Consider the following 103847-nt stretch of genomic DNA (forward strand, 5'->3'; position numbering starts at 1 on the left):
ATCCCAGCTGTCTTCGTTCAAACAATAGAAAAAATAGACAAACAACCATTCACACTCACATTCATACCTATGGACAATTTGGAGTCGCCAATTAACCTAGCATGTTTTTGGAATGTGGGAGGAAACCGGAGTACCCCGGAGAAAACCCATGCAAACTCCACACAGAGATGGCCGAGGGTGGAATTGAACCCTGGTCTCCTAGCTGTGAGGCGCTAACCACTCGACCACCGTGCCGCGCATTGTTATTATAATTTTATTAATATTGTAGTGACACCTCACCACGCCACACTGGCAAGCTACTAGCCAACAAAAATACAACCAAATACAGCAAAATATTGCAAGTATTACATGTTACCTGTTACTACATGCTCACAGCTTGTATATAAAAGGATAAAACCCTTAACCTATAATTGTATAGGTCCATTATTATAGGTTAGAAGAGGTGTGTCCCACTATGTGCATTAATGAGCTGCCTATTTTTATCTCTTTTTATATCTTTAGAAAGCACAGAAAAGAGAAATATGTTCGGTTTTCCTTGAAATTCCCATTTGAATCTGAGTTAACAAGATTATTTTAGGTGAAAATGAATGGTTGAATTCCTCCCGGCTGTTATATAACCCATGAGCACGCTATTTGTATGAACTTAACTTTATTCCAGATGCTTCGTATTGTATTAGAAGAGGTGTGTCCCGCTATGTGCATTAACGAGCTGCCTATTTTTATCTCTTTTTATATCTTTAGAAAGCACAGAAAAGAGAAATGTGTTCAGTTTTCCTTGAAATTCCCATTTGAATCTGAGTTAACAAGATTCCTTTAGTTGAAAATGAATAGTTGAATTCCTCGAGCACGCTATTTGTATGAACTTCCTTTATTCCAGATGCTTCATATTGTTCCGTCATGTGACGAATAAACAAAGACAAAAAGTCATATGTATACATATACATTTGTATTTAGTATTCCAAAACATGAAACCACACATGTGAATTTAAAAAAAAAAAACAAAAAACAAAACCAGATACAATTGGAACAAGTATACAAGTCATCTTACATTACATACATCCATGGCCGATGCATTGGAAACTCATCTAAGAATTACAGTGTTCAAACAACCAGATCATTTCCATGCAGTAGATTAAGGAACGGTGTTGCGTTTGTCCTGGCTAGTCCTGGCTACACACCATGTATGCTATGCCAACCTAAATAAGCGTCAGGCCACCAGGGAGAGAAAGATACACTGAAGCCCTGCAACCATACAGAAATGCATTTATTTCATAAACGGCAACATTAAAATCAGCCCCTTTAACTTGTTTTTTTTTTTTTAACATCAGCAACACTTCTAACTTCAACATGAATCACTTTGCATCATTTCAGAGTAATAATAAGTACATAATCAGGTACATGAAAGTATTCGTAAAGCATTCCGTTCCTATGAATTATTTTGTGCATCACTAGGTGTCGTTTGAACTCCATTCATGTTGACAGTCGTGTGTATTACTGCAGTATCATATGAAATAGTACCAAAAACCTGACACTAAAAACTTCAAATAATACTGTTTTTAATGCTGTTTCTCCAAACTATTAAACAATGCCCCCCCCCTCTCCACGCACACACACACACACACACATGGACGACACTAAAACAATGACAGAATATTATAAGACTCATGCAAACTCCTCCAGCAAAGTTGGGGGGGCCCCAAGTCTGGCATGCTAGTCTCGTCTGTCACATGACATTTTCACAGTTCAAGATGGACCCCCTGGCCCCCTCCGGAAATACTAACAAAACTTTTGTAAAACTTTTGTAAAGTGGACCTTAAAGTTGGTCCAGATGAGACCAGGTCTGGAGGAGGACTCCAGGATTTGAAACTGCATTTTTAATGCAGTCTTTAGTCTCTTTAAGGAAAGTGCTGGTTCGTTATACAGTTTTGACCATATCTGTTGAACTAAGTCTATTTCAGCAGGGGGGCGATGTAAACCTGTCAACTGCAATGGACCACGCCTATTTCTACCGCTTATCCCCACAAGGGTCACAAGGGTGCTGGAGCCTATCCCAGCTGTCTTGGGGCGAGAGGCGGGGTACACCCTGGACTGGTGGCCAGCCAATCACAGGGCACATATAGACAAACAACCATTCACACTCACATTCATACCTATGGACAATTTGGAGTCGCCAATTAACCTAGCATGTTTTTGGAATGTGGGAGGAAACCGGAGTACCCGGAGAAAACTCACACATGCACGGGGAGAACATGCAAACTCCACACAGAGATGGCCGAGGGTGGAATTGAACCCTCGACTCCTAGCTCCTTGCTCTATGCGCTAACCACTCGACCGCCGTGCAGCCTCATTTTACAATAATAAAGTCAAAATGAATATTCATTCATTTTCTACCGCTTATCCCCACAAGGGTCACGAGGGTGCTGGAGCCTATCCCAGCTGTTTTCGGGCGAGAGGCGGGGTACACCCTGGACTGGTGGCCAGCCAATCACAGGGCACATATAGACAAACAACCATTCACACTCACATTCATACCTATGGACAATTTGGAGTTGCTAATAAACCTAGCATGGAGAAAACTCATGCATGCATGGAGAGAACATGCAAACTCTACACAGAGATGGCCGAGGGTGGAATTGAACCGTAGTCTCCTAGCTGCGAGGTTTGCGCGCTAACCACTCGACCACCGTGCAGCCTAAATTATTATTATTGTCTATGAAATGTTTTTTCTTCATATTTTGGGTGTATAATGAACCAGAATTTTCCTTAAATAAATGAAATTGATGTTATTGTTTACATTAATTCCCGGAGTGATGTCCTGACAAATATATTGAATTAAAACATCATATTTTTTCTTTTTTCGTTGATCGTATATACTGCGTAGCTTTTTGATTCTTAATTTTTGGGAACCAAATTCATTCTCATTCAAGTCATTTGTGTCTTCAGATGAAATGTGTGTAATAAATCTAATCTACAAAGTAGGATTAATCTGACCTTAAGACTTCCTCAGCGTTCACTCTCTAGCAAGTCAACACCGCATTCACTCAAAAAGCAAGCATGACTGAGAAAGACAGGACCAAGCTGCAAAAGACGAGCAATAGAAACCAAAATCAGCCCTCATGGGAACTCGGTGTGGTTCTATGAGTACAAAGTACAAAGCAGGTGTACAGTCAATGTCTTTGACCGTATTCAGCAATGTTAAAACAATCAGAGAAAAAATATTGATCCTGGTACCAATATTGCGTTAAAAAAACATCAATATAAAGGAAGCAATCTCAGCAGTGCACACTAACTCAACCCAGTCCCCCCCCACCCCCACCCCCCATCCTGTCAGCGATGGAGCGGTTGTTGTCGACGGTGACATGTTTTCAGTAGTGTCTTCATCTCAGAACACGGTGCACCTCTTCCCCCTCTTCTTCACGGGCGGGGGGCAGAGCACAGCTCGAATGGCTTCGTCGAACACCGTCTTCAGGCCTCGCTGGGTCAGCGCCGAACACTCCAGGTACTTCACGGCGCCTAAGGACCAAGAAGTCCACATTGGTTATTTACCTTTGGCTAAGGGTCACAATGGAGATGATATCACTGAAATGAAACCGTCAAACTTACCAGTGGCAATAATAACAATTAAAACTGCAAGCAGTGATGAGCGGGCTCGAGCACCCTGATGCGCTCGCCAAATTTTGTGAGTTTTCGGGCATGTTAAGGCCCTCAAAATCGCGATCATTTTGGGAGAATAATAATAATAATAATAATTAAAGATATGCCTTTATTCGTCCCTCAGTGGGGAAATTTGTAAAAAAAAACTGCAAGCAGTGACGAGCGGGCTCGAGCACCCCGATGCGCTCGGGGTTACGCGCGAGTCGAGGGTACGTGCGAGTCAGGGGTACGCGACCGGACGGGCACGCGGACATGCCGTACAAAAAACGGCGTGATCGAATAAGTCGTAAGAGAGTTACGGGACTTACAATTTTCTACCAGGAGGGGGCGACACCGGTGACAAGGCGGGTATGCCGGTCACGTCCCGTCTGACGCCCCAAACCTCCATTAAAAAAAAATTGCGACAATCGGACCGTGCGGAAGGTACTTGTGGCGCCTACTTCTGGCCCGAAAATCGCCGACGCCATCAAAAATGGCCGACTTCCTGTTGGTTTTGCAATATGGGTTCTTGAGACTTTTTGGTGCGTCCTGTTATGATCGACGTATCCACCAAGTTTCGTGACGATCGGTGAAACTGGTGGCGGGGGCTAATTTTTTTTAAATTTCAAGGTGGCGCTAGAGAGTCAATTTTAGAACATTATATTTGAAAGCCATAAAATATCAAATTTTCCGCCAGATCTGATGCGCTCGCCAAATTTGGTGAGTTTTTGGGCATGTTAAGGCCCTCAAAATCGTGATCATTTTGGGAGAAAAATAATAATAATAATAACAAACATTACGATTACAATAGGATTTTCGCACTGTCAGTGCTCGAGCACTAATGAAGACCAAATGAATCACCGCCAGAGATCCACCGGCTCCGTGGGTGCGGGCGGGCAAAGCCAAATCCGACTCCCCAAGACCCGCCCCCGGAAGGTACCTTTAAGAATTTCAGAAAAAAAACTCCTGGACACCACGGAAGTTCTCGGATTAGCCAACCACTTATGTCAAATTCCCAACAAGTACGAAACAACTATTTGCTCGGTGGTCACGTATCGACAGGAAGTTGGCGATGGATCTTGGACCACTTTTATGGGACAATGATGCTTGGTAAGGGGGGGGGTCAATTGGGTGGTTTCACTGGCACCCCCAAACCGAACCGAACACCTCAACCCAAGATCAATTGACCCGATTGTAAAGATCTTAAAACCCAGTCGGAATAAGTCGCCTTACGCTAGCTCTCATAACCCAGATTGGACGATGCTAACACGGCATGGCTAAAGCTGTATCCACACAAGAACTTTTTTTTTGCCGTGATTGGAACTGTGTCCCGTTTACCTCAGTTGGACGCATACCCCAGGTTCTAGGGTTTGGTGGTCGAGGGATTTTTTTGCTTTAATTTTGACTAATTTACTTTAAATTGATGCAATTCCTGTCTTGATGATGCAAATGATACCATATGTCAGTATTCTACGTATATATTTACTCAGTCGACTCAAATGTGACCTCACCGATCTCTCTTGCCATGGCCAGACCCTGCGGGTAGGTAATGGGGGAGAGCTTCTTGTCCCGCAGCCTCTCAATGGTGTCCTTGTCATCTCGCAGGTCCAGCTTGGTGCCCACCAGAATGATGGGTGTGTTGGGGCAATGGTGTCTCACTTCAGGGTACCACTGAGGCCCCGCAGCACGCAGACACGTAAACAATCACACGCCCACATCCGCACAAATGTATAACGGTCAATAACAGGAGGAAAAAGAACAGCAGTTAGTTTCATAGACAATGTTGAACGCCTTTTCGTGATTATTATTATCATTCCTTATTCTAATAAATTACTGACAAAAAGGAATAGATTTCGGCTTTTGGGTGAAATTCCAGGATGAAGGTAAAATGAACTTTAACCTTTACCGATGGACTTCATTGAAAGAAATTGAAAGTCGTTTTTATTTTTTTTTGTTGACTTTAATTTTTAACAAGGGTGGCACAGCGGTCAAGTGGTTAGCACACAGACCTCACAGCTAGGGGACCAGGGTTCAATTCCACCCTCGGCCATCTCTGTGTGGAGTTTGCATGTTCTCCCTGTGCATGCGTGGGTTTTTTTTCCAGGTACTCCGGTTTCCTCCCACATTCCAAAAACATGCTAGGTTAATTAGCGACTCCAAATTGTCCATAGGTATGAATGTGAGTGTGAATGGTTGTTTGTCTATATGTGCCCTGTGATTGGCTGGCCACCAGTCCAGGGTGTACCCCGCCTCTCGCCCAAAGACAGCTGGGATAGGCTCTCTCGTGAGGAAAAAGCGGTAGAAAATGAATGAATGTATGAATAATTTGTAACAAAACGACTCATCCAATTACATAGTTATTCAATTTAACCAAATAAAATCTGAAATATAAAATAAAAATCCTACAAATGAGGGAGTAATTGATAACAGTATTTAGTTATAAATACAACAGTTTAAATGTAATCAGTAACTATACAAACGCTACATAACTGGCATACATACAACTTGTATTTGTTATTATGTGTAGTAATATAAAATGGGCATTGCTTTACATTTAAATCAATGTGAGCTTTGACATTTTAAGCGTTAATAGTAATTGCAACGTTTAATACTGACCATTTTTCATGGTGTTTTGTCGCCCTCTAGAGGAATTAGCAGTTCATTGCAAACAAGCATGAAACAGAAATGGGCTGTTTATGGGATCATGATATACCAAAACCCAGAACAAAAGCCCACGGTGAGGCAGCATTTAGCCACTATGGCCCCCACCTGTGGAACAGCCTGCCGGAGAGCCTCAGGACTGCGGAGACTGTTGATATTTAAAAAAAAAAAAAGATTAAAGACACACCTTTTTAATCAGGCTTTTAACTAATATTTTTTAACTTTTCTTATGTTTTTATCTTTTTTAGTCCTATTTTATGATTTTAGTCTTTAGCTTTTAACTCCAGTATTTCCTCCACTTTCTTCTCTGTTCAAGTTTGTATGTAATGCTATGAGATTAAAGTCCAAATATTTATTGAAAGTTCTATTCTAAAGAGAAAAAAAGTCCCAATTTTACGAGAATAAACTTGTGAAATGACAGAAAAGTTTGAAATAAAAGAGTTGAAATATTAAAAAAGCATATTACAGTATTTGTATCAACTTCTCTTTGCCCCCCCCCTTCCATTTTTAACAGTAATATTATGACTTCCCTGTAATATTTAGAATTTATTCCCATCATTTTATAACTTCCCCCAATTTTTCTTTGTTTTGTTTCTCATAATATTACGAGTTTATTCTCATAAAATTACATCAGTATTTTTATTTCTGCTGGTTTTTTTATTTCCTATGTAGCTTTTTTCTTGTCAATTTTCTTCTCATAATTCTTTATTTTTGTATTTTTGGGGGGCGTTCTTAGAAAATCTGCTTTGAATGTTTCCATCCAGCTCCTTGTTAAACAAGTTAGCATAAAGTACTGAAACTGAAACCACGAACAGCTGGACACGTGCAAGGTCAAATTAAGTTCACAAGTCCATTTGAGGTTCATGCTGAAATTTCACCTTAAAGCCAAAAATCAGTTCCTTTGTGTGAGTAATGTGCTGTGGATATTTGCAGTTCCATCCCACCGCGACGTGACCAGAGTGGCATACATTCTGCACAGCGAGCTTCCACCCTTTGCAAGACTGTGATTTCAAATGAAAGCATCACATGACGCTCAGCAGATGAAACCCCCGATGGGCCGTCACGCTCGCTCTGCAGAGTGTTTGACCTCGTCTTGCAACCCTTGTTCTGTCCCACATGGGAATCAGTTCGAAATTCCCAGGGTTGTAAGCCGAGGTCGGGACAGGTGGGGTATGGGTGTGATAAGATAAGCCAGGTGGAGCTAAAGATGTGCCTCGTTGTGGTCAGACTCGGCGTTGGGGAGGGGGGGGGGGGTAGTTGGGCGATCAGTCAGCGTACTGACCTTAGCTCGGACGTTCTCAAAGGAGGCCGGACTGACCAGGGAGAAGCATATCAAGAACACATCCTGGGAGAGAACCAGAGAGATGGCCAGTTGAGTGCAACATTGTGTGTGTGTGTGTGTGTGTGTACGGAACTGCTTTGCCAGCTTTGACAAAGAGTTGTTGATGCTAAATGCTAAATTATTGCCACTCTCATGTGGAGGTTAGCAGTTTAGGTGGGAGCGCATTAGAATACCGTCTGTGGGTAAGATAGTGGTCTGAGCCTATCGTAGTCCTCCTGTCCGGCTGTATCCCAAAGGCCCAGATTGACTGGTTTCCCATCCACCATAACATTGGCAGAGTAGTTGTCAAAGCTGTAGGAAAGGATGAATGAGGATAGTCAGTAGTCACACATCTTTTTGCATTTCATGTTTTTAAGCCATAAAGCAGGGGTCTCAAACATGCGGCCCGCAGGACACGAATTTGAGGCCCCCGCCTTGATATGAAACTTTAATGTTTGATATGGATGCTGTATGGTATCATGTACCCAGAAAAAATTATTACGTTTGATTAATGTTCATGTTAAAGGTTAAATAACTGTTAATAGTTATCCTCCCTATCCGTGTGGAAGTGGTAAGTTTTTGGCTATTTAAGTTGAAAGGAAATAACTTGAAGGCTACCATTTAGGTCGCTAGCTCTCTAGTTTGCGAGTTAGCATGTGTCTCAAGACCCTGCAGTTGCGCAATATGTTGTAAATTTTAAAAAAAAGAGTATAAATGTGACTATAGTCGTGTTTTGTCATGTCTACAGGGCTCTAATAATGCTTTGTTCATTTTAATCTGAAAAAAATAATTTGTCTACCCACCAACTATATGTGGTTTCTTAAATTTTTATTATTTGGTGTTTTATTATTATTATTATTGTTATATTTATTTATTACTGATTGATTGATTTTCTTTATTCTTGATTTGTTTATTTATTTTTCATCTTATTTTGTGTAGAAAAATAAAAAAGAATATATTTGAGAACAGTGGAACGTTTTATCAGAGCTTTTATTGTAGAAAATCAAAAAAAGCAAAGTTTATTAATTTTTAATGTTTTTAATAAATGCGTTGTTTTTGTTTTTTTTTGGAAAACCTAATGTGGCCCAGCCTCGCCCAGACCCTAGCTCCAGTGGCCCCCAAGTAAATTGAGTTTGAGACCCCTGCCATAAAGACAACCACCAGGTTTTAACACTCCATGATTATTGTTTACTATGTTTACTATTTACTATGTTTATTATGCCGTATTTGTAGTGCTATGGCATATTTACCAAGAACCCCATGAATGCTTAGATATGCTTAGATATACTGCACATAAAAGGTCATTTCCGCCATTTCCACACATGCTATGGCATGAGAATGTAATATTTGTAGTACATCCACAATGACAGTACAGTGTGGTTACTTACACGGTGGGGATGTATTCACCAGGGAACGCATTGGTGGTGTAGCTAATCAGCAGACAGGTCTTACCCACAGCCCTGAGGCACAAGAAACACACAAATGTATGATAAAAAAAAAACTATCAGTGTTAAAAGTCCTACATGTGTGTGTGTGCACGTTACCGCCTTTCAGTCAGTGCCACACTGACACTGGCCTACATTCACATTGCCCGAGGGGCACGGTCGCCCTGATACGCCCGCCCACCCACCACACATCACATGCACACACACGCACTTATGATCGTAGGCAGAACTGACCTCTCACCTCCTGGTAAATAACGCTAGGTGGTGCAAGGACACCCGCGGGAGGTGTTGCGTCTATACGTTTCCACAGACGTGTGTGTCGATGGTGACATACAGCGGCAACAAGTGTTAGAGTGCCAGGAAACTGAGGATGAGGTCAGCACAGAGTACAGGATGTAGGTCATATCCAACGGAGTACGTCTTAGTGTCTGTGTTTTCATGCTTTTTGCTGATCAATGATCAAATAAAAAACATTTTATTGCCTTTTATGAGGGGTCTTATTTGGGGGGTCTTATTTTGTCATAATAATGCAATATTTCCTTCAATATGTCATCTTTCAGGGCTGCACGGTGGACGAGTGGTTGGCGCGCAGGCCTCACAGCTAGGAGACCCGAGTTTAATTCCACCCTTGGACATCTCTGTGTGGAGTTTGCATGTTCTCCCCGTGCATGCGTGGGTTTTCTCCGGGTACTCCGGTTTCCTCCCACATTCCAAAAACATGCTAGGTTAATTAGCGACTCCAAATTGTCCATAGGTATGAATGTGAGTGTGAATGGTTGTTTGTCTATATGTGCCCTGTGATTGGCCGGCGACCAGTCCGTGGTGTGCCCCGCCTCTCGCCCAGGGACGGCTGGGATGGGCTCCGGCGCCCCCCGTGACCCTCGTGAGGAAAAGCGGTAGAAAATGAATGAATGTCATCTTTCAGGGCTGCACGGTTGGCGAGTGGTTAGCGCACAGGCCTCACAGCTAGGAGACCCGAGTTCAATTCCACTCTTGGCCATCTCTGTGTGGAGTTTGCATGTTTTTTTCCGGGTACTCCGGTTTCCTCCCACATTCCAAAAACATGCTAGGTTAATTAGCGACTCCAAATTGTCCATAAGTATGAATGTGAGTGTGAATGGTTGTTTGTCTATATGTGCCCTGTGATTGGCTGGGTGTACCCCGCCTCTCGCCCAATGACAGCTGGGATAGGCTCCAGCACCCCCGCGACCCTTGTGAGGATAATGAATGAATGTCATCTTTCACTCTGTAAATTTGTGTATTTGCCGTTTGAGACACGGCAGTGAAACATTTGCAGCATTTCCGGAAATGCTGGCTTTTCAATCGTTTTTCAACGTTTTGTGATATAATGCACATATACATAGAGTATACACTGTACTTGGTTTACATCATTCATCTGTTTCTGAAGGTCAGACTCAAACCAAAACAAACTTTAACCAAAGCAATTTTTCCCATATAAAATAATGCAAATCAGACAAATACATTAACGTAAATGTTATGGATCTGGTAGTATGGATTACGGTAGAAACACAGTGTCATCCTCCCATTACATTTACATACATCTGAAATGACAACCAATGCGGTACAGCAACTCTGTTATAAACAAACTGTTGTCCTAAAATGGCGCCCTCGGCCCACAATGTATAGCATGTACAAATATGGCGAGATTTCGTCTAGGTCGCACGATCCAAGGTGGCGGACAATATTTTGGACGCTAGACAAGCAGGCAAACGCAGTCAAGCAAACATTCTGGATGTTAACGGAAAAACGCGGTAACCAGAGTGGACGTTAAAGGGGAACTGCACTTTTTGGGGAATTTTGGGAATCATTCCCAATCCTTATGTGAAACATGAACACATATTTTTTTCCCAAAAATACCTATGGGAAATACGTACCTATTTTGACGCTGAAGACCTCACAAAAAAACTGCGCTCTATTTCCATACCTGACTTTTATATGAACCAAGCCATATTATTATAATAGCAGCTAGGATGAAAAATTATTTTCATACCAATTAAGCAAATTTGGACACATTCTCCACAGCACAATGTCCTAAACAGCTAACTCTGTTTTTTTCTGTCCTGCTTAATACTCAATGCCACGTAGAAGCATCCTAAGATGAACACACAGCCTTCCAAAGTGCCACTGACCTTCCCTGCTGGTGGTTTCATAATGAAGTATTGATATCACCATGACAAAGATGCATGCTATGAAGAATTAGGGCAGCGGGGCCTGCCTGCCTGCCTGCCTGGCTGCCAGTAACAGGGCCACACATTCACCAGCGTGCATCAGCACTTCAGTCTGCCTCCGGTGGCCTACAAGGCGTGTAGGAGGTCCGCATAGCATCCCGAGATAGATAGCAGCTTTCCACCCTTACGATACGCAGGAGCCCGCCAACGAGAGAGCAAACAAAAGCAGATAAGCGCAAAAATCTGGTATAAAATGAGGGTGCAAATATAGGGCAGATCGACAGATCACTGAGCCTCAACCCCTTCTTCCATATAGCATCCTCCCATCATGCATCCGTAGACCATGACTGAATTACGGGACAATTATTTATCTACCAAGGCGCTCTTACCCGTCGCCGACCACGACGCATTTGATAGCTTGCATTTGTGCTGGAGCTGGAGGCTTCCGGAGAACCGGCGCTGGTCGTTTAATAGATCCGAAAGGCTGCGCTGAAGACTCGGATGAGAGCAGCGGGCCAGTCCGCTCGGCGAAGGAGCTGCAGTGAAAGGGGAGATGACGAGTATTGCCGACCGGCTCCGGAATGTGCCGACCGAACGATTGTCTTCCAAGCGGAAACGAGAGGCGTGGTCAACGTAGAAGAAGGGGCGGGGCGTTCCGAATAGGGGTGGGCGGTACTGCAATGTTTGGCAATCCGTAAATACTGTAATAGTATCGACAATATCATATTTGTTAATAGGTTTTTAAAATTTGTTGATCATGTTTATAATTAAAATAAAACACAGGACACAGATTTTACGCAAACAAAAATATAAATTACTAAAAATGTAACAATATAAAAATATAACTATATAAGAACTAAAAAAAATAACCAAAGATTTCCTTTAATGAAGAGAAAACTTCAGTAAATTGTTCAAAATAACTAAACTAGTAAAGGTAAAAAAAGATGGTATCCAATTCCTAACATTGGTTGTAAATGGAAATAGTTCAAATAGTGTTTCACAGTATTAAATTACATAATTAAAAAAATAATAATAATCAAAAGTTGCATGGTAGATCTATTATTGTAAATCAACACACTTTTTGAGATGAATTTAAAAGATTCTGTTGACAAAAATATATCAGTATCCACATAATTGATTTATTAATTCATAACTTCAGAACATCTTGTATAATGCGGCTTTCAGAAAGTCAGAAAAATGGTAGCAAAAATAGAAAAAGTCTGATTAAACGGACAAGGAAGTAGCACAGCTGCCCTTCTCAATTAGCACCATTTGACGGACTTCAGATGTTTTTTTTTGTACGGACACAAAAATTGATCACTAAAAAGTTGAAGTCATCAGACTGAAGGCATCTGTGCAGGTGATCACGTCTTAGGGCTGCTGTACTGTCCCAGAGGAGAACCTTTAACATAAGTAAGGATGGCGTTCTGCAGGCAGGAAGCCCTCTGGGCTTCATCGTCCCTCATTCTTTGGATCTCTACCTCTTTTAACCGCAGCTTTTCCAACAGAGATGATGTCTCACTCTCTTTATCCAGAAGCGCTTCTCTGTGGTTACTAGTCAGTACTGCATGACACAAAATGACAGCATTTCATCTAACAACTGTAGCCAGGAAGTTCCAAACTGATGAGGAGCAGCGAGAAATACCTTTAATTTCTCTCTCTAGAGCACATATCTTCTCTTTTAGTCCTCCTTGTGCAGTTCTTTCAGCCTCCAGGTGTCCGATCTGCTCCTGCAGCTCCACCCTCACTCGACTCACCTCAGCCACCCTCTCCTGGTCCTTTCCAGACAGTTCCTGCAACACAACATGTACAATGAATTCTGTACACAGAGCTGCACTTTATATAGTCTTTACAGAGCTTTTCTCAGTGCTGTGGGAAGATGTTTTTAGCTGAGGGAAACAGCAAACCTCTCTATGACCTCACCACAATTGTACACATTATTAGACGTTAGTATCCCATATAACAGCAAAGAACATTTTTAAGGACATCTGACCTTATAAATAAAAATTGTATGAGGGGTATTTCAGAAGCTGTTACTTCCAGCCTTATGATACTCATCTCAAATAATGACAAGGCTGTCATGTTGGGTGTTAAAAAGGATGGAGGGTGTCCAGACCTGCTGGAGCTCCTCGATTCTGCGGCGCAGGCCGTCTGTCTCCATGGTCTGCTGACAGTTTTTGGCCTGCTGCTCAGAGATGATCTGTTTTTGCTGGGAACACTGCAGCTGGACCTCCTGCAGGGAGGAGCGCACTGAGCGAAGCTTCTCTTCCAACGATGACACATGTGCCTGCTGCTCAGAGGAAGGAGGAGTGGAAGGGAAGGACAATCACAAAAGGTCCTCGTCACGTAACTTTTTTTTTAGCTTAAGGACCAATTTAAACAAGGTGTTTGTCCCCTTCTTGACTTAAATGTAGGTAAATGTGGCCGGCCAACCAAAATGACCCCAAGAGTGCAGCAACAACTCATCCCAGAGGTCACAAAAGACCCCGGAACAACATCCAAAGAACTGCAGACCTCAGTTTCCTCAGTTAAGGTCAGTGTTTGTGACTCCACCATAAGAAAGACGGCCTCCATGGCAGAGGCCCTATGTTACAGTAAAGAGAAAAAAAAATGTCAGTTAAAAAATATGTTATTTATACCTCTTCCTGGCGCACCTGAGCACGAACTTTTCCCAGTTGCTCTTCCGCCAGGGATCTCTCCGCTACACATGCCGCCTTAGTCCTACTCAAATCCTACATAAGAGAAAACGCACACGGTGAGACGACAATAGCAATAAAACAATCAGATTCCAAGCTGGTGTTCTTACCACTAATAACCCAATTTATTTTATGACATTAATTAAATGGAGGAAATGAGCCATGCTCTCAGGCCACTTATGTAATAAACGTCACCAGATTGAGTGAAGATGACTTGTACTTCAGTATAGAGGATGTCAGGGGTCAGCAACTTTTCTGTTGTGGAGTGCCATTTTAAATGTATTTCAGAAGAAACAGTTAAAAGTGCCTATAGAGAGCAAGATGAAAAGATTGTAAGGTTATGTATTAGCAGGACAATGATCCAAAAACCCACCGGCAAGTCCACCTCTGAATGACTGAAGAAAAACGTTGTAAATGCTTGATTGCAGTTGTTGCGGCTAAGGGTGACACAACCAGTTATTAGCTTTAGGGGGACATCAGGTTTGGATGTGTTTTCTCCCTTAATAATAAAAAGTAACTTCATTTTGTGTTCAGTTGTGTTGTCATTGACTAATATATAAATGTGTTTGATGATCTGAAATATTTAATTTAAACAAACATGGGAAAAAGAAACCAAGAAAGGGTTAAACACTTTCACACCATTGTATGTAAATATATGTAATTAGTGGGGAACGGGTTTGCTTTAAATTAGTCTTAGATTAGTCATGGATGTGTGGCAGAAGCGAGTTGCAAATGCGATGCTACTAGATGCCGACAGTGGAGCATCGAATCATGGGCTCTTGGGTTGCCAACCCCTGACTTCAAGAATTCACCAATGGAACCCAAAGACCTCTTCCAGCTGAATTCGTTGTCCTTCCAGTTTGAGGATGCGTTCCTGAAGGACTTTCTCATTTTCCTCCCGATGCTGATTCACATGGCCAAGCTGCAGAGATATTACCCGGTTAGTAAGACATCAATTATCATCCAAAAATGCATTTACCATAACAATAACAGTCACAGCCCTGCATATACTGTAGTATGTAAGAAAATGAAATGCATTATGGGAAAGCTTTATATAAGTTTTTCCAACTTGTATTTAGTACGTGTTTATTTATTCATTCATTTATTTATTATCTATATCTTTTGTATGTTAAGTTTCTGTGTGGTGAATTTAGTGTTGTGTGTAAAATGAGTAAGTCAGACCAAGGCTGGAGTTTGGACACCGCTAATTTCGGGATTACCTCTCTCTCTCTGCGATTATCTAGGTCCTCCAGGGCTTGCTTGGACATTCGCTTGGCTATTTCCAGGCGGTCTGTGAGAGGAAAAATCTGATTTCATTTTTTCTGGATTTTGTGTTGTACAAATGAGAAATAATGTGAATATTTTTTGCATGGTTTGTTGCCTTCTGCCTGTGCTAGCTTGAGCTTTAGCTCAGCTGTGTTGTTGGTAAGTTCCTGCTTCAACTCAAAAAGCTGCTGCTGCTGAGTCTTGCACCTACACTCCGCCTCTTCCACCTTCATAGATACAGAAATAAAAAGCGCTATCAGAGTCACAGCAGAATTCATATTCAAAAAAGATATCATCGCTGTGCCTTACTGTGCTTTTCAGTTGGACGTTGATTTCTGTCAGATTTTGGATCTCTCTGAGAAGCTTACCCTCTCTGGAAATGCTGTCCTGCAGGAAGCAGTGGACTAGATATTACATTCATTTGCTTTGTCACCTGTAACTATGTATATGTAGATAACCAGTACTGAAATACTACCATGGCACTACTACCAGATGTATTATGAGGGTTTAAATAGAGTGGGGAAAATGGAAGAGGAACTAAACAAAATGTAACTGATGTGAAAGTCAAAATGAACATGCACCTGTTATCCTTGCATGTGTTTATATACCTCGTGTTCTTTTTTCTTCTCTCTGTTCCGCACTTCCAACTGCTGCTCTTTCTCAACCTTCAGTTTTGCTATCAGCTCAGCCAGGTTGTGATTTTTCTGCTCAGAGAGCGCGAGGGCAGCCTCCATCATCTGCAATCTGCGCATGGTACAATTATGCAACTGTGGCATTTGATGTAGGGGATGCATTTTATCCTGTTGAAAGCCACTGAATGTATTCCAGGGTCAAACCATGAATTCATATGTACAAAATATCCGTTATTCGTATTAACATGAAAACCTTGGGTTTACTGTCAATCACTACCAAAAAGCAAGATATTCCTATAATAACTCCATTGGAGCATGCATTCTAACTGTTTTTGAGTGGTCAATTATCAAAGAAATGGCTAACACTGTGGAAATATAAAGTATTTACTGTACGGGACATGCATGTGTTTCTACAAGGTCTCTCTACAGCATTCTATGCTGCAAAAATCAGTTGACATTATTTTTTTTCTTACGTGCTTATGTGTTATTGCAGCCTTGACTTATTGTCCACAGAATGCATCACAGCCATGTGTCTTGTTTACTAATTTTGTAATACCTAAAATGAGGACCAGGACATCCCTACAAAGTGAATATGAAGAGAAAACACCATTACTTTGTCGTGAGAGAGTTTACAGCCGACTTCCTCCCATTTAGTGCTTCCTGGAGTTGACTGATCTGTATGGAAGTGGACCTAACAAAAAACAAAAACAATTATTATCATTTTGAAAAGATGCTGTTTTTGTATGCAGTGTCATGTATTTGATGTAGTAAAACCTGATATTATAGATGATATTACACAGTTGTGGGCTAAGGCTTATATACTGACTCTCGTGGGCATGTCTTAGGGTTAGTGTTTAGGAATTAGGGGTTAGGGTAACTAACTGCATGTTCTCACCTGCTTGATCGTCCCATCTCTTCTCTCTGCCGGTCAATAGTCCCCATCAAGTTTTGGAACTTGGAAAAGCAAAAAAAATAGTCCACATTCACCTCATAACTAACCTAAAATCATTATTAAATACATGTATTATTTATTGTTATTTGAAGTAGCTAGAATTGCATTTTCCAAACACTTTTATATGACTTCCATGGTTTGTTTATATTTACATAAAAGCATTCATTGTGCTTGATCTACCTGTTGTCCCTTCTCCTGCTTCAAGATCTGAATCTCCTTTGTGAGGACCTGGCTTCTGCTGTGGCTCTCTCTTAAGGTGGACTGGCGATCAGTGTTGCGTCCTACAATCTGCTCTGATAAACAGGAGATAAACAACCCAAGTGTGAGGAGTTTTCATTCTAGAACAGGAAGTGACATACACTCCTGATCCAAATTTTAAAACCAGTTAAAAACTGCAGACGAGGCCTTTTGAAGACCTTTTTTCTTCTTAAACATTCTCTCGTAAATGCCGTCTGATAGTTCGGGACTGCACTCGGCACCAGGAACAACCTTCATCTGGGCCGAGGATGGTCCGTGTCTTGACGACAGCCAATTGGATGACTTTTTTGGGGCCTAGGACTTGACTTTTTTGTCAATTTTATGCAGCTCAACAATCCCACCGCATACAAAGACAGAAAGCTTTCTTGCCTTTGCCACCAAGCGATCATGACAGTTTGAATCCATGACAGAAAATGACATTGAATCCACGTCCATTTCTGATCAGCTGATGAACACTTGAATGCTTGTTTGCAATAAATTGCTTATTCAATTCTTTTGTCTCACTCACCTTTCTTCTTTTAGCATTTTAAAGCTCTGCATAGAACATCAATGCAAAATGTAAATTCCTGCAATTTTTCAGCTGGTCTTAAAATGTTCATCAGGAGTGTATACACAAAACTACACACCCATAATGATCACAGTCATTGTGTGGAAACAACTTGTTTTTCATATTATAGTACTTCTCTAATTTGGTTTCACATCTCATCTGAGATGATATAAAAATGGAGGTACAGTACCTCCATAATTATTTTGTATTTTTTGAAGTTTGTACAGTTAAGTTGTTTTTCTTTCCACCTCTGGAGATACTACCGTTTCATTAGTTTAAGGAAAAATATAGCTTAAGAATAAATAGAACCGTGTTTAAGGATACATACCAAGTGCCTTGAGTGTGTCACTGGGTATGTTGTTTCCTGCCAGCTCCAGCTGCTCTATACTGTGGTTGCTCGGCAGATTGGACAGAAGATACCTGCCACCCAGAAGACCGATGTTGTTCCACCTCAGATCTGTCCACAGTGAGAGTCAAACATGAATCTTTGCTTCCAGACAGTCCATAATTCAAGACAAACAATATATCTATATCTATATATTTGTAGAGTTGCGGACAGTATACGTGTTAGAAGGGCTGTGTGTCTCACCTAGCACTTTCAGCGTGCTGTTGCGTTTGAGAGCCTGAGCAAGCTCCAATGTTCCGTGGTGGTTAATTTGATTGTTGCGCAGGTCCAGATGCGTGAGCACACAGTTAGAGCTCAGACCCTCACAAAAGGCGGTGAAGGCTTCATCCCAAATGCCGAGTGCATTCCAGTCCAGTACTAACCTGTGCACAGATTTGCATTTTTCATTTAAACATATCACAGTGGTTAGCGTTGTGTTTCTAACTATTGGCCCCAATGAGGTAAACAATCAATTAGAAGGTAGCGTTGTTCAATTTAACTCTTTAACTTTTTCAAAATATGTCAAATTGCAGTTGTAATCACACAACCATCTTTGCATTTAAATTAATGTTGCTACTTGCACAGTGGTGCATGACAAAACTAGTCCTCACCTAACAAGAGCCTTGTTGCGTGCCAACAATTTTCCCAACACCTTAGCCCCTGTTGATTTCAGGTTATTTCCCTGTGAAGAACATTTTGCGTCAAATAACTGAATCTGAGTGCATTTCCATTTGTTAAGAGTTACCTTTAGATCCAGGACTTTAAGGGTTGTGTTATAAAAAAGGCCGGTCAGGAAGACTTTGGCACCTACGAGTCAATAAACATGAAATAAAATACTGTTAAGAATTCAAAAATTGATATTTATTTGCGCATCCGTACAAATAAGAACATGTGTAAAGTGTAAAGGGGACTATAGGGGTGTTATTCAATGTCTAGAGAGCACTAATGTTAAAAACTGTATGTAGATAGTGGTAAACAGGGTTGCTATGCTTAAACTACAAAAACATTGCATTCATAAATATGGAATTTAACTTCACTTTTCATGGTCACGTCTGTAACCAATTAATTGTGATAAACAAGGGATCAGTTCAAGTGTGTTTGCACTGACCTTCCTCGCTGAGCATGCAGTCACTGAGAGACACATCAGAAACGAAAGTGTCGTTTTGAAAAGCCCGACCAAGCACCGTGCAGGTTTCTGTGGACAGACTCAGTCCGCTCAAATCCAGGCGGGAAGCTCTGCACTCCTGCAACTTCACCATGACGCTTTCCTGGGGTTCCACGGCTCCTTCCTTACACAGGCATAAGTATGTCTGCCTGAAAGCCTCCATTTTGACGCCCTTGCCTTTTTCCTTTTCTGCATGAGACCACGTCTTCTTCCACACCAAAAAAAGATATAAATTGTATATAAACATATGCATAAGAATCTCTAGTATTTCACAATCTCTTGTCCATAAGAATACTTTACACATAAGTCATATTTTACAGCCTTAAAACACGACCAATAACAAAAATCACGATGAGGATTCACAAGTAGTCCATATGTTTACATGTTTACTTTTTCATAACAGTGAACTTGTAATAAATAATTACAGGTCACTGGCATTATGGCAGGTAAGAATATTTTTTCAAATACATTTCTTTATCGAAAAATGTATTGATTGGTTAATTGACGACTCTAAATTGTCCATAAGTATGGGTGAGTCTGAATGGTAGTTAGCCTATATGTGCCCGGCTGAAATATCTGATTAAGATACGAACACGCTAGTGTATGATAGCTACTCTTGCTTGAGAGAAAAGAGGACAGCTTTGAGAAACGTTTCCAAAAAACTACAAACTATTTGGTTGGAAATAATGAGAACATACCCTAGCCACGGAATTTTCAGACAGTTATAACTGTTGCAGGAAGCTAAGCGTAACCAGGAAGTGTAGTTCGGCGTGAAGCATTTTGGTCAATGTAGTCCTTAAAGGCGTACCCCCTTATTACGCTATTTTCACACGTCGAAATAACATCGTAAACACAAATGGATAAATCCTAATTTCAGGCATGATTTCAATAAATTCAATATTGATTCAATAAATCCCATTGCATTCCGCATTGCTCGCTTTGATCCGAAGTAATACAGTGTCACTTTGCTACCAGCAGATGGCGGTAATTGAATTGCAGAAAAAGATCGTTGCTTCCTCACAGAGTGACACAAGAAGCATGGCTGGAAGTAACACTGCTCCGTCACTCACCAGTTCTCTATCCAAACTTCAGTCTCTGAATGGACTATTTGCAATTTATAAAAAGCATGGACCGACCTCTGCAGATGTCTTAAATAAACTCAAAGAAGTTTTGCTGAAGGGTAAGGCAGAGGAACCGAGTAATAGGTCTTGTTTGTGTAGGCGAGCACTGATGCTCAGTTTGTCTTATAGAAGCCGGTGTGCAGAACACGAACCCCAGGAAGAGGAAAAAACAGAATCTGAAGATGGGCCACGGAGGAACACTCGACAGTGCTGCTACAGGAGTATTGGGTAGGTATTATTGACCAATTTTACGTTCAGGCGATACTGTTCAAGGGTGTCAATCACAGGCGTCATCAGCATGCAGGACGCTTTCTGATGACGTCACTGGTCAGTTCAATTTTTCTTGGGGAAATCAAGTTTAAACAAAAGAGTATAATCTAAATTCTTAGCATATATCAAGGCGCGTTTTTTTAAAGAACTCAACTCTGTTTAGCCATCATAATTTGGAGTGAATAATGAGTAATGTAAAGTAGTGTCTCAGTCCACGCATTAGCATGTTTAGTGCACAAGTGCACGTCAGTACCCGGATGTTGTAATCAACATGCTCCAAGTGGTGACTAGTAGTGATGTACATACTGAAATATCTTCATCTGTCATACCAGATATTTACTCTAAAATCCAAATATTGATAATGTAATATGTCATTTAAGCTAATGTACTGTATATCTAATAATAATAATAATAATATATTCTAATAGTCATACAAGAATAATAATCCTCTCTCTCTTTCAGTTGTTGGTGTTGGAAACGGCACAAAAATGTTAAGCACAATGTTGTCCGGTTCAAAGGTGAGTCCAAGTCATTGACACCCACTGAAATGATGACTAATAATTATTATTAGCTGGAATGAATGATATTTTACCAACTGTGTATGCTCTCATGTAGACGTTACACACAATGAGCATTTTAATAGGCTTGATTGAATGTCTTGTCACTTAATGATGTATCCCAATTGTTCTTTTTACATAAGGGAGCTTAGGATAAATCATACCGTATGAAATGTTGTTGTTCTGGCAGAAATACACTGCTGTCGGGGAGCTGGGAAAAGCAACAGACACTCTTGATGCTACCGGCAGTGTTACTTTCGAGAAGGACTTTAGTATGTACAGTGCCCACCGATCCGTATTGAAGTTCGCAAAATGGCTGTCCTTGCCTGTTTTATGGTAGGTTTTTGTTTTTGTTTTCATACAGAGCACATTACCAGGTTGGACATGGAGGAGAAGCTGCACAGTTTTGTTGGTGATATCATGCAAGTCCCGCCACTGTAAGACTCAACCCTGCCCAAATGTAATCCAGTACATGAAATTACGGTGTTTTTGTTGTCTTTCTGAAGCTACAGTTGATCTGTCAAAGTACCTTTTACAAGTACACACATACATTCATTCATTTTCTACCGCTTATCCTCACGAGGGTCGCGGGGGTGCTGGAGCCTATCCCAGCTGTCTTCGGGCGAGAGGCGGGGTACACCCTGGACTGGTTGCCAGCCAATCACAGGGCACATATAGACAAACAACCATTCACACTCACATTCATACCTATGGACAATTTGGAGTGGCCAATTAACCTAGCATGTTTTTGGAATGTGGGAGGAAACCGGAGTACCCGGAGAAAACCCACACATGCACGAGGAGAACATGCAAACTCCCCACAGAGATGGCCGAGGGTGGGATTGAGCTCGGGACTCCTAGCTGTGAGGTCTGCGCGCTAACCACTTGAGCGCCGTGCAGCTCTATACATTCATTCATTCATTTTCTACCGCTTTTTCCTCACGAGGGTCGCGGGGCTGCTGGAGCCTATCCCAGCTGTCTTGGGGCGAGAGGCGGGGTACACCCTGGACTGGTGGCCAGCCAATCACAGGGCACATATAGACAAACAACCATTCACACTCACATTCATACCTATGGACAATTTGGAGTCGCCAATTAACCTAGCATGTTTTTGGAATGTGGGAGGAAACCGGAGTACCCGGAGAAAACCCACGCATTCACAGGGAGAGCATGCAAACTCCACACAGAGGTCACAAAAGACCCCACAACAACATCCAAAGAACTGCAGGCCTCACTTGCCTCAGTTAAGGTCAGTGTTCATGAGTCCACCTTAAGAAAGACACTGGGCAAATACGGCCCAACCACTTATTAGCTTCAGGTATGCCTTTTTCATCTTAAACTAGATTGAGTTATTTTGGGATTTTACTGATGCAGGACGTGAGTGTGCTGATTGATTCCATTATTAGTGCTTTTATTCATTTAGATACTCTGCTTTGAAAAAAGATGGCCAACGGCTGTCTGTGCTCCTGAAGAAAGGTCACAAGGTTGAGGCGAAACCAGCAAGACCTGTCACGGTGTACAACTTGACGCTGCATGAGTTCAAGCCCCCTCTCTTCACTCTCGGTGTGTACTTGTTGCACCATCCGTCTTGTCCTTTGTAAGATCACATTGTTCATAAATGAGCCTATATATGTTTTCATTAATGGCAGATATTGAATGCGGAGGTGGATTTTACGTCAGAAGCCTGGTGGACGACTTGGGAAAAGGTGTGTGTTCCAAATCCTAAATTTGCAGAACGAACCCCGCTAGCGGTTAGCAACTGACATTTTTCTGTGTGTCTGCTGCAGCGCTGTCATCATGTGCTCACGTCAAGGAGCTGATCCGTACCAAGCATGGCCAGTTCACCTTGGAGCATCATGCCTTACACGAAGAGCACTGGACACTGGAACATATTGCCAAATCGCTGCAGTGTCCAGACGATGTGGCAGCACCTGAGACACCATGTAAAGATATAAATTCCACTGTGGGGTAACATTCAGGTTCTTCATAGTCACTGTCATTGGCCTTCATGGAAGATAATAGCAGGATAGTATTTAATTTTGTATAATGCGAATAGTGTGAATTATGGTTATTTTCGCATTTAGTGGATTCATTATTTGTAGAAATATTAGCTTTCATCAGTGACTTGCCCACTGGTAGTACTAGAAATTTTTATTTCAATATTTTTCATTGTAATGGAAGTGCCAATACTCCTTTCATCAGGCAGTCCCTCATGGTTTGCTTGAATGAATGTGAAGCTTTATTTACTTTAGTTATTTTTACTGCAAAATTGCACGTGGATTAAAAAAAAAAAGTCAGAAAATCTGGGGATACACGTCGGTTGCTCTTTCTCTTCAAACTACTTTTTTTGTAATTCAAATATCTCAGAATTTTTAAGTTGAGGATGTCCAAAATACGACCCGAGGAGGCTTTTTTCAAAATGATTGGCCCTTGGCGTATTCTCAAAATAATAGTTCAAACCATGACATTAAATTTACATGCAGCAATAACATTTGCAGATGCATAACTACAATGTGTACACCTTTTCTTTCTTTCCTCCTATTCGCATCACCCGTTGTACCTTGCCGTGACAAGCAGAGCCAGCAAAGAAAAATATTGAGTAAATATTGAGTTTTTAAATAAGACTATGAATATTATGAACTTTAAAAATGATCTCCACTTCAATTTTTTTCATTCCGGTGGTATTTTTGTGAGCCAAGCTGAGCTATTTCACTATTGCTAATTTGTCAAGGGCTTGCAACACTCCGTTTCTACCACAAGGGGGTGCAAATTCACCATAAATGAGTTTCAAGCGATTGTTAACCATAACAATGAAGACACTCTTCTAGTCCGAGTATAAACCAATTAATTTTTTAAAGGGCTGAATAATTGGGTAGCGAGGCAACCTTAGGGTCGTTATACTCAATGCCCTTGCAGGGTGGTCCATCCGTCCACTATGTACTCCTGATTAAAAGTTTGAGATCAGTTGAAAAATGGCAATAATTCACATTTTGCAGTGAGGTTCTAAGTACAGCTTCACAATGCAAAATGAAGATATGGGAGTGAATATAAAAAATATGCAATTTCAATCGGGCATTAAAGTGAAATATAGGTTGTTCATCAGTTGATGAAAGTTTAGAGGACTATTATGCAAATTGAAAATTATGCAAATTATGAAAACTTTCTAGATCTTTCATAATCTGCACATATTCCAGCTGTATTTCCTTGGATTTCTAAAATGTCTGTTTTATTTATTCCACCCACGGCCCCATGCCCCCGCCGCTGTGATTGGTCACACTCAGGCATATGCAGGCATAGTGGGTCCTACCTTCATTCACCATAGCTAACAATATAGCATATAGAATAAGCAGAGTTGTGGAGGGGACCATTTTACAGCATATCAGGCCTACAGGCTCCCTGTGATGTCACAGGCAGCCAGCGTTAGAAAAAGCTCTCTGAACTGGAACGTTAAAAGCATCCCAAACTTTTTTCATGTCTCATTTCCAAATACGCAAACCTAATTATCTGAAACTTTGGCATCGTTTAACACACAAATACAACATTAATCATCAGCTAACATCAGCTTCCTCAATGAGCTAAATAACTTCTTCGGAAGGTTTGAGGCTCTGAACAATAACCCTGCGAGGAAGGCTACCCCCCACCCCGATGAACAGGCAGTCAAGTTTGATACTGCTGCTGTTTGGAGAGTCCTGAGGAAGGTCAACGTGCGGAAAGCTGCAGGCCCAGACGCCATTCCAGGACGGGTGATCAAGGAATGTGCAGACCAGCTGGCCCACGTGCTCACAGACATCTTCAACACCTCACTGGCCCAAGCTGTAGTCCCCCCGTGTTTCAAGTCCGCCACAATAATTCCAGTGCCCAAGAAACCATCTATTACATGTCTGAACGACTTTCGGCCCGTTGCACTCACATCAACCATTATGAAATGTTTCGAGAGGGTGGTTAAGGACCATATCACCTCCATACTCCCCCCATCACTCGACCCTTTCCAATTCGCGTACCAGCCAAACCGCTCCACTGAAGACGCCATCTCCACTGCTCTCCACCTGAGCCTGGAGCACCTGGAGAAGAAAAACACCCATGTACGGATGCTGTTCCTGGACTTCAGCTCAGCATTCAACACGATCATCCCCCAGGACCTGGTACGCAAGTTGGAGCCACTGGGCCTCAAGACCTCCCTGTGCAACTGGCTGCTTGACTTCCTCACAGATAGAACCCAGTATGTCAGAGTGGGCGACAACACATCCAGTGTCATCTCCCTGAACACCGGCTCACCCCAGGGATGTGTTCTGAGCCCCCTGTTGTTTACCCTAATGACCCATGACTGTCGCCCCAAGTACAGCAGCAACCACATCCTGAAGTACGCGGACGACACAACAGTTGTGGGCCTCATTCAGGACAACAACGAACTGGCTTACAGGGAGGAAGTGCGACACCTTGTGGATTGGTGCAAGGCGAACAACCTGATCCTGAATGTTGACAAAACAAAGGAGATCATCGTCGACTTCAGGCGATCCAGACCCAGCCACACTCCACTCAGCATCAATGACACAGCCGTAGAAGTTGTGAACACAACCAAGTACTTGGGGGTGCATATCACAGACAACCTCGCCTGGTCACTCCACACCTCCGCTCTGGCGAGGAAGGCACAGCAGCGACTGCACTTCCTGCGGCGGATGAAAAGAGCCTCCCTCTCCCCTCCTATCCTTACCACCTTCTACAGAGGGACCGTCGAGAGCCTGCTGACCAACTGCATCTCCGTCTGGTCTGGGAGCTGCAAGGCCTCGGACTGGACGTTACTGCAGAGAGTGGTGAGGACAGCGGAGAAGATCATCGGGACCCAACTCCCCCCCATTAAGGACATAGCAAACAGCCGGTGTGTATCTAGAGCCCATCGGATCTGCTCTGACCCCACACACCCCCAGCATGGACTGTTCTCTCGCCTGGCATCGGGGAGAAGGTTCTGCAGCATCCGCTGTAGGACGACCAGGTTCAGAGACAGCTACTTCCCCCTGGCCATCAGACTGCTCAATGCCAAATAAGCCCCTCTACCTTACTTACATTATTATTATTTATTTAATTATTTAAATTATTTGGGCAATTTACTGTTCACGCTGCACTTTACATTATGTTGTTCATATTTATTCTCCACATTATTATTATTATTATTATTTATTATTACTTATCTTCTTTTGTGTCTGTTATTATATGGGAGCCAGGCAACGACATTTCGTTGGCAATTTCACTACTGTGTTTTTGTGCAATGACAATAAAGGGAGTCTATCTATCTATCTATCTATCTATTAATAGGTAAAAAAGTGTAAAAAGCATAAGACGAGGGCCTTCAGTCATGATGGGTGCCCCCTAATATGACCAATAGCCTGCAAGAAGGAGCACTGGTATCAGTCTGAGAATTCATTGTAAACACTACTGATGGAATTATTGTGTTTAATCTAGTCGGCACAGTGAAGTGAGAAGTACTGAAGTTCTTGTCATGTTGATGCAGGGTCAAAGTACGGTCACAGGGGCCCAAACTGGAATTGGATACTAACTTTTCGCCTGGGAAAACATCTGTAAAGGTTTTCAATCCATGCTATAGGGAGTTCAATCACAGCAACTGGACAGTTGTTTTTTATTTCACGCTTTCGAACCAAAAAAAGTCAAAAACCGTGGCCCACTCTGATGGTAAACCCCAGTCAGAACAGCAGCCATCCATCTTTAGTGGACATGAGTCTGACGCCACGGGAAGCTGCCCCGGATCAATGGGTTGCAATGATTGTCTCAGTCCAAATATTGGCCGTTTCGTGTTGTCTTTCATGTCTTCAAGGCTCTTCGTATCCATGTTTGCTCTCGGGTTCTTTTTATCTAAATTACAGCCGCTGGAAAGTTGCAATTAGCGGCGCGCGCTTTGGTGGTGGTGGTGGTGGTGGTGGTGGTGGTGGGGGCGGAGTGGGTGTAGTGGAACAATCGGATTCGATAAGTGAGCTCATTTATCAGTCGATAAGCGTTTTGTCTTCCACGCAACACACGCGACGTGACGTGTGGTCGTTTCATTCATGACGACCGAGCTTACTATCGTGGGTTGGACATCCGTGGATCTGGACACGCACCCATCAAGTCAAAGCGCTGCCTCTCCAATGACGTCACAAATATGCCTGTAGAGCCAGGGAAATATGACTTTATTTTGACATTATTGTGAGAGACTGAACGTTAAAAAGAAAACAAAGTTTATAAATTAATTTCTATTTTAATTAACTAGAAATGGCTGAGGTGTATGCCCCCCTTAACTGATGCCAACTGCTATCTCGGCAGCTGCAAACACTCAAATCCTGAGTTAATCACTGAGGGGTGTACAAATTGTGGCTGGGGGGCCACTTATAGCCCTAGGTTTAAATTATTAAAACAAAAATCATATTTTTAAAAGTCATACGGAAAATATGTTCTGTATCTGTTTGTTTGGATTCATTGATACATGTACTTTAATATGTATAAACTATACATATAACTTGTGGTGCGTTTAAGGGTCATCAAATAAAGTAGGAAATGTTAGCGCTGAAACATGAAACATTCAAACACTTTTCTAACACAGCACTGTTTCTCTGTTCTGTCATGTATTTAAGTCAGGGCCAGCAAGGCCTTCTCTGCTGGCCTAACCATGACTAACCATTGCATTCATTCATTCATTTTCTACCGCTTATCCTCATGAGGGTCGCGGGGGTGCTGGAGCCTATCCCAGCTGTCTTCGGGCGAAAGGCGGGGTACACCCTGTACTTGTCGCCAGCCAATCACAGGGCACATATAGACAAACAACCATTCACACTCACATTCATACCTATGGACAATTTGGAGTCGCCAATTAACCTAGCATGTTTTTGGAATGTTGGAGGAAACCGGAGTACCCGAAGAAAACCCACGCATGCACGAGGAGAACATGCAAACTCCACACAGAGATGGCCGAAGGTGGAATTGAACCAGCCTAGCTGTGCGCTAACCACTAGTCCACCGTGCAGCCCACTGACTTGCATTTCAAACTTAAATTATAGAACTATTAATTCATCCCATTCAGAATATATGATCTTTATGTGTAGTGTATATTGGATATTTTTGGATATTCAACATTCAGATATCAGATTTCAGCTTCCCATTGTTCCCATTGTTCCCATTATGAATGGAATCTCTCCAATCCGGCTCATGTCAAATACACACAATTAAAAATGAGGCTGTTTTTCCTGGTTGTTTTTAACCAGACTTCTGATTTGCCTCTCAGGGCCAGCTTGCAGGCCCACAAATCCTGATTGGTCGATCAGAGCAAAAACTGTTGAACAAGATTAGTTGCTGCCTTGGAGGAGAAACAGACATTTCAGCTTAGTAGATGTACACATTTACTATCAGTGTATAATATATACACTGTATATATACATATATATATATATATATATGTAATTAAACTAAAACAAAAACACCTATTTTCATTTGTTTTTTGCCCACAATGACCAAAATAAATATCTGCGAAAACAAACATATATAAGAAAAATTGAAAAAATATATATTTCATCACGCTAGAGTGGATTCAATAAGTGTGATTGCTTGTGAGAAGTGTGCATTGGGTCGATCTGTGAGCCAATCAGAAGCGTCCGCGGTCACCTGCAGGAAAGGGCCGGTCCATTTATCGCCCCCCTTCTGCGTCTGCAGCACAGATAGCGGTCCAACAGTTGGAGCAAGTCGTTTAGGAACTCCTCAAAACTACTTCCTCACTTGACTGACATTTTTTGACTTAACGGATACAGCGAATGTTTTTTTTTTTTAATGCTGGAAATCGTGTGAGATTTTGTCAAGATTGAGGGAACGCAGCCACCATGAGTGTCCCCCTTTACGCACCGACTCCAATCCAGCAAGCTCATCCGACTCCCTTCTACATTGAAGATATTCTAGGAAAGAACACCTCCTCCTCCTCCTCATGCTCCTCCACTGCTCCGGTCCTTCCATCACCCAACTCTTCCTTTACAAGTTTCATCTCACCTTACCGGACTCCTCTTTACGAGCCCACGCCGATCCACCCTGCGCTGACCCACCAGGCTGCTGCTGCTTTGACGGCCTCCTACGCCTCCTCTGCTGGGGCTTTCGCCGGCTCCATGTACCCCTTCCACCACCAGCAACACCACCGAGCTGTGGGGGAGTACGCCCAGGCCCTGCTAAGACACGACCCACTCGGTGAGTGTTTCAATTCGGATCACATCGATTCAGTGTTTTGTCAAATCTGGGAAAGAAGAATAAAGTAAGCTGGTTTGCTCTCCAGTCAGCAAAGCAACTGCAAACACTTCCTGCAGCCTTTAATCTAAGTCTGGATTGAAGTCCCGAAATTATGTTATCATTTATTGATATGCTCCTGTATGTATTAATAAATATGGCGTGCAAGGGCAGTGACGACACCATAGAAAAGTCACATTTACATGTGTGCATGTATTATTGTGTATAAAACACTTCCACATAATCTTCATGTGAATGCAAATAGTACACACTTTGCACACACAGCAGAGGTGTCCAAAGTGCAGCCCGGGGGGTCATTTGTGGCCCATGCATGTTTTTGTGTTGGCCTTTGAAAAATAGCATTTCATAAGACTAGGGAAAAAAACACAAAGAAATGCAAACATATGCAATTATTTTACATGAATAAAGTCATAATATAAGGAGACATGTCATCTAACAAGAAATGTTACAAAGATAAATAATATTTTAGTAGAAATATTAACCATAAAAATATTTTAAAATATTAACCAGATAAACCACAAAGGTTGTCATTTTTGGAAAATGACCTTAAGGAAAAAGTTATAATAATACAGTTAAAATGTAAAGTTATCAGTACAAGAATAAAAGTTAGAAGAAAGTTGAAATAGAAAAATACAACAACAGAAAATGGAACGAAAAAAAAGTCATATTCTCATTTTTTCTCATGACAGTCCCACCAATAGTAGCACAGAGTTGAAATATTAAAGTATACTTTATTTTTAAGTCATAATATTATGAGAAACAAAACAAAATAAGTTGTATTTTGGGGAGAAAAAGTTATAATATGACGGGAATAAAGTCCTTACATGTAAAAGAACATTTACCAAGCAACTAACGATGATTTTAATAGCGATTAATCGATTGATTATCAAACATAAACGTATCATGTCTGCTTTTGTTCATGACAATTAATGTAAATTAGAAAATATTCACATTGCAGAGGCTGAAATCAGAGGATGACATGACTGGATGACTAAAATAGTTGTCGATTAATTGGCTATTTGATTAACCATAGATTAATTGGTGCAGTACATGTAAAAGAACATTTACCAAGCAACTAACGATGATTTTAATAGCGATTAATCGATTGATTATCAAACACAAACGTATCATGTCTGCTTTTGTTCATGACAATTAATGGAAATTAGAAAATATTCACATTGCAGAGGCTGAAATCATGACATGGCATGACTGGATGACTAAAATAGTTGTGATTAATTTGCTATTCGATTAACCATAGATTAATTGGTGCATATTTTTTGTAGTAAAAATATGCATTTTCACCTAAATCACAAAACAGTTGCAGTTTTTTCTTGAACTATACTCATTTGCATATCTACATGTGTTGCTTTAAGAAATATCAAAGTGGCCCCTCCTTCCATTTTTAATTAATTAAAGTGCCCTCAGTGGCACTGCAGGACCTGGCAACACAGATGGACTCCCACTGTAGGGCATACACAAGTGACAAATGCAGTATTTCATATTCATAAAGAATGTTCCAAATGTGATGGGGGTTGGGGGGGTCTCCTGCCTCTTCTTCTGACTTTGCTTCAGTAGTTTTGCACATGTGCATCACGCTTGAGCGTGCATGCGTATCAAAGTGGAAGGGATCATTTTCACAGAAATAGGGGTGCAGTCTGACTCTCCACTCAATAGTCTGCTTTTCGTGCTGATGGTGTGCTTTTGCGTGTTTCTTATGTGGCAACCTTGACTCGTCTTCCTGGTTTCTATTGTTCTGGAAACATCAGAGGAGTGTGCGTGTGCGTGTGCGTCAAAGCCAACTGACAGATGCCATGTTTTCATTGCATCTATATCCTATATTGTTAGTGATGCGTGAGCGTTGGAGATTTGAATTGTTTGGTAGCATTCTTAATAGAAGTTCTTTTAAGTCATGTGACTTAAAGTGCCGGTGGTGCTTTTTTTTTTTTTTTTTCCCTTGTACGGAAGCCCCTTGGAGTAAAATCTGGCCTCCAAAAGCTGTTGAATGTTTTCCTGTCTCACTCCGACCAGCCGCTTCCTCGGCAGGCCGCTGCACGCTGCTGATTATTTTATCGACATCCTCAATACAGACACATTCAGGAAACACTCGGCCTCTGATAGCCCGGGATCCGTTTTTCACATATTGTTGTACTTCCTCTGCACGGACCGGCGAGGATGTGGCTGACTTTGCTAGATTACAAACGTGGAAGCCATCAAGGCCGTGAATGCAACACGGACATTTTCATCCATATGCCGTCAGTCTGGATATAATATACACATGTAATATACATAATGGTTCAATAAATACAAAATATTTGTACGATACTATATAAATTCAATTAAAACATAAAATATTTAAGTTATTTTTAGGCCTAAATTTCGGGAGATGTGTTTTTTTAAATCTCAAAAAGTAAATACAACACATATTATACATATAAGTATACATACAGTTAATAAATGATAAAAAGTGTATAATGTAATATTACATAATAAGGAAACCGTTTTATTAGGTTGTTTTTTTTTTTGTAGTCCTAATTGCATCCTCGACGCATTAATTGCATTTGAAGTGTTTTTACTGGTTTCGAGTCTGGTTTCCTGTCGAGTTAATGGCGAGGAACAAACAATAGCAAGAGCGGAGGGTCGTGACAGAGACTTCAACTATGGCCAAATATCCGCATCATGTGCTTCCTGCCTTGTGGTGTGATTATGGGCGAAGGCATCCACCGACACACACACGCACGTCCTCTTCTCATTTACACAATCAAAGTCCACTTTGTGGGCGAAAGTGTTCATTGTTGGCGGCCTGCGGACCATATTACTGTTAATACGGCTCCGGAAAATATACATGGAATAATTAAGTGGGATCCACTTGCTATGTATATCTCATGCTTAGTTTAGCTTTTTATTTAAATTAAAGTACAATTTTAATATAGTGAGGCACAGACCAAAGTCCCTATAGCAACACGCTGGAGTCATCATTTGTTGTTTTTGTTATTTTTACATTAATGTGTGTTTTAACGTAATTTGCACAGTGTAGGTTCTTGTGTTTAATCGCCATTTAATACTTTTAGCATGTGCAACGTTAATTCATGCAGGACTTGCTGATTGGCTGTGAGAAATCACGTGGTTGTATTGCCTCGTGCAGCATGGCGCCTGTTTAGTTAGCATACATTGGTTCCTTGTCTATAAAAGTCAGCAAGTTCAATATCCCTTTGAGATATAATGATTCTCTATCAAATTTAAAACCCAATTTTGTTTCAGTATTGATGTGTGTATATATATAAATATATATATATGTTTTAAAATGAGAGAAAGTAAAACATGAAACCATAACTTAACATACTGTATATATACTAGTGTTAAGGTAATAGTGAGCCAGAGGTATATATGGTGGATGTCCTAACACTTAATGAAGGGTCCCAAAATTGGGCCTAAAAATGTGAGACAAGAAAACAAACAATTCACATTTGATTTTTTATTACATAAATACAGTATTTAATTAAAAAAGATATGCATCCTCCTGTGTATGTTTTATTGGTCAGGGTGCTCACAGTGTACTGTATCATGTCACATGCTCATTGTATGTATGTATTTTATATATGTATTAAAATAAGACTATCTGTGCCTTTGTCTAAAAGGGAAACCTCTGTTGTGGACCCCCTTTATCCAGCGGCCCTTACATAAGCGAAAAGGCGGTCAGGTTCGCTTCTCCAACGACCAAACCATCGAACTGGAGAAGAAATTTGAGATCCAGAAGTACCTTTCACCGCCAGAGAGGAAAAGACTGGCGAAGATGCTACAGCTCAGCGAGCGACAGGTAAGAGGAGGCAGTAGTACTCAATCAAGTACTATCAATCGCAGGTCAGAGCTTGTCAACCCATTAGATATTGCAGGAGGTCATTTTATGTAACAGTGTAAGAACATAACACAGTGTCATCTCACTAAGAACACTAAACTCATCACACAGCAACTTAACAGTCAAAAAGGTATATACGCCAAATATACAAACTTGTACCAATACGAGTTTGAATTGAAACCCCTCCTAACTATTTAAAACTTTCCCCATAATGCATTGCATCTGAGCAACACATTCATTGACGAGCTGCAATGACATCAGCCTCCCTCTGATTTCTGGGCACCTCCGGCTCCATCTGGTGGACAAAAGCAACATTGCCATGCCATCCAGATCCAAATGAATCCACATCCAAATGAAATGTTTTTTTTAACTTGTATTGGTACTTGTACTCTGTAGTACCCTTAGGAACTGAATAGCGTACATAGTATACAGACGGAAGTGTGAGCGTTAGCAGCAGATAAGGGATTTGCTTCTAATTGTGACAATGTAACCAAAATATATTTGGTGATTTGGTGAGTAAATACATTTTGATCATTTTGTTTTTCAGGTTAAAACCTGGTTCCAAAATCGCCGTGCAAAGTGGCGAAGACTCAAACAGGTTGGTGCTCTTGACTTCATACGATAAACGCTATTTTATGCATGATTCTAATTTCATATTCAATGGGTCAGGAAAATCCCCAAGCAACGAAGAGAGAGGAGGATGTCAGTAGTGCCAAAGGAGAAGGGACATCCGACCTGTCCGGGGTCCAGGGTCCAGAGCAGAAACAGACTTCATCCCCCGGCATGACTTTGGCGGTCCACAATGTGCGATCAATGTCACCACAACAGTCCCTCACAGAGCCGGAATCAAATCTTTCAGAAGACACGGACCTGGAACTGGACATTGAGGAAGACCACGAGGACACTTTGAACCGCCAGCTTTGAGTGTGAAGACAGTGAGGACTCGGACCAATGCTGAGACGCTGACAGATCATTCTATTCCCTGACATGAAACATGGTCTACAAACACAGTAAACAGGGAGCCAACATTTTGTACATAAGTTACATAAGAATATTGTTACTGTATCTCATGGTACTGTCAATTAATAGACTAGAAACGTGTTCTGTATGTCGTTTTAAAGAATCATGAAGTAAACATGTTCATGTGTGTCAATGAGTGTGATTTCTATTATACTCTTTTTTTGTGTGTGGAAAACTTTATTAGCAAATCTTGAAATACTACGTCACATGTGGTGAGGTTCACGGCTGGTGAGGCACTGCTTTATCTGATGCTTTGTTGTAAAAGTCTGATCTCTCTCTGGTGAGCTTGGATAAATAATTTGACGTCTTGTCAGTGGGATTCATTCATCAGAGCATAAAAATATATTTAATGAGTTCCCAGCTGGTGTTGCTACTGTAATAAAACACAAACAAACAAAAAATACAGACTTTTTTTCCCTCTTTATGCAGCATTGAAAATGGATGGATGGGAAGGACAGCAGTGACAATTGAATGATTTCTGTAAATTTTCGCACTTTCTGCACTCTTTAAATCATTTTATGCCGTTTTATTCAATCCCACCCTCGGCCATCTCTGTGTGGAGTTTGCATGTTCTCCCCGTGGATGCGTGGGTTTTCTCCGGGTACTCAATCAAGTACTATCAATCGCGAGTCAGAACTTGTCAACCCATTAGATATTGCAGGAGGTCATTTTATGTAACAGTGTAAGAACATAACCCAGTGTCATCTCACTAAGAACACTAAACTCATCACACAGCAACTTAACACTGAAAAAGGTATATATACCAAATATACAAACTTGTACCAATATGAGTTTGGAAAGTCCGGTTTCTTCCCGCATTCCAAAAAACATGCTAGGTTAATTGGCGACTCCAAATTGTCCATAGGTATGAATGTGAGTGTGAATGGTTGTTTGTCTATATGTGCCCTGTGATTGGGTGGCGACCAGTCCGGGGTGTACCCCGCCTCTCGCCTGAAGACAGCTGGGATAGGCTCCAGCACCCCTGTGACCCTCGTGAGAATAAGCGGCAGAAAATGAATGAATGAATACCGTTTTATTGAAAAATAATTAATTAATTCATTCATTCATTTTCTACCGCTTTTTTCCTCACAAGGGTCGCAGGGGGTGCTGGAGCCTATCCCAGCTGTCTTTGCAGCATGTTTTTGGAATGTGGGAGGAAACCGCAGTACCCTGAGAAAACCCACGCATGCACGGGGAGAACATGCAAACTCCACACAGAGATGGCTGAGGGTGGAATTGAACCCTGGTCTCCTAGCTGTGAGGTCTGCGCGCTAACCACTCGACTGCCATGATTGAAAATTAATAATTTAGTAGTAATTAGGAATTTACTGTCGCTATGCGGTACGTTTTCTTTTTATGATGCATACCGTCTTGAGCCATAAAATCTGCTGTTATTATTACAGGTTTATTACAATGCAGATTGGAGATTCATTTGTATTTGGTTCTCTGACTTTTGGTTTGATACCACCAACCCTACAAAGCAGTTTGATGCACACAAAGAAGCGTATTGCGAAAAACACCATTGTTGGCACAATAATTCGATAATGGAAGAAATACAAGATAAGAGTCGAGGCAGTCTTCCACCTCCTGGGGTAACAATGATTCTCTGAGATGCTTTTTCTCGACTTGACTCAAGACTGATGTACTAGACTCAAGACTGAGTCCATGAGTTAGACACAGAAATGTTTGCATGATATTAATCTGATTCACCGTTTTTGAGAAATCAAAGATGGGCCACAGATTAACAAACTGTGGAGTCCATGTCAATGCTAGTCCCATCACCGCATTCAAATATCTTATCATCGAGGCCTCATGCAAACACTGTGAGTGGGAGTTTTTCAGTAAGCAGATTAGGTTAATGATTTAGTGAACTCTCAGAACAACAGGGACAGATAGCAGCACCACTGATTGATCATACAATATGTGCTCATAGTGCTCGATTATAGAGCTTGAAAAAAAAAAATCATGAAAACCCAAGTACGGACTTAGACAGGAGGGTCGTGGTCTTTGTGAAATCGGAGACTATATTTGGAGTGTGTGGTAATTTTGAGGTCATAATTGCATTTGCACAATACCTTTGGCTCTATTATGAAGGTTCAATGGCCTCACACTCGTATGGTTCTTCCAAAACCAACAGTATGCTCATCGATCATAGCCACTGTATTGTGTAATGCTTCACAAATTTCTCAGGGTAAAGTCAACATTCGGAGGACGAAGGGTTGACGGGTGAAATGTTCAATAGCACACTTATTCACTCGCAGCATACTTCAGGATACGACAGCACAATTGAAGGAAAACTGTCCAAAGTTCTTCCTTTGAAATTCTGTTCCATAGCTTACTGAATAGATTAGGTTCTATTGGCGCTTCTTCCTGTGTGGAACCTTTCATCTGCCAAAGAGATGCAGCTATTAGAGGTCATAAAAAAAGAGGTCAAAAAAAAAAAAAAGATTAAAGACGCACCTTTTTAATCAGGGTTTTAACTAATATTTTTAAGCTTTTCTTATGTTTTTATCTTTTTAGTCCTATTTTATGCTCTTAGTCTTCAGCTTTTAACTCCAGTGTTTTGCTTTTATCTTTTTAGTCCTATTTTATGCTCTTGGTCTTCAGCTTTTAACTCCAGTGTTTTGTTTTTATCTTTTTAGTCATATTTTTTGCTCTTGGTCTTCAGCTTTTAACTCCAGTGTTTTGTTTTTATCTTTTTAGTCCTATTTTATGCTCTTAGTCTTCAGGTTTTAACTCCAGTGTTATGTTTTTATCTTTTTAGTCCTATTTTTTGCTCTTGGTCTTCAGCTTTTAACTCCAGTTTTTTGTTTTTATCTTTTTAGTCCTATTTTATGCTCTTAGTCTTCAGCTTTTAACTCCAGTGTTTTGTTTTTTATCTTTTTAGTCATATTTTTTTGCTCTTGGTCTTCAGCTTTTAACTCCAGTGTTATGTTTTTATCTTTTTAGTCCTATTTTTTGCTCTTAGTCTTCAGCTTTTAACTCCAGTGTTTTGTTTTTATCTTTTTTGTCATATTTTTTGCTCTTGGTCTTCAGCTTTTAACTCCAGTCTTATGTTTTTATCTTTTTAGTCCTATTTTATGCTCTTAGTCCTCAGGTTTTAACTCCAGTGTTTTGTTTTGATCTTTTTAGTAATATTTTTTGCTCTTGGTCTTCAGCTTCTTCCAGTGTTTCCTCAGGGGGGGTCCTCCACACTGGGGGCTGTTCGGGTCTGCTTAGGGGGTGCCATCCTTGGGTCCCTTCGACGGGTCCTACGGCCGGCTGGGGGTTCCTCCCTTTAATGTGGGCGTCCGCCCGTCTATTGGAGTCGGGGGGGCCCGGGTGCTGGTCCTCCGATGGCACGGCCTGCAGCTCCTCCCAGTGTGGACGGCCCCAAAGGTGGCGTTTCCTTGTTCCTCAGTGCCATGCCATGTCTCCCTATTGCGTGTGATTGTGTGTGTGTGGGTCTAGTATGGAGGACGGGAGGGAGGGGCTTTCTTTTGTTTCATTTTTCCTTTTAATTGTGGAAATTGTTTTAATTCTGTAAAGCACTTTGTGTTGCATGTCTTTGCAGGAAAAGTGCTATACAAATAAAGTTGATTTGATTTGATGTGACACCAGGTGCTTCATCTGAACAATTCTGATGTTCACTCAGTGTGCATACTAGTGACTTTGTATCACCTGTTTAACACAATCCTCGGGACAGTATTGGAACAGTTGAGTAGGAATCTATGAGTCGTGTGTGTGTGTGTGTGTGTGTGTGTATTGGAGGACACAAGTTAATGTGTGGTTACATTTGAACAACTGAGGAATGTGTTGATTGTTGACCTTGGCCAAATGGAAGCCATTATCTCGCCCCCGCTGCTGAGCTAATATATTAATGAGAGAAAGCACTGTTTGCATCGATACTCGTGTCGCCAGCAGCCGCAGAGACAGAATGGGGAGGAGGGAGGGGCAGAGACACAGACACGGAGAGACAGATCTATATGAATCACATGATGGAACCCCACCTCAACATCCAAAGAACTGCAGGCCTCATTTGCGTCACTTAAGGTCAGTGTTCACCATAGAGTCCACCATAAGAAAGACTGAGGAGCAAAAACGGCCTGCATGGCAGAGTTCCAAGACCAAACATTAAGGCTCGTCTCAATTTACCCAGAAAACATATTGATGATCCACAAGACCTTCAGGAAATACTCTGTGGAGAGAAAAGTTGAACATGTTGGAAGGTGTGTGTCCCATTACCATCCAGGCATCCATCTTCTCCTGCTTGTTCGAGGCCAATATGGAGATCCAGACTTCCCTCTCCCCAGCCACTTCGTCCAGCACCTCCAGGCACATCCTTGAAAATGTAATTTTCCTTCTTTGAAATTTCTGTTGATGTTTTTGACTGAGGGCTGCACGGCGGTCTAGTGGTTAGCGTGCAGACCTGACAGCGAGGACACCCGAGTTCAATCCCACCCTCGGCCATCTCTGTATGGAGTTTGCATGTTCTCCCCGTGCGTGTGTGGGTTTTCTCCGGGTACTCCGGTTTCCTCCCACATTCCAAAAACATGCTAGGTTAATTGGCCACTCCAAATTGTCCATAGGTATGAATGTAATGGTAATGGTAATGGTAATGGTTTTATTTCATTTGAACATGCATCAGATTACAATTGAGTGCATCCCATAATCAGTTCACAGTTCCACATGTCTAAAAGGAGTAGGAAGAAGCAAAGCTTATTAAATCCTACCCCTCCATCTGGTACTTTTACAATCAGTAACTGTTACATTTGTTCACTTCCTGCTTTCCATAATACATTCATTCATTCATTCATTTTCTACCGCTTTTTCCTCACGAGGGTCGCGGGGGTGCTGGAGCCTATCCCAGATGTCTTTGGGCGAGAGGCGGGGTACACCCTGGACTGGTGGCCAGCCAATCACAGGGCACATATAGACAAACAACCATTCACACTCACATTCATACCTATGGACAATTTGGAGTGGCCAATTAACCTAGCATGTTTTTGGAATGTGGGAGGAAGCCGGAGTACCCGGAGAAAACCCACGCATGCACGGGGAGAACATGCAAACTCCATACAGAGATGGCCGAGGGTGGAATCGAACCCTGGTTCTCCTAGCTGTGAGGTCTGCGCGCTAACCACTCGACCGCCGTGCCGCCCTTTCCATAATACAGTTTAAGTTTTTTTTATTTTTTTTTTGTGGGTGTGAAAGTTTGTTTGTGTATAGGTGCCCTGTGATTGGCAGGCACCTCTCACCCGAAGACAGCTGGGATAGGCTCCAGCACGCCCCGCGACCCTCATGAGGACAAGCGGTAAAAAATGAATGAATGAATGAATGTTTGTTTGTGTATATGTGCCCTGTGATTGGCTGGCGCCTCTCGCTCGAAGACAGCTGGGATAGGCTCCAGCACACCCCGCGACCCTCATGAGGACAAGCGGTAGAAAATGAATGAATGAATGTTTTTTACTGATAAAGAGGAGACATATTTTTAATGTTTTGAAATTCTAATCCACCTTTGAGTCAACTTCCAGTATCATTTGATTATTTTATTGTAGGACTGCTGACAAGGGTGCGAGACACCCATCAGGTTTTCCTAGAAACACTAGTTTGCCACACCGGCAGCCTTTATCCATTATCCATGAGTGAAATTGGTCGTGTACTGATTTAAGTCGAAGGAGAGCAAACAATGGATCATGCTCCCTACAGGCTGGCCCATTCTGAGGACTGTTTGATGACTAATGACTATCATTAACCACTAATTGCATCTCCATCCATCCTTTTTCTATGCCGCTTAGCCTCAATAGCGTCGCGGGGGTATGCTGGAGCCTATTCCAGGAGACAGGAGAGGCGGGGCACATATAGACAAACAACCATTCAGACTCACATTCATACCTATGAACAATTTGGAGTCGCTAATTAACCTAGCATGTTTTTGGAATGTGGGAGGAAACCGGAGTACCCGGAGAAAACCCACACATGCACGGGGAGAACATGCAAACTCCACACAGAGATGCCCAAGCGGAGATTCCAACCCAGGTGTTCCTGATCTCAGATTCTCCTACAGTAAACCTCGGATATATCGGACTCGGATATATCGGAAATTCGCTCACAACGGACAGATAAAAAAGAACCAATTTTTCTGTAATGCATTTCCAATAAAAATTTATTGCATATATCGGATTTTTTATAACGGATTTCGCCTATTTCGGACAAAATCTCTAGTCCCGTTCCAATGCATTTCCATTAAATTTCCCTCGCATATATCGGATGGCCGCATCGTGGCGCTCCGATTCGCCGAATCGTGACAGGCCGCTATACGACGTCATTTGCAGCGTTTGCAGCGTTGAATGCGCGTACATTGGAAACATAGTCAAGGAAGTGCCTTTTTATAACGGATAAAATCCGATTTACGCATATACCGGATATAAATCCGATATATGCGTAAAACGGACATTTTCCGGTATACGCATATAACGGATTTCGCTTATATCGGACAAAACCAGTGGGAACAATTGAATCCGATATATCCGAGGTTTACTGTATTTCCTGAACTAGATAAAGTCCTTCAAATCCTCCTATGCTCCAATCTGTTGCCTCTGAGGATGTTATTGTCGTAATCATTACATGATAACGCGGAACAAAAGCTCTATTAATAAAAGTTCAGATAAAGTGATTGACTGGAATACTCCTGAAAACATTTGCTTAGCTTATCAAAGCACACTAACTTTAACTTCAATGGTAGGTGAAGTCCACTCATCAACAATAAAAACTGCTACTAAGACAATACATCCTCTTTGAGGGTCTGGTCGAGTAACATAAAATATGATTCCAATATCAAATACATCCAAGGAAGGTATTTTAAAGCAACAAAACAAATGGGTGGTGGGGGCTAAGCAGGGGCCAAGCATCTGTGATCCATTCCTGCGGCAGCTAAGGCGACGTCACTCACCGGGTCATGGATGCATTCAAGTGTACTATTTGCTTTTCAATTAGGCCATATCCAAATGGAAGATAGGGAGGGTTTTAAAAGTATTCACATGCGAGTTAAAGGAGTACAGGATTTTCTGCCTCACCTTCCAATTTAGTTCGGGTCCATTTGAACAATTAGCTGCTCAAACAAGCTCCTCTGCTAGAGTACACATAAGCATAATAAATCGGATTGGCTAATGTTGCAAACATCCAGCTGAATGAAGGTGATATAGGGTCACATGTGACATTGAAAAAGAGCTAGACACATACATACAGTGGAACCTTGGTTATGATACGCCCTGGTTAGCATGTTTTTCAGTTAATTAAAAAAATTAATGTCACAATTTTTCCCCGGTTTCGCGTGCAAGTGTTGTTAATACCTTGTACCTTGCTAAACAATATAGCAAGCAGAACCGGAAGTGAGCTACTTTATGTCGCTCATTTATGATGTCATCAACACACGACAACAGCACGTTTTTTATAGTTTTACGATGGAAATGTATGTAAATGTTGAATAAAAGGGATTAATAATCATTTAAGGTTACTTTTACCTTCATAGAAGATGTGACAGTTCCCAAAGACACCATGTGGCAGCGAAATCAAACACCCCCGCTTCCTGTTTTCATTCATTCATTTTCTACCGCTTATCCTCACGAGGGTCGCGGGGGTGCTGGAGCCTATCCCAGCTGTCTTCGGGCGAGGGGCGGGGTACACCCTGGACTGGTGGCCAGCCAATCACAGGGCACATATAGACAAACAACCATTCACACTCACATTCATACCTATGGACAATTTGGAGTCGCCAATTAACCTAGCATGTTTTTGGAATGTGGGAGGAAACCGGAGTACCCGGAGAACATGCAAACTCCACACAGATATGGATGGTCGAGGGTGGATTGAACTCGGGTCTCCTAGCTGTGAGGTCTACGCGCTAACCACTAGACCACCGTGCAGCCTTCCCGTTTTCAGTTTCATCAAAAATCACATCTTCACTGAAAGTAAAAGTGACCATAAATATCTATTTGTCTCGTTCATTCATCATGTACAGTAAATATGGAAGCCCGCTTTTACCACTGAAAAAAAATATTAATTAGTAATTACAAGATTCATTCATTCATTCATTTTCTACCGCTTTTTCCTCACGAGGGTTGCGGGGGGTGCTGGAGCCTATCCCAGCTGTCGTCGGGCGAGAGACGGGGTACACTCTGGACTGGTGGCCAGCCAATCACAGGGCACATATAGACAAACAACCATTCACACTCACATTCATACCTATGGACAATTTGGAGTCGCCAATTAACCTAGCATGTTTTTGGAATGTGGGAGGAAACCGGAGTACCCGGAGAAAACCCACGCATGCACGGGGAGAACATGCAAACTCCACACAGAGATGGCCGAGGGTGGGAATTGAACCCTGGTCTCCTAGCTGTGAGGTCTGCGCGCTAACCACTAGACCGCCGTGCCGCCCCAAAATAGATTTATATGAATTTCAAAATATTTTCTGCATGTAAAACTATAATTGTAAAACTATAAAAACGTGTTTATGTCAACATTTTCTGGTTTCAGGAGCAATAATTGGATTTCCATTATTTCTAAATGGGAAAAATTTCGGTTTGAGTTACACTTTTTTCCTAATAGGGATCCTTACAGTGGGTGACCTGAATGGTTTTTACTTTGTTTTTACACCGGGTGCCCCTCCTGACACAACCCTGGCCAGGAATCGAACCCACCAAGAAATTACACCACCAATGATTAAAGTAGCCACCAGTTAATCACAAGGCACATGTGGACAAACAACCATTCACACCTATGGAGTACCCAGTTTACCTACCATGCATATTTTTGGAGTACTTGTACCCCTCATTTCAGTGTGGTTGCACGCACAAGCAGAGGAATGTGTAAAGACTGTAACATAAATGGATTATGTTTTATGATAATGTTAACTGGTAGCCGTTATCAAGCATCCACGGGGGTAAACAATCTAAATGATTCCGTTATAAGCCCTTATCGATCCGCTAGTTGTTTTATGACATGCCTGTGCTGTTACTCCCATTGCAAGCCATTGATTTTTACTGCTTGTGTACACAGCAGGCCCCCCTTGTAAAACGACATTAGTTCACAACAATGTGTTGAACAGATTGTATGTGTGTGGATGTGGGTGTTCACTGATATGGTGTACACCAGATCAATTCCAGATAGCGTTTCGGGATGCGACACTTTTTTGTGACATATTGCAGCTTGTAAAAATGATGCGTTCAATTTACCTTACACTTTGCTTACTCAAACCTAATCATTTAACAGCATGTTAGAAACCTGACCGCCTACTCATCCGTTGGTGCGGGTACGTGACATAGCCTTAATTAAACGGCAATAGAGTTTGAACCCAACGCAGCAAATATGTTGTCATGGTAGTGTTTATCCGTCGGGTCCTGGTTTTCTGTCTTGGTGTTATTGGGTGTCAGGAAAAAATGTTACATGTGTGGAATTGCACCACCGGAAAGGGGGTTAGGAAAACGTCTGTCAGGTTTATGGAACGATACCACTGATTATCACATACTACAGTATTAATTGGCCCTGTACCCTAGAAACCGCCCATGAATGATACGGGAAAAGGCCGAAATGATACTGCGTCAAAGCCCAGGGTAGTGATACTGATAATACTGTGATACTGATCGTGCCCGTGAAACAACCAATCAGAGAACAGCGCACGAGTCCTTAGTGCCTAGTGCTTCTCCAGTCACCAAAAAACCCAAACTTGATTAATGGAACTTAATTAATTGTCAGACATTGATAAGATAAGACTGTTGATGAAATATTATTGTTGAAATATTTTTGCAATTATTGTGTTTACACTGTTTAGATATAATACATGTAATAAACTGAACATTTTCTGGAAACAAAATGGTCTTTTGATTAAATAGTACGTGATAATAAGCTCATGATTAAATACAGTAAACCTCGGATATATCGGACTCGGATATATCGGAAATTCGCTCACAACGGACAGATAAAAAAGAACCAATTTTTCTGTAATGCATTTCCAATAAAAATTCATTGCATATATCGGATTTTTTATAACGGATTTCGCCTATTTCGGACAAAATCTCCAGTCCCGTTCCAATGCATTTCCATTAAATTTCCCTCGCATATATCGGATGGCCGCATCGTGGCGCTCCGATTCGCCGAATCGTGACAGGCCGCTATATGACGTCATTTGCAGCGTTTGCAGCGTTGCCTACGCGTCCACGTACATTGGAAACATAGTCAAGGAAGTGCCTTTTTATAACGGATAAAATCAGATTTACGCATATACCGGATATAAATCCGATATATGCGTAAAACTGACATTTTCCGGTATACGCATATAACGGATTTCGCTTATATCGGACAAAACCAGTGGGAACAATTGAATCCGATATATCCGAGGTTTACTGTAGTATGTGATAATAAGATCATCACATGGTTTGTCTGGTGATAACCTAGAATTATACCTCAGATACTCAGATCAAACACCAAACTTCTGCAGCTTCGGACAAAATGACTTCATAATAACAGCCTCATGCAAAATTGTCTCAGAAAGATCTGGAAACAAAACTACGCCGACAGGACGTGTACTTCTGGTACGACTTCTGGGTCGTGTTGACGAGCGAGAGACGGATGGAAGGTGAGATCAACAGGTAAACTGGTGCGGCGCCTGCAGTGATGCGGATGCAGCTTCCCCTTCACCATGCCTGCACAAAGTGAACGAACGACTGGCTAAAACAACGTTATGAAGGACCATGCCTTTGACGCCAATCAAGTCTGTGTAAGTACTTTAACTGTTCGCTCCATGACTTTCCGACGCAGGCAAGTAGCTCCTTCCATGCAAGGTGGATGTCAAGAACAGCACATCTAAAATCTCGTACTGTACGCCCGAACCCACCTGGACATCTGCTAGTTCTTTGAGACGTTGACCCCTAATTGTTTTTGCCTTTGGCCTGGCGCTATAGCATGCAACGTGTATCCTGCCAATGAACAAAATGAGGTTATCCTGTTTTTCTTCTTTTGTTCAGAGACTTTGATTGTTTCTCAATCCCCCAACAAGACAGTCATCTTGACCTGTGAAAAACAATGGCTGGGTCCACACTTCATGATACAGTAAGCCCATTAAAGCTGGCTGCATCTGAAAATGCAAAGTAACGACCTAACAAAATGGGTTATTTATCGCTGTAACTGGTGTCTGAATATCAGGCATTATGATATTAGTTATTCTAAAAGAACAGTACTTCAAAGTATGTAAATAAACCTAAACACTGTGTGTCTTAGAAGAGGGGCCTGGGGTCTCGTCCGAGCAAAAGTTGTTCATACCATGCACACTTTTCCACAATGGCCTCAGCTTGTTAATGTGGAGTTTCAGGAAACTATTGCTCCACTGATGTTTCCAGCCATAATGCAACAGGCCAGAACAATGGAGTGTTAATTTGTTTGGTTTCCGGAAAAAGACTGTAAAAACAGTGATGGCCATCGAGACAGGAAAGGCCATTAATAGATGAAGGAATGTTGGCTGAGGGTAAAGGAGGATGTGGGACAGAGAAAAATGTATTGAAGCTCGGAGCAGATGAGATAAGATGTCGGGCATACATTGCTGTTTAAATGAGCTCACAACAGGCACAATAATAATGACATTATTATAAATAATGTATTATTAATTATTAAATCAATTTATTATAACAATAACACAGGATTCAATCACAGACAGCACAAACCAGAACACACAAAAAAAGAAAGTGACATCTCGAAAGAAAAGCATGCATTGCTAGCATGCTAACACCTAGCATAATAGTAATAAGCATTCATGTACCGTATGTTTCTATCTATGACAATGGCTAAAAATGACACTATGCTAATGCTAACATGCTAGCTAATGCTAAAGTGCTAATTTTAGCATGACACATATCACGACAGTGCTTATAACGGCTTATAACGCTTGTATGCTACCATTGCCGTGTTAGCGTTGTTAGCATGTTAATATTAGCATAGTAGCATGTCCCATATGAGTTGAAAATTTTGACTTTGGAATGGTCAGAATCAGTTGAAAAATGTGGGAATGTCAAGAAAAGTGGGAATTCTTGGTATGTGAAAATGGCATGAATTTCCAACAATTCGTGAAAATCATCCATCCATTCGGAACCTTTCGAGTTATTTTGTACACAGATAAACAAACAGAAAAATGGGTCCAATAAATTACATAACCTCAGTTGAAAGAAATTCATTTAGCCAGTTAACTATGATAATTGAGACATTATTATACTTGAACAGAATAGTATATTCTGTTCAACTTGCATGTCACAACATTCCGTTTTCCATTTCCCTTTTTTTTCCTACCTATTAACTATTTGGTATCTGACAATGCACCAGATCTATTATGCCAAACCAAAGCTGTCACCCTTACTGTTTTTAATTGGACAAAGCATACAGTACGTACAGTCAGATCAAGTAATCAATGCATTTGAAAGTAGAGCGTTTCCACTACGGGTGGAAGGAAAAATGAACCAAATCAAGAGACTCGGTCACACATCACCCAACTTCCTCTTCTGCTCTTTATGTTTCTCTCCACCTTCTTGACTTTCTACTCTCGGGGATGGAGAACTGAACAAAGAAGGACTGGGCGGAAGTGATAAAAGCACACATCCTGTTGTTCTTGTTGTGCAAGATAACACACTTTCCATAGATAAGAGGTATTTCATACGGTTCTCCATAAGGAACTTGTTTTCTGACATGGAAGACCAGACTTATTGTGTCTAAAACAAACAACATTTGTGGGCAATTTAGTATTGGCAAAGGTCTGAGTTTTATTTTTTATTATGGCTTCATTCCAGCAACTATAGGAGTAATGGATGACAAATAGACGCTACACAGTACAGCTATTTGTAAAAAGCAAAAATGTACACAAAAAAAATCCACAAAACTTTAATTTTTCGGTTGCATTTTGATCATTTTAAACATTGGAGGAATGCATCGGATGCATTGATTTCACAGAGTAACAGTAAAAATGTTAAAATTGTCATGTATATTTCTTACCTATAGCTTTTAAGTGTTAAGTTGCTGTGTGATGATTTCATCGTTCTTTGTAAGTTGACACCGTGAGTCTGACTGTTCTATTGATGTATGACCTCCTGCGATTTGACAAGCTCGTCACGAGTCGACTTATAGCTTGTGGTTGCAAGAAAGGGCTACCGTTTCCTCGCGGTTTTTAAACGATTAGTTCTGAAGTAAAGTCAGGAAATTAGAACATAGCCATAAATTAGCTGCGCTGCTGTATAAGCTTCCTCCAGGTGGCCCATGACCTCCATTTGAAATGGTCATTGTGGTCAAGAACTTCCTTTCCTCTCCGCTTGCCCTTTTGGGGTGTGCCTGACACCATCACCACGGACAATGGGTCCAAGTTGTCTCGACCAGTTTTACCATTTGAAGAATGACATCAGATGACATCTGGTGGACCTTGCTGCCTCAACAGACAGTTCTCCGGCCCTCCTGATGCTGGGACCTGAACTGGTGCTTCCCATAAACCAGTGCTGTGGGACCCACTATCAGACTACTGGCTGCAAATTGGAAAGTGCTAAAGCAAATTCACATTCCTACTGGTTCTTCGTCTGCATCTTCTCACTTGAAGGAGACATGTGAGAGTGCTGACTACCTCTGAGAGGTTTGTGTATGATCTGCTGAAGTCTGCTTGTGTTCTACAGCATGTGACTGTTCTATGCAAGGGATGAATATGGCTGAGTAAACGAGACAGAAAACACTTGAATACCCAAGAGAGCAAGCAGTTCGTTCTGCTGACAACACCTCTTCACAGAGACACTCATTGCAAGGCAAAATGACCACACTTGCAGAATCATATATGGACACACCATTTCCATTAGAACACAAAAAGGTGTTTCTAAAATGAAATCACATGGTTATTTTCCATGTATTCATATCACTTGAAGTCTTGGTCTTTGGTGGTTGATGTTGCTGCTGGCCATGGCGTCGTTGTGGAGGAACAGGCCATGATATGACTGGCTGCTGATCAGGCAATTATTGGTTGACCGTGAGGGGAGAGAGGTCATGTCCTCCAGGTAAAGATGTCCATGAAAGGATGGCAAAGAAGGATGAAGAGAAATGCTGGCGGTGTGTGTGTTAAGATTCATTATTTCAACTATTTAAATGATTATTTATGATGCTCTCGTCTCTGCCTTGCTCTTTCTGCAGTGGAATGAAAGCACATTCTGAGCTTGGCTTCTTTTTACACTTATACACAATAAAAATTTCTAGAAACCATCATATTTTTTCTCTTCACACCAAAAAATGTGATGTCGGTTGTCACAAAACCTTCAGTCTTCTACTAGAAAGCTGAACATGAAGGGAAATGTCACCTTCATGCATAACAACCACCTAAAGTATATACCAAATCAGTATGGTCCAGAGTTTGGTTTGTGGCCAGATCCCCTGGTGTTATACACAGTTCACCTTATTTTTCAAGTATTTGCATAATATATTTGGTGTACATACCGTTGAAATAAGCAATGAAAAATGATTTGAACACAGAGGCCCTTATAAACCTTTTTAAACCTCTAGCCCCCTCTACTGGGGAAAGCTGGATTGCATCTTCGTTGCTGTACGCACATGTTTATTAATATATAAAATAAATACTAAATACTAAATACTAAATACTATATAATATATAATATATAATATATAATATATAATATATAATATATAATATATAATATATAATATATAATATATAATATATAATATATAATATATAATATATAATATATAATATATAATATATAATATATAATATATAATATATAATATATAATATATAATATATAACACAAGAACGTGAGCTAAAAGCAAAAACATAAACAAAAACAATTTAAACCATAATCACTCAAATGGGCAAATGTTGAAATGAAGTAAACTATCCAAAATAAGCATATGCCATGAATCATGAAAAAAACCTAAAGTCTAATGCAACAAATATGTCACAGTGCAATCAACTATTGGTTCTCTACCATAAAGGTAAAATAATAATAATACTACTAATAATAAAAATAGCACAAATGAAGCTTGTCACCAAAGCACAAAGATGACATGCAGACTGCGTTTTCTTTAATAAAAACCATCTCTGCGTATCTACATGGGGTGCTTTAGAAAATGTCAAATTGGCATTACCCAAATTACCCAAAAGTTTGGACTCACTGGATGGGCTAATTTACACTCGGCAGCAGCATGGACACATTTGTTTGTTTCTTTCGGCTTTTTCCTGTAATATGTAAAAGCCTCCATGGCAGAAGAATCACTCTAGTATAACTATTGTGTGATGGCATATCATTGTGTTGCAAGAAAATGTCTCTTTGACCTTCTGGGACGGCCTCCTACAAGCCAGACACTTTCTTCATCCAGGATGTTCTTCAGAGTTTGCGGTGTAACTTACAATTAAAGGTCAGCAGCTGTAGAGCAGAGCCTGAGGTCTGAAAAAGACAAAGGAAGCTGACAGGAAGCTGGCAGCCATGGAAAGGAAGAACACATGGTCACAGGATGGCTCACAGAGGAGTCGTATTTTTCAAAACAACACATGCATATTATCTACGCCCCGAATGGGCCAATACTTTTTGGAAAAGAATAGCAGGAAATAGAAAGTGGTTGTGTAAGCTACTTCAGTCATGCAAGTATAAACAGTCAATATTATGTTTTTACAGAACCCCTAATGTGGCTTACCTATACAAACATTGTGACAGGTGCCAAATATTTTAAATATTTATATATATTTCTATGAAAATATTGAAAATATGTGATATCTGGTGACAATAAAGCTTTTGAGACATACTGTCTAGTATACATTCCAAGTCGCTGCTGCTATCTAGACAGGTAAGATGCTACATTGTAGTTTTGTTGGAGTCAAAGTTCAGTGAATCACAAGGTCTCTTTTTCCTGTTGCTCATTTTATGCTGACTGTAGCAAGTGCCCCCCCCCCCCCCCCCCCCCCCACACACACACAATCCAAAGCACATATACTTTATGTTGCTGTCTAAGGTTGTATGCTTCACTTAGACAGCCTAAATCAAGAAATGGCTAATAACAGGGTCCATGCTGCTTTACCTGACCCCCCTTGTCAAAGACAAGATGATCATGCAGAGGAGGAGAAGAAGGTCTTTGGGAATATTTTTGCAGAACTAGAATCTGTGAGTCTTCCTCTAGGAACCACTTTAAGGTATGGAAATGCAATTGAGGACACAATTAGGAATATAGCATACATTGATGTCAGGCTGTGAATGAAAGTAGTTCTTGGTTTGACTTCAGACTTTAAACATCATGTATGGGCAATATATTATATCTAAATATAAAAATATTGCGTTTAGTTAAATACAAAAATACAAATAAACTAGTTTATTTGTATTTTTATAATATTAAGCTGCAAATTACATACCTATATATATTTTAATGATTATTAAAAATAAGCTATAGAGAGCTACATTCACTCATATACAGTAGTGGTACGCTGTATGCATTTTAATTACCAAAATGCTTTTAATACATAAAACAGTTTTGTGCTTAATGTACCATTTTTAGAAATAACACAACAATTCATTTTTACAATCAATAATTTACAAACCAGGGTAAAAAGAAACATAAATAAATCCTCGAAACAAAACAAAAATGCAAAAAGGACAAAATGATTTGTGTTTTAACTCCGCCCACAATGCCACTGGGATGCATCCATTTGCTTACGTCACTGTCGAGGACCAAAAGGACTTCCGCAAAGGATGCATCAGTGCTTCCTCGATTCCTCCAGAGGGCGGAAGAAACATAGAGGAGCTAGCAAGGATCCAAATAAGAGACGTGGGAAAATCAACCACCAAAAGGCGCCTGGCCCTAAATTCATGGCTATCTTACGCCCCCTACAGGCGAGACCTTTCGCTTCCTTGTAACCCCCTGCAGCTGCAGTGACAGCCGAGAGTCGTACACACAAAACAATCATGGCGGACAATATAACCATGGAGTCTATAACGGAGCACGAGCGGATTTTACAGGAAATTGAGAGTACCGACACGGCTTGCGTCGGCCCCACGCTTCGGTAAGAATATATGACCTCTGAGGGAACCAAATGTGCTTTGGGGTGGTAGTGCGTTTTGTTTTGTTTCATCCATTGGATCTTTTGTTCGTAAACTAGAATCCGTTAGCTGTCCCGGGGTTGCTAACCTGTTTTAGCCAAACGTCTACATGGTGTTTAAAATAAGCATTGTTGGCTTGTTCGCTAGCATGGTAACATTGAGGAATCATTGGCTTAATAGGCACACATCTAAATGAAAAGCACAGCTACGTGTGTATTTGCAGAATCGGGGAATTTATGTTTCACCGGTGAAGTGACAAAATGTAAACATAGCGTGGGTGTGGCTATCAGTCTCTAGGTCTTGTCTGGTCTCTGCTAACGGTGCTAACAACTGCCAGCACCCTGTTTAGTTGACAGATTTTCCCGGGCCTAAGCATAGACTAGTAATGTCATTGCTGTTTTATTGCTAGTGCTATGCTAGTCTTTCGCTGTCTTCTTCGTTCAATTCAATCATTTGGCAAGTGTTTACGTTCAATGGAACACTTCCCCTTCCACCTTCCAGTCAACGTTGCCACACAAGACAAGGTTGCTGCCCTAAAAAGTATCAAAAAGTGTTAAGTAGGGGTGGACCATACTGCTACCAAAAGGTGTAAGAAAAACCTCAGCGGCTAGCATATCTTAAAAGAACAGATTGAACAAAGAAATGTCGATATTTGCCACAATTCAAACTTAAACTTTGCAAAAATGTTACTTTGAGCCGAATAACCTGATGTAATGTAATAATATGAACAACAGAAAAACAAATGTTTGTGAATATGAACAGAAAAAAATAGTATAGTATTGCTCCAATATGGATACGCCCTTGGTATTGATAATATCAATATTTGGATTGATAAAGGCGCAGTTATTTCAAATGCACCTATTTCAAATAATTATTAGTCATTATTTACTTGCATCATACTTCACCACAGTGTAATTAGACAATATAAACATGCATTTTCTAATTCCAGAGTGTCATTTTCTTGAAAATTAGTTAAATTTGGGGGTGGGCAAGCTTTTTGACTCGCAGGCCGCATTGATTTAACAAAATTGACGGGGGTCCAGACTATATATTTTACACATATAATTCTAACAGTCCACTTGGAATTATTGTATCTGTAAAAGTGTCATGCAACCTGCTATTTGTGCTTGTGTCCCTTTTTCAGCAGCACTTTGTAAACAGCAGACCACATCAAATAACCTAATTGATTAAAAAAAAGCTACCTAAACCATCAAAAGTTTGGCTCAAGCCATGATGCCAGATTGTATTTTAAGTTTCAGTGAAATACTTTAGAAAGAACGGGCGTTCCGGATCTGGCCCCTGGGCCATAGTTTGCCCACCCCTGCTGTACAGTGTTTAGAACAGTGTGGCCAATTTACACATGGTATATAATAAGTGTTTCCTCCCAGACTTTAATGTTTAGTGTGTGTTGGGGTAATTTAGATGATGATTAGTAAATCAAACTTTTTGTGGTTCTGGATTTTGCCAGGTCATCAATGTGAGCGTTATGCTAAAACTTTTCAATTTCCAATATTTTACTATGGCATATGCCAATGTAGCATGTCATTTTACCACCACTAGATGGGGCTGTTGTTTTATATTTCATCCACAGTTAGTGGCTGTTCCTGTGGACTTGCTGGTGTGTTTGGCATCACTGTCCTGCAGCACAACCCGAGTGTACCAGTGTAGATTGATAGATCTCAATTGATATCAGTTAAGTTATGTTTTAACAGGGACATTGTATGTTTTGGATTTTTTTTTCTCCCTTGATAATACAAAGTTTCATTTAAAAACTGCATTTTGTGTTCAGTAAAAAAAAAGAAATCAACTGTGTATGTTATAATATGTACGAAAATGTAGATTTGACTACAGTATTGACTGTGACAGTGGTCGCGATGCAGCTAAGAACCACTGATGTTTATCATTCTTCTGCTCTTCTAAACATGTTTTCTCCTCACCGTAAATTTCTTTGCTAGATCAATCTACAATGACCAGCCAAATGCACACAAGCGCTTCATGGAGAAGTTGGATGCCAGGATAAGGAATCATGACCGTGAGATTGAAAAGATGTGCAACTTTCACCACCAAGGCTTTGTAGATGCAATTACAGAGCTTCTCAAAGTCCGCACGGATGCAGAGAAGCTTATGGTAAGCAAGTAAGCGTGCAGCCGTTAATATCCAGCAACAGCAAGGAAAGTTCAGTTAGTAAATAGTTTATTGTTGTTAGTAGAGTTTACCTGTCTCAGTTCTGGCACATAAGGCTGTACTGTGTCTATCCCAATTCTGGCCCTGAGGATCAGCTTATTTATTTGAATTATGAAAACGTTGGAGAGAATTTGGAAAGTGAAAAAGTAATAGGTCAGGATGAGGACAACGCTATCTTGCTGTCTTGTGGGAGCCGTTCCTCAAAATGTAATTATACCTTTGCTCTAACCGTTGGTTGAGTATGTTGCTGCTGTGCCATAGCTGAGGGGGGGGGGAGATGTGATTACATAGTTTGCCCCGCTGGTTGGAAAGTTTCCTTGTTGAAAGAATTGCATAAAAAGCCGACTGGTCAATTGGGTCATGGCTCTCAGCCGTGTGACAGGAGCAGATAGTTCAAAAATCCCCATCCAGAATCGAGAAGTTTGTCACTGAATCTGTGAGAAAGAGCCTGTCACAAGCCATTAAACTCCATGAAAGGCCCAGTGGACTGCTGATGGGTTCAGGTCCCCGCTGCCTGGTTAATCTGAATTTGCCTGCTTTTGTCCTTGCCCCTTCATGGACAATGAGCTGATTACAAGGTTGAGCAGCTGCAGGAAGGGTGGTAGAGAGGGAAAAGAGAGGGCATAAAGAGGAGGGGCAGATGCACAGACGAGAGAATGATAGACAGTGATTGCTTGTCTATACGGACTTATTAAAGATATCATTACTCCACATAGTCCGGTCCGGGTTCCTCGCACAGTTAAAAAACATTAGGGGTGTCAGATTAAGGCATGATTGCAATTTAATTGGTGCTTATAAAAATTGTGTTAATCAAACTTTTAATCTCAAACGTCACAGTTTCCGTATGCAAGTCGCCTTTTCATAATAGTCAGTTTTTAGGTGTCTAATGAATTGCAAATTTACATTTTATAAAAGCTCCGATTGCACCGCTGCAAAGCACCTGCGTGCAGCCACAGCTAACATTAACAGCAAAGACATTAGCCATTAGCAAAGCCGTAGCAAAGCTCTCCGCCAAACAAAACGCGATGACAACACACCACGTATGAGGAAACCTGGCAGACAGCCTGACAAATGTCCTTGCCCAGCAAGTGGCAATGAACTGCACCATAAACATAGTGCATAATGAGGACCGGACCTCAGCTGGTTCAGTGTTCAATACTTGCATTGCTCAAAGTGTTCTTACTGTTTTTTGATGTGTTAACTTAAAGTGGAAATTGATAAACGAACACAGCAATATTTCCCCCTGGTGGTCAAATCTAAAAGTTTCAGGCAACACTCAGGGATAGTCTAAAACACAGCGGAATGTAAATAGCTAAGACTGCATGTGTTCAAGTCTGTTAAAAACAATACATGACTTAATAAAGACGCATTATTGGTTAAGCGGTGTAGAAAATGGATGAATGGGTGGTTGGGTATTGTGAGCAAAATAATAAAATTAGGCAGGTAAAATGTAACTGAAATTGAACTTTCTGTGTTTATTTTTTCAAGACCCAAGTGATAGACACTAATCGAAGACTACAAGAAGCTGGGAGGGAGGTAAGAGCTTGTGTACTGTGCTGTAATGTAATGCAATGTACTGTACTGTACTGTAATGTAATGTAATGCAATGCAATGTAATGTAATGTAATGCAATGCAGTGTACTGTACTGTCCTGTTCTCATTGTTCCTGTATTCTTGCTGTCAGGTAACAGCTCAGACAGAGGAGGTGATTCGCTGTCGGATCCAGCAGAGGAACATGACCACCACTGTGGAGAAACTCCAGCTGTGTATACCAGGTAGCACATTCAAATGGGAGTGTCATTATTTGACCTTAAAATATCCCGATCAAAGTAACTTGAAACTAGTAACTAGGTTTTTATCCAAATGCTAAGACCAGTTGGAAAAACTGCAAGAATTGACATTTGGCACTTTTGGATCTTAAGGGGGTTCTAAGCGGAATAGGGGTGCCACATTGTGTGCATTCTGTATCTTTGGGACGCACATATGACATATGTGTTCATGTCTCACATATGGATTATGACAACTGTGTAAAAAAAGTAAATTCTGGCAACGTTTCAATTGGCTTTTAAATGTTGATCAGGATTATACATAACTACACAGCAGGTCTGTGTGTTACCTTATTTGCTGTATGACCAGAAGCCTGTTTGTAATTGTTTGTTCTTTTTTTCCTGATGCAGTTCTAGAAATGTACAGCAAACTAAAGGAACAGCTGGAATCCAGAAGGTATCCAATTTTAACAAAGTAAAACAGATGTAGATGTATGTCTAGATGCTCCATATTGGCTTTTTACTGACGGCCAATAAACCGGTATTGTCCAGCATTTCATTACTGATACCAATATCAAGCCATACCTATAATGGCAGCAGCTCTTCCATCAGATGTGTTTACATACTGTATGTGTTTGGGAGGAAATCGTTCTATGACGAGATGTAACACCGTTGCTTTGCGAAATGGGAAGCTTTTCTATGGCTCAAATGTCTGTCATTGTCATTATCTATACCGGATGTCATCACCGGCCAGGTCACAGTCCTGCCACTTATTGCCTTTGTGTTCTCTTTCCTGGTGCCCTGCACTCTAACAGACCTTTTCACTGAAGAGTTTATGAGGCTGTCTTCTGTTTATGTGTGTACAACACATTTTACACTCACTGACCGACCAATTAGATCCTTCACAGCCTGCCTATCAGCCTAATGATGGGAGCTCAGCACACTGACCTGAGCCTGAACCCTTTTGATTTGTGCACACTACCAAAGACCACGTCTTGTAGCAGATTATTAGAAAGTAGCCAACATCCACAATGACATTTGTGTGTGTAAAAACACAAAATGTGAATGTTTGTGGTTTCTGCGGAAACACAGAATTTATAGACAACGTGCATACATGCAGGCATTAGAGGTGTTACTACGGGTTCGTGTAAATGAGCATGGTTTATTAAACGTGTCATTGATCATTGACTATAAGCAATACATTTGTCTGCACAGATACTACGCTGCACTGAAAACCATGGAACAACTGGAGAATGTCTACATACCCCGGTAGGATATGCAGTATATGCCTATGGCTCTTCCTGAAACTGTCAGCGAGATATGAAGCTCATAAATTCATCCGTGCCTAAATTAGCCGCACCACTCTGTAAGCCGCAGAGTTCAAAGTTAGCATCTTATGAAATGGACTCCCTGTGTTGCATTTGATTTAGTCCTTCTTGCTCTGTTGTGTCTAACGCAGGGTTAGCCAGTACAAATTTTGTCAGATTATGGCTGAAAATCTGCCCATGCTGAGGGATGAAATAAAAGAGATCTCCATGTCTGACCTGAAGGACTTCCTGGAGAGCATAAGAAAACATTCAGACAAAGTTGGAGAGACTGCTATGAGACAGGTGTGTAGATTTGTATTTTTTATTTTTGCCCGTAACAGTGCAACAACGTTGGGGTCGTTGAGATGATGGTGTGTGTCCCTCCAGGCACAACAACACAGGACCTTTAACAGTGCCGTAGTGAGGCAGGCCGGTGTGGGCCACTACACTAAGCCTTTGTACTCCCTCAACGGGCAAACACACACGCACAACACTCTCACGATGGATGATGATGCAGAATATGACGACTATGCTGATGATGAGGTACGTTTTGTCATTTGTGCCATAGAGTTATAGAATGAATAGAATCTTTTCAAGTACTCTTACGTTTATTATTCATAAACAAGCATTGAATTATTATGCAAAGTGTTGGAACCACTTTTGGAACAGCACAGCTGCATTTAAAGGTAAAAAATATTTTCTTTTCATCTTTAACAGATTCTTACAGCTCAAGACCTTGTAGACTTCTCACCTGTTTACAGGTGTTTACACATTTATACCGTGCTGGTAGGTTTCAAAATTCAATTTCTGTTCAAGCTTTATGTCAGAAAGTTAATGTATGATGAGGTGTGTGTGTCCACAGGGAGACAGAGAAACATTTGAAAATTATTACCGGAAACAGCGGAAAAAGCAGGCCAGGCTTGTGCTGCAACCACAGGCTAATATGGTAAGTAAGAGCAAAAAACACAGGGATGGACTTAACTGCCAAGTGGTAGTTTAAATGGCATAGATCCCTCCTCGCCATGGACTTCATGTGTACAGTAATCCCTTGTTTATCAAATTTAATATTAATTGGACTCGACTGTGATAAGTGAATTTCTTTTTCATTAATTGAATATTTTTGTAGTTAACCTCTCGCATTTGTTCAAGCCACCAAGACATGAAATAACACCCATATAGTCACCTTTACATTTGTATTACCCAATTTAGTTGGTATAATCAGTTGTTGTTGTTATTATTGTGTCTGTTTTGAGACAATAAAATGTTCTGGTCCTAAAAGTCTGGCGCTTTGGTGAAGGTTTCACCAAACAATCACTGACACATAGTGACCAATGAAGACTACTATAGTCAGAAATTGGTCTTAATGGCTTACACTGCATTTGCATTTTAGTGCGTGGTATTAGTGAGTGTCACCTAGTGGCCAGTATAGACTGCAGTTCCTCACAGTTTCATATTGCCTTAACTGTATTTTTATTTTAGTTCATTTAGAACATTTTCATGTTTGAAAATGCTTAATTTAGGCCAAGAATACGCTTAAATGTGCATTCTTTGGACTGATACTCGGCAGTCGTCAACCACGAAACAGCATGATTTATTAATTTTGAAAACTCACTGAATTGGTGATGTAGTGAGTGACAGCTGTGCATGCAGTTACTCGTGTTGACATCATCATCTGCCTGTGTGTGTTTCCAGCATGAAACAGTGGAGGGCTACCGACGTTACTTCAATCAGATTGTTGGGTAAGGTATTTTTCCTTGACTCACTTAAAAATTGGCTTATAACTGAGTTTGTTCAAGCAGACGCCTTTTGTAATCATAGTAAAAATAATCAGGATGACTTTTCTGTGTACATAGGTTCTTTGTTGTGGAGGACCATATCCTCCATGCCACACAGGGGCTGGTGACTAGAGCGTTCACTGACGAACTGTGGAATATGGCCCTCTCCAAGATCATCGCTGTGCTACGCACACACTCTGTAGGCTTCCGCACACACTTACATGAATGCACACACACCAGCAGGGAGATGTATGTGAATGCAGATAAGCCTGTGGAGAGTTAATGTAGATGATAGAGCCTGCTTTTTATCCTGGAAGGTACCTCTTTCACTAGCATTCACATGCACACACAAAACACTGCAGAGGTCAGCACACCCACAAACACACTAATGATGAGAAGGGGTCAAAACACACTTACACTTGCAGCCAAAGAGGAGGTCATTGGAGCCTTAATGAGAGACAGATTGCCACAATAACAGCAGATTAAGATGGCATATTCCTGACCGCTGGGCTCCAGTCACTTGTAAATGACCGAGAGGATTATGCTAACAGGCCAGAGAATGGGACACACAGTGTGGGGTGAGATTAACAAAGGCCCCAGGTCTCCCCCCCTGGCTGGAAGCCCCTTTTCTGGGCTATGACACAGGCAGCTCCACATTTACAATTATTACATTGCAAGCCCACAAGGAGTCTTTCCTTGGTCTGCAGATGAGCCGCAGTAATTGAACCATCATATCTATGTCAAGCAAGACTGAGATTCATATTAGAAAATATAATTCATTTTCTGTCACTTTGTAGTATCTTGATTAGGAAGGACTTTTGTCATTCTTTTAACCCTGTACAGGTGGCTGTACTAGAGTCCGATCCCCGCTATACTTGACCATTTAGCGGTGCTGTGACTTGCTGCTGCTAATTGTACTCTCCAGCTGCTTTGTTTTTGTGTCCAAGTAAACAGAGAGGCGGGCCAGTGCTGCTTCATGTCAAATCTCAAGCTCTTGTCTATTCTAGTCGTTGATTTACACACTCCTGTGTTTGACAGGATCCTTGAATCAGGGGGCTACAGAGCTTAGCTGTGCTACCTCCGAGCTCATAAATCTCAATGTTAGAAAAGTGGAGGGACTCTGTCTAACGTCACCCTCTCCAAAATCTTTCCAAAAAAAAAAAGAACTCTTATCGTGGCAGCAGGACTAAAAAACAACAGGAATAATGCTTCTAATTTGGGGGGCCACTAGAAACTCTTGGCTCTGTGAGTTGGAAAAAAATCACATTGGGCCCACCCCTTTTTAAACCAAATCCTTTTTAAGAAACTGTGTGTTGAAAAAGTTCTAATATTATGGGAATAAAGTCATAGTATTACAAAAAGAACATTTACAAAGATAAATAAGCTATTATTTGGAAAATTGAAGAAAAAAAGAAAAGAAAAATGGGACAAAAAAAGAGCAAAGACCTTTTCTTTTCACTGTGGTCCTTGCTAGAAATAGTTTGGACACCATTTTCACAGCAATCCTAATTTATAACCATTTTTTGTCTTTCTTTCAGTCATACTGTGAAGATCCAGACCTGGTCTTGGAGCTGAAGAACCTTATTGTTATTTTTGCTGACACCCTACAGGTTGTTGATTTTTCTCATGACTAAAACTTTATTATGTGACTAATTTTTGGGTTTCTCTGTTGATGTATGAAGGGTTTTGGCTTCCCTGTGAATCGGCTATTCGACCTGCTGTTTGAGGTCAGAGACCAGTACAATGAAACTCTGCTGAAGAAATGGGCACTGGTATTCAGGTGGGATTTGATGATGTCTGTCTGTTGTTCTTCTTCTTTTTGAGTACAAGAAATACTGTGGGGAAAAAAAGTAGTTGTTCCGTAAAAGATATGGTTCCACCTTCCGCTGTCCCTTTAACATTGTCTATCATCAACAAAGGGTATATATCTCTGCAGGGAGATCTTCGAATTGGATAACTACAGTCCCATACCAGTGGAAACAGAAGACGAGTATAAACTGGTAGTCGGCCGCTTCCCCTTCCACGATGCTGAGATTGAGAAGGTAATAAGGTGCTGCAGTGTTGCATGCATAGAGATGCTTTAAAATATAGTAGATACGTATAGCCTTGATCATTAGCCAAATATTAGCCACAATATTGTCATTTTCTTGGGAGTGCAAAATAAAAACATCGGCTTTTCATTGAATGCTCTATATTGTGTGCGTGTCGCTCTGTGTATGAGTAGCAGGACTTTCCAAAGAAGCTGCCGATGTCCCAGTCTGTCCCACAGATATATATGCAAGTGAAAGAGTTCATTTATGCCAGCCTCAAGTTCTCTGAGTCGCTACACCGCAGGTACGTCACTGAACAATGATCAGTCAACGTACCCTCAGTAAGTTTTTTTATAATTGTGTTCCACAAGTTCTTGTTCTGTTTTGTCCAGTTCAACAGAGATAGATGACATGTTGCGAAAGTCAACCAACCTGCTGCTGACAAGAACACTCAGCTGTTGTCTCCAAAACCTCATCAAGAAGCCACATATCGGGCTTACTGAGGTATTATCAAATAACGTAGAACCCTGCTTATTTTTGTTTATTTACTCTGAGAGAGAATTGTCTGCTCTCTCTTAAGCTGGTTCAAATCATCATCAACACCACCCACCTGGAGCAAGCCTGCAGGTATCTGGAGGAGTTCATAACAAACATTACCAATGTGTCCCCAGAAACGGTACACACTACAAGACTTTATGGCCTGTCTACTTTCAAGGTAAGACATTACTGTTTTTAGTAAACACTGAAGTTTTTGTTTTAGTCCCACTTCCCTGTTGTTAACTAGGAAAGTGAAAGAAACACTTTCATTCACTCTTCATTGACTTTTTTCACTTGCGTCTCACTTATTCTGTCTTCTTTCAGAAAATATGTTGCAAAGAGACACAAAAGCCAAAAGTGAAATTAAAGGGGACCGATTATGCTCATTTACCCCTGTGTATTGATTGAGTTGTGTGCTCACGATAACCTGCACCAGAAGCTTTCTAGATCTTCCAGAATAATGCATGACAGTTTGACAATGGTTCATAACTTTTTAAACTTTAGGGCTTTTTTTTCAGATTTTACGACACACACACAGTAGTTGTCTTTTGCCCTTATGCAAACTGATGGAAGATGTTTTCCAGGATGCCCGTCATGCTGCAGAAGGAGAAATCTACACCAAACTGAACCAGAAAATCGATGAGTTCATCCAGCTGGCAGATTATGAATGGGGCATGGCGGAGTCAGATGGGCGGGCCTCCGGTTATCTCATGGACCTGATCAATTTCCTGCGATCCACATTTCAAGTCTTCACGCACCTCCCGGTGAGTTGGCCGCATTTGTTAGTGTGTGCACTTCTTTCTCTTGACTGCACGACCTTTTTGCTAAGGTGAAAGCATTTTTTGTTAACACGGTTATTGCGACAAGTTGAATATACAGTTAAGACCAGATGTTTACATAGACTGTGTAAAAAGACACGTACATCTTTTTTTTCTCACTGTCTGAAATTCAATCAGACTAAACTTCTCCGGTTGTAGGTCATTTCCTGTTATCAAGTTTATTTCTATATGCTAAAGATTTATGTGTTTTTCTCCACAGTGTATGTAAACTTGTGGTTTCAACTGCATGTCATGGAAAATGTAATATGTTTGTGATTGGTCAATATTCATAGCAACCATGGTCTTATTTACTAATCAGCTTTGGCATGTCACCTGCAACTAAGCCAGGTTTTTTTTGTTGGCATCGTGAGGATGACGAGGTTCCCCAAACATCCACGTTTATGTCTTGATTTCATTGTTTCATTTGTATTGTTGGGAGAATTTCCCCCTGCTTTCACAAGCATATTCTTTGAAATGAACAGCACTGTTATTAACCTTTTCCTGCCTGCTTTATTCCCTGATAATTTGACTTCTGTTAAGCATGCGCTATTACGCTACTTCAAATTGACCTCCTCCTGTCCATTTATTCTTGCCACATTTCTTTCCCTTTTCCCCCCCCACTCCTCGTCCATTTTGCTTTGGTTTGGGGTCTACTCAGAATAACAACAATGAACATCCGTCGATGTCGGTGAGTATCGCTGCTGGCTGTTGCACTGTACTGCCATTTCACGAGCAGTGTTTGTGTTTGATGGCCAAAACTCCACTGCTCCAGATCTGATGGGGTTCTTGTGGCACTTTTTGAACTTGTCCTCATGACTGTGTGTTTTAGATATGTCATGCTCAATACCAAAATAAATGACGAATCATCTCCAAATCAAATGAGAAAATTGCTGAAATTTACAATTATCATCATTAATAATTATCATCATTGGATTTTAAGGAGGTTCAAAATGCAGAAAGAAGAAATGTGAGTGAGACAGAAAAAATAACTATTAAGTTCTAACTATTAACTTAACTATTAAGTTCAAAGGTTTAAGACTCAAAGACTTTAAGACTAAAAAAAAACCTGACTTAACATTTAGCAAAAAGCACTCAGTAATTAATAGCTGCGCCATTCATGTTAATTACCTCAAACATTTGTTTCATCATGCTTGATGCCAGTGTGTCCAGGAGGCTAGTGGTAATGTTGATCCAGGTGGGGAAGATGGCTTCATGGAGGGCATCACTGTCTGGAACTGATCCCCATTTTTGTAAACTTCCCTTGCCATCCATCCCCACATGTTCTCAGTTGGATTTAGATGAGGGGAACACGCAGGATCTTCCGAAAGAGCCTGGAGTCTCTGCATTGTGAACTGTATGAAAAAGCCAGCCATTAAGACATGGACGAAGGCCTTCAGTCATGAGGGATGCCCCCTGCAACATCTCCACATACCCAGCACAGCCTGAAGCTGCATTGTTCCATTGAAGGAAAAGCACCCCAGATCTTGGTGGCGCCTTCTCCACTGACATGGAAAAATACTCACATGTTTTTTTGTCTCACTCCTATTTCTTCTTTTTGCAACCTCCTTAGGATCTGCTTTGATTTTTTTGCCAATATGTCAAGCATGACAGTAACTATAATCTGTGTCAACGTTACATTTTTTCCTTACATTTTAGCTTTGATGTTGTCAAACATACTTTGCAGAAGTTCCATACTACCATGAGTTATTTTGCTGCCCATCTGAGAAAAAGCCTTTGATAATTACATCTCACTCATATTTAGTCTACATTCTCATAGATACATGCTTTACTAATTTAAGGTAGGTTCTTGTAGAATCATTGTCTCTGCTTCTTTTTCCTCTCGAGGTATGAGCGCATGCTAACAACGACAAGGAATGTTGAGTCATCTCATTGAATAATTGTGTCATAATTTTCATGACATGTGAACATCTGGCATTTCCAGGCTTCAGGTCATGTAATATGTATTTTTAAATAGTAGACAAACAGTAGTGTGCCTGTCATCTCTTTCACAGTTAGAATCCAGGAAAGAGTAGATCAGGGATTTACGAGCGTACTTTCCTTTGCACTGAACCCACCGTAGTGGGACATTAACCTGTCTGTGTGGGCTTTCACATAGCATTTCGTCCTCCCAGATCAGATAATTAGATGTGTGTTGATGTCTGTTTCTTTCAACAGAATAGGGCAGGGGAAGTGTGTGTTGGGAGTTGAACTTCTCACCTCAGCCTGGGCTTCCACTACCTCTGGAAGTTGACTTTGACCCTCCGATTAAATCTTAGTATTATTATTATTCCGCGACTTTCCTCACATTTTTGACATGCACAAAATATGACCAGTGTTTCAGGGTGTGCCAGTCCAGGCAAAAAAACTCACTTTTAGCACAATTAGTTTCAGAGATTGTCACAAAATTTGGTAGAGAAGTCTATCATGAAAGATCCCATGTTCCAAAACAAACAAGAAGTCAGCCATTTTTATCTGAAGTGGACACTTTGGGGAAAAAAACAGAGGTGATACTTTAACAAACTAGCCTTCGGGACTTTGACCAAACGAGACTAAATGACAATCACAGATACTAAACAACTGGGCAATAATTTATGGACAACTAATTTAGCCTGCGTCAGAGGAGGTGCGTGGGGAATGATGGCAAACTTTGATTGTCATCATTTATTCCTTAATTTATTAAGACATTAATTAAGACATTTATTAAGACACCTTGAAGCGATACGCAATATGTTATTTGCATCTTCATTGTTATATATTGCACCATTTACTGTATATTTGTTGTATTTGTCACATGTGTGTTATTATTATGTACTATTATTTTACCTAGTATTTATACTACGGCTAATGTTGTTTATTGTGGACAACAAAGTCATTGTTTAATTGTATATACAAGGCAACACGTTCCCTGTCTGTGCACATGACAGTAGACAGTTTAATCCAGCAGAATGATTAAAATCCTTCATTATCTTTTGTCTTTCTTGCTTTCTGTCTCTCTGTCTATTCTGTGTTCTTATCTATTTATCCCTCGTACCAATGTTTTCCTGCTTTCTCTGTTATACCCTCTCACTCCCCTCCTGTCATGCAACTATCCAATTTCTGACTCCCTAATATGCTCCATCAATGTATTCTCTCTATTCATGTTCACCCCTTCAAATGACATCATACCACCTTTCATCCTCCACTTCTGTCCTCATTTACCGTCCCTGTAACCTCATCTCCATCTGTCTTACGCAATCCTTATTTTCTCTGTCACGGCTTGGTCTTCTCTCCCCCCCTTCTACTCTTGCTCTGTCTGCAGGGTAAAGTGGCCCAAACAGCTTGTATGTCAGCCTGCAAGCATCTGTCCACATCACTGATGCAGATGCTGCTGGACACCGAGCTGAAACAGATCAGCATGGGGGCCATTCAGCAGTTCAACTTAGATGTCATCCAATGCGAATGTGAGTATAAAGAAATGTCAAACGCCCCTGTATATACATATGATTCACTTTTTGACAACATTTTGGCTCCAATCTTGTACACTGTCTTGGTTATCTTATGGTATTATGTGTACCAAATGGTTTTATTTTACCTCGTGGTATTTTGATAGCCATATTATATCACACACCCCACACCAACTCTTTTTTTGTAGTTTTTAAAATTTAGCACAATATTGTCTTATTTTTTTTTACGTATGATCAGGATACGTATATGATATGACATGGGCTTGGTAGGTTCATGTTTAATTGTGCTTTTTTTCCAGTGTTCGCCAGCTCAGAGCCAGTCCCAGGTTTCCAAGGAGATACACTCCAATTGGCTTTTATCGACTTGAGACAGGTAAGGACAGGTGTCCATCAGTACTTTTACATGCACTGCAGGGAAAACTGAACTGTTGCATTGACTAAGTTGAAACCAGGTTTTTTTAACATACATGTAGGCACCTTAATGTGATGATTGGTTGGGACATCTCAGGAGGGATTTGGATCCACTCCTATTTACAGAATCCCTGAGTCATCAGGCTACTGAACAAGCAGCAAAATGACTTCTGGTATTTGAATTGAATTGGCTCGTTTACTTAGTTGATAAGAAGGTTTCTGAAGCCCGGTGACTTTGGCAGAAGAGAGATGAGACATTCGGGGCCAGTTCTCCAAACAGTCCTTGATTGCTGCTCTTCCAAGAGGCAACCCGGAATCAGAACTTGCTGCCCTTCTTTAACACCCCGGGTGAGGTCATGTTAAGTAATAAAACATATGGGTGGATCTGAATTGGTTGCGGTTAAAATGACACTGAAAATGTGTTGATTTATGGTAGCTTCAAATAATGTTATTCATTCTTCCACCACATGTGGACCGATTGCAGTTTGCTGTTAGTCCGACGTTATTAGAATAGATTAGATTCAACTTTATTGTTATTGCTCATGTCACTTGTACAGGGCAACAAAATGCAGTTAGCATCCAACCAGAAGTGCAATTTTATAAGTACCTTAGTAGTAAGTAAATGTAGAAATAGAATAGAGCTGTAAATGGACAGATCTATGTACAAACTATAACAGACTATAATACAGTGAGGATATATACAGGGATATAAATGACTATAATATGGCCTGCATCTAAAAAGTCATTGGCTGTAAGAAAAAGAGCCAGCTTTTGTCGCTGGTGAGTGATGTGGGTTCCGTTGAACCTCAAGCAAGTGAATGAGTTGTACTTATACCTACTGTTGCTGACTACTTTTGTCTTATGGGGGGGCGGACTGATGAGGACAGCTGCCTGGAGAAAGGGCAGCTGAATTTGCTGATGTTGTTTTGGCCTGGTTTTGTTTTTGCGATAAAGTCCAGGTACATTACAATTACAATTAAAATACCATTTTATCCTTATCTTTATTATTATTATTATTATTATTTTAGTGCAGTTATGTTGTGTTTCAATGGCTGTTTCTTTTCCAGTGTTATGCTTTGGTATGACCTTTTCAACTTTTCTCTGGCCTATCTTTCACCTGCTCAGGAAAACACAGATTCCCCCACTTACAGACATCATCTCTCCAGCTTGCTTTTTTTGTAAACACTTGTGGTATGTAAAGTGTTGCTGGGTCTCATTAACTTCTATCTGGGTTGACCTGTTAATCTGGGCCCGAGGTGGAGGCTTGGCTGTTCATTCAGTCCAGGTCACAACCTTTCAGGGCCAGAATTTCATGAATATACTATAGAAAATCTGCTGTCTCTAGAATATAGAATCTTGGAAACGGAGCAGGCATGATGTTGTTAAACGTTGTGCAATTAAAATCTTGTCAAAAGGACCTCAGTTAGACTTTAACAATACTACTACTTCAAATAACAATAAGTGTTTTTCTAGCAATCCAAAGCACTTTGCGTCACATCCATTATTCACTGACTCTACAGTCTCACACCGGTGACCACCACATTCATGTTTATACACCAGTGAGGGCGACATTCGAGGCAAGGTGAATGAAGTGTCTCGTCCAAGCACACAAAGGCAGAGTAATTGGAATGGATCAAGGGAGCTGGTTTCCCTCATCCATCTGGTTATCGGATGACCTGCTGTACATCCTGAGCCACTGACACCTCCCTTTTAAACATTACTTTTGGTTCCAGAGTGCAAATTTACATGAAATCCGTCAAGGATTAGATAATAGCTGTGGCCCCAACCGACTGTTTTTTGTCCTCATCTGCAGTGTAGTTTCCTGTGATGGAGCTAATTATACACAAAGTGTCCATGAACCCCCCCCCCCCCCCCCCTTTTTTTTTTTTAACAAGCTTGCTTGCCATGTTAATCCTAGCCTAGGGGGAATGGGTAGAGAGCCATCCACAGGCTGGGGTTACACAAAGGCCATCCGTGAACTTTCACTGTATAAGACTACTGCTGACTTTTTCAAAATGTAAATCTTATTGTGGAACTTCATCTATCGCAGTTTGGTCTGGAACCAATTAACTAACGTAAATGAGGGCTTAATGTCTTTGCCTTGTTTTGTACAAAGTGTTTTTTGCAAAATGCATCCAGTGGCATCACAGTAAAAGGAGCACATGTTCATTCAATACACAAGCTGTCACCTCACATTACTTTGATATTGGTGCTGGTATTGGTCGATATCGGTATTGGTAATGAAGTGCTGGACAATATTTATCTTCATAGTAAAGCAAGGGCCTCAAACTCAATTTACTTGGGGGCCACTGGAGCTAGGGTCTGGACGAGGCTGGGCCGCATCAGGTTTTCAAAAAAACAAAACAAAAAAACGCATTTATTAAAAACAGAAAAATGAATAAACTTTGCTTTTGTTACGAATTTCTATAAGAAAAGCTCTGATAAAACATTCCACTGTTCTGAAATATCTTAATTTTTATTTTTCTATACAAAATAAGATGAAAAACAAATAAACAAATCAAGAATAAAGAATCAATCAATCAGTAATAAATAAATATAATAATAATAAAACACCAAATACTAAAAACTTAACAAACCACATATAGTTGGTGAGTAGACAAATTATTTTTTTCAGATTAAAATTAACAAAGCATTATTAGAGCCCTGTAGACATGACAAAACACGACTATAGTCACATTTATACTCTTTTTATTTACAACATATTGCGCAACTGCAGGGTCTTGAGACACATGCTAACTCGCAAACTAGAGAGCTAGCGACCTAAACGGTAGCCTTCAAGTTATTTCCTTTAAACTTAAATAGCCAAAAACTTACCACTTCCACACGGATAGGGAGGATAACTATTAACAGTTATTTAACCTTTAACATGAACATTAATCAAACGTAATAATTTTTTCTGGGTACATGATACCATACAGCATCCATATCAAACTTGCGCGGGCTGCACTAACATTAAACTTTCATATCAAGGCGGGGGCCTCAAACTAGTGTCCTGTGGGCCACATTTGGCCGCGTGTTTGAGACCCCTGTAGTAAAGCATTCTTCCCAATTCATCTGTGTTTGTTTGACTTGGTAGTCACTTGGAGACAATAAAATATTGTGTGCTATTCATCATGATGCTTGAAGAACCTTTTCTTAAATTGACCTCTTTAACTTTTAAGGATGAACCTGCTTGAGGTGCTCAGTCATCTGGAGGCCCCTGAAAAATTCTGAACTCGGTGGTTTTGGAAAACACTTCCAACCACTTGGATCCACAATCCTCAATCCTGTAAAGCTCATCCCAGGATTGTTTAGGATTTCTTGAGTGAATTCAGTGCCCTACGGTGACAGCTGGCAACTACATCAATTGATCTCAACTATCTCATTCAACAGCACAAGTGTTTACAATTTCATGACTCAGCCTGCCCAACAAAATCCCTCAAAATTGCTCTGAACTTGTTGCTTTTGGGGTTGTCTGTCAGACCAATTGACAGGAGGGAATGTTAGTCACGAGGGTCATGGCGGTTCATCGGACGCGCTTCTTATCGCTTCGGTTAAGAAATAAGCCTCCATGTACTGTATATGGACATAGTGGTGTTTGACCCCGATGAATGTAATCGTATTAGACATTTGACGTACTACTTGGTATAGAAACCCTTGTTGGGAAGCACAGTTAAGATGTTTTATAGAGTTGGTGACCAGGGTCGTGCGCGTCTCAAGAAGGATTATGATCCACTCCACTGATGGTCACCAAATAGGCTGTTGAGGCTGTTGCTTGGCAACTTGCAAGTTTGAGCTCCCTGCACAGATTTTCTATGAGATTAAGGTCTGGAGATTGGCTATGCTCCTCCAGAATATTAATATACTTTTTCTTCAGCCACGCCTTTGTTGTCTTGCCCATATGATTGGAGCCATTGTCATGCTGAAAGGCCTATCCACAACAGGCGATCAGTTTCTCATCCAAGGCTCTGCAGTACATGGCCCCCCGTTCTCCCCCCTTATGCTGTGAGTCTTTCTGTACCCTTGGCAAAGAAAGCCCCAATGCAAAATGTTTCCACTTCCATGTTTGGCACTGGGAATGGTGTTCTTGGGAGTCACGATCATTATCCCAAGCCTGCACGGGAAATGTGTTCCCAAATGTCCCTGTACGTAGTTGTTGGCTGACGGAGTTAGTCTGTTCAAACCAGTGTTTCATAGACTGATTTTACCGTGGCTATGCTAAAGGAACTCTTATGAACCAATACATATTTGAATGTACTACACAGAATTGTATAAACCATGTTGTTATAAATCAGTCATAAAGCATTGGAGTACGGAGCTCACTGAGAGCGTCCTCTCCAAGCCGACTTGTGGTGGCTCATCATTTAGCTCCAGGTGAGAATAATAGCATTGTTGCAGAGCCTCACTTAGTCAGCTGAATAATGCTATTATCACTAAGCTGTTCTTTCACTAGCCAAACACCCAGCTGTTTCACCCTATGACCATTAGCATACACTGTGTGTGGGTGCACGCTGGGAGGGGGTGAAGTCCAGGTTAACCAGGGGTCATGGGGGGACGGGGGGAGAGTGTCATTTTAAATGTTGTTAAATCTCATCATATAGAAACAGAACTCCTAACCTCCTAGTTCCGTGAACATGACGTTTTTGTTGGAAGTGGCCAAATCCAGGAGTGATACTCTGACAAACTCCTTGAGGGAATTTGAAATATGGGCAATGTTAAATAGCCACAGCGTTACCCAGTGGCAACAGGAAGTGACATGTTTGCATGGTACATTACAGCTCAGCTTCACTTTCATAGAACCTATGTAAGACAGACTGACAAGTAAGTTGCAAACCATAGACATGAAAAGAGCACATGGTGATAGTGGACTAGAGGCAAAGGTTTGGGCTTTGACGTGGACTATAGGACTATATTGACTCCAAATGGTCTTATGTCCTCCAAAATGTATATGGCAAGTAAGAATCCAAGCCTTGCAGCGGCAGTGGCATAGGAGTTGTGTCGTTGGGCAAGACACGTCACCCATCAGCCACCAGTGCTGCCTGACTGGTGAATAAATGTGAATAAGTGTTTGGTGGTCGGCGATGTAGCCGTTTCGTCGTTGTTTCCCAGTGTAGCTTTGGCTGCAGTTGTAGATCACCACCAACAGACTGTGGAATGAATGAATGATAGTACACACAAAAAATATGTATTACCCATGCCTGAAATCAAACAGGAAGTCAACCACTTTGGGAGAATTAAAACAAACACCACTTAGAGAATTGCCCGAATGAGTCCAATTCAGATTCAGAGGTACTCTGATTAGCGAGATGGTCCTTGATAAATTGCAAAGGATTTTAGGTTGTGCCGTAAAATGTGGGAGGAGTCTTTGATGACACGCTAAGCAAATCAAAACTCCATTTGGTCAGACTTAATAAAAAGACGTACTTGGTGTGTATGATGAAGATAGCACAGTGAAGAGATGGTTATGGTTAGGCGACACTCTTCTGGGGTAATTTATTGAAGGACTTTCAGGCGTACATGAAACAGATGCATGATGTGAAGTATGACTTTTCACCACACATGGTGGGTGGAGCTTGGCTGCAGAGACGACTCCTTGTCGTCGATCATCGGACTGCCATGACTTCACTTTACATGATCTCCAGACAATCACACTCATATTCACATGTCGTCATAAAAGTCAGCCATGGACAATCCTGAACTTCCTGTTTTGTTTGTTTCAGACCTCTTCCAGGAGAAGTCAGTGATTAAGTTTCTTTTTTTTGTGTGTGTATACGTTTGTGGCTTCTAGCTCCTGGACCTGTTCATGGTATGGGACTGGTCAACTTACCTTGCAGACTACGGCCAGCCGACCTCCAAGTACCTCCGAGTGAACCCGGCCACAGCGCTGGCTTTACTTGAGAAGTGAGTGCATCTGACACTAAAGGGAGTACACCCTTCACATTTCAGCAACCATTTTATCTTAGCATTTCTTCTTTAGGGGCAATACTAGGCAATCATGGCTTTATGTTGAGTTTTGTTCCAGGTGTTATCCCTTGAGAATATATTATAAAAAGTTTGCTGACATACAGTATGAAGGGTATACTCACCTTTGTGAGATACAGTCATCCCTTGTTTATTTCCAATCTCACAAGTGCTAGTATCTGTAGGAGTGATTGTGTGAAATCGTCTTATATACTGTATCTTTTCTCCCTCTCTGTTGTGCTGCCAGAGTTTACAGAGGGTAGGTGCAGCTCTTTAACCATTCTGTGTTTCTATAGTCTACATTCACCTGTGTGAGGTCTTATTTATCTCCAAAAAACAGCCAAAAGCTGAACTAGGCATAATAATTGATAAGAAATTAAAATCACATTGTAATACCCAGCAAATGAAACCTTTTACCAACTGCCTCTGCCTCTTGCTCTCCCAAGGATGAAGGACACCAGTAAGAAGAACAACATCTTCTCTCAGTTCAGGAAGAACGACAGAGACAAACAGAAGCTGATAGAGACTGTTGTCAAACAACTGAGGAGTCTGGTCAGTGGCATGTCTTCCTAAGGTCGTGTGTGACTGGCTAGCACACTGAAACTGCCCATTCAGGCCAACGTTTCCAACCAATGACATACCAATACAAATACGGCCCAGAGCTATTTGGATGGCTACCGAGTTTGTATAACCACAATGGATTTGAAATTAACCATTCAAAAAAAGGGCGGCTTTAATTTAAGAGGTCTCACCAAATATGATGTTTACCATTTATGAATGACTGAAGTTTAGTACCTCAATTTTCAAGGGATTGATCGTATTTGGAAAATGTACATAACCATATTTTTTATATTTGGACCATATCATATTAAGATTATTTGCAGAATCCTAAAAACTCCGAACTGTCCAAATAATGCTGAATCTAAGTGTGCATGATACCTGTACATACGACGCACAAAGGCGCAGCAATACAAGTTACAAGGTGTGCAGGGAACAGACTCCTAATACAACATACGCAACATCAAATTGTCTTATACTGTACATGACTGAATACTCTGTGTAAATACAATACAGAGCACAAAAAAATTAACTGTGTAATGGAACCGTGAAAAATCTGCAAATAATTTTGAATGGCTGTGATAATAAGACAAATGAGCTTTTTTTTGTATATGTGTGGATGTGCAATGATTAAAGCTCCAGCTCCAATGACGTTACTGTCTGCCTAAAGCCACTGAACATGTTGGATTTTACAGGCTTTTCAGTAACCGAACACATCACCAGATCGACAAGTAACTATATACAGATGTCCTTTTTAGTTGTATGTTTTGCTTTGTTTCTGGAACCATTCAGGGATACAAGAGGAAAGTCTTCAATAATAATCATTGCTGATCTAATCTCATATTTCTTAGAGTTGTTGTCTAGCTTTAATATAACTACGGCGATGATAACATCCTTATCTCTTCAGGGTTTGATATTTAAACATTTGCCTTTTTACTTTTGCAACATGTAAGTCTTTTTTTTAAATCTTTGTTGATTTAAATGGCCAAGTTTGTATCTATTTATAGTACAGTCATGGCCATATGTTTTAAGAATGACACAGATATTAATTTACATAAAGTCTACTGCCTCATTTTTTATGATTGGCAATTGGCAGACACTTCAGCATATTATGAAGAGAAATAAGATAAAAGTTCCTCTTTGCTATGAAAATGAACTTCCTCCCAAAAAAACATTTCCACTGCATTTCAGCCCTGCCACAAAAGGAGCAGCTGACATCATGTTAGTCTTTCTCTGGTTAATGTAGGTGAGAGTGTTGGCATCCTGATTGAGTGAGAATAACTTTTGCATGGTGCTTGAAATCTTTAATTTTCCTCTGTTAACCATGGTTACCTGCAAGGAAACACATGCAGTCATCATTGATTATCACGTAGGGGCTTCACAGGCGAGGGGATATTACTGCTAGTCGGATGGCACCTAAACCAACCGTTCATCACATCATTAAGAACTTCAGGGAGAGAGGTTCGACTGTTGTGAAGAAGGCTTCAGGGCGCTCATGAAATGCAAGCATCTGGACTGACTCTGAACGTTGATTTAGCTGTGGGAATGGGGGCACCACCAGTGCAGTACTCAGGAATGGTAGCCGGCAGGCAGGCAGGTCTCAGTGCATCTGGTCACACAGACTTTTGGGAAATGGCCTGGTGTCAAGAAGGGCACATACAGTAACATCTGACAACACTGAAGCAACAAAGTGAGTGAAAACTAAAAAAACTACTTGTCTCATTCTCAAGAGGTTAGGCCACGACTGTACATTTGGAGATGCAAACTTTTTAAAATGTGATTTTTAATCAAATGATTGTTATTGTTTGTATTGAACATACATTGTGAACATGCTCATTGTCTCGGGACCTAATATGTCAGTCCAGCGTGTCTTTGTGTACAAAACATTTACCATAAAAGTGATGGTTTTAACACCACCATCAGTTTCAAGCCCGTTAACACTCTTTCATTGTTGTTCACTCAAGGTTGAGGAAGCCAACTAGCTAGTGTGCTCGCTCTCAGGAAACCACTCCTGTGCGGTGCTTTCACATCAGAGCATCCAAATATCTCCAATACCACAAGAAGGTTGTTGCCAGATGCTTTTTATGAGCAGCTTTGGAAAGTAAAACCACAAGTTTTGCCTAATAGGATTACATGGTTAACATATTGTATGTTCATCTAATACAGAGGGAATCATACCGATGGTCCACCACTCTATTTGTCACTCACCAACTATTTCATGTTGATGTAGCCTTTCAAAATAACAGCTCTTAAGATATTTCATAATGATGTAAGGCTAAAAATAAAATAAAATCACAGATACCAGGGAAACATTCACATTTTGCGGACATTCATGTCATGCCAACACTTAGCTCCACTTGAAGTGACCGTAACAACTTTGTAAACCTGTTTTGAAATGTGCAGAACAGGCTAATTCAAGCCAACCATGCATTCATAACACATATTTGGTTTATCCTTCTTGCCAAATCCCCCTTTTCTGTTAATTCAGGTAGAAAAGATACATAAAATGTACCATAATTGGATCATACGACTATCTGCTTTCTGCTGGTTGACCTCCAAACACTGTTTGGACTTGTTGGAAAAAATATGTACTAATCAAATGCAGTTATGTAATATTGTGATGAGATTCTGCATCTTTCACAGTTAGAACCACACCCTGAGGCACTTGTAATGTCAAAATTAACATTGCTTACTGGTATTATCATGTCTGTGTTCAAAACGTTAATGCCGACTGGTTGTCATCAAAAGTCCACAAAGTAACTGCAGCTCCAAACTGTTATTGGAGTTTTGCATTATTTTGGTGCTTTTCCTGTTTCCAGTTATGTCGTCACTTGCTGCTACACTCAGCTTGAAAATCGTCTGGGGTCGAGGTACTGTTTTGTTGAAAATCAACGATTTACAGCTGGCGCTAGCAAGCCAGACAACAAGTGAATCAAAGCCATCACCAGCACAACGGAATTCCTTGCAAGAGAAGACAAGCTCGTGAACAGGAGGAAGGGCTCCAGGAATCAAAGAGGAGTCCCAGGAATCAGGGCGGCACGGGACAACAGAGACAGAAGTAAACAAAAGAATAAGCGATAAAAGAAGGTCTTATGCAAGGATGTCAGGAAGAGAAGTTGAGGTGAACTGGATGTTGTCTCAGTGGAGCAACAGGAGCCCAATACTCTGCAGTCACAAGAGGAGAAAGTGGATGGAAACAGCATTGAAAACATTTCTGTCCCTTAGGGGGTATGACAGAAATTATTCAAATAATTGATAAGCACTGATCCACATGAGGGCGGCACGGCTAGGAGACCAGGGTTCAATTCCACCCTCGGCCGTCTCTGTGTGGAGTTTGCATGTTCTCCCCGTGCATGCATGGGTTTTCTCCGGGTACTCCGGTTTCCTCCCACATTCCAAAAACATGCTAGGTTAATTGGCCACTCCAAATTGTCCATAGGTATGAATGTGAGTGTGAATGGTTGTTTGTCTATATGTGCCCTGTGATTGGCTGGCCACCAGTCCAGGGTGTACCCCGCCTCTCGCCCGAAGACAGCTGGGATAGACTCCAGCATGAGCCGCTACTTTGTTACATACAGTGGTGCAGCTAATTTGTAGGCAGCATCTCATTTTTGCATGGTTTAAATGGTTGCGTGTCTTTACAAAGAGTATTATTTGACTAATATTTACATTTGTTTGATGACATGAAACATTTAAATGTGCAAACAAATTAGACGTCGGGAAGGGGGCAAACACTACTGTATCTGTTACATTTACCATTCCTGGTTAATTTATTCCTTATCTGAAAATGACTACTTGACACGGTTTTGTGCTTTCAGTGTAAGGAGATGGTCAAAAGTGAAAGTGTTAATGGTTCAAGTTCTGATTTGCTACCGTTGTTGAAAGTATTTGCCAAAGTAGTATACCACAGCAGAAATATACAAAATAAATTATTATTATTAGATTATTATTTACATATGAGAAAGGTGAATAGATGAATTGTAATCACCTTCCTCCATAAAGTAATAGTTCTGAAGTGCACTTTGAAGTGTGTGTGTGCATGTGTGTGTGTGTGTGACAGAGCGAGAGCCAGACAGAAGGACAGTGAACTTGTTTGAGAGTTCACATAAATGTCAGGGTCACCAGCAGTTCAGCAGCACATGGAGCTGAGGGCGGTGATACAAACTACAAACATGCATACACACGGCCATTGATTGGTTCTTGTACTGATTGTGTGTGCATGAATGAGCGGCTGTTGGTTTGCTGGCGGCGGTAAACACGTTTAACAGCTGTGTGTGTGTGTGTGTGAGGCTTCATTAGGCGTGGACCTGTCAAGGCCTTGGGTGTTTCTCCGGTTGAATTATTACCTGGCTAGTGCAGTTACTTCTAATGTGTCACAGAGATTGCTGGTTGAAGTCCTGCTTCTATCTCGGTCTTTATATTAAGGTGTGATTTCTACGATTCTAGACACCAAACTCTTGATACTATACACAAGATTGGATCCACAAGGTCAAGCGAAAGAAGATTTTAACATAAATTATAAGAAGAAAAGTACAATGACAAACAAACTTTTAGTTAACCGAGTCACAAAACAATGCAGGTGTGTTTTGAAATGTTCACATCCCACAAATTGACGTTGCCCTTTACCAACGGTTCTGTTCGATATTTTTATGGGAAGTCTTTCTAGGCAAACTAAGTCATTGAAGATGTACAGTCTGCGTCTTAGAATCCCCTCTCAGCTATTTGCAGATGAAGTGGTCCTGATGGCCTCACTTTGGCTGTGATCTTCAGCTTTTACTGGAACGGAATGAGTCTCAGTACCTCCAAATGGTTGGTCATGGTTCTCAATCAGAAAAGGTGGATTGGGGGTGAGGTCTTTCCTCAGTTAACGAGCTAGGGATGCAGTAATGCAGTCGCTATACTGGGTTGTGAAGAAATTTGACTTGAAGAATTGACACTGGTGGAGGCATTCATGTTACTGGTTGATCGATGTTCCTACCGGCTGTGAGTAGTCACCAAAAGTGCGAGGTGGTATTGTAATTTTCTACTATTTAAGTATTTGTTTTCCTGCATTGTGCGATATCTTGATGAGCAAGGTGCAATCCACCACCCGCCTTTGCTTATTGCATGTTGTTATCTTTGCTTATGCATTTTTTTCATACTTGCTTTTATGGCATAATGTGATATGAACAGGTAAAGCGAGATTTTTCTTTAAAAATCATGTTGAATCGTGACTTACGCGTGCAATTAAAGTGTGTTTTTATGGCCACAGCAACAGCGAATGTTGATTTTATCCTCAGGTGTCCCAGTGAGTCTGCTACTAAGCGGTATGTCGTAGTACGGAGCTGTAAACACAACCGAATTTTATGCTCTACACTTGAACTCCCTTTCACCCCCTCCCTCTCTCCTGCTTTATCACACTGGAACTGCAGAATCCCGTTTCACATGTTCACGTTGTGATGAGAAAAACTCCGCAGCTACAACATCACCGCTGGAAACCCTCGAAACAATCCGCAGTAATATCGGTAAAATTGTTATTTTATGACAAACCATTTTGAAATCTGAGGCGCACATCCCGAGGGGCCAATCAGAGCACCACGGGGGGGGCACAAGATGGGGTGTATTTGGCAAGTATAAGACATTGAAACCTGTGGCTACATCTACAGTCCACTGGATGGCGACAAAGACTGTTTGATGACGCAAAAGTCCCAATGTTAGACTTTGAAAATCCCCCAAGCTACAGTACATTATAGCTAAGGGAAAATCACACGAGAGAAACCGCATGTGGGACATCGCATCCTGGAGCCAGACCTGGGGCAGTGGCTCATAAGTCAGCGTCCGGTGACTGGGCCTTCACTCGTGGGGTCCACCGGGCCCAAAACCTTGCATGTTGGGTGGTGGTTGAGGGCGGTCGACCTGGTCTTTGGCGGCCAAATCCGGTTCTTAGGACATGGAACGTTACCATGTTTTTGGACACACTGGTGAAGAAAAGGGCTGAGCTGTCAGCTGACCCCCACCTACTGATGAGTTGGATGAGATGACGGGTGAGAATGCCGGACAGACCTGGCAGACCCAAACATATCGTGATGGTGTCCTGGGAACCTTTTGGCAGTGTCTACCACTCATCGAGTCTTCAACTCAAAGGGCATATCAAGGGATATCAAGTCCAAATGGGCCATAATCAGTACTGAGGTATCAAGGTAGTTGGTCTGTGCCAGTCATGGTCGCAAACCCTGAACCAGATGGTGGAACACCAGAGGTTTGAGGGTCCGCCAAGTTGAAAAAGTCTCACAGACCTTGGATGCCTTGTGGTACTCTTCAAGCAGCTGAGAGATATGGGCTGACCCAGTTAAGAGGAAAAAATGCATGGATGGAAAGTTGCTGAATGTTTTAAAACCATATTGGTTGCACAATGTTAGACTTTGAAAACCCCTGAACTAGTATTTTAAAGTTTGATTGTATCAAATGGTATATGATGTACTGATCAGGTGTGAGTGCATGTGCTCAATTTCTCATAATCCTCCAATCTGGTATCTACTTCTAATAAGCATATTTCCATATATGTAAAATATGCGCTATATGACTCGTGCATCAATTGATCTTTTGCAGCCCTTAGTGGAAAATATTTGGACCCCCTTGCCTCACACCCTTCGGGGGTCCAAAGTGCTGTCCACAGCATATTTTAAAGACAACAAATCATTTTGCAAGAACAAAAGCAAAAATGGGAAAATCTGCAGTAATTTTACAAGAATAAAGGCCAAATATTAAAGTGGTAATTTTAGGAGAATAACACAATGTAACACAATGTTGAAATATTAATGAAAAATAGGCAGTTTATAAAAGGATGCATGGATGGATGGATGGATATCTGAGCATATCTGCACGTGTTGCTTTCCAACATGTCAACATTGCGCTTGTATGCTTTAATTTTCACGATACGGTCCACTGTGGCAAAAACGTTTGGACCCCTTGCTTATATCTTAAATCTCCAATGAGTGTGCCGCACCTTCACACTCTGTGACCCCTTCAATGAAAACACACAGCATGCCAGAACAGACAGATCCGTGCATGAAATGAGTCATTGTAAAAGCAGCCTGTCTCACTACTGACCGATTACCCCCCCCCCCCCCCCCCCCCACACACACACACAGTACGTATGGACACATGCAGGTGTTATCATAAATAGAAGTGATTCCAAATACAGACTGAGAATGTGATGGTTTTCTGTGTGCTCCTGTTTACCTTCCATGCGGTGTTATAGCCCCTCCCACTCGCGTGCATACATGCAAGCGTGTGTCTGCCGCCACTGACCTACGGTTGAACCCGCACAAAAAGAGATATCATTTTATAGTTAAAGTTAAAGTCTTTCTGAAGATTAGGAAGAAATTATACACATATAATTATACACAATTATGCACATATCTCTGTTAGAACATAAGGTCGGGTTAATATGTACTGTGTAGTATATGTCATTCACAACACTCACAGGTGCATTTTATTGATGGCGCTTTCAAAGCACAGAGGTAACATGACGAGATCCTGAGTCCCATTGCCCGTGCCGGTCATCCACGACCATCGCCTCCATGTTGCAGCATGGTAATGCACGGCCCCATGCTGCAAGGATCTATACGCAATTCCTGGAAGCTGAAAAAAGACCCCAGCGCTTGCATGACCATCTTACTCGCCATTGAACATCTGTGCAGTCATCACGCTGTCATATATATGTATATATACACATACATACATATACACACACATATACATATATAGGTATATATATAAATATATATTTGACGCCCAAAGAGGTGATGATGCGACTCCCCACCAATGCATTTCACTTCAGAGCAAGTTTGGGTATTGATCACGTGGACAGTAAAACCCCACATGAGGAAGGAGGAAGTGAGGTAGCATGGAGGAGTGTAGTGTGCAGGTTAAGGAATATATGGAAATTGTAACACATGCACACACGTGTAGTTTAGTTCCAAATGTAGACATTTGAAGTCGTTCATGGTGTTATATTTCCAAATAAAGCATTTTGATGTATAAACCTTTTGGAATATTTTATGTTGGTATAGTTGTCTAGATAGTTGAGCTGTCACAAAAGCATTAAATATTGTGTCAAAGCAAGTTATCTTTTCACAAAATACTGTTTTAGTTGGGAACTGATATTTTACTGAAACCTACCTATGTTCTACTGCTGAATACTAAAGCAATAACAAAGTTATTTTTTTCAATCTTTCTTTTGTTGAGTTCCATGTTTATATAGCCAGAGAAGACAATATTAATTGTGCCTTGAAAGATCAGTCCAAATCATCTACTGAAGGGGTTGTCTTTTAAAAATGGCTGCTATTTATTGAGTTAATATACAAAGACATGCAATATGACAGGATGATGACTGTGTGTGTAACGTAACAGCAATATTGCCATCTCAATAATACGACCCACATGGCAGCATGAAATTGTTCATATATTTAATGAGTCCGAGGGCAATTAGGGCATATTATGACAATGCTATACTTTTTAAACTCTATTTTTTAACACTACAGAGCTCCTCGTTTCCGAAAAGACGTTTTGCTCTTGAATGCAGCTCACCTCGCCTTCAAGCCAAGCTAATGAGAGTGTAAACTAGCTGCCTTATTTCCAACAAAAGGACGTCTTGGGGGAAGTCTCGCAGGGAATCATCACCTTTTCTCAGTAAAATCCGCCAAGGATTGTCTGCGTGCAACAGGAGGTAAGGATTAAAAGATGGAACAAATGGTGACGCCAGCCAGCCAGCCAGCCAGGACAGGCCGGGGGCGGGTCCCAGCGACACCCACAATTAAAGATGAACTTTGCGTGAACTAATTTATCTGCGGGAGGAGAAGGTGACAGGCTGAGTCCTCGCTTCGCCTATAAAAGGCGCCGAAAGAGGAGCCGGGACCCTCACTTTTGGTCGACCGACGTCCACCTGAGCTGCTAAGGAGGACGCTGCATATTCCAACATGGCTCTGAGCACGCTGCTGGCCACCTTCCTGTGCACCATAGTGCTGCCCGTTTTACTCTTTCTGGTGGCCGTCAAGCTGTGGGAAGTTTACATGACCCGCGGCAGAGACCCGAGCTGCCCCAGCCCGCTCCCTCCCGGATCCATGGGCTTGCCTTTCTTCGGGGAGACGCTGCAACTCATCCTGCAGGTAAGCGACAGACCAAACCTTCCATCAGTACGCATGCGTACCACCGAGACGCTCACTTCACGTTCCCCTTGTGCCTTCCTCGGGGTGCCCGCGCGCAGAGGAGAAAGTTTCTGCGCATGAAGCGCCAGAAGTACGGCTACATTTACCGGACTCACCTGTTTGGGAACCCCACCGTGCGCGTCACGGGAGGCGACAACGTCAGGCAGATTCTCCTGGGGGAGCACAAGCTGGTGTCCGTGCAGTGGCCCGCGTCTGTGCGCACCATCCTGGGCTCGGACACGCTGTCAAACGTGCACGGAGCGCAGCACAAAACCAAGAAAAAGGTACTGTTGGGGCGGATAGTTTTTATTCATTCATTGTGAAACCTTATTACATTAATATTATTATTGTTGTTGAATTATATGAATTATATCATGTTAAAAATATATAAATTATTGATTAACTTTCAACCAATTTAACCTAATTTATTCTAATTATTTTACTTTCTGAAATGGTAAATTGATAATTGCCACTTGTAATTCTGTATTATATTATATTATTATTTGAAATGGTTAACAATGTTGTGTTGTTGAAAGTCACAACTCAAATAAATGGACAGTTTTCACTCACAATTTATTTTTGTTGTTACTTAAAAAAAGTTTAAAACCATCTTACCTATTTTTTTTCATTATTTTTAGGTTTTAAAAAATAGTTAAATGTAAAATAAAATAAAGTAAAATACATGCATACATTGGAAAACAAATTTGAAAAAAAAATCTAAATGAATGAAACATGAATTGTTTTTAAATATCACATAAGGCTGCCATTTTCCAATAAATATATGACAAATAACGTTTAGGCCAATCATTGTGTGTAAAATTATATTATATTCATTGTATACTTTTGACTTCATGAAGACAAATGAGTTTAGTTTGACGTGTCCAGACGCTGAAGAAACCATTTTAGATGTTTACTGTAAGCTCATTCAACCGACCTAATCCAAAAATATTGAAGGGTTTTCTTGCCGCTCATCGTTTGACGGTTGTAACCTCCATCCGCGTCCCCCAGGCCATCATGCGAGCCTTCTCCAGGGAAGCGCTAGAACTCTACATCCCGGTCATCCAGGAGGAGGTGAGAGCTGCAGTCAAAGACTGGCTGGCGAGGGACTCCTGTGTGCTGGTCTACCCGGAGATGAAGCGACTGATGTTCCGCATTGCCATGAGGATCCTGCTTGGCTTCGAACCGGAGCAGATTCGAACTGACGAGCAGCAGTTGGTCGAAGCGTTTGAGGAAATGATCAAGAATTTGTTTTCGCTGCCGATCGATGTCCCCTTCAGCGGCCTGTACAGGGTAAGAAGAACACTGTCCCGTGACCTTGTAGGGTGATGAGGCTGCTCATTCTAACTCTTATTCTGTCCTCCAGGGTCTGAAAGCTAGAAACTTCATCCACTCCAAGATAGAGGAGAACATCAAGAAGAAGATCCAAGACTCGGAGAAGGAGTCCAAACATGGAGATGCTCTACAGCAGCTCATAGACAGCTGCAGGAAGAACGGCGAGCCCTTCAGCATGCAGGTAATAATGCTTGATTCATGTCACGGTTAGCTTTGCTACGCTACAGCGTGCTAACATGACCGTTCTTCAGGCTATTAAGGAGTCTGCTACAGAACTGCTGTTTGGGGGCCATGAAACCACCGCCAGCACGGCCACCTCTCTTATTATGTTCCTGGGCCTGAACCCTGAAGTGGTGGACAAACTCCGGCAGGAGCTGACTGACAGGGTAATGTTGTAGAAGGTTCATCGTCATGTGTCCGTATCTTCTCATCGGACCATTCTTCATTCTCACACTCGTCCCGCCCCCTTTTTGTGTGCAGGAGGAGGAAGGAATGCAACTCCAGAGTCTGAACATCGAGTCTTTGGAGCAACTGAAGTACACTGGATGTGTCATTAAAGAGACGCTAAGGATTAACCCTCCTGTCCCTGGAGGTTTCAGAGTAGCGCTGAAGACTTTCGAACTCAACGTAAGTTGAATCGAAACTCCAAACTCATCCGCCCAGACTCCTCATCCCATGTCTCCGTTTCAGGGCTATCAAATTCCCAAAGGCTGGAATGTCATCTACAGTATCTGCGACACCCACGACGTGGCCGATATCTTCCCCAACAAGGAGGACTTCCAGCCCGAACGCTTCATGACAAAATCCTCCAGCAACTCATCCAGGTTCCAGTACATCCCTTTCGGCGGGGGCTCACGTATGTGCGTCGGGAAGGAGTTCGCCAAGGTCCTGCTGAAGATCTTCCTGGTGGAAGTGGTCACCAAGTGTCACTGTACACTTTTAAACGGGCCCCCCATGATGAAAACGGGACCGACCGTTTATCCTGTGGACAATCTGCCAACCAAGTTTACCCACTATGTTCAAAACTAGACGAGTAGTCGTCGCTGAGCCGCAGATAATCTCTTTTTTTTTTTACCTCAAAGCTACAATTTTGGAAGCACTCGTGTGTTCCTAGGAACCCCCTCAAAGGTTGGATTGCTCATTGTAAATGTATGTGTACATACTGTGAATATTTTCTATTACAGTGGATTTGTACATAGTTTTTTTTTAAATATAAGATTAAACTAAACATGAGGCACTATTCAGATGTTGGAACACTAATCAGTTCAGAGGTGTATCTTTAGGATCTTGTACATATGTAGAGTCGCTTATATAACTTTTCTATCTTCAACTTATTTAAGTGCTATATTGTGTTGGATTTTAATTTAATAATAAAAACATTTTGTGGAAATGTCATTTCATCTTCTTCATCAATTATCTATGAAGTAATTTTTCATTTTCTTTTGTTCAAACACGTTTTTAGATCAGTGATTCTTAACCATTGTATGTTATCTATGAGGCACTCAGTTGCAGTGCAGCTTCCGACCAAATGGTGGCGGTAATGTGTCAGTCGGTTGTTTAACAAGCTCACAGAAAATCAGAAGAAATTCAACTACAACTAACAATGGCGAAGTTTTTTAAAACGAAAAAATGAAGACAAAAGTGGTGCCAGTACCCCCCAAAAGACTACATTTTTACGTAAGTACAATCCTGACTTCATCAAGTACGGCTTTGTAAATGGAGGAATCGGAGTGTGGAGTGGTCTGACGCTTTAAAAGGAAGATCTAAATATGCCTTCACTTAAGCCTTCACATTTTTTCTTGCTTGATTGTTCCATGAATTATTAGCAAAAGTTAAGTAGATTTGATAATCTTAGTGATAATCACATTTTATCATGTCATGTTATTATTCATTAAATTTCAGGTTTAGGTTTTAGCTTGTTAAACTGTGAGTGGATTTGATTTATTAGTGAAAACAAATTAATGAGCTCAATTAAATCTACACAGTGTTACTATTTAATTTAATAATGCACTGAAAAAATCAGGCTTTGTGGTCAAAAAGGTTAACTTTTTAAGAAACTTTTTTCAGCATTTCGTTATGAACGCAGGTAGTTATGTGTGAAGGTGTACAATGTGTCACTGATTCAAATTAGGATTGTACAGCACGCAAATGAGCGACATTTAATGAACAGGAAAGTCTGGATATTGTGAGGCTGCCAACATGTTGCAATGTGGACAATGTGGACAAATTGAAAGTTGTAAATTTACAAGAAAAGTTGTAATATAACCTTTGCCCAAGGACAAAGGTCACATTGCCCCCCGCCCCCATCCTTGAAATCTCAGATTTTTTTTTTAAATGTGGCCCGAATCTTCCAGTGTGCATTTATCAGATTTAAATTTATATTGTAAATGTTTTATATTTTTATTTTTTATGGGTTTTTTCCACAATGATGCAACTCCCCAATAGAAGACGGCACGTTTGGAGCACTTTTAAGCCCCCCTCCCCCCAAAAAACAACCACAAGGTGGCAGAAGTGTATTTTATAAGAACTCAGCCTGCATCTTTCCCATCAAAATACATGTTGCACGGCAACCAGGAAGTGGTTGAGCAAAGGCGGTTACGCATCGAAGGGAAATTTGGACGCGTTAGAACAGCGCTGATAAGATTAGAGAAGGTGAAATTAAGAATTAAGTTGACCTGTAAAAGTTGGTACAGTCCAGTCACAATATTGCTGTTGGATTATCGCTCCCTGGCTCTCATACAGTAAGTATATAAAAGATGGCTGCCCGTCTATAGCAGACTATTGTCTATTATTAGTCCAAATCTGTAAAAATACAAGTGATATGAAGTATTCTGGTCACTAGGTGGCAGTGATGATTGAATACATTGAGACATTAGCTTATATTACATTACCTTAACACTGCATGAAGTCATGAAGTCAGCCATGTCTGACCTGATAGAGCCACAAAAGTTCTCCTCCCATGCTGTGTGGTAGTGGTCTTTTGACTAGAATGACTATAATTGGCGAGACAGTCTTTTTTATCGGAATCAGACTTGAATGGAATGCTCATATGGAATGCCTAAAGACAGACGTTGACGTTATAGTTTGACATCACCTCGAGTCCATGTTTGATATTTAACCTATGTGCCCGGAGGTTGGGTGGTCCGAACACCAAACATTCCATTATCAATAAGTTGAGTAGAAAGAAAATAGGGGAGAAATCTGGAATCCATAGAAGGAGGCAAAGCAAAGCAGAGGGGCTGATGACCCTGGCAGATGAGCAGACAGAGGGTGAAATAGAGTTCAGGCTGATCCGTTCAGTTTCAGGCCACTGAACCAATACAGTCCTGCAGTGGTAGAGCAGACAGTGGACTGCAGCATGGATATACAGTGTACATCAGGCTATGTAATGCGGGCTCACACCAAAACAGCAACATCCCTTCATGAAAAAAAAAACAATTATAACATGAGTGTTTATGTGAGCATTGCATAGGTCACGGCATTAGCAATCCCACCGTGACTGAAGTCCTCTGAGTTAGCTTTGAGAGTGGATTTTAGAGCTGAAAGATCTGGTATTGGAGGTTTTGATGTCAATCGCTAACATTTACTCGTATGATAGCATAACCGATCCACCAGTCAAGCTAAACGTTGACAAAGACTGACAAGGCATGTGATGACACAGCATTCCAAGTTGAAGGGCGTTGTGAACTTCAATCCGTGACGTCCCACGATATTTCTCGGTGCATGTTCAAACCACCTTCAGAACACATCGTTAAACACACCTCTACTGTATTTGCTATTTGTACCTTATTTTCATTCATTCATTCATTTTCTACCGCTTTTCCTCACGAGGGTCACGGGGGGTGCTGGAGCCTATCCCGGTTGTCTTCGGGCGAGAGGCGGGGTACACCCTGGACTGGTGGCAAGCCAATCACAGGGCACATATAGACAAACAACCATTCACACTCACATTCATACCTATGGACAATTTGGAGTGGCCAATTAACCTAGCATGTTTTTGGAATGTGGGAGGAAACCCACGCATGCACAGGGAGAACATGCAAACTCCACACAGAGATGGCCGAGGGTGGAATTTAAACCCAGGTCTCCTAGCTGTGAGGTCTGCGCGCTAACCACTAGACCGCCGTGCCGCCCGTACCTTCATTCATTCATTCATTTTCTACCGCTTTTCCTCACGAGGGTCACGGGGGGTGCTGGAGCCTATCCCAGCTGTCTTCGGGCGGGAGGCGGTGTACACCCTGGACTGGTCGCCAGCCAATCACAGGGCACATATAGACAAACAACCATTCACACTCACATTCATACCTATGGACAATTTGGAGTCGCCAATTAACCTAGCATGTTTTTGGGATGTGGGAGGAAACTGGAGTACCCGGAGATGGCCCAGGGTAGAATTGAACCTTGGTCTCCTAGCTGTGAAGTCTGCGCGCTAAACACTCGACCACCATGCAGCCCAGATGGCAATATATCATTCATTCATTCATTTTCTACCGCTTTTTCCTCACGAGGGTCATGGGGGTGCTGGAGCCTATCCCAGCTGTCTTCGGGCGGGAGGCGGTGTACACCCTGGACTGGTCGCCAGCCAATCACAGGGCACATATAGACAAACAACCATTCACACTCACATTCATACCTATGGACAATTTGGAGTCGCCAATTAACCTAGCATGTTTTTGGAATGTGGGAGGAAACCGTAGTACCCAGAGATGGCCGCGGGTGGAATTGAACCCAGGTCTCCTTGCTGTGAGGTCTGCGCGCTAACCACTAGTCCACCGTGCCGCCCGTACCTTATTTTATTTTATTATTTTATTTTACTATACTACTTTCATAATACCATTCGCTTTTTTTCCTGAACCCTGCATGCCGCCGTGTTTTTGTGTACGTCTAGCAAGTTGTTAAGTTCTGCTCTACAGACGAACAAGGCCGGTTTCATGACATCAGTGCCTGAGCTAGCGTCAGGTGCTGGTGGATTTCTATCACGTAAAGATCACTTATTATCCCTCAAATGCCACTAATGAACTGGTCAAGTGTTGAGGTCTTATAGTCCTAAGCTATCCTATACTGAACTATATGTTTGTACAGTATATACAACCATGGTAAATACACCTTCTTAAGTACTATTGTATTTGTAAAGATTCTCTCCGTTGGCTAGAGAGCCATCCAGGCCAATGGCATCCTCACTTTGGCCTCATTCTCAAGTTGTTTTTCTTTCTGGTGCCATTCTGATTTACGCCTAGCCTCCCTCCACTCCATGACGACTACCTAGCATTGTGCTCTTGTCCGTGGCCCTTGTTTATTACTGTGCTTTTTGCAATGATTGGATCCACCGATGTTGAACTCTTGTACTTATTGTAAGTGATTCTGGATAAGAGTTTCAGCCTAATGCCCAAATTGTGATAGTAAATTGCAGCTGACACCTTTATGTCCAGCCATCCTATCCCTGGTGGTCCGGCCCTCGAATGATGTGAATGAACTTTTCTGAACTTTGCCTCCAACACTCACTCTAAAGAAAGTCTGCTTCCTTCCATTGTTCCTCATCACCCGGTGGACACAAAAATTTGCAGGGCCAAGGCCATTTTTGTCAAAATTTGTGACTATTGTAGTGAATTTACAACATTGTGTGAAAGAGCCTTGGAAGTATCTTCATGTGAATTAAGCACTAAGTCCTGGACATGCTCCAAAGTAAATCATTGTAAGTGCATTGCAAGTGAAATAGTTTTTTTAATTGTTACTAAAGCCGCCGTTTTTATGTTGAAGTACTCACACACAAGAAAAGAAAAGAAAAAAGTATCAGTCCAGTTTTATTATCGCTATTAACTCATTCAATATTGTGCAGTATAGCTATATAAACATGGAATCATAGACTGACGTCTTTCATCAGAAAAAAGTTTGTTTGTACCTTTCCCGTTCTTTAGTAATCAGCAGTAGAACATAGGTACGTTTCAGGAAAATATCAGTTTCTGACTATAAAAGGGAGAACATTTCTAGTGATATTTTTTGTATTTTGTCAAATACTGTATTGACACAACTATACCACAACATGAACAGCACAAAAAAATCATAATTACTATTTCTTTGCATATATATATATATATGCGTGTGCATGTGTTAAAACTTCCCTACAATATGTAACAGCTGCTTTGATGCAAGGGCTTCCTCTGCTTGTCGGGTGTGTTTCTCCTTCCTCTCATGATGCAATTCTGCCCCCTGGAGGCTGTTTATAATGGCATTAAAATTGCTCTCAAACCTCATCCATTGGCGAGGAGTTGCCGGAGTTGTATTTTCTCTGATTATATATATATGCTATATTGGGTAATACAAATCTAAATGTGGCAGCAGGGGTGTTATTTCATGCGTAGAGGGCTCTAATATTGTATTTGACAAAAATATTTCATTTATGCATTTATGTGGAAATTGACTTTACATCAATAAAGGTGATAAATGAGGGATTACTCTAATGCAGGGGTCTCAAAGTCAATTTACTTGGGGGCCACTGAAGCTAGGGTCTGGGTGAGACTGGGCCACATCAGGTTTTCCAAAAAAACACATTTATTAAAAACAAAAAAATTAATAAACTTTGCTTTGGTTCCGATTTTCTACAAGAAAAGCTCTGATAAAACATTCCACTGTTCTCAAATATCTTAATTTTTATTTTTCTACACAAAATAAGATGAAAAATAAATAAACAGATCAAGAATAAAGAAAATCAATCAGTAATAAATAAATATAATAATAATAATAAAACGGCAAATAATAAAAACGTAAGAAACCACATATAGTTGGTGGGTAGACAAATTATTTTTTTCAGATTAAAATGAACAAAGCATTATTAGAGCCCTGTAGACATGACAAAACACGACTATAGTCACATTTATACTCTTTTTATTTATAACATATTGCGCAACTGCAGGGTCTTGAGACACATGCTAACTCGCAAACTAGAGAGCTAGTGACCTAAACGGTAGCCTTCAAGTTATTTCCTTTAAACTTAAATAGCCAAAAACTTACCACTTCCACACGGATAGGGAGGATAACTATTAACAGTTATTTAACCTTTAACATGAACATTAATCAAACGTAATATTTTTTTCTGGGTACATGATACCATATAGCATCCATATCAAACTTGCGCGGGCCGCACTAACATTAAACTTTCATATCAAGGCGGGGGCCTCAAACTCGTGTCCTGCGGGCCACATTTGGCCCGCGTGCCGCGTGTTTGAGACCCCCTGCTCTAATGCAAAATGAGCCCAGTGATGGATCATTTTGACCTAAACTGGATGTGTGGTCATTTGACCAAGCATTGTCAACCGCTCTGAAGAAAACCAGGGACAATCTTATCAAGTGAAGGTTCGTTTGTCTCCTCAGTGGTGGTGCTTATTCAATGTAAAGTTTCCTATCAGATGACCAAGGCCACCGAAAGTCAATCAACTTCTGGTGTCTGTAATGGAGGAGTCATTCTAAGTCAATTGGAGCGTTAATTCCCCAAACCGCATTATGAGGGTGTCTGCTCGCCCTCCCTGGAACCTGCTGTGGACTAATAGGAGCACTCGATAAGAGATGCTAATGGGATCGTTAGCATGGTAGTTAGTGTCTCACTGTGATTATTCATAATTGGAAAGCTGAGAGTTGGCTGTTGACAAGTTCACAAGGTCAGGTAGAGGTCAGCACCAAGGGGGGCGGGGTTCTTTTTTATACTTTTTTTTAATGCTTCTTTATCACAGAATTGCCACTGTGACCTCATCTGCGTGGACTGTATTTTAAAATTAGCATATGTTTTAATCAACAAGATCATATTTCCCCATCTTGTTAACTTGGCTTTGCTAATTTTGATATTTTATGTAGTAACACATGTAGATATGCTTCAACGTTACATACAGTATATTTCAAGAAGCTTTGTCATAAAGGCGAAAAAGAAAAGATATTTCAACCTTCTTGTAAATTATGACTTTATTCCCATAATATTTCCACTTTATTCTCTAATATTATATATTTTTTCCTCTAACCAAACTCCACACAGAGACATCCAAATGGAGATTGGAAACCAGGTCTTCCCGATCTCTTGACTGTGTTATTACAAACGGCCAATGACCGCCAGTGGCACCAAGTTGAAGCATATCAGTCAAAACCAGTGAAACCAGTGTGGCTGAACTGGAGTTTCAGACCTCCTCAGTTGCCCGTCTAGATAATTTCTTATTTCCAAGTCCATTGTGTTGACGGATCCCCCTCTCCACCTCCTTGGCACTGACCATCACCTTATCAAGTTCAAATGTAAAGCGCTATTGTGATGTTACCGTTCTAACGATCTTAATTAGCATGTGGCTGTGTGTTCTCTGTGTATATTTACCAAAGTACTGACCCCGGCTTTCCTTTCTTTGCACGAGGGGCACGGCACTGTGTCTGCGATCACAGCTGATATGAGTCAGTGTGTTGAAACGAAGTTATGGTGTTCAAAGTGTTGCCGCCCTGCTGATCAGTGTCAGGATTCTGTTGTTGATCAGATACGAGTCTTCTTTCGTTCAGAAACAGCCCCACATTTTTAACATCTTATCGCAGGAAGATAGCGTGACCAACACATGCACTGACAAAACTGAAATTAAGCCAAGTTGCTTTCCTTGGTCGAGTTAGATAAGCACAGAGGTTGTGTTTTTTACTGCTCGGCTTGTGTTTGTGTATGTCAATAAAACACCATTTGCTATCAAACAATGATTGTGATGAAATGAATCACAGTTTTCAAATGAATTAATCACAGTTAATCACTATTTGCCACTATGTGTGAACTACGCCGTCACAACAGAGAGGTGTGCTTGCGCTGGTTGGCATGTATTCACTACACAATAAAATGTAACGTAATGAATGATAGAATTACAACGGACTACAAATGTAGGATTCTGGTCAGTAATGTTCGTGACTTTCATTACACGACCTTAACTTAAGTCAGTCATGACACGTTCGACATGATGAATGAATGTTCTCTTCCCATTCTGTGTGGAAGTGGTACATTTTTGGCGTCTTTGTCCATCTTCTCCTCCCCATTTGAAAGACTTTCTTAAGTTCCGAAGATGCTAACTAGTACCATATGCTACGAGTGGTGGCAGTGTTGTTATTAAAGATGACATTGTGAGTCAGAATGTTATGTTGTTATACTGTTATATATTATGAAAGGAAATGTCACCACTGGCATGTCTTTTCAACATTGCGTGGAACAGTACCTTTGGATTGGCAGACCGGGGTGGTCTGCCAAAAGAGGGGTGACCGGAGGGTGCAGTCAAGGTGTTGAGGGAGTCCGATTCGAGGGCCTTAGGATCTCCTCTCAGTGTTTACTGGGATGGTTTGCATCTGAGTGTGAAGCGTCTGGGATGAGACTCAGTACCTCCAAACCAGAGGCCATGGTTCTCAGTCGGAAAAGGGTGGAGTGCTCCCTTCGGGTTGGGAGTGAGGTCCTGCCATTAGATGGAGGAGTTTAAGTATCTCGGGGTCTTGTTCACGAGTGAGGGAGGTTGACAGACGGATCGGCGCAGCCTCGGCAGTACTGCGGTCGCTGTACCGGACCGTCGTGGTGAAAATCGCGGTGGATCTACGTATGTTCCCACCCTCAACTGTGGTCATGAGCTTTAGGTCATGACCGAAGGAATGAGATGGCGGATACAGGCGGCTGAAATGAGGTTCCTCCGTAGGGTAGCTGGACTCACCCTAAGAGATAGGGTGAGGAGCTCGGTCATCCGGGAGGGGCTCAGTGTAAAGCCGCTTCTCCTTCGCATCAAGGCCGGATGCATCCCGGACGCCTCCCTGGTGAGGTGTTCCGGGCATACCCAGCCGGGAAAAGGCCCCGGCGCAGACCTAGGACATGCTGGAAGGGATAATGTCTCACAGCTGGCCTTGGAACGCCTTGGTGTCCTCCTGGTGGAGCTGGAGGAGGTGGCCGGGGACCGGGAAGTCTGGGCTTCTGTACTGAGACTGCTCCCCCCGCGTCCCCGACCCGGATAAGCAGAGGAAAATGGATGGAAATGTCACCAGCTTAGAATCTAGCCATAAATTAGCCGCATTGCTGTGGCTTTGAAACTCAGCTCAATGATTTAGAAGCTGTTATTTGAAGGTAAACATACTACTTATGTTGCTTTAAGCCAGATACTGAATGTGACACGTTTGTGCTGATGTACTTAACATATGATCTTTGGCAAATATCTTAATGGCCGTGACATTGTTTGTACAGGGAGGATTTACACATTTACGCCACATTATACCGGGAGCTTGGTGGAACAATGGCAGTTGTCTGTGGAAATCCTCTTTGTCACCGCTGTCAGAGTCAGTAGGGATTACAGTGTGCAGATTTGCCTGACTGCCTATTGCCCTCCAACATACTCTGCCAAGTTCAAAAGTTCACCACGGGCCTAAACTCACACTGTTCCTGGTATACAACAGTAGTTCAGAAGAGCAGGTCAAGGTGAGGGTGACACAAGTGAGTTGATAAAGAGGCAGTGAGAACAATAAATTAGGGTCATACCGAATGAAAACACGTGCAAAGTGACTCACCATTTGCTAATGTCTTGGCAGCCTTCTGGTTTTCTCAAATAAAAGTCAAACTGCGTGAGAAAAGGTAAGCACAATCATTCTGAGCAGGCTTTATCAATTCACTAGAGCTGTCCTATCTAGTCAAGCTAAAGCTGCCCTATCTAGTATGGCTAGTGCTGTCCTATCTAGTCAAGCTAAAGCTGCCCTATCTAGTCAGGCTAGCGCTGTTCTATCTAGTCAAACTAGAGCTGTCCTATCTAGTCAAGCTAGAGCTGTCCTATCTAGTCAGGCGAGAGCTGTCCTATCTAGTCAAGCTAGAGCCGTCCTATCTAGTCAGGCTAGCACTGTCCTATCTAGTCAAGCTAGAGCTGTCCTACCTCGTCAGGCTAGCGCTGTCCTATCTAGTCAAGCTCGAGCTGTCCTATCTAGTCGGGCTAGCGCTGTCCTATGTAGTCGGGCTAGAACTGGCCTATCTAGTAGGGTTAGTGCTTTCCTATGTAGTCAGGCCAGAGCTGTCCTATCTAGTCAGGCCAGAGATGTCCTGTCTAGTCAGGCCAGATGTCCTATCTAGTCAGGCCAAAGATGTCCTATCTAGTCAGGCCAAAGATGTCCTATCTAGTCAGGCTAGCGCTGTCCTATCTAGTCAGGCTAGCGCTGTCCTATCTAGTCAGGCTAGCGCTGTCCTACGTAGTCAAGCCAGAGCTGTCCTATCTAGTCAGGCCAGAGCTGTCCTATCTAGTCAGGCTAGACCTGTCCTATGTAGTCAGGCTAGACCTGTCCTATGTAGTCAAGCTAGAGCTGTCCTATCTCTCAGGCTAGGGCTGTCCTATCTAGTGAAGCCTGCTCGGCTAAAACAACCAGAACAGTCCAGTTACGGTAATCCCTCATTTATCGTGGTTAATTGGTTCCAGACCCAAACATGATAGGTGAATTTCTGCAAAGTAGGAGTCCTTATTTATAAAGCTAATACACCGTGTGTACAATTATTACGCACATTGCCTCAACAGCTTTATTAGTAAAAATGCATATACATATATATATTTACTATTATATGTATATTACAGTAGTATTGTTAACAAATACAAAATATGAAAGACTATAACAACAAAATCATAAATGTATTTATTGTTATTATTACATGCAATTGTTTGAGCACAAATAAAGTCAGTAGAGCATAATAAGCAAACTAGCAAGAAACAAGAATTCGTATTAGCTCTTATTTAAATCATTTGGCTTTTGGCCCCCAAAGCCTTAATATATTTTCCTTTGTAAACAATGTCAAGTATTGTCAACAATACAATTTGTGACCATAAACACAGGAGAGAAGTGAAACTACTACTACCCTTGGTATGGATAATATTGATTGATGATTCTTGCCTACTTAAAATGTTATCATGGCTGTGAAAAGACTTGTCTGAGCAGGGAAAAAGGTCATGGAGGTCATGCCACTGAACATTTACAAGGTGTCCTCGCTTTATTGAGCCCTGGCCCAGTCAAACATCTAAAAGACAATAAAAAGGAAATAAAAGACACAGGCAACACTTGTCGTCTGCTGCTGTTAACGTCTCCTCAACGTCATTTACATCCAAAAGCCACACCCTGCCTCATAAACCCTGATAGGTCAGCGGAGACGCTCTACTGTCTTCATGAAGTTGACTCAGTGCCGCCAAACTCACATCCACATATAATGTGATGGCGCGCTATGAGGCCACTGAGAGGCCAGAGGATCTAACATGTCCATGTCACATTTCAAAGCTTTGATGTGAGCCCAAGAAAGGAAAAAAAAAGCCCATTGTCTCAGAGATTACCCCAATTTTGCAGTCCATGGGCCTGATAGACTAACAAAGGATCAAAATCTCCACACACATTCGAGTTCTGCATCGATCCGTTTGCATCAAAGCAGTTTAAACACCCGGAATGAGACAGGTGGATGATAGCCGCCCCTTTGCAAGGGGCCGGGTGCTGCTGGACCTCAGCCTTCAGGTTAATTACAAGGTAAAAATGGAACTGACAACAGTAATTGCTCTAAAATAAAGGGTGTACCTCACCTATCGCCCGAAGACAGCTGGGATAAGCTCCAACGTATTTGTGACCCTGTTGAGGATAAGCAGCATAGAAAATGAATGGATGGATTATATGTTTATATCATATCATATTAATTATATTGCAGATCAAGAGCCTCTAACATGCTAGTTCACTTGAGTTGGTATGAGTTGGTTTAGCCTTGGCTGCTAGATGGATGATGACGGTAGGAGATGATGATAATAGTGCTGTTCATTTGTGTCAACAAAACACTGAAAAAACAAATGGTGTAAATGTGGATTTAAGAATAAGAAGTATTTGTGAACGGCAAAAACATATTTTTTCCTTCCGTTTTGTGTTTCATATAAAATTAAGCCTTTGTGGCAATGTATAACTTAATACATATCAAGGGGGGGTTACATCGTCCATCCACCGAGGGTGTCATTCAAACCAGAACCTCCACCGGTTGTAAGGAAAGCAGGCAGGAAAAGACAGAGTAGGCGTGAAAGAATGCCAAGGCATGGAATGCATTTTGAGGTTAGCATCCACAAGGACCTACTGACAGACACACACTGTTAAGATGGAAAACAAGTCCGGTGTAAGTTTACAGTTCAGCAAAGGTGCAGCTGAATGAAGGATGAGACGTATTGCAGCCCTCCAAGTCACTCGTGACCTTTCAGGTCTTTGTCGTTTACAGATAAATACGTGGCATTACTGGTATTACTTGGAAATGTTACTTTGTATAAATGTATTTGCCTCATGGAAAAAGCAACAGACTTGTTACTTGCCTCTCTTCCGCTTCCTGCCCAAACGGCGTCACAGGCTCGACACAACAAACGCTGACTGATGGGTGCCCGACAAAGACTTGAGGTTCACTGACTCTTGAGTGCTCGACAAAGACTTGAGGTTCACTTACTCATGGGTACTCGACAAAGACTTGAGGTTCACTGAGTCTTGAGTGCCCGACAAAGACTTGAGGTTCACTGACTCATGGGTACCTGACAAAGACTTGAGGTTCACCGACTCTCGAGTGCCCGACAAAGACTTGAGGTTCACTGACTGATGGGTGCCCGACAAAGACTTGAGGTTTCATTGACTGATGGGTGCCCGACAAAGACTTGAGGTTCACTGACTCTCGAGTTCCCGACAAAGACTTGAGGTTCACTAACTCATGGGTGCCTGACAAAGACTTGAGGTTCACAGACTGATGGGTGCCCGACAAACACTTGAGGTTCACAGACTGATTGGTGCCTGACAAAGACTTGAGGTTCACTGACTCATGGGTGCCCGACAAAGACTTGAGGTTCACTGACTCACGGGTGCCCGACAAAGACTTGAGGTTCACTGACTCATGGGTACCCGATAAAGACTTGAGGTTCACTGACTCTTGAGTGCCCGACAAAGACTTGAGGTTCACCGACTCGTGGGTGTCCGACAAAGACTTGAGGTTCACTGACTCTCGAGTGCCCGACAAAAACTTGAGGTTCACTGACTCTCGAGTACCCGAAAAAGACCTGAGGTTCACTGACTCATGGGTGCCCTACAAAGACTTGAGGTTCACTGACTCATGGGTGCCTGACAAAGACTTGAGGTTCACTGGCTCTCAAGTGCCCGACAAAGACTTGAGGTTCACTGACTCATGGGTGCCCGACAAAAACTTGAGATTCTCTGACTCTCGAGTGCTCGACAAAGACTTGAGGTTCACTGACTCCGGAGTGCCCGACAAAGACTTGAGGTTCACTGACTCTTGGGTGCCTGACAAAAACTTGAGGTTCACTGACTCTCGAGTGCCCGACAAAGACTTGAGGTTCACTGACTCTCGAGTGCTCGACAAAGACTTGAGGTTCACTAACTCATGGGTGCCCGACAAAGACTTGAGGTTCACAGACTGATGGGTGCCCGACAAAGACTTGAGGTTCACAGACTGATGGGTGCCTGACAAAGACTTGAGGTTCACTGACTCACGGGTGCCCGACAAAGACTTGAGGTTCACTGACTCTCGAGTGCCCGACAAAGACTTGAGGTTCACTGACTCATGGGTGCCCGACAAAGACTTGAGGTTCAGTGACTCTCGAGTGCCCGACAAAGACTTGAGGTTCACCGACTCATGGGTGCCCGACAAAGACTTGAGGTTCACTGACTCATGGGTGCCCGACAAAGACTTGAGGTTCACTGACTCATGGGTGCCCGACAAAGACTTGAGGTTCAGTGACTCTCGAGTGCCCGACAAAGACTTGAGGTTCACTGACTCATGGGTGCCCGACAAAGACTTGAGGTTCACTGACTCATGGGTGCCCGATAAAAACTTGAAGTTCATTGACTCTTGAGTGCTCGACAAAGACTTGTGGTTCACTGACTCTCGAGTGCCCGACAAAGACTTGAGGTTCACTGACTCTTGAGTGCCCGACAAAGACTTGAGGTTTCATTGACTGATGGGTGCCGGACAAAGACTTGTGCTTTAAAGATGTTAAAGAATCCTTTTAAAAAAATAATTCTGTATCCAGATGGTGATCCAGATCAACCCCAAAATGGACTCAGTCCCTTTATATTCCATTTCCAACATATTCCTGAAATTTTCATTCAACAGATAACAGATAATTCTATGATGACGATTATATCCAGTATATCAAATTATGGCTACTAGTAGGTAGAGGCAGGAGTTTCAGCTCTGAAATTTGTCAGCACTTTCACTATTTGTTTTTCTTTTCAATTGTTTTTGCACACCCAACATTTTTACAGCCCCCTCTGCCCCTCCCACACTACGTCACCGTAGACAAGGAAGGGAAACCCAACCACAAGCACTCAGTGGAGACACATTCTGATGTCAGGTGTGAGCTGACTTAGCCGCTGTGTGGTACCCAGTCTGAACATGGAGTCATGGGTCTGAGCAGGACACGCACAGTAACGTCTACGTGTGAAACTACCCACCCACATATAAAAATTCCCATTGGCGTAAACACATTTTTGCTCGGTTGACATAGTGTATTCCCATGATCAATCATATTTATGAGGCTTTATGTACCATCCACCATCTTCTTATTGTCACCAAGTCAGGTCTTATTAGATGTACATCGAAGGAGTCCAACATTAGATTTTTATTGTTATAATTGGGCTTTATTCTCCAGCACACTCGCGACCCTAATGAGGATAAGCGACATAGAAAACTGAGCTTTCTAGTTCAGGAAAGTAAGCAATACGACAACTTTTGGTGTTGATCTGATATAAAAAAGGAATATAAAAGAACCATCTAAAACCAAATCAAGGTTTTTAACATATGGTTGACAGTATGAAGACAGTGGCAACATTGCCTCCCATGCAATGTGGAAGTGGTAAGGGTGTGTTATTTCATGTTACGGTGTGACTATAGGGGTGTTTTTTTCAAATCTGCAGGGCTCTAATAATGGTTAAAAAACATATTGGGAAAGACATAAACAGGTTTTTATGCAAATATTTCATGAAATTATTTCATTTAGTAATATTGAATCCTACTTAGTGGAAATATGCTGATCAGTCTGGAACCAATTGAGACGACTGTATACAAATATAAAACAATGTAGCAATACCATCTAAATAACAACATTACTTTTATTACTCATTTCCTTGTATTACTACAATTGTCTGAGTAAAATAAGGTCATGTTAGGTTATCAACAAACCACGTCTTTTGCTCAAGGTTGTGTTCCACCTTTGACATTCTTCTTGTTCACATTCCTGCCTTGCTGACCAGTTGGAGATGAGCGCAATGTCACGTAGCTTGCCGTGTTGCGGTTTGGTACGCTTGGAATTTTTACAATGTGAACATGAACTGCACTAGTGGAAGGGAAGTGGAAAGCACACACATCAACTGATGTAGACCAGAGAAAGTAAACTACAAATTGGGGGGGGGGGTTGGGGGTGGAGAAAGGTTACTGGGCCTCAAGCCCAAATGTTTTCTGAAAATGTGTGAGCTTACATGCACACATTAATGTTCATGTCCATGTTGCACACTTCTATGTGAATTCCCTGTTTGCACGCACTGGATACAAATCCTTCATTGGCCAAACCCTATACAGCAGAATCCATGCTTCTATTTATCACAGCACGTCTATCTAGCTATATAGTATCTAGCTATATATCTAGCTATATAGTATCTAGCTATATAGTATCTAGCTATATATCTAGCTATATAGTATCTAGCTATCTAGCTATATATCTATATGTCTCTCTATATACGTATCTCTCTATCTCACTATATAGCTATATATCTCTATATATCTACGTATACATATCCCTATCTGTCTATCCGTCTGGCCGTCTATCCGTCTGGCCGTCTGTCCGTCCATCCATCCATGTATATATATATGTATATATATATGTATATCTCTATACATCTCTCTCTCTATATATAGAGATATATATATATATATACATACAGTAAACCTTGGATATATCGGACTCGGATATATCGGAAATTCGCTCACAACGGACAGATAAAAAAGAACCGATTTTTCTGTAATGCATTTCCAATAAAAATTCATTGCATATATCGGATTTTTTATAACGGATTTCGCCTATTTCGGACAAAATCTCCAGTCCCGTTCCAATGCATTTCCATTCAATTTCCCTCGCATATATATCGGATGGCCGCATCATGGCGCTCCGATTCGCCGAATCGTGACAGGCCGCTATACGACGTCATTTGCAGCGTTTGCAGCGTTGCCTGCGCGTCCAGGTACATTGGAAACATAGTCAAGGAAGTGCCTTTTTATAATGGATAAAATCCGATTTACGCATATACCGGATATAAATCCGATATATGCGTAAAACGGACATTTTCTGGTATACGCATATAACGGATTTCGCTTATATCGGACAAAACCAGTGGGAACAATTGAATCCGATATATCCGAGGTTTACTGTATATATATCTCTATCTCTCTATACATCTCTCTCTATATATACTATATATATATATATATATATATATATATATATATACGTATATATCGACACATCCATCCATGTCCTCTAGTAGGATACTAGCTGAATCTGCCAATGAATCAGACTTGTCAGGATGAGAATGAACTATTGGCCTTTAATGAGCAATAAATACAGGTTAGCAGGACAGAGGTTGGAGTACAGGTCAACGTTGGGGTGTGCATGTGTACATTCAGCGGTCATGATGGTTGTCACCTCACTGCAATCAATCAAGTATTTACAATCTTTTTTTTTTTGTCCCGAAGTGCCTTTTTTAAAATGTGAAGAATTTTGTATTCTTCTTTTCTGACTGGTTTTCCAGCTGGATCCATCAGCAGCCCGTCCTCCTCATCCTCATCTGTCGGCGTCTGTCTCCGCGAGACAGCGCTCACCTTTTAGCCCGGGGAACGGCTGGGCCCTCGGTCTCCCACCTCCCACCGAGACAAGGGGGTCAAAACCAATCCAACCCAGGAAGTGATTTTACGCCCTTCACACATGTGATGGGCTCTTAAAGTGCAGCGCTTGGAGGATGGGGACGATGGGGAGGCTGGAGGTGCCGTGATTAAGGGACCTCACAACAAGTAGCGGCCGTTTCCTGAAGATCTGTTTCTTAGCCATCCATCTTGTAGTTTCACTATGATGGTACCCTGTTTTGTAATTATCTTAAGTTACTGGCTCTAAAGATATAAAAACAGATATAAGATCTTGGCTTAAGGAACATTGTAGAATTGTAAAATTAAATATAAAAAAACAAAGCAGAAATAAACAAACTTGACAAAAGAAAAACAAAAATAACTCAAAATAATAATACAAAAAAAACAAAAATAGAGCAAAAAGGCACAATGTAAAAAAAAAGCTGAAAGTTTGATACTAATAATAAGACAAAGCTTTGTCTTTAAATTAATCGTCCCTTGTTTATCATGTGGAATATTATCATAGTTATGGCATAGAAAACCTGTTTACGGTTTTCTTAAATACACTTTTTAACATTGTTAGAGCTCTCTAAACATGAAATAACACCCCTATAGTCACCTTCACATTTGTATTACCCAATATAGTAGATATTATAAGACACAATTAGACATATGAGACAAAAATACAATAACATACTCACTTGTTGTTTTTTTCTTGACAGCATACTTCCTGCAGTGGCTATTGTCTTTACGTAAATGTATTGCAATACCGGCTTTAAATGGCTGTACTTGTATTGTATATAGTAGATATCGTATATATATATATATATATATATATATATATATATATATATATCCATCCTATCATAAAAGCGTAAAAAGAAGTTATCCAGTGTGAAATAAGTAGCGGACGGGTACTGCAGGTCATTGACGGCCGACAGACGTTCACATTACTTCAAGACACGCATGATGTCAACACCGTTAGATTCCATCTAAGAAGGAGTGCTGTGTGACCTCTCTCTTCTTCTCCATTTTTTCCATTCATCCTCTCCTCTTCTTTTGCCTCCCTCCTGATTTCATCCGTCTGTTCTCCATCCGTCCATCTGTTGCTTTCTTCTGTCCTCTAGTTTACCTCTGTCCCTCTGTTACCTTTGTACAGGGCTATGTATGTTAGGCATGCAGTGTAGGCTCGTGTGTGTGTGTGTGTGTGTGTGTGTGTGTGTGTGTGAGACAGCGATTAGCTGCAGGCTTCCATGGTTTTTATCCAACTATTTGTGTATTTTTGTCTCTTTACTTTTAGAATTGTGTTGTCTTTGTGTCTGTATGCGTGTGCTTACACATCATGTGCGTGATTGTGTATTAACACAGCAGGACGCCACCTCTTCCCTGCTGAAAAACCCCCGTGTGACCCCCGGATGATTATCACATCCACATTCCAACCTCCTGTTTGTGTGCATGCACACTCACATCCTCTTATAGGTCCTTTATATTCCCAAGTCAGATGCTAGGAGATGATAATGTAGCGAATACTTGGCCGCTGTGCAGTCCATTGTTTGGGCCCTGCTTTCACCAGGCACTCGGATTTGGTTACATTTGGGGAAAAAAAACGTGTTGTTTGGAAAGAAAGAATAGAATGGCAGCAGAATATCAATACAAAATGTGCAGTTTGTGTTCTTTGTCATGGAAAAATACCTCCTTGACGTTCTTGGTTGGCTTGTGGTTGGCAACATTGGCAGCATCTCATCCGCAAGATGCCAAGTGCACGTCTCAGTGAGGGGTGGATCCATGCCGGTTACAACAGATGAGGTTGTGAAACTCCAAAAGTAATAAATACACAAAATACCTTAAGAAACTCACCTTGTACACCAGGGGTGTTCAAAGTGTGGCACTTCTACAGAATTGGCTTCTTTACAATATAATGTAAGATTAATGTCTGCATCAACAAATGTCAACAGTTTTTTTTTGTCTTTTTTATATAATTTTTTTTACATTTTTTATTTATATTATTATTTTTTAATCTTTTTTATATAGGTGCGTATCGATGCACTTACCACAAGATTTACTTACCTTCTAATTGTAGACAAAAATGTCTTTCTTTCTGTGATTAATTCTGAATAAGTACAAGTTAACTGTGGACGAAATGTGATTAAATATTTTAATTTAATATTTTTTCAACACAGTTTTGGCAGTCGGCTGTTTTAATGAGATGCTTGAACGTTAAAGGATATGTTAAAGATATGAAAGGTAAAATCATCTCAAATCATTTCAAGTAAAAAGTATCAGTAGTGTTGACTTACTCACATATTACCACAAAATATTACAACACTAATGTCCAATTTTATACGTGACTTGAGCTTCTTTGCAACAGAGATGACCAACAGATGATGTGATGAGTGATGTGTGGTGACGATGGGGTCAAACACTCGGCATCAACACCGTAGTGCAGGAACTACCGTTTGTGCTGCACACCGACTTCACATAGACTTAACAATCTGAATCACTGTGGCTGTTACAAGGATACCTGTCCCCAGAACATACAACAGATGCTTTAAAGCAGGGGTCTCAAACACGCGGCCCGCGGGCCAAATGTGGCCCATAGGACACTGGTATCATGTACCCAGAAAAAATTATTACGTTTGATTAATGTTCATGTTAAAGGTTAAATAACTGTTAATAGTTATCCTCCCTATGCGTGTGGAAGTGGTTGATTTTTGGCTTTTTTAAGTTTAAAGGAAATAACTTGAAGGCTACCGTTTAGGTCGCTAGCTCTCTAGTTTGCGAGTTAGCATGTGTCTCAAGACCCTGCAGTTGCGCAATATGTTGTAAATAAAAAGAGTATAAATGTGACTATAGTCGTGTTTTGTCATGTCTACAGGGCTCTAATAATGCTTTGTTAATTTTAATCGGAAAAAAATAATTTGTCTACCCACCAACTATATGTGGTTTCTTATGTTTTTATTATTTGCCGTTTTATTATTATTATAATTATTTATTACTGATTGATTGATTTTCTTTATTCTTGATTTGTTTATTTATTTTTCATCTTATTTTGTGCAGAAAAATACAAATTAAGATATTTGAGAACAGTGGAATGTTTTATCAGAGCTTTTATTGTAGAAAATCGCAACCAAAGCACTGAAAAAGTTTGTATATTTTTTGGTTTTTAATAAATGCGTTTTATTTTTTTTGGAAAACCTGATGCGGCCAAGCCTTGCCCAGACCCTAGCTCCAGTGGCCCCCAGGTAAATTGAGTTTGAGACCCCTGCCCTAAAGTACGCATCAGAAACTTGATTATGCTGTACA

The 103847-nt window shown here is 41.3% G+C and overlaps 6 protein-coding genes across 11 annotated transcripts; 4 read left to right on the plus strand and 2 right to left on the minus strand.

Annotated features, from left to right (window-relative positions):
- Positions 1-713: 713 nt before the first annotated feature.
- On the minus strand, positions 714-11839 carry LOC131109674 (ras-related C3 botulinum toxin substrate 3). 3 transcript variants are annotated; one of them, XM_058061915.1, is made up of 6 exons: positions 11639-11839; positions 9004-9075; positions 7810-7927; positions 7577-7711; positions 5145-5304; positions 714-3513 (listed from the first exon to the last, which is right to left on the minus strand). In XM_058061915.1, the coding sequence occupies exons 1-6, from the start codon at positions 11671-11673 to the stop codon at positions 3383-3385; spliced, it is 651 nt and encodes a 216-aa protein (XP_057917898.1). In that variant the 5' UTR covers positions 11674-11839; the 3' UTR covers positions 714-3382. The 3 variants fall into 3 exon arrangements, with proteins under 3 accessions (XP_057917898.1, XP_057917896.1, XP_057917895.1); XM_058061912.1 differs by having other exon boundaries at positions 750-3513; positions 7577-7639; XM_058061913.1 differs by lacking the exon at positions 7577-7711 and having other exon boundaries at positions 715-3513.
- Positions 11840-12275: 436 nt separating this feature from the next.
- On the minus strand, positions 12276-19914 carry lrrc45 (leucine rich repeat containing 45). 2 transcript variants are annotated; one of them, XM_058061683.1, is made up of 18 exons: positions 19849-19914; positions 19094-19355; positions 18731-18792; positions 18597-18667; positions 18190-18368; positions 17929-18057; positions 16976-17088; positions 16739-16797; positions 16457-16534; positions 15820-15955; positions 15521-15598; positions 15327-15438; positions 15166-15236; positions 14775-14867; positions 13889-13981; positions 13366-13539; positions 12895-13042; positions 12276-12813 (listed from the first exon to the last, which is right to left on the minus strand). In XM_058061683.1, the coding sequence occupies exons 2-18, from the start codon at positions 19311-19313 to the stop codon at positions 12614-12616; spliced, it is 2016 nt and encodes a 671-aa protein (XP_057917666.1). In that variant the 5' UTR covers positions 19314-19355; positions 19849-19914; the 3' UTR covers positions 12276-12613. The 2 variants fall into 2 exon arrangements, with proteins under 2 accessions (XP_057917666.1, XP_057917667.1); XM_058061684.1 differs by having other exon boundaries at positions 19094-19358; positions 19849-19897.
- Positions 19915-20145: 231 nt separating this feature from the next.
- On the plus strand, positions 20146-23594 carry trub1 (TruB pseudouridine (psi) synthase family member 1). The gene is made up of 8 exons (XM_058061909.1): positions 20146-20330; positions 20401-20499; positions 21004-21059; positions 21289-21370; positions 21463-21535; positions 22522-22661; positions 22748-22804; positions 22886-23594. Exons 1-8 carry the CDS (start codon positions 20189-20191, stop codon positions 23068-23070), a joined length of 834 nt encoding a protein of 277 aa, XP_057917892.1. The 5' UTR covers positions 20146-20188; the 3' UTR covers positions 23071-23594.
- A 5212-nt stretch (positions 23595-28806) lies between these two features.
- Positions 28807-34611, plus strand: hhex (hematopoietically expressed homeobox). Its single transcript, XM_058061890.1, has 4 exons — positions 28807-29309; positions 33002-33180; positions 33767-33817; positions 33889-34611. Exons 1-4 carry the CDS (start codon positions 28955-28957, stop codon positions 34141-34143), a joined length of 840 nt encoding a protein of 279 aa, XP_057917873.1. The 5' UTR covers positions 28807-28954; the 3' UTR covers positions 34144-34611.
- Positions 34612-50984: 16373 nt separating this feature from the next.
- On the plus strand, positions 50985-79974 carry exoc6 (exocyst complex component 6). Of its 3 annotated transcripts, XM_058061620.1 has the most exons (24): positions 50985-51295; positions 53288-53459; positions 55005-55052; positions 55201-55291; positions 55694-55739; positions 56498-56551; positions 56742-56892; positions 56977-57132; positions 57307-57375; positions 57452-57535; positions 58282-58328; positions 58443-58563; positions 59903-59974; positions 60047-60144; positions 60301-60406; positions 60589-60698; positions 60787-60898; positions 60975-61109; positions 61516-61695; positions 62408-62437; positions 65048-65189; positions 65492-65565; positions 71392-71504; positions 72011-79974. In XM_058061620.1, exons 1-24 carry the CDS (start codon positions 51198-51200, stop codon positions 72135-72137), a joined length of 2436 nt encoding a protein of 811 aa, XP_057917603.1. In that variant the 5' UTR covers positions 50985-51197; the 3' UTR covers positions 72138-79974. The 3 variants fall into 3 exon arrangements, with proteins under 3 accessions (XP_057917603.1, XP_057917604.1, XP_057917605.1); XM_058061621.1 differs by lacking the exon at positions 62408-62437; XM_058061622.1 differs by lacking the exons at positions 65048-65189; positions 65492-65565; positions 71392-71504; positions 72011-79974 and adding an exon at positions 63925-65039 and having other exon boundaries at positions 50986-51295.
- A 463-nt stretch (positions 79975-80437) lies between these two features.
- On the plus strand, positions 80438-84023 carry LOC131109509 (cytochrome P450 26A1). The gene is made up of 7 exons (XM_058061623.1): positions 80438-81271; positions 81370-81594; positions 82319-82600; positions 82674-82823; positions 82894-83028; positions 83123-83269; positions 83333-84023. The coding sequence occupies exons 1-7, from the start codon at positions 81083-81085 to the stop codon at positions 83669-83671; spliced, it is 1467 nt and encodes a 488-aa protein (XP_057917606.1). The 5' UTR covers positions 80438-81082; the 3' UTR covers positions 83672-84023.
- The last annotated feature ends 19824 nt before the right edge of the window (positions 84024-103847 follow it).

The sequence above is a fragment of the Doryrhamphus excisus genome, chromosome 22 (genome assembly GCF_030265055.1).
Source record: "Doryrhamphus excisus isolate RoL2022-K1 chromosome 22, RoL_Dexc_1.0, whole genome shotgun sequence".
NCBI lineage: Eukaryota > Metazoa > Chordata > Actinopteri > Syngnathiformes > Syngnathidae > Doryrhamphus > Doryrhamphus excisus.

Excerpts from the sequence above, each read along its gene's own strand:
- lrrc45 (XM_058061683.1), bottom strand. The coding sequence starts at position 19,313 with ATGGAGGCTTTCAGGCAGACATACTTATGCCTGTGTAAGGAAGGAGCC. Across the intron at positions 15,599-15,819 it reads AGAAGAAAAAAGAACACGAG|GACAGCATTTCCAGAGAGGG; the intron begins GTATATAAACAC and ends TGCTTCCTGCAG. Across the intron at positions 15,237-15,326 it reads CAAGCTAGCACAGGCAGAAG|ACCGCCTGGAAATAGCCAAG; the intron begins GCAACAAACCAT and ends TTCCTCTCACAG.
- exoc6 (XM_058061620.1), top strand. The coding sequence starts at position 51,198 with ATGGCGGACAATATAACCATGGAGTCTATAACGGAGCACGAGCGGATT. Across the intron at positions 58,329-58,442 it reads TACTTCAATCAGATTGTTGG|GTTCTTTGTTGTGGAGGACC; the intron begins GTAAGGTATTTT and ends CTGTGTACATAG. Across the intron at positions 60,145-60,300 it reads AAATGGGCACTGGTATTCAG|GGAGATCTTCGAATTGGATA; the intron begins GTGGGATTTGAT and ends ATATCTCTGCAG.
- LOC131109509 (XM_058061623.1), top strand. The coding sequence starts at position 81,083 with ATGGCTCTGAGCACGCTGCTGGCCACCTTCCTGTGCACCATAGTGCTG. Across the intron at positions 81,595-82,318 it reads AGCACAAAACCAAGAAAAAG|GCCATCATGCGAGCCTTCTC; the intron begins GTACTGTTGGGG and ends CGCGTCCCCCAG. Across the intron at positions 82,601-82,673 it reads CCTTCAGCGGCCTGTACAGG|GGTCTGAAAGCTAGAAACTT; the intron begins GTAAGAAGAACA and ends TCTGTCCTCCAG.
- LOC131109674 (XM_058061915.1), bottom strand. The coding sequence starts at position 11,673 with ATGCAAGCTATCAAATGCGTCGTGGTCGGCGACGG. Across the intron at positions 7,928-9,003 it reads GGTGAATACATCCCCACCGT|CTTTGACAACTACTCTGCCA; the intron begins GTAAGTAACCAC and ends CCTTTCCTACAG. Across the intron at positions 5,305-7,576 it reads TTGAGAACGTCCGAGCTAAG|TGGTACCCTGAAGTGAGACA; the intron begins GTCAGTACGCTG and ends GCGGGGCCTCAG.
- trub1 (XM_058061909.1), top strand. The coding sequence starts at position 20,189 with ATGGCTGGAAGTAACACTGCTCCGTCACTCACCAGTTCTCTATCCAAA. Across the intron at positions 20,331-20,400 it reads CAAAGAAGTTTTGCTGAAGG|AAGCCGGTGTGCAGAACACG; the intron begins GTAAGGCAGAGG and ends TTTGTCTTATAG. Across the intron at positions 21,371-21,462 it reads TACTTTCGAGAAGGACTTTA|AGCACATTACCAGGTTGGAC; the intron begins GTATGTACAGTG and ends GTTTTCATACAG.
- hhex (XM_058061890.1), top strand. The coding sequence starts at position 28,955 with ATGAGTGTCCCCCTTTACGCACCGACTCCAATCCAGCAAGCTCATCCG. Across the intron at positions 29,310-33,001 it reads GCTAAGACACGACCCACTCG|GGAAACCTCTGTTGTGGACC; the intron begins GTGAGTGTTTCA and ends TTTGTCTAAAAG. Across the intron at positions 33,181-33,766 it reads TACAGCTCAGCGAGCGACAG|GTTAAAACCTGGTTCCAAAA; the intron begins GTAAGAGGAGGC and ends TTTGTTTTTCAG.